The sequence below is a fragment of the Bos indicus x Bos taurus genome, chromosome 1 (assembly GCF_003369695.1).
Source record: "Bos indicus x Bos taurus breed Angus x Brahman F1 hybrid chromosome 1, Bos_hybrid_MaternalHap_v2.0, whole genome shotgun sequence".
Lineage (NCBI taxonomy): Eukaryota > Metazoa > Chordata > Mammalia > Artiodactyla > Bovidae > Bos > Bos indicus x Bos taurus.
Genome location: NC_040076.1, coordinates 120,374,673 through 120,518,851, shown reverse-complemented (window position 1 = coordinate 120,518,851; position 144,179 = coordinate 120,374,673).

Sequence of the window (144,179 nt, the reverse complement as noted above, 5' to 3'; positions counted from 1 at the left end):
AGGAAGGGAATCTAGAAGAGAGACCAGAACCGATAATTTATGTGAAAACAGGTGGCCCATATAGCAATTTAATAGACATCACTGGTATTATCACTGAGTATTCATGAGTCACCAGAAATGAAGCCGTCCTGCTTTTGAAGAATCCCAGAGATTAAGAATATAGGTTTACCCAAACCAAAATGGTTGACAGACTCCACTTCCATAAAAGTCTTCGAGAAAGAACAGCAGGAATCAGTCAATTTATGCCTCTGCCCTGAAAGCGCTCACACCAGAAGGCCCAGATTTGTTTCAGAAGCAGCAGTGTGTTATGGGTTAGCAATCCACATAGAAAAAGGACCGAGGCAACACACACTCAAAAATCTCATTTGCATTACAAATAGGTAACCTGCCATGGCATTTTGCTACCCCACTGACATGTTGCCAGGGAACAACAGAAAAATACAGACCAATGTGTCTCCTCACAGGTGAGGAGCAGGGCTTGAATAAAGTGAAACTGCTCTTCAACCTGTTATTTGGCTTCCCACATAAACACATACCCACTCTCCTTCTCAGCCAAGGGAAAAAGATGGCAGGGGCAGACACCCCTGCCTACTGGAGGTCGCCAGCACGAAGAGACCCTAAGGTTCTGCACACCCTGAAAGGAATGTTGAGAAAACAAAGAAAAGGAGGTCATGGAATGGAGAAAGGGACTGTGAATCTCATCCAGAGAAAAGCCATTTTCAATCTAAATCTAGCTTCATTCCAAAATAAAAGCATGATAGTTGGTTGTAGCAACTGCCAGCTGTAAACTTAGCTAAGACTGTTTGAAAAGCAAACAGTCAAAGCAAACTCATTAAGAAAACTTATCCAAAACAAATCTTTCTTAAATGCACCATAATATGGCTGGTTGTCATAAAGTTCATTGTCATGGCTCTTGATAGTTTGTATTTGTTGTGTTTGATCCCTGCCTCAGTTTGTCCTGTAAGGCAGTTGCAGTCTTGGTGTAACCAATAATATATAAGTTGTGTCTGAGATGGTGGTCATTTACCTGGTAAGTAAGATGATTGAGAATTCCAAAACTTGAATCCAAACACAGTATATCAGACTTGAAAACCCTCCTGTGGCTCTGTACTGTGCCAAGGCACTGTACGTGGCACCAGCATTTTGAGCAATCCCAGGCTTCGAAGAGTTGGTAGAGGTGGGGAATTAAGCAAGGTTGCAGGAACCATTCTCTTGCTAAGTCATATATACTACATAATCTTGTGTTTCTGCCATCTTTACTTATATAACTTTTCTTTGATCCCTCTGGTCAGTGTCTGAATTCTATGAGTCCACTGATTACCCATACCATCTCCTATGCTCCTGTTAATCCTGAGAAAATTATTGTTGAAGGCAAAGGAAATTGTTGTGCTGGGAAAAGTCTACACGAGATACTCTACACAAGCATATCGTCATCATTGCTTCACAGTACCCACCAATTCCTCTCCAGCCAGCCAGACAATGAATCAAAAGTCAGAGGAGACCTAGGAGTCACTGAGAACCCAAGTCTCTCCCTATTTCTTCCTAAACCAAGATGTCCTACCCTGGCTACCTAGGCCATTAATATTGGCATCACCTGGGAGCTTGTTAGAACAGCAGTGTCTCAGCCTTCCAGATTTACCAAATCACAATCAGAACCTTCCAGATTGTGTAGGTGATATGTATGCCCATTAAAGTTTGAAGAGCAGTGCTTCCTCAGTCAGGACCATTAAAAAGAAAGGTTCTTTTACTGTGGAAGAAACTTGTGCAGGTGATAGTTGTCAGAGGGGTAAGTTTAGATTCGACAAAGTCCCAAAGTGGAGGAAGTGTAAGGAATAATACTTGCCCTTGGTTGTTCTAATTGAATCACTGTAGATCTGAAATTTCATCCTATGCAATGGCTACTTCCTGGGTTGATAGGCTGGAAAAGATTTCTAAGATGTTTGTAAAATTCATAGATAACACTTCATTGTAGCTGATGTTGTAGAGACACCAAGTAGTCTCCCATAGGTTCTAGAATCAGATGGGACTCTAGGACAGTATAACACCTCATGATTCTTAACAACCAAATGGACAACGGCACTTTTCTTGATCAAAGAACATCTGCAGATGTATGTACTTTCCTCTTTAATGCAATACAAAATCTTCATTACAATAAGAAAAATATCACTAATTTGGTGGATCTGAGTGAAGACTAGAAATTCAGAAACAAAATTCAGAAATGATTCTAACTTTCTTAAACTGAATGAAACTCACTAGGCTAGAGATTACACTAACGTGGGATAAAACAATGTCTTTAATCATATTAAGCACTAGTACTTTGAAATTAGAATTTAGAAAAGCAAATCTAATTGTATATAAAGTCTGGCATTTTTGCTACGTAAATTCTGATGTAGGTGTCTGTTTTGACCTTTAGTAATATATTTGAGGTCAGGGGCGGTGGCTGGGAGGAGCTACCCCATGCCCAAGGCCAGGGGCGGCGGCCAGGAGAAGCAACCCCACGTCCAAGGAGCAGTGGCTGCGTGGGTGCAGGAGGGCCGAGAGGAGCTACTCCACGTTCAAGGTCAGGAGGGGCGGCAGTGAGGAGATATTCCTTGTCCAAGGTAAGGAGCAGTGGCTGTCCTTTGCTGGACCAGCTGTGAAGAGATACCCCATATCCAAGGTAAGAGAAACCCAAGTAAGAAGGTAGGTGTTGCAAGAGGGCATCAGAGGGCAGACACACTGAAACCATAATCACAGAAAACTAGTCAATCTAATCTCACGGACCACAGCCTTATCTAACTCAATGAAACTAAGCCATGCCCTGTGGGGCCACCCAAGACAGGCGGGTCACGGAGGAAAGGTCAGACAGAATATGGTCCACTGGAGAAGGGAATGGCAAACCACTTCAGTATTCTTGCCTTGAGAACCCCATGAACAGTATGAAAAGGCAAAATGATAGGATACTGAAAGAGGAACTCCCCAGCTCAGTAGGTGCCCAATATGCTACTGGAGATCAGTGGAGAAATAACTCCAGAAAGAATGAAGGGATGGAGCCAAAGCAAAAACAATACCCAGCTGTGGATGTGACTGGTGATAGAAGCAAGGTCCGATGCTGTAAAAAGAAATATTGCATAGGAACCTGGAATGTCAGGTCCATGAATCAAGGCAAATTGGAAGTGGTCAAACAAGAGATGGCAAGAGTGAATGTCGACATTCTAGGAATCAGTGAACTAAAATGGACTGGAATGGGTGAATTTAACTCAGATGACCATTATATCTACTACTGCAGGCAGGAATCCCTCAGAAGAAATGGAGTAGCCATCATGGTCAAAAAAGAGTCTGAAATGCAGTACTTGGATGCAATCTCAAAAACGACAGACTGATCTCTGTTCGTTTCCAAGGCAAACCATTCAATATCACAGTAATCCAAGTCTATGCCCCAACCAGTAACGCTGAAGAAGCTGAAGTTGAACGGTTCTATGAAGACCTACAAGACCTTTTAGAACTAACACCCAAAAAAGATGTCTTTTTCATTAGAGGGGACTAGAATGCAAAAGGAGGAGGTCAAGAAACACCTGGAGTAACAGGCAAATCTGGCCTTGGAATATGGAAGGAAGCAGGGCAAAGACTAATAGAGTTTTGTCAAGAAAATGCACTGGTCATAGCAAACACCCTCTTCCAACAACACAAGAGAAGACTCTACACTTGGACATCAAAAGATGGTCAACACGGAAATCAGATTGATTATATTCTTTGCAGCCAAAGATGGGGAAGCTCTATACAGTCAGCAAAAACAAGACCAGGAGCTGACTGTGGCTCAGATCATGAACTCCTTATTGCCAAATTCAGACTGAAATTGAAGAGTAGGGAAAACCACTAGACCATTCAATACGACCTAAATCAAATCTCTTATGATTATACAGTGGAAGTGAGAAATAGATTTAAGGGACTAAATCTGATAGAGAGAGTGCCTGATGAACTATGGACGGAGGTTCGTGACATTGTACAGGAGACAGGGATCAAGACCATCCCCATGGAAAAGAAATGCAAAAAAGCAAAATGGCTGTCTGGGGAGGCCTTACAAATAGCTGTGAAAAGAAGAGAAGCTAAAAGGAAAGATATAAGCATCTGAATGCAGAGTTCCAAAGAATAGCAAGGAGTCAAGAAAGGCTTCCTCAGCAATCAATGCAAAGAAATAGAGGAAAACAACAGAATGGGAAAGACGAGAGATCTCTTCAAGAAAATTAAAGATACCAAGGGAATATTTCATGCAAAGATGGGCTCAATAAAGGACAGAAATGGTATAGACCTCACAGAAGCAGAAGATATTAAGAAGAGGTGGCAAGAATACTCAGAAGAACTGTACAAAAAAGATCTTCATGACCCAGATAATCATGATGCTGTGATCACTCATCTAGAGCCAGACATCCTGGAAAGTGAAGTCAAGTGGGCCTTAGAAAGCATCACTATGAACAAAGCTAGTGGAGGTGATGGAATTCCAGTTGAGCTTTCAAATCCTGAAAGATGATGCTGTGAAAGTGCTGCACTCAATATGCCAGCACATTTGGAACACTCAGCAGTGGCCACAGGACTGGAAAAGGTCCATTTTCATTCCAATCTCAAAGAAGGCAATGCCAAAGAATGCTCAAACTACCGCACAATTGCGCTCATCTCACATGCTAGCAAAGTAATTCTCAAAATACTCCAAGCCAGGCTTCAGCAGTACGTGAATCATGAACTTCCAGATATTCAAGCTGGTTTTAGAAAAGGCAGAGGAACCAGAGATCAAATTGGCAACATCCACTGGATCATCAAAAAAGCAAGAGGGTTCCAGAAAAACATCTATTTCTGTTTTATTGACTATGCCAAAGCTTTTGACTGTGTGGACCACAATAAACTGTGGAAAATTCTGAAAGAGATGGGAATACCAGACCACCTGAACTGCCTCTTGAGAAACATATATGCAGGTCAGGAAGCAACAGTTAGAACTGGACATGGAACAACAGACTGGTTCCGAATAGGAAAAGGAGTATGCCAAGGCTGTATATTGTCACCCTGCTTATTTAACTTATATGCAGAGTACATCATGAGAAACACTGGGCTGGAGGAAGCACTAGCTGGAATCAAGATTACCGGGAGAAATATTAATAACCTCAGATATGCAGATGACACCACCATTATGGCAGAAAATGAAGAGGAATTAAAAAGCCTCTTGATGCAAGTGAAAGAGGAGAATGAAAAAGTTGGCTTAAAGCTCAACATTCAGAAAACGAAGATCATGGCATCTGGTCCCATCACTTCATGGGAAATAGATGGGGAAACAGTGGAAACAGTGTCAGACTCTATCTTTGGGGGCTCCAAAATCACTGCAGATGGTGATTGCAGCCATGAAATTAAAAGACGCTTACTCCTTAGAAGGAAAATTATGACCAACCTAGATAGCATATTCAGAAGCAGAGACATTACTTTGCCAACAAAGGTTCATCTAGTCAAGGCTATGGTTTTTCCAGTGATCATGTATGGATGTGAGAGTTGGACTGTGAAGAAAGCTGAGCACCGAAGAATTGATGCTTTTGAACTGTGGTGTTGGAGAAGACTCTTGAGAGTCCCTTGGACTGCAAGGAGATCCAACCAGTCCATTCTAAAGGAGATCAGTCCTGGGTGTTCTTTGGAAGGAGTGATGCTAAAGCTGAAACTCCAGTACCTTGGCCACCTCATGCGAAGAGTTGACTCACTGGAAAAGACTCTGATGCTGGGAGGGATTGGGGGGCAGGAGGAGAAGGGGACGACAGAGGATGAGATGGCTGGATGGCATCACCAACTCAATGGACATGAGTTTGAGTGAACTCCAGGAGTTGGTGATGGACAGGGAGTCCTGGCGTGCTGTAATTCATGGGGTCACAAAGAGTCGGACACAACTGAGCAACTGAACTGAACTGAAGGTTAAGGCAAATTATACCCAATGTAAGTTTTCCTGGATCTGTTTACATTTTCTATTGTTGAATTGTTTTGGTTAGATAGAGAAATAGCAAGAATGCGTTTCATTGATAAACAGTGACTTTTTAATCAGCAATTTCTAAACTCTAGATTGTCAACAGATGGGGTAAGAGGAAAACCCTATTCTGATTAAATAATTGCCATGTAATTTTGGATAACATTTATACCCAGGACAGAATTGTATTTTTTGAATCATAATAACTAAAATCTATGTAGTAGAGCCTATAACAGTAGTATTCACCCATAACCAAAGGTGTGATGCTTATGCTGCCGTGTCTTCAGAATTTATAAACATTTCCTTCCTATAATAAAATACAAAAAAAGGAAATATGATAGGAAAGGAATAAGGGGACTAAAGCGGGTATTTTTTTTCAATACTTGAACTTTTAAAAGGCTAGTATTCATGCCAAGTCTACCTTATTTAGGTGATAACTCCATGGCATTCTTTCAAAAGTATCAATTTCTTGCACACACAAAAAAAGAGAAATTAATACCCTGAATATCTGTGTACATAAACATAAAGATATTAACTAATATTTACTTGGTGCTTAAAAATGCCAGCTACTATCCTAAGAACTTTATATATCTTAACTCATTTAACACTCACAACAATTCTATGAAATAAATACTATTATCATTAAGTTCAGTTCAGTTCAGTTCAGTTCAGTCAGTCAGTCGTGTCCAACTCTTTGCGCCCCCATGAACCACAGCACGCCAGGCCTCCTTGTTCATTACAAACTCCAGAGTTTACCCAAACTCATGTCCATTGAGTCAGTGATGCCATCCAACCATCTCATTCTCTGTCGTCCCCTTCTCCTCATGCCCTCAAACTTTCCCAGCATCAGGGTCTTTTCCAATGAGTCAGCTCTTCGCATCAGGTGGCCAAAGTACTGGAGTTTCAGGTTCAACATCGGTCCTTCCAATGAACACCCAGGACTGATCTCCAGGATGGACTGCTTGGATCTCCTTGCAGTTCAAGGGACTCTCAAGAGTCTTCTCCAACACCACAGTTCAAAAGCATTAATTCCTCGGCTTTCAGCTTTCTTTAATGTCTAACTCTCACATTCATCCATGACCACTGGAAAAACCATAGCCTTGAGTAGACAGATCTTTGTGGGCAAAGTAATGTCTCTACTTTTTAATATACTATCTATGTTGGTCATAATTTTTCTTCCAAGGAGCAAGCGTCTTTTAATTTCATGGCTGCAATCACCATCTGCAGTGATTTTGGAGCCCAAAAAAATAAAGTCTGACACTGTTTCCACTGTTTCCCCGTCTATTTCCCATGAAGTGATGGGACCAGATGCCATGATCTTCGTTTTCCGAATGTTGAGCTTTAAGCCAACGTTTTCACTCTCCTCTTTCACTTTCAACAAGAGGCTTTTTAGGTCCTCCTCACTTTCTGCCATAAGGGTGGTGTTATCTGCATATCTGAGGTTATTGATATTTCTCCCGGCAATCTTAATTCCAGCTTGTGCTTCCTCCAGCCTAGTGTTTCTCATGATGTACTCTGCATATAAGTTAAATAAGCAGGGTGACAATATACAGCCTTGACGTACTCCTTTTCCTATTCGGAACCAGTCTGTTGTTCCATGTCCAGTTCTGAGTGTTGCTTCCTGACCTGCATATAGGTTTCTCAAGAGGCAGGTCAGGTGGTCTGGTATTCCCATCTCTTTCAGAGTTTTCCAGAGTTTACTATTATCATTACTAATCCCTTTTATTAGATGAAGAAACAGGGGCACTGTTACTGACCATGGCTTTTGGCTTTCCTTAATCACTAGAAATGGTGATTGCAGCCATGAAATTAAAAGACGCTTACTCCTTGGAAGGAAGGTTATGACCAACCTAGACAGCATATTAAAAAGCAGAGACATTACTTTGTCAACAAAGGTCTTTCTGGTCAAGGCTATGGTTTTTCCAGCGGTCATGTATGGATGTGAGAGTTGAACTATAAATAATGCTGTGTGCCAAAGAATTGATGGTTTTGAACTGTGGTGTTGGAGAAGACTCTTGAGAGTCCCTTGGACTGCAAGGAGATCCTGAAAGAGATCAGTCCTGGGTGTTCATTAGAAGGACTGATGTTGAAGCTGAAACTCCAGTACTTTGGCCACCTGATGCGAAGAGCTGACTCATTGGAAAAGACCCTGATGCTGGGAAAGATTGAGGGCAGGAGGAGAAGGAGACAACAGAAGATGAGATGGTTGGATGGCATCACTGGCTTTCTGGACTTGGGTTTGGGTGGACTCCAGGAGTCAGTGATGGACGGGGAGGCCTGGCATGCTGCGGTCCATGACATCGCAAAGAGTCAGACATGACTGAGCGACTGAGCTGAACTGAATCACTAGAAATTGATAACAGGCAAGAAATCAGGGAAAGTCCTTACTGGGGCTCCTGGTGTCGCCAGAGGGAGCAAGAACAAGTAACAGGTTATTTGGCTTATTCCCAGAGAGGGAGGAGAGCTGGTTCCTTATGTGAGGGGAGGGTGGGGTCCAAGGGTCAGGCCCAAGGGGTGGCTGAGGTTGTTTGCCCACTCTTTTGGTGGTGCTGTGTGCAGGGTGCGTGCATAGTACCCTGCTTTTTCTCCTAGCTCTTTAAAAGTGGCAGCTGGGTTTTTAATCTTTTTGTATCTTGTCCATAAATTGCCCCAACTGTGCATGTGTACATGCACATAGCTATTTTTAGTCCCATACATTTTCTTTGTATTTTGTTTCTGGAGGAGATGTTTGTTCAGGTGTAAGTCTGCAGCAAAGGGTCCCAGGTCCCACTGACTATGCAGGACTGTATTAGGTAATTAACCAAAGGTCACTAAGTAACCAGTACTAGAACCAGGATTTGAGCCAAGAAAGTATGGCTACAGAGCCTGTAAGCTAAAGCTCAACACTTAATTGTCTCTCACTTTAATGTGCAAAATATTTAAATGGTGCTTTCTCTTTCCAATAATTTATAGTATTCCTAAGTATTTATCTTTAATCTATGTCAATATAGATCACTTATTTATAATTACATTTTCTAAGAGGAATGTGTCCCCATTCCAAGTTTACAGCAATTTTACTTTCTTTAGAATCTCTGGAATCTGTGTGCACATTCACTTGCCCTGATGTGACAATATATACATCCCACATATATAGATATTTAAGACTAACTCAGAAAGAGAGGGGGTGCTTCCCAGGTGGTGTTAGTGGTAAAGAGCCCACCTGCCAATTCAGGAGATGTAAGAGACACAGGTTTGATCCCTGGGTCGGGAAGATGCCCTGGAGGAGGCCATGGCAACCTGCTCCAGTACTCTTGCCTGGAGAATCCCATGGACAGAGGAGCCTCGCAGGCTACAGTCCATAAGTTCATAAAAAGTCAGACACGACTGGAACGACTTAGCACGTACACATGCAGAAAGAGGAAGACAGAGTAAGCACATTTTATGAAGTTCTTTAGGGCTATTGTTTTATTCAAGAGGGGAAATTAAATTCTCTATTACGTTCAAGTCTATTTACATCATTTAATAGAAAATGAAATAATTAGGTTTCCAGAAAGTTGCCAAGAAGATGGAAGCCAAGAAAATGAACATCCAGTTTTATTTCTGCATAAGAGTATAGACAACAAAGTATATACAACAGAAACCAGGTGTTAGATGGAAAAAGTGAGTTTAATATAAAGTTTAGTATAAAATTCAGCCTTATATATTTGACTCTGGGTTTATGGCTGCTCATGATTAGCTCAGGATACTTGATAAATGATTATTTTGTCAAAGAAAAAGATTATTTTTTTCTTCTTTAATTGGAGGGTACTTTACAATATTGTGGGTTTTACCAAAGAAAACGACTATTGAAATATGACAAAGAAAGATATTTTTACCACATGCTAAAAGGTTATCATGAGGGCAGAGAAACACAACTGCTGAGACACCATTGAATTTCTGAAGCTATTACTCTGGTTGTTCTAAAAGTTAGGAGCAACAACTGAAAACAGCTAAATAGTTCATTTAGTTCATGACGTTCAAAAGCAATTATAAAATAAGATTTTGATTCTATATTAAACATTAATATTTGGTTAATTTTCATGTTACTTATAACTTGTTTAATAAATATGTATTAACTTTACCATTCTCAGCAATTATTCAACCTCTGAGTAAGCAGAGAAGATTATAAAGATTTTTAAAGATACCTAAGTAAATCACATTGCACTAAATGGTGTTCCCCAAACTTGCCTGATCATTAAAATCACCTGGATTGCTTTTTTTCTATACAGGCTTTGAGTCCCATCCCAGACCTGCTAAGTCCTAAAAAGGTCTCTGTAAATCTATGCTTTAAGCAGTGGCTCCAAGTGATTTTTTATGATTGAAGAAGTCTAGGAAACACTAGTAAAAATAATCAATTTCAACTTGAAATCCTTCTTACATGATCAGCTCTTGAGTTTGAGTGTTTACACCATCTTTGGTGGGGGCAGTTTCTGGGACTATGGCGGCTTATGTGGAAAGTGAGGCTGCTAAATATTTTGACTTATGTTTTGACTGAAATAGCCAAATCAACTGAATCTCTGGAGTTCTGTAGTAGCACAAATACTAGAAGCTAATCATTTTATCCAACATGAAAGCAATGATTGCAAGAACTAATAATTTTTGTCATTTGTTTCTGTTATACTACACTACTAAAATTCAAACATATTAAATAATTTTACTAATATTTCATGATGATAAGGATTTTTTAAAATAAGTAACAAAATTAAAAGGCATTGAGTACTTTTAAATTCTATCCAAAATAATAGTTTAAGATTTTCTTTATTAAACATTTTCACCTTGTATCAATTTTTTTTTAATTGTAAAATTCTGGCTATTATATCCCCCAGAGTCCCAAATACCATATTCTCTCAGTTTAAAGTTAAATTAATTTTTCCATGGGAAAATATTCTTAACAAATTTTTATTGATCAAAAATTAGTACTACAACCAAAGCATTTCAAACCCATGTTTACTTTATACATATAAATTGCTGGTATAGTGTCATAGCTATAAACACTCTTGTTGAGCTCAAAATATATGAAAAATACCACAAATATCTGTAATTTGAGGGAGGGGAATAATTACAAATTGAATTTAATTATACCATTTTCCATATAAGGTTTTTCATGTATTTGAAATTTATAGGAAAATGATACTGCAAACTTACTCAATGATTATAAAAGTGATGTGAACATAGATGCCTCATCTGAGGTGTAAATGTATTTTTTATAAAGAAATACTTGGAAATAAAAGATATTATAAATCAAAGCCCTCTCATACACATAAACAAAAGGTTCTGTCCATTATCATTCTACCTAATTTAATAACTGCAAAACAGAGAGCTTTGGGCATCTTGAAAAGAAAACAGACAAGTGATTTTTTGCCTGCATGGAAGCAGCAGAACCTTGGGTTTGAGATGTGACACCCAGATAAGACATTAGTATTTCACTTAAAACAGAAAGCCATCTTGTTCCATTGTTTTATAAAATTTAAACGCACTGGGTTGTAGAACTATATATATCGCATCTCCCTTCTGTGACAACCACCAGGGCACCCATGAAAAGAAGACGTATCTCAGTAGGGTTTTCCTTGTAAAATATTTAAATGAAAAATTGAGCATGTTAAGGCTTTCACAATCATTCTTTTTCATCATACAATAAAATATTCATACAATGCAAAAGCACTGCAGTTGTTACAGCATTTTAATTTAAAAAAATAAACAATACAATGGTGATTTCTAAAAATGACATGCAATAGGATAAAGGAAATACCAAGAGAAAGAAAGGAAATTGTATTTTTAATCTCCTAGAATTTAATATTTAACAAAGCAACCCTTCACTTTTATTTCAAACAAAAGGCTTTTTTATTAGAGAAATCAAGACAAATGTAGTAGACACAGCACAGACTATTTACTTGTTTTATGGGTTCTCAGTTTGTAAAGTGGAATTATCACTTTTATTGCTTTAGCTCATCACATGACTATGTTTGCAAATCCAAAAGACTCCCCCATTAACTTCTTAGGAAGTAATTTGGATTGCTTATACAGTTGGCTGCTGGAACATTTGACTATAAGAATAGTTGTTGAAGATAACTCTACTAAAAGCTGAAAATATTATACCACAAAAATATTTTACAAGTTTCTCAAAGGAAGGTTTTCTATAGATATATTTTCTACCTTCTATATGGGTCCATGATATAGAGAAAGGCAACTGACTGAGCTCAAATATAAAGGGTATGTAAATTAAATTTATGCATCTATATAGGGTAAATATAACAAATATAATGAAATAATATATCATGAATATTTAAAGCAGCATAGGAACAAATCAATGCATATTTCAGTCTCCATAGGAGAAAGGCAAGTAACTCTTGGTCAAAGAAATTGGATTATGGGTAAATTAAGTTCATAGGTCACAATATAAATCAGAGAAAACTTGGTCTTCATTTCCTTTTTAAAACTCATTGGCACCACCTCTGGAGCATACCTCAAGTAAAGGCATTATTTGTTTTGACTAGAATTAGCAATTATTATAATATAATAATTTTATATTATTAGCAATTATTTATAATGTCCTTTCAAAGGCATTAGCATTCTTCCATTTAAGTATGAATGGATATATTTATTTCTCACACACTTGGCATTTTAAGAGAACTGTCAGTTATTTAGATATTTACATTTTGTTTCTAGAAATAATTTTCCCAGAACACACTATAGATGGGGATGATCCTTAACGCCTCATCAGTAAAACATACAAACAAGAGGCTACTGAAACACAGGGCTTGAGGTTGCCTTTGATGTCACTCAACTTTGTATTAAAATTAAATGTTAGAACTCTGCAGGAAATAAGCACACTGGGGGTGTGGGGTCACCCTCTGAGCCAGGGTCAAGAGGAATGGGAGTCAGCAGGAGTAACCAGATGTGAGAGCACCCCAGGCACCACCTCTCAGTTGGTGATCCAGCTCTCTGGCCCCACCTTGTCCCAGTCCGTGTGCTTGAATCGTGGTGCTCCCCATTGCCTTCCTGACTGACCTCCAGGGTTCCTGACCTTAGTTTGCCAACCTGGCTTTGCTCTGTGGTAAGCCTGACTTTGACCTGGCAATCTGATCCTAATGTTCTGCTCTGTTTCTGATCTGGCTTCCTGCTTGCTCTGTCTACAATATCCCTGTCTTAATCTCTCTATTTCTACAGCCAAATCTTTACTCTTGACCACTTGTGTTTGATGTTTTGGTATTTTTCTGATTTGGCCTATACTTTAGCCAGCCTATTCCACAAAAGAAGGAATGATGGTAGCTTGCTGCTGCTGCTAAGTCACTTCAGTCGTGTCGGACTCTGTGCGACCCCATAGACGGCAGCCCACCAGGCACCCTCGTCCCTGGGATTCTCCAGGCAAGAACACTGGAGTGGGTTGCCATTTCCTTCTTCAATGCGTGAAAGTGAAGTCACTCAGTCGTGTCCAACTCTTCGCGATGGACTGCAGCCCACCAGGCTCCTCCGCCCATGGGATTTTCCAGACAAGAGTACTGGACTGGGTTGCCATTGCCTTCTCTGGATGGTAGCTTATCCCATCACAAATTTTAGATTCCATTGGTATATCAAGGGTTCTAGATTCTTAAATTATATGTAAGCCATATATCTTTATATACTATATATGTGTATACATATATGTGTGTGTGTCATCAGTAAATTGAAGATATCAAGAAGAGTTAAATTTTGAAGAATGATTTACTTTCAGAATCTACTAAGCCTGATAGAATCAACTGTGTATTTTCAAAACATGTAACAGCTTTCTTTTATTTATCTTAAGGCAGTTGGCTTAAAACTCAACATTCAGAAAACTAAGATCATAGCATCCGATCCCATTACTTCATGGCAAATAGATGGGGAAACAGTGGCTGACTTTATTTTGGGGAGTTCCAAAATCATTGCAGATGGTGATTGCAGCCATGAAACTAAAAGTCACTTACTCTTGGAAGGAAAGTTATGACCAACCTAGACAGCATATTAAAAAGCAGAGACATTACTTTGCCAACAAAGGTCCGTCTAGTCAAAGCTTTGGTCTTTCCAGTAGTCATGTATGGATGTGAGAGTTGGACTATAAAGAAAGCTGAGAGCTAAAGAATTGATGCTTTTGAACTGTGGTGTTGGAGAAGGCTCTTGAGACTCCTTTGGCCTGCAAGGAGATCCAACCAGTCCATCCTAAAGAAAATCAGTCCTGAATATTCATTGGAAGGACTGATGCTGAAGCTGAAACTCCAATACTTTGGCTTCCTGATGCAAATAACTGACTCATTTGGAAAGACCCTGATGCTCGGAAAGATTGAAGGCAGGAGGAGAAGGGGACAACAGAGGATGAGATGGTTGGATGGCATCACTGACTCGATGGACATGAGTTTGAGTAAGCTCTGAGAGTTGGTGATGGACAGGGAAGCCTGGCATACTGCAGTCAGTGGGGTAGCAAAGAGTCGGACATGACTGAGTGACTGAACTTAACTGAACCAAACTACCAGATGTGTATAAAAAGACAAAGTAGAAATTTCCTTTCTAATAAACAAATAGATATAATAAAACTTCATTTCACGTGGCATCCTTTTTGGAAATATGATGTGGGATGAAGGTGTCACACTGTGAAATTTTAATTAAAGCCTGGATAAAATCCCAGTGCTTGGCCAAAAATTATAATTAATCTGACTTTGCATTTCCATCGAAGTTTGTGATGCAGTATAACTGCAAATAAAAGTTTAATACACATCATTAAAAAATTTCCACTTGTGGTTAAGTAACTGAACTGGGTAACTCTTTACTATCATCACATGAAACTGTAGTGTGCAGAGTAAATCAACTAAGACCTACAAGAAATCAGTCAGCAAGCTCCAGTGCATATTCAGCACTCGCAAGAATAAAAATTATTTATACTCATAAATCCCCATGTATGTTCATAAAACCAATTAAACATCACATATTCCAGCACTTTCTGAGAAGTATTTTATAAACAACTGCAGTTTAAAGGAGCTGACAAAATATGAAGTCCAGAAACGATGTTTAAATCAAATGAGTTATTGTGCATCTTTTTGACAGATCTTGGTTCAGAAAATTCAGGACCCCAAACTGTGTGTCCTGATTATCCTGCTGGCCCACATGTACAAGTCTGGGAGCCCAATCACAGACAAATAAACAGGATGGAAAACTGAGGGTGATTTCAGAACCACTCTGAAGTATATTCTGAATACTTGCTTGCAGGCTAGATAAGGATGGAAATTCTGTGAGAAAATAATATCCACCGTCATTCTAATAAAATGGTCATGTTTTGAAGTACTCATCAAGAAACAAGTGTGGATTTCAGTGAACCTCATTCCAGTTTCTAACTCTTTGAAAATCAAATTATATCTTCACCTCTTTCAACCCTTTAATTCCTTCTGAAAACAAAAGCTCCCACAAATCTTGGAATGCCAATTATTTAAAGTGTCTTCTTTACAGGAGCAAATCACCACATTTTACCGTGATGGGAAAAGAAGATGCAGTGAGATGCCTCTCACAGGAAACAGGAACCATTATCAGACAAGAAGAAGAGGGTTAGTAGATTCTCTGCCTTCAACCAGGTAAACACTTACTCGAGTGTCTTAACTAGAGTAGAAGCTTAATCTATCTTTTCTTTAATAGTTTGCTGCTGCTGCTGTCGCTGCTAAGTCGCTTCAGTCGTGTCCGACTCTGTGTGACCCCATAGACGGCAGCCCACCAGGCTCCCTCATCCCTGGGATTCTCCAGGCAAGAACACTGGAGTGGGTTGCCACTAATAGTTTGACTTAATCCCAAATGGAATTACAGTGTTTGTATAAGAAGAAACAAAGCAAAAAGGAAGGAACCAAAAATGGAGCTACAAACCAAAAGATGATTCCCTCACGATAAAAATCATCTGGTGTTATTTTTCTGCCCCCACCCCCGCCCCCATCTCCTGACCGCTTGGCCTGGGCCGCCTAGAGCTGCAAGTGGAATACTCAGGGGGGCGCCCTAACCCTCTCTCCAGTGCAACCAAGGGAACAGAGCCTTAGCCCCAGCCTGACTTAAGACGTACAATCTTCAAAACATACAGCGCTGGGGCTACATGCTGCACCTGGAAACAGTCTGGCTGAAGCAGCATTTGAAAGGCTGATGGAGAAGCTGGAGGCGGCAGAAGCTGCTGTGACATTTGTATGAACGGCCATGTTATAAATTTGAGAATGTGCACCGTCCTTTATGGGACGGCTCTATAGTTTCTAAGAGCACCAAAGACCTGTTCCAGTCAACACAGAAACCTTCCCCTCAGACATCAAACACAGAAAATCCCATGGCTAGTGTTTCCAGGCTCAAAACCTGTCTAGGAATTAGAGACTATTTAATGAAACAAGTAACTTAGAGGCAGATGAAAAAAGCGATGTTCCAAATTGTAGAGAGGAGTGCTATGTCTACATATGAAACTAGTGAAGAATCACAATGGTCCTATCATTTATTTAGCATCATATATCTAAGAAACCTCGGGGTTTCTATTGATTTTTATTCTTCTTTACAGTTGTTTTCATATCTGAAGAAACACCCTTTTAAACCTCTACCTGGATAAAAACAAAACAAAACAAACAAAAAAAGAACCTGGACTTGGTACCCTTTGAAAACTGAGCTAGACTGAAAAGAATGAAACCATGCTGTTGGTCACCTCCCTGGTCTCCACCAGCGCTGTTTACTTTAAACCAGCCTGTCTCAGATAAGCAGCTGTGTAGACCTTCTAACCCCTGAGGGAGGTAGAATCTCTCATTCTTTTAAAGCATTTCCATTTTCTACTGTTTTGTACCACTGTTGTAACTCTTCTCTCTCAACTAAAATCAGTCTTTTCTCCCCACTGATTTCAATAAGAAGTGAGCAGGAGTAAAAATTACTGCTTGACTAGTAAACCTGAAGTTAAACAGCCTTCTGGGAAAATTAAAAAAAAAAATGTCATTTAGAACAGTAAGCTGGAAAAACTGAAGAACTGAGGGAAATTGTAGAGTAACTACAATTAATCTGAATAAGGCAACTTTCTCTAGGCTTTTCTTTCCTCCTTTTTCTAAAAAGAGAGATAAAGAAGGTTTTTTAATACAATGTGTCAGCCACACTTCATTTTCCTCCATATCACAATGGAGAGATTTTTTATATTAGCAGAAACATCTAAGCTGCAAAAATATATATATTGTAGCTCTTTGGTTATGGTTAGAGACATTTTAAAAGAAATCTTTAATAACATGATGCCCATTTTGATCTGAATTTTAAACACTAATATGTAGGAATAAGTATAGAAGTACCCAATCAACAAATAATCCCTGCTTTTCCACCTATTTTTCATAGGACTGTAGAGTTTATATTCTACCTGTATTTACCTCAAACATTTTCAGCTTATTTGGTGACTAGTAACTACTATTTAAATGTAAGTCCAACCGCTAATTGCAGTCTATAAATAAATTTAAGAAGGAAAAGTATTACTTCTTTAATAGATAGAACAGTAGAGGTAAAGAGACTTTTTGATGGGAACAGCAGAAATGTTTTTGCAAAAATAAATATATATCTATATCTCAATAATACAATTTATGACTGGGTATTCTAACAGGTAGGTTACAAACTACAGGTGAACCAAATGAGCATAGGGACTTCAGTCTTAATTCTGGCCATCACCTAAGTGAGTGATCAAGTCTGAACCTTTCAGAGAGAACTGCTTTTTTCTAAATACCTTCCTACTTAGCAGCCTAAAGGGACCTGTCACATCAGTAACACCTTCTATGCGCTGTCGCGTCCCAGCTTGAACACACTAAACTCGAGGGCCTTTGAAATCTTTAAAGCCAATCACACATAAGACAGATTCTATATTGCAGGGCTGGCTGGCTACACTTCAGCACAAAACAATATTTCAAGCTTTCTGATATACATGTGTCACCTCTTTGTGACAAATAGCTGGTATTAATTAGGCACTAGACTTGGTGAGATTGCTGTTATTAACTGAGAGAAGATGGGTTGGATTTAATTGTGTGTGACATCAAAGTCAAGTGACTGATATTTCAAGCATCATTTAAAATGTTTGATATTGAAGTCATTGTATTCACATAAAGACTGTCTAAAAATATAAAGGAGACTGATGAGAAAAGAACTGAAATGCATTTGTACATCTATCTTATGAAGTATATTTGATGTCACTGTACTCATATTTTCAATCCACATATGTAATATTTGTTTAGCTGCATAAAATTTTCATTTCATAATAGACATTAAAGTTCTCCAAATTAACACTGAACCGAACATGGTCTGTTTATAGTTGTAAGTGCTCTTAAAAAGACAGGCTATCAATTTGTTTAAAATGTGTTTTAATGTAAACAAAAATAGAATAAGGACATGGAGAAAAATTATTTTAATAAAATATTATATTATCTATAAATGACCACTAGGAATAATTAAAATAACTAGTAAGCACTTGAAATTTTTAAAATAAAGCTTTATCAAGATTTTTATAAAGAAAGCGATTATGCTATCTTAAAAGTAAACTGAAACACTATCACTGAAATTATTTAATAATGGCCAGCATTTCCTATGTTATGTTAATGCCTGAAAATGTAGGAAACATTGTAAGTCAAGATCAATCCAATAAATCCAATTAGTTAAAGGAAGGATGTTCTAATATAAAAATAGTATAATAGTTTGTTTAATTACTTTCAGAGAAAATATTAAGATATTTATTTGACAATTGAAAAAATACACAAGACAATTACATCTGCTTAATTGAAATGTAATATGTTGTAACAAAATACCCCTTGGGTATTGTTTTAAGGACAGAAATACAATTCACGATAGCCAAAAGTTAATGTTTTCTAACATATCACCAAATGCTCTAAAAAAGCTGAGGAAAGATACCCAAATATAAAAATGTCAGAGTTAAGTAAACAGTGTGAAATCATTGTATTTGAATATTCTTTACATTTTTATTCTTGATCTTTTTTAACCATATAGATACATTCTTATGAAAATTTAGTCAAAAAAGTATGCTTACATTTTTAACCACATTCTGGTTTTGTATTATGTAATTTCCCCTTTATTCTTACTTAAAATATTGTGAATTACTTATGAAAATAATCATGACAAATCATTTGATTTTTTTACATATTTGACTAATGATCAAAATATAGCTTCAGGAAAAAATAGATTGATTCTTAAAATAGAATTACTAAAATTTGATCTTTAAAATTACTTCTATCCCCTCAAAATTTAATATTTTAAGGTGATTATGAGCCCTAATTCTATAGACAAATGGTAAGATAAGTGAGGTACCTATGCATATCTGTCAATTTACATACAGTAAGTTCCAAATATAATTAGGAGGAAATCCATAACCTTTGCTTTCTACGTACCCGATTAAAAAATTGTAATTTAAAGACCAACTTCACTAGACCCATAGACCTAAAAGACTTGTTTAAATAATTTAAACTTTATGCCTCAAAATTCAAAACTTTTTAAGAATATTAAGATGAAAAGTAAGCCATCTGTTTAAAATTATTCATTACCAATTATTTCTTTGACTTTCTAAACTTATCATATGCAAAAAAAAAGAATTCTGTGTTCTGTATCTCTGTCTGTTACATTTGGCCTTCAAATGAGTTGACTTTAAAGTTATATCCAACTTAGTATACTTACTTCAAATGGTATTTGTAAATTGTAGAGAAGTATTCATTTGAGTAAAAATTATTAGTAGTATAAAAATCATAGAACTAATGTCCTCTTTATAAAAGTATCTGGCTTTTCAGTACAAGGACACTGTTGTTAACAGAATGAATCAGACTCAATAATTATGCTCTGGATCCATCATAGGCAACACTTTGTACTAAATAACAATTATGATGACTTATTTTACCAATCATATTATTGTTTACAAAGTATTTTTGTTTTACTTTTCTAATATTTACAATAAGCTAAGGCAAATGGCTGTATATTGTCACCCTGTTTATTTAACTTATATGCCAAGTACATCATGAGAAACGCTGGACTGGAAGAAACACAAGCTGGAATCAAGATTGCCAGGAGAAATATCAATAACCTCAGATATGCAGATGACACCACCCTTATGGCAGAAAGTGAAGAGGAACTAAAAAGCCTCTTGATGAAAGTGAAAGTGGAAAGTGAAAAAGTTGGCTTAAAGCTCAACATTCAGAAAACAAAGATCATGGCATCCGGTCCCATCACTTCATGGGAAATAGAAGGGGAAACAGTGGAAACAGTGTCAGACTTTATTTTTCTGGGCTCCAAAATCACTACAGATGGTGACTGCAGCCATGAAATTAAAAGACGCTTACTCCTTGGAAGGAAAGTTATGACCAACCTAGATAGCATATTCAAAAGCAGAGACATTATTTTGCCAACAAAGGTTCATCTAGTCAAGGCTATGGTTTTTCCTGTGGTCATGTATGGATGTGAGAGTTGGACTGTGAAGAAGGCTGAGCACTGAAGAATTGATACTTTTGAACTGTGGTGTTGGAGAAGACTCTTGAGAGTCCCTTGGACTGCAAGGAGATCCAACCAGTCCATTCTGAAGGAGATCAGCCCTGGGATTTCTTTGGAAGGAATGATGCTAAAGCTGAAACTCCAGTACTTTGGCCACCTCATGTGAAGAGTTAACTCATTGGAAAAGACTCTGATGCTGGGAGGGATTGGGGGCAGGAGGAGAAGGGGACGACAGAGGATGAGATGGCTGGATGGCATCACTGACTAGATGGACGTGAGTCTGAGTGAACTCCGGGAGTTGGTGATGGACAGGGAGGCCTGGCCTGCTGCAATTCATGGGGTCGCAAAGAGTCCGACACGACTGAGCGACTGATCTGATCTGATCTGAAGGCATATGGCCTTTTCTTTGTTCCTTTGCACTCTACCATATCGTTATTTGTTAGATGAATGATTGACTAAATTATGTGAAAGTATTAAAGAGAAATGATTGTTTAAAATGAATCAATCCCAGATCAACTCATTTCAAACAGGACCCTCAGAATTTAACCAGAGAAGTACTTAATGTTGAGGCCACCTGACATCATGAGGTTTCAATGTAGCAGGTAAACTAGGATTAGAGGACTTTCCTGATGCTGGGAAAGAATGAGGGCAGGAGGAGAAGGCGATGACAGAGGATGAAATGATTGGATGGCATCATCGACTCAATGGGCATGAATTTGAGCACTCTGGGAGATGGTAAAGGATAGGGAAGCCTGGCATGTGACAGTTCGTGGGGTTGCAGTCAGACACGACTGAGCAACTGAAGTGCAACCAGCATAACCACATCCTTCCAATCTGACAGTAGTCTCCTATTTCCATGTGTGCAGAGTAGGTCCAGATCTAATGTGACTGCTTGCTTTTTTCCCCTTCCATCTTTCCCAGTGTATGTCGCCGGTTTTCCCTATCAATAGTGGATTAGAGAACATTGCTAAGGAAACTATATTAACAAGCTTGATTCATCTGTGAGAATAAGCATACCCCTAGATCTGCCAGGAAGGAACAAACAGAACCTTGTGCACACCAGGACCCAGGAGAAAGGAACAGTGACCCCACAAGAGACTGACCCAAACCTGCCCATGAGTGTCCAAGAGTCTCTGGAAGAGGCATGGGACAGCGGTGGCCTGCTTCAGGGTTAGGGCCAATGAGTGTAAGCAGTGCCTGAATGTGACCTTTTGAAGAAGGTCTCCATTATCTTCATTACCTCCACCATAGTTTGACCTCAGGTCAAAAAACAGTGAGAGAACACAGGCCCGCCCATCAACAGAAAGTTGGATTAAAGATTTACTGAGCATGGCCCTCTGATCAGAACAAGACCCAGTTTCTCCTCTGTCAGCCTCTCCCATCAAGAAGCTTCCATAAGCCTCTTATCTTTTACCATCAGAGGACAGACAGACTGAAAACCAAAATCACAGAAAACTAACCAATCTGATGACATGGTCCACAGCCTTGTCTAACTCAGTGAAACTATAAGCCATGCTGTGGAGGGCCACCCAAGACTGACGGGTCATGGTGGAGAATTCTGACAAAACATGATCCACTGGAGAAGGGAATGGCAAACCACTTCAGTATTCTTGCTTTGAGAACTCCATGAAAAGTATGGAAATGCAAAAAGATAGGACACTGAAAGATGACTCCCCAGGTAGGTAGGTGCCCAATATGCTACTGGAGATCAGTGGAGAAATAACTCCAGAAAGAATGAAGAGATGGAGTCAAAGCAAAAACAACACTCAGTTATGGATGTGACTGGTGATGAAAGCAAGGTCTGATGCTGTAGAGAGCAATATTTCATAGGACCCTGTAATATTAGGTCCATGAATCAAGGCAAATTCGAAGTTCTCAAACAGGAGATGGAAAGAGTGAACATCAACATTTTAAGAATCAGCGAACTAAAATGGACTGGAATGGGTGAATTTAACTCAGATGACCATTATATCTACTACTATGGGCAACAATTCCTTAGAAGAAATGGAGTAGCCATCATGGTCAACAAAAGAGTCTGAATGCAGTGCTTGGATGCAATCTCAAAAACGACAGAATGATCTCTGTTCATTTCCAAGGCAAGCAATTCAATATCACAGTAATCCAAGTCTATGCTCTGACCAAAATACTGAAGAAGTTGAAGTTGAACAGTTTTACGAAGACTTACAGGACATTCTAGAACTTAACACCCTAAAAAGATGTCATTAGAGTGGACTGGAATGCAAAAGTAGGAAGTCAAGAAATACCTGGAGAAATGGGCAAATTTGGCTTTGGAGTACAGAATGAAGCAGGGCAAAGACTATCAGAGTTTTGCCAAGAGAATGCAATGGTCATAGCAAAAACCCTCTTCCAACAACACAAGAGAAGACTCTACACATGGACATCACCACATGGTCATACCAAAATAAGATTGATTATATTCCTTGCAGTCAAAGATGGACAAGCTCTATATAATCAGCATAAAACAAGACTGGGAGCTGACTGTGGCTCAGATGATGAACTCCTTACTGCCAAATTCAGACTTCAGTTGAAGAAAGTAGGGGAAAACCACTAGGCCATTCAGGTATGACCTAAATCAAATACCTTACAACTGTACATTGGAAGTGACAAATAGATTCAAGGGATCAGATCTGATAGTGTGCTTGAAGAACTATGGACATAGGTTCATGACATTGTACAGGAGGCAGTAATCAAGACCATCCTCAAGAGAAAGAAATGCAAAAAAGCAAACTAGTTGTCTGAGGAGGCCTTATAAACACCTACGAAAAGAAGAGAGGCAAAAGATAAAGGAGGAAAGGAAAGATATAAGCATCTGAATGCAGAGATCCAAAGAAGAGCAAGGAGAGATTAAAAAAAAAAAAAGCCTTCCTCAGTGATCAATGCAAAGAAATAGAGGAAAATAATAGAATGGGAAAGACTAGAGATCTTGTCAAGAAAATTCGAGATACTAAAAGAACTTTTCATGCAAAGATGGGCACAATAAAGGACAGAAATGGAATGGACCTAATAGAAGCAGAAGATATTAAGAAGAGGTGGCAAGAATACACAGAAGAACTGTACAAAAAAGATATTCATGACCCAGATAACCATGATGGTGTGATCACTCACCTAGAGCCAGATATCCTGGAAGGTTAAGTCAAGTGGGCCTTAGGAAGCATCACTATGAACAAAGCTAGTGGAGGTGATGGAATCCCAATTGAGCTCTTTCAAATCCTGAAAGATGATGCTGTGAAAGTGCTGCACTCAATATGCCAGCACATTTGGAAAACTCGTCAGTGGCCACAGGACTGGAAAAGTTCAGTTTTCATTCCAATCCCAAAGAAAGGCAATGCCAAAGAATGCTCAAACTACCACACAATTGCACTCACCTCACACGCTAGTAAAGTACTGCTCTAAATTCCCCAAGCCAAGCTTCAACAGTACGTGAACTGTAAACTTCCAGATGTTCAAGCTGGATTTAGAAAAGACAGAGGAACCAGAGATTAAATTGCCAACATCCACTGGATCATCGAAAAAGCAAGAAAGTTCCAGAAAAACATCTATTTCTGCTTTATTGACTACACCTTTGATGTGTGGATCACAACAAACTGTGGAAAATTCTTCAAGAGATGGGAATACCAAACGACCTGAACTGCCTCCTAAGAAATCTGTATGCAGGTCAAGAAGCAACAGTTAGAACTGGACATAGAACAACAGACTGGTTCCAAATTGGGAAAGGAGTATGTCAATACTGTATAATGTCACCCTGCTTATTTAACTTATATGCAGAGTACATCATGAGAAATGCTGGACTGGTTGAAGTACAAGCTGAAATCAAGATTGCTGGGAGAAATATCAATAACCTCAGATATGCAGATAACACCACCTTTATGGCAGAAAGTGAAGAAGAACTAAAGAGCCTCTTGTTGAAAGTGAAAGAGGAGAGTGAAAAAGTTGGTTTAAAGTTCAACATTCAGAAAACTAAGACCATAGCATCTGGTCCCATCACTTCATGGCAAATAGATGGGGAAATAGTGGAAACGGTGGCTGACTTTATTTGGGGGGCTCCAAAATCACTGCAGATGGTGACTGCAACCATGAAATTAAAAGACTCTTGCTCCTTGGAAGGAAAGTTATGACCAACCTATACAGCATATTCAAAAGCAGAGACATTACTTTGCCCACAAATGTCCCTCTAGTCAAAGCTATGGTTTTTTCCAGTAGTCATACATGGATGTGAGAGTTGAACTGTAAAGAAAGCTGAGGGCTGAAGACTTGATGCTTTTGAACTGTGGTGTTGAAGAAGACTCTTGAGAGTTCCTTGAATAGCAAGGAAATCCAACCAATCCATCCTAAAGGAAATCAGTCTGGAATATTCATTGGAAGGATTGATGCTGAAGCTGAAACTCCAATACTTGGCCACCTGATGCGAAGAACTGACTCATTGGAAAAGACCCTGATACTGGGAAAGATTGAAGGCAGGAGGAGAAGGGGACAACAGAGGATGAGATGGCTGGATGTCATCGCCGACTCAATGGACATGAGTTTGAGTGAACTCCGGGAGTTGGTAATGGACAGAGAGGCCTGGCATACTGCAGTCCATGAGATCGCAAAGAGTCAGACATGACTGAGCAACTGAACTGAACTGAGATCTGTCAGTTCTTTTGTGAATTTGTTTTCCTAGTCATATTAAGAGACAGGTAGTTGGATTGGCCAACTTTATCCCACTGTTAGATGGATAGATAGATTTCTGAAATAAAACATAAAAACCTATGGGGTTGGAAACTGATCAAGGAGAAGTGCAAGCCTGGTCACTCAGAGGCAGTAGAAACTCAGGGCTTTTCCTCTCAACCTTCACCTGGACCAATCATTCTAACTGGCCCAGTTCCCCACTCTCCCCTCATCTGTAGAAGGTTTATAAATTCTGTGGTAATAAAGACTTTTTCATTATTGTATCCCTAGCTTCTAGAACAGAAACTATCACAGAGTAGATGCTTAATAAAGATTTTTTTTTTTCTTAGCCTCTTAAAAGCTCTACATGGGTGGGCTTAAGTAATAATTTCTGACACAGAAACAATCCAATCAATATGGAGCCCTGGGATCTGGGTGAACCTAAGTCCTGTACCTCCTACTCCTAGCTGGCCTCTAAATTTAATTATATAACTTTAAAGATAAATATTTTTCATGATAGTATATCATTATACTAAGACAAAGTTTTTTTTTTTTTTTCCACTTAGAAATTTTAAGAATGAGCCACCATAATATTCTTGACATATAGCAAAACACATATTGGGCACACATTAGCTTTAGCCTTCATAGTTTATTTATATTAACTAAGAATCTGATTATAAAATTAAGATTGTCTCCTTTTGAGAGCTTAAATCCAGAATGTACAATAGACAGCTTAAAGTTAAGAACCTATAGTCAGAGAAAGAGAGACTTAAAAATCATAAGAGTGTACTCCTTGACTATGCTGAGATATTAAGAATATTCTATGATTCAGAAAAATGCAAAATAAAGCCATGTGGCCAAGGAAAGAAGAGCATTATTAGTTTATTGCACAGGAGGCATTCATGAGGTTTGATGTTTGATGTATGCGTGTCTAAAGCATCTGCCTTAAAATTTTTATCACATAATTATATAAAACAAACTATTATGCTTGGTAATAGGTATACTGGTGATCATAACATCTTGCAGTGACTACAGCATAAGAACATTCAGATAATATATTCAGAATGAAATCTAAAATACTAAAAGAAAAAGTATCAAGTAACACATAATATTTTCCATATGAACAAACTGAGGTTTTAGAAATGCTCCTAAATTTCAAAGTCTTATTTTCAGGTTAACAGATTCACAAATAGATACATATACTCACACACAAGCAAACATATAAATCAGGCAATTTATACAAAGTAACTGATTGGAGATTATAGAAAACTTCTAAGTCATGCGTTTCAAGAAGTTTATGTCTATACACATATATGTACAACACACATAAACTCTAGCACACACTCACAAATTCAAATTAGCTTCATTTGTGGATGTGTGGGAGGAGGAGGATAGTAAAATTCATCCAGGATCCAGATGTTAGGCAATTTATTGACTTAATGCAGATAACTACTTATCTGTCACAGCCTTAAGAGATTCCAAAAAGTTGTTTTTTCCAATCCTATTGAAATATTTTGGTTTCTTCTTGTGAAAGTGAAAGTTGCTCAGTCATGTCCAACTCTTTGTAACCACATGTACTATACAGTCCGTGGAATTCTCCAGGCCAGAATATTGGAGTGGGTAGCCGTTCCCTTCTCCAGGGAATCTTCCCAATCCAGGGATCAAACCCAGGTCTCCCACATTGCAGGTGGATTCTTTACCAGCTGAGTCATTAGTGAAGCCCAAGAATACTGGAGTGGGTAGCCTTCTTAGTGTGTTTTAAAAAATATTTTAAATGACAATGTTTTCTAGTCATGAAAGTAATACCCACTAGATGCATTAAACTTAGAATATACAGAGAAGCACCAAAAAAGTCAAAACCACTGAAAAACATCAGACACAAAAAAAGATAGCAGGATAAAAAGAATAATGGATCTTAAAAAAAAAAAAAGCTGAAAAGAATGAACAAAATGGCAAGAATAAGTCCTGGCCTTATCTATCAATAATTACTATAAGTGGATGAAATTCTCCAATCAAAAGACATGGATATAGAATGGACAAAGAAACAGCAATCAGAGCAGAAAAAGAAATAAAAGGGATCCAAATTGGAAAAGAAGAAGTAAAACTCTCATTATTTGCAGATGACATGATCCTCTACATAGAAAACCCTAAAGATTCCACCAGAAAATTACTAGAAATAATCAATGACTATAGTAAAGTTGCAGGATATAAAATCAACACACAGAAATCCCTTGCATTCCTATACACTAATAATGAGAAAACAGAAAGAGAAATTAAGGAAACAATTCCATTCACCATTGCAACGGAAAGAATAAAATACTTAGGAATATATCTACCTAAAGAAACTAAAGACCTATATATAGAAAACTATAAAACACTGGTGAAAGAAATCAAAGAAGACACTAATAGATGGAGAAATATACCATGTTCATGGATTGGAAGAATCAATATAGTGAAAATGAGTATATCAATATAGTGAAAATGAGTATACTACCCAAAACAATTTATAGATTCAACGCAATCCCTATCAAGCTACCAACAGTATTCTTCACAGAGCTAGAACAAATAATTTCACAATTTGTATGGAAATACAAAAAACCTCGAATAGCCAAAGCAATCTTGAGAAAGAAGAATGGAACTGGAGGAATCAACCTACCTGACTTCAGGCTCTACTACAAAGCCACAGTTATCAAGACAGTATGGTACTGGCACAAAGACAGAAATATAGATCAATGGAATAAAATAGAAAGCCCAGAGATAAATCCACGCACATATGGACACCTTATCTTTGACAAAGGAGGCAAGAATATACAGTGGATTAAAGACAATCTCTTTAACAAGTGGTGCTGGGAAATCTGGTCAACCACTTGTAAAAGAATGAAACTAGACCACTTTCTAACACCATACACAAAAATAAACTCAAAATGGATTAAAGATCTCAAGGTAAGACCAGAAACTATAAAACTCCTAGAGGAGGACATAGGCAAAACACTCTCTGACATACATCATAGCAGGATCCTCTAGGACCCACCTCCCAGAATATTGGAAATAAAAGCAAAAATAAACAAATGGGACCTAACTAACCTTAAAAGCTTCTGCACATCAAAGGAAACTATTAGCAAGGTGAAAAGACAGCCTTCAGAATGGGAGAAAATAATAGCAAATGAAGCAACTGACAAACAACTAATCTCAAAAATATACAAGCAACTCCTACAGCTCAACTCCAGAAAAATAAACGACCCAATCAAAAAATGGGCCAAAGAACTAAATAGACATTTCTCCAAAGAAGACATACAGATGGCTAACAAACACATGAAAAGATGCTCAACATCACTCATTATCAGAGAAATGCAAATCAAAACCCCTATGAGGTACCATTTCTTGCCAGTCAGAATGGCTGCAATCCAAAAGTCTACAAATAATAAATGCTGGAGAGGGTGTGGAGAAAAGGGAACCCTCTTATACTGTTGGTGGGAATGCAAACTAGTACAGCCACTATGGAGAACAGTGTGGAGATTCCTTAAAAAACTGGAAATAGAACTGCCTTATGATCCAGCAATTCCACTGCTGGGCATACACACTGAGGAAACTAGAAGGGAAAGAGACACGTGTACCCCAATGTTCATTGCAGCACTGTTTATAATAGCCAGGACATGGAAGCAACCTAGATGTCCATCAGCAGATGAATGGATAAGAAAGCTGTGGTACATATACACAATGGAGTATTACTCAGCCATTAAAAAGAATACATTTGAATCAGTTCTAATGAGGTGGATGAAACTAGAGCCTATTATACAGAGTGAAGTAAGCCAGAAGGAAAAATATAAATACAGTATACTAACGCATATATATGGAATTTAGAAAGATGGTAACAATAACCCTGTATACGAGACAGCAAAAGAGACACTGATGTATAGAACAGTCTTATGGACTCTGTGGGAGAGGGAGAGGGTGGGAAGATTTGGGAGAATGACATTGAAACATGTAAAATATCATGTAAGAAACGAGTTGCCAGTCCAGGTTCGATACACGATACTGGATGCTTGGGGCTAGTGCACTGGGACGACCCAGAGGGATGGTATGGGGAGGAAGGAGGGAGGAGGGTTCAGGATGGGGAACACATGTATACCTGTGGCGGATTCATTTTGATATTTGGCAAAACTAATACAATTATGTAAAGTTTAAAAATAAAATAAAATTTAAAAAAAAAAGAAAAAAAAAAAAAAAGAATGGACAAAGAAACAAGATCAAATGATATTCTGCCCATAAAAAAAATTACTTTAGCCCTAAAGACAAGCATAGACTGAGAACAAAGGGATGGAAAAAGGTATTTCAAGTAAGTGGTAACCAAAAAAAGTAACAATATCTATATTTATGTCAAATAAAATAGACTTTAAAATGGTTAAGAAGAAAGAAAAGAGAGAGAAAAGTCATTATGAATGATAAAGGGGTCAATCCATCAAGAAGACAAAACAATTATAAATATATGTGCACATGACAATGGAGCACCTAAACATAGGAAACAAACTAACATTAAAGGGAGAAATGAGCAGCAATTCAGTAGTAGTCGGGGAAGGCAATATTCTACTCCCACCCACACTCTCTTATCTCAATCAAATACTAGCAAACCAAATTTAGCAGCATCTTAAAAGGATCATTTGTCAAAGATAAAGTATCCATATGTGCATGGATTTATCTCTGGGCTTTCTATTTTGTTCCATTGATCTATATTTCTGTCTTTGTGCCAGTACCATACTGTCTTGATGACTGTGGCTTTGTAGTAGAGCCTGAAGTCAGGTAGGTTGATTCTTCCAGTTCCATTCTTCTTTCTCAAGATTGCTTTGGCTATTCGAGGTTTTTTGTATTTCCATACAAATTGTGAAATTATTTGTTCTAGCTCTGTGAAGAATACCGTTGGTAGCTTGATAGGGATTGCATTGAATCTATAAATTGCTTTGGGTAGTATATTCATTTTCACTATATTGATTCTTCCAATACATGAACATGGTATATTTCTCCATCTATTAGTGTCTTCTTTGATTTCTTTCACCAGTGTTTTATAGTTTTCTATATATAGGTCTTTAGTTTCTTTAGGTAGATATATTTCTAAGTATTTTATTCTTTTCGTTGCAGTGGTGAATGGAATTGTTTCTTAATTTCTCTTTCTGTTTTCTCTTTGACAAAGGAGGCAAGAATATACAATTGATTAAAGACAATCTCTTTAACAAGTGGTTCTGGGAAAACTGGTCAACCACTTGTAAAAGAATGAAACGAGCACTTTCTAACACCATACACAAAAAGAAACTCAAAATGGATTAAAGATCTAAATGTAAGACCAGAAACTATAAAACTCCTAGAGGAGAACATAGGCAAAACACTCTCCGACATACATCACAGCAGGATCCTCTATGACCCACCTCCCAGAATATTGGAAATAAAAGCAAAAATAAACAAATGGGACCTAATTAAACTTAAAAGCTTCTGCACAACAAAGGAAACTATAAGCAAGGTGAAAGACAGCCTTCAGAATGGGAGAAAATAATAGCAAATGAAGCAACTGACAAACAAGTAATCTCAAAAATATACAAACTACTCCTACAGCTCAATTCCAGAAAAATAAATGACCCAATCAAAAAATGGGCCAAAGAACTAAATAGACATTTCTCCAAAGAAGACATACAGATGGCTAACAAACACATGAAAAGATGCTCAACATCATTCATTATCAGAGAAATGCAAATCAAAACCACTATGAGGTACCATTTCTTGCCAGTCAGAATGGCTGCAATCCATAAGTCTACAAATAATAAATGCTGGAGAGGGTGTGGAGAAAAGGGAACCCTCTTATACTGTTGGTGGGAATGCAAACTAATACAGCCACTATGGAGAACAGTGTGGAGATTCTTTAAAAAACTGTAAATAGAACTGCCTTATGATCCAGCAATCCCACTGCTGGGCATACACACTGAGGAAACCAGAATTGAAAGAGACACGTGTACCCCAGTGTTCATCACAGCACTGTTTATAATAGCCAGGACATGGAAGCAACCTAGATGTCCATCAGCAGATGAATGGATAAGAAAGCTGTGGTACATATACACAATGGAGTATTACTCAGCCATTAAAAAGAATACATTTGAATCAGTTCTAATGAGGTGGATGAAACTGGAGCCTATTATACAGAGTGAAGTAAGCCAGAAAGAAAAACACCAATGCAGTATACTAACGCATATATATGGAATTTAGAAAGATGGTAACAATAACCCTGTATACGAGACAGCAAAAGAGACACTGATGTATAGAACAGTCTTTTGGACTCTGTGGGAGAGGGAGAGGGTGAGAAGATTTGGGAGAATGGCATTGAAATAGGTATAATATCATATATGAAATGAGTCGCCAGTCCAGGTTCGATGCACGATACTGGATGCTTGGGGCTGGTGCATACCAGATGGAGGGTATAGGGAGGGAGGAGGGAGGGGGGTTCATGATGGGGAACACATGTACACCTGTGGCGGATTCATTTTGATATATGGCAGAACCAATACAATATTGTAAAGTTTAAAAATAAAATAAAATTTAAAAAAAAAGGATCATTTACCATGATGAATTGGAATTTATCCCTTTGATGCAAAGGTGTTTCAAATACTCAAATCAATCAATGTGATGTATCACATTAACAGAATGAAAAAAGAGAGATCGTATCAACATAAGCATTTTAAAAAACTGACAAAATTCAACATCCATTCATGATAAAATTAAGCCAATTAGGTATAGAAGGAATATATCTCAACTTAATAAAGGCCACATATGACAAGCCCATAGCTAAGTTGTACTTAATGGGGAAACGCTGAAAGCTTTTTCTCTAAGATCAGGAATAAGACAAGAGTTCTCACTCTAACCACTTCTATTTAACAGAGTACTGAAAGTCCTAGCCAAAAAATCAGGCAAGAAAAAGAACCAGAAGTCGTCAGAATTGAAAAGGAAATAAAACTGGCTTTATTCACAGATGACACCATTTTATACATAGAAAATTCTGTTTTCTATATATACCAAAAATCTGTTAGAACTAATAAAATGAATAAACTGCAGGATACAAAATCAATATATAAAAACCAATTTTGTTTTGGTACCCTAACAGCAAATTATATGAAAAAATTAAGCAACCCTATTTACAATAGCATCAAAAAGGTAAAATAGTTGGGAATAAATTTAAGCAAGGAGGTATAAGATCTTTACACTGAAAACCACAAGACACTGATAAAGAAATTTAAAAAGGCACAAATAAAGGATAAAAAGAGTGTGTGATGAACTATGGACAGAGGTTTGTGACATTGTACAGGAGACAGGGATCAAGAACATCCCCATGGAAAAGAAATGCAAAAAAGCAAAATGGCTGTCTGGGGAGGCCTTACAAATAGCTGTGAAAAGAAGAGAAGTGAAAAGCAAAGGAAAAAAGGAAAGATATAAACATCTGAATGCAGAGTTCCACAGAATAGCAAGAAGAGATAAGAAAGCCTTCCTCAGTGATCAATGCAAAGAAATATAAGAAAACAGAATGGGAAAGACAAGAGATCTCTTCAAGAATATTAGAGATACAAAGGGAATATTTCATGCAAAGATGGGCTCAATAAAGGACAGAAATGGTATGAACCTAACAGAAGGAGAAGATATTAAGAAGAGGTGGCAAGAATACATAGAAGAATTATACAAAAAAGATCTTCATGACCAAGATAATCACGATGGTGTGATCACTCACCTAGAGCCAGACATCCTGGAATGTGAAGTCAAGTGGGCCTTAGAAAGCATAACTACAAACAAAGCTAGTGGAGGTGATGGAATTCCAGTTGAACTATTTCAAATACTGAAAGATGATGCTGTGAAAGTGCTGCACTCAATATGCCAACAAATTTGGAACACTCAGCAGTGGCCACAGGACTGGAAAAGGTCAGTTTTCATTCCAATCCCAAAGAAAGGCAATGCCAAAGAATGCTCAAACTACCACACAATTGCACTCATCTCACATGCTAGCAAAGAAATGCTCAAAATTCTCCAAGCCAGGCTTCAGCAATATGTGAACCATGAACTTCCTGATGTTCAAGCTGGTTTTAGAAAAGGCAGAGAAACCAGAGTTCAAATTGCCAACATCTGCTGGATCATCAAAAAAAAGCAGGAGAGTTCCAGAAAAACATCTATTTCTGCTTTATTGACTATGCCAAAGCTTTTGACTGTGTGGATCACAATAAATTGTAGAAAATTCTGAAAGAGATGGGAATACCAGACCACCTGACGTGCCTCTTGAGAAACCTATATGCAGGTCAGGAAGCAACAGTCAGAACTGGACATGGAACAACAGACTGGTTCCAAATAGGAAAAGGAGTACATCAAGGCTGTATATTGTCACTCTGCTTATGTAACTTCTATGCAGAGTACATCATAAGAAACGCTGGGCTGGAGGAAGCACAAACTGGAATCAAGATTGCCAGGAGAAATATCAATAACCTCAGATATGCAGAGGACACCACCCTTATGGCAGAAAGTGAAGAGGAACTTAAAAGCCTCTTGATGAAAGTGAAAGAGCAGAGTGAAAAAGTTGGCTTAAAGCTCAACATTCGGAAAACTAAGATCATGGCATCTGGTCCCATCATTTCATGGCAAATAGATGGGGAAACAGTGAAAACAGTGTTAGACTTTATTTTGGGGGGCACCAAAATCACTGCAGATGGTGATTGCAGCTATGAAATTAAAAGACGCTTACTCCTTGGAAGGAAAGTTATGACCAACCTAGATAGCATATTCAAAAGCAGAGACATTACTTCGCCAACAAAGGTCCATCTAGTCAAGGCTATGCTTTTTCCAGTGGTCATGTATGGATGTGAGACTGTGAAGAAAGCTGAGCACCGAAGAATTGATGCTTTTGAACTGTGGTGTTGGAGAAGACCCTTGAGAGCCCCTTGGACTGCAAGGATGTCCAACCTGTCCATCCTAAAGGAGACCAGTCCTGGGTGTTCATTAGAAGGACTGATGCTGAAGCTGAAACTCCAGTACTTTGGCCACCTCATGCAAAGAGTTGACTCATTGGAAAAGACCCCGATGCTGGGAGGGATTGGGGGCAGGAGGAGAAGGGGATGACAGAGGATGAGATGGCTGGATGGCATCACCAACTTGATGGACTTGAGTTTGAGTGAACTTCGGGAGTTGGTGATGGACAGGGAGGCCTGGCGTGCTGCGATTCATGGGGTCGCAAAGAGACGGACACGACTGAGTGACTGAACTGAACTGAACTGACTCATAAGAATTAAATCAAAATTGATTAAAACTTAAATATAACACCAGAAACCACACAATTCCTAGAAGAAAACATGGGCCTTGGTGATAATTTTTTGGATATTAAACCAAAAGCACAAGCACAAATCAAAAATAAATAAGTGAGATGACATCATCTTTTTAATATTTAGCATAGCAAAAGAAACTATTAATAAAATGAAAAATCCTGTATAATGAGGAATACACATCATACAGCAATGTTGGATGTTTGCAAACCATGGATCTAATAAGTGATTCATATCAAAAATATATAAAGAACTCATATAACTAAACCAAAAAAAAAAACAATAATTCTATTAAAAATTGGCAAAGGACTCAACTAGACATCTTTCCAAACAAGACATGTGAATGCCCAAAGGATGCATGAAAAAGTACTCAACATCATTATTCATTCAGTTCAGTTTAGTTGCTCAGTCGTGTCCGACTCTCTGCAACCCTATGGACTGCAGCACGCCAGGCTTCCGTTGTCATCACCAACTCCCAGAGTTTACTAAAACTCATGTCCATTGAGTCGGTGATGCCATCCAACTATCTCATCCTCTCTCATCCCCTTCTCCTCCTGCCTTCAATCCTTTCCCAGCATCAGGGTCTTTTCAAATGAGTCAGTTCTTCACATTAGGTAGCCAAAGTACTGGAGTTTCAGCTTCAGCATCAGTCCTTCCAATGAATATTCAGGACTGATTTCCTTTAGGATGGACTGATTGGATCTCCTTGCTGTCCAAGGGATTCTTAAGAGTCTTCCCCAACATCACAGTGCAAAACCATCAATTCTTTGGTGCTCAGGTCCTCATAGTCCAACTCTCACATCCATACATGACTACTGGAAAAACCATAGCTTTGACTAGAAGGACCTTTGTTGGCAAAGTAATGTCTCTGCTTTTTAATATGCTAACTAGGTTAGCATATGAACTAGGTTGTTCATAACTTTTCATCCAAGAGGCAAGCATCTTTTAATTTCATGGCTGCAGCCACCGTCTGTGGTGATTTTGGAACTCAAAAAAATAACTTGTGTTTCCATTGTTTCTCCATCTATTTATCATGAAGTAAGGGGACCAGATGCCATGATCTTGTCTTTCTGAATGCTGAGTTTTAAGCCAACTTTATCACTCTCCTGTTTCACTTTCATCAAGAGGCTCTTTAGTTCTTCTTCACTTTCTGCCATAATGGTGGTGGTGTCTGCATATCTGAGGTTATTGATATTTCTTCCAGCAATCTTGATTCCAGCTTGTGCTTCAACCAGCCCAGCATTTCTCATGATGTACTCTGCATGTATGTTAAATAAGCAGGGTGACATTATACAGTCTTGACATACTCCTTTCCCAATTTCAACCAGTCTGTTGTTCCATGTCCAGTTCTAACTGTTGCTTCTTGACCTGCATACAGATTTCTCAGGAGGCAGTTCAGCTGGTTGGTATTCCCATCTCTTGAAGAATTTTCCACAGTTTGTTGTGATCCACACAGTCAAAGGCTTTGGCAAAGTCAATAAAGCAGAAGTACATGTTTTTCTGGAACTCTCTTGCTTTTTCGATGATCCAGTGGATGTTGGCAATTTGATCTCTGGTTCCTCTGTCTTTTCTAAATCCAGCTTGAACATCTGGAATTTCACAGTTCACGTACTGTTGAAGCTTGGCTTGGAGAATTTAGAGCATTACTTTGCTAGCGTGTGAGATGAGTGCAATTGTGTGGTAGTTTGAGCATTCTTTGGCATTGCCTTTCTTTGGGATTGGAATGAAAACTGACCTTTTCCAGCCCTGTGGCCACTGACAAGTTTTCCAAATGTGCTGGCATATTGAGTGCAGCACTTTCACAGCATCATCTTTCAGGATTTCAAATAGCTCAACTAGAATTCCATCACCTCCAGTAGCTTTGTTCACAGTGCTGCTTCCTAAGGCCGGCTTGACTTCACATTCCAGGATGTCTGGCTCTAGGTGAGTGACCACATCATAATAGTCATCTGGGTCATGAATATCTTTGTTGTATAGTTTTTCTGTGTATTCTTGCCAACTGTTCTTAATATCTTCTGCTTCTGTTAGGTCCATACCATTTCTGTCCTTTATTGTGCCCATCTTTGCATGAAATGCTCCCTTGGTATCTCTAATTTTCTTGAAGATATCTCTAATTTTCTATTCTGTTATTTTCCTCTATTTCTTTGCATTGATCGCTGAGGAAGGCTTTCTATGTCTCCTTGCTATTCTTTGGAAACCTGCGTTGAAATAGGTATATCTTTCCTTTTCTCCTTTGCCTTTAGCCTCTCTTCTTTTCATAGGTGTTTGTAAGGCCTCCTCAGACACCCTGTCTGCCTTTTTGCATTTATTTCTCCTGGGGATGGTCTTGATCACTGCCTCCTGTACAATGTCACAAACCTATGTCCATAGTTCTTCAGGCACTCTGTGTATCAGATCTAATCCCTTGAATCTATTTGTCACTTCCACTGTACAGTCATAAGGGATTTGATTTAGGTCATATCTGAATGGTCTACTTTCTTCAGTTTAAGTCTGAATTTAGCAATAAGGAGTTCATGATATGAGCCACAGTCAGCTCCCAGTTTTTGCTGACTCTATAGAGCTTGTCCATCTTTGGCTGCAAGAAATATAATCAATTTTATTTCAGTATTGACCATCTGGTGATATCCATGTGTAGGGTCTTCTCTTGTGTTGTTGGAAGAGGGTATTTGTTATGACCAGTGTATTCTCTTGGCAAAATTCTGTTAGCCTTTGGCCTGCTTCATTCTGTACTCCAAAGCCAAATTTGCCCATTTCTCCAGGTATTTCTTGACTTCCTACTTTTGCATTCCAGTCCCATATAATGAAAAAGACATCTTTTTTGGGTGTTAGTTCTAGAAAGCCTTGTAGGTCTTCATAGAACTGTTCAGCTTCAGCTTCTTCAGCATACTGGTCAGGGCATAGACTTGGATTACTGTGATATTGAATGGCTTGCCTTGGAAACGAACAGAGATCATTCTGTCGTTTTTGAGATTGCATCCAAGTACTGCATTTCAGACTCTTTTGTTGACTATGATGGATAATCCATTTCTTATAAGGGATTCTTGCCCACAGTAGTAGATATAATGCTCATCTGAGTTAAATTCACCCATTGCAGTCCACTTTCGTTCACTGATTCCTAAAATGTCGACGTTCACTCTTGCCATCTCCTGTTTGACCACTTCCAGTTTGCCTTGTCATGGACCTAACATTCCAGGTTCCTATGCAATACTGCTCTTTACAGCATTGGACTTTACTTCCATCACCGGTCACATTCACAACTGGGTGTTGATTTTGCTTTGACTCCATCTCTTCATTCCTTCTAGAGTTATTTCTCTGATGATCTCCAGTAGCATATTGGGCACCTACCGACCTGGGAGTTCACCTTTCACTGTCCTATGTTTTGGCCTTTTCATACTATTCATTCAGTTCAGTTCAGTTCAGTCACTCAGTCGTGTCCGACTCTTTGCAACCCCATGAATCGCAGCGCGCCAGGCCTCCCTGTCCATCACCAACTCCCGGAGTTCACTCAGACTCACATCCATCGAGTCGATGATGGCATCCAGCCATCTCATCCTCTGTCGTCCCCTTCTCCTCCTGCCCCCAATCCCTCCCACCATCAGAGTCTTTTCCAATGAGTCAACTCTTCGCATGAGGTGGGCAAAGTACTGGAGTTTCAGCTTCAGCATCATTCCCTCCAAAGGAAATGCAAATCAAAACCAATGAGTTTTCACCTCATACCTGTTAGAATGACTATCATTAAGATGACAAGACATACTAGCAAGGATGTAGAGAAAGGAGAATTCTCTTGACTTACTGGTGGGATTTCAAATTGGTACAGTCACTATGTAAAAGAGTATGGAGGTTCCTTTTAAAAATTAAATAGAACTACCATATATTCCAGCAATTCTACTTTTGGGAATATATCCATAAGCAATGAAAACACTAATTCAAAAACATATCTCCATCCTCATGTTTATAACAGCACTATTTACAACTATTTACAGCCACAATATGAAACATGGAAACAACCTAAGTGTACATTAATAGAATTGCATGGATAAAGAAGCTGTGGTGTAATATTTCATACAGTGGAATATTTTTCAGCCACATAAAAGGAGAAAATTCTGCCATTTACAACAACATGGACTGAACTTAAGGGCACTATGCTAAGTAAAATATTTCAGATAAAGATAAATACTGTATGATCTCACATGTAGAATCTTTAAAAAATAAAATAAAACAACCTGACTCATAGAAAAGATCAGATTTGTGGTTACCAGAAGTGGGAAATGAGAAGGCAGTGGGAAGGGAACTGGGTGAAGGCATTCAAAAGGTAGAAATTTCCAGTTATAAGACAAATTAGCACAGGCATATAATGTATAATATGATAACTATATTTAACATTGCTGTGTGGTATATTTGAAAGTAAAGAGAGTAAATCCTAATGTTCTCATTACAAGAAAAAATTTTTCTTTTATTTTGTATCTAATGGATGTTAACTAAACTTATTATGGTAGTTATTTCATAATATATGTAAGTCAAATCATTATGCTATACACTTTCACTATATATCGTTAGTTAAAAGTTAGTTAACTTTTAGTTAGTTAGTTAGTTAACTTGAACATTCAGTCATGTCCAACTCTTTGCGACCCTGTGGACTGTAGCCCACCAGGCTCCTTTGTCCATGGGATTCTCCAGGGAAGAATACTGGAGTAGGTTGCCATTTCCTTCTCCAGGGGATCTTCCCAACCCAGGGATCGAACCCAGGTCTCCCTCATTGCAGGCAGATGCTTTAACCTCTGAACCAGGGAAGTCCTGGTGGGCTTATATATATAGTGCTGTATATAAATTACAATGCAAACTGGGAAAAAAGTTACATAGTCCTGGTAGAAATGAAAATACTGTAAAATTTTTAGAAAATCATTTAGTCATATGTTAACAAGACAAATATATTCATGATCTTTGACTTGATATTCTGATCTGAGTCTATTATAATTACATTATGAAAAATATGGAAAAATAATACCACAAATATGTTCATGATTATTTTATATATATAACTGTATAAATGGTAGAAGGAACATAAATGCAACATGGGAAATAGTTGAGGTAAATTATATATATCACAGTGGAACAATACTATGTATTCATTCAAAATAACATGAAATTATCCATAAAATAAGCTACAAGGATATATTGTACAACATAGGATATAATTGATATTTTATGGTAACTATAAATGGAATATAATTTTTAAATGTTGTGACTCACTACATTGTACACCTATAATATGTAATACTGTACATCAACTATACTTCAATAAAAAAAATAAATAAAAAATTTAAAAACAACATGAAGAAGCAGTGATGCAATATCATAGGAAAAAAAGCCAGAATGCACAATTATATATACATGGCAATTGCACTTTATGTCAGGAATAATTTCCTGAACAGCACATGAAATTCAAGACAACCATTCAGATAGAAATAAATGTCAATGGAGTGATGAATTTGTAGAAATATGTACATCTACAGTGATGTTAGCATATTTTTACCATAGACTTCTTTCATGTTTTCAGGCTTATCTCTTAACATTTCTCAGTGTTCTCTCCAAAAGGTCAGCACTGAGTAAAATCATGATTGTTTGGCCTTCATCATGGTATTTTTTTCCAATTTAAATTCCATTCCAGTACTGTTGATTTCCAGACCAATGTTTCAGCACCAGAACAACCCAACATTTGTGGAACACTTGAAAGACAGTGTTATAAAGGACTATAAATTTTTAAATTATGAAAATTGAACACAGATAAAAACATAGCCTCAAAGTTGCCAAAATCATTTACAGAATTTCTGATGTATATAAACTACAGCATGTTTCAATTGCTACTGAAAAAAGGTAGTGGGCATTTCATTTAGCAGTTAAGATGACACATAACAAAAATAGCACAAACCCAGTTTATAATTCATGCCAGCTTTGATATTGAAATAACGAATTTTTACATTTATTTCAGCAAGTTATTTAAATGTATGACCAATCCTAAATGACATATGAGCTGAAACCTATTTTATGAAGCAAAATTAACTTTAAACCTATCTAGTCTAGACCCAGTGAAATATGGGAATAACCATCTATATAGTAGGTTGAAATGTAGATCCCACAAAATATATCCATGCCTTAGCCCCAAATGTAAATTTTAACTTGCTTGGAAAAAGGGGTTTTGCAGATATAATGAAGTTAAGGATCTTGAGTTAAGATCATCCTGGACTATCTGGAGGGGTACTCAATCCAGTGATAGATGTCCTTACTAAAGACAAAGGAGAGACACAGAGAATGGGACCACATAAAGACAGGGACGGAGACTGGAATGCTGGCTACAAGCCAAGAAACACACCTGAAGTTAATGGAAGCTGGAACAAACAAGGAAAAGCATATTCCCTAGAGCCTCTGGGGCAAGTGTCACTTTGCTCACACTTGGATATCAGACTTTTGACCTCCAGAACTATGAGTATAAATCCATGTTGTTTAAAAACAGGATGGGGAACACATGTATACCTGTGGTGGATTCATTTCGATATTTGGCAAAACCAATACAATATTGTGAAGTTTAAAAATAAAATAAAATGTCTTAAAAAAGAAATAAAAAAAAAAAGATACACACACACACACACACACAAAAACACCAAATCTGTGGTAATTCATTGGGCAAGCAACAAGAAACTAACAGACAATTTTTCACTTTTCTCTTTTCTAAATAAAACCTTTTCATTTCTAGTAGCAAAAATATCCCTGTATAAATATGCACTAACCTGGAGAAGGCAATGGCACCCCACTCCAGTACTTTTGCCTGGAAAATCCCATGAATGGAGGAGCCTGGTAGGCTGCAGTCCATGCTAAGGGTCAGACACGACTGAGCGACTTCACTTTCACTTTTCATTTTCATGCATTGGAAAAGGAAATGGCAACCCACTCCAGTGTTCTTGCCTGGAGAATCCCAGGGATGGGGGAGCCTGGTGGGCTGCCGTCTATGGGGTCGCAGAGAGTCGGAAACGACTGAAGTGACTTAGCAGCAGCAGCAACCCTTGAGGGTCAGAATGGAAAACACACACACACACACAAATATATATGTAGCCGACAGAGGTTCATACAGTCAAAGCTATGATTTTTAAAGTAGTAGTGTATGGATGTGAGAATTGGACTGTAAAGAAAGCTGAGCTCCAAAGAATTGATGCTATTGAACTGTGGTTATGGAGAAGACCCTTGAGAGTCCCTTGGACTGCAAGGAGATCGAACCAGTCAATCCTAAAGGAAATCAGTACTGAATATTCATTGAAAGGACTGATGCTGAAGCTGAAGCTCTAATACTTTGGCTACCTAATGAGAAGAACTGACTCATTGGAAAAGACCCTGATGCTAGGAAAGATTGAAGGCAGGAGAAGAAGGAAATGACATAGGATGGCATCATGGACTCAATGAATATAGGTTTGAGCAAGCTCCGGGAGTTGGCGATAGACAGGGAAAACTGGTGTTTTGCAATCAATGGGGTTGCAAAAAGTCAGACACAACTAAGAGACTGAACTGAACTGTAGGACTAACAAATCAGTACATATTTACACTTTCAGTTATTTTGACCAGGGTAATTTGTTGTTTCTTATAATGCTTCAGAACAAACTGATGCCTAGTTTTCAAAAGGATGTTAGTTTTAAAAGCACAAAAGTCCTTCAATACACTCATCATTCAGTTCAGTTCAGTTGCTTAGTCGTGTCCAACTCTTTACGACACCATGAATCGCAGCACACCAGGACTCCCTGCCCATCACCAACTCTTGGAGTCTACCCAAACTCATGTCCATCGAGTCCGTGGTGCCATCCAGCCATCTCATCCTCTGTCGTCCCCTTCTCCTCCTGCCCCCAATCCCTCCCACCATCAGAGTCTTTTCCAATGAGTCAACTCTTCGCATGAGGTGGCCAAAGTATTGGAGTTTCAGCTTCAGCATCAGTCCCTCCAATGAACACCCAGGACAGGTCTCCTTTAGGATGGACTGGTTGGATCTCCTTGCAGTCCAAGGGACTCTCAAGAGTCTTCTCCAACACCACAATTCAAAAGCATCAATTCTTCGGTGCTCAGCCTTCTTCACAGTCCAACTCTCACATCCATACATGACCACTGGAAAAACCATAGCCTTGACTAGACGGACCTTTGTTGGCAAAGTAATGTCTCTGCTTTTGAATATGCTATCTAGGTTGGTCATAACTTTCCTTGCAAGGAGTAAGCTTCTTTTAATTTCATGGCTGCAATCACCATCTGCAGTGATTTGGGAGCCCAAAAAAATAAAGTCTGACACTGTTTCCACTGTTTCCCCATCTATTTGCCATGAAGTGATGGGACCAGATGCCATGATCTTAGTTTTCTGAATGTTAAGCTTTAAGCCAACTTTTTCACTCTCCTCTTTCACTTTCATCAAGAGGCTCTTTAGTGCCTCTTCACTTTCTGCCATAAGGGTGGTGTCATTTGCATATCTGAGGTTACTGATATTTCTCCTGGCAATCTTGATTCCAGCTTGTGCTTCTTCCAGCCCAGCGTTTCTCATGATGTACTCTGCATATAAGTTAAATAAGCAGGGTGACAATATACAGCCTTGACGTACTCATTATTAATTCTTCCCAAAAAAGTGACTTGAATATATCAAAGAGGAACATCAGATTCCTCTAATTATAGTATTTATTATTAAGCAAATTTATCATTGTCCTTACATATAATAGAACCCAGCAACTACAAAAAGAGAGATCATAGAATTCTAGATAAATATGAACTAGGAAAACACAATAAAGTCTGCCTTTTAAACTTATTCATTTACTGCTGAGAGATGAGGATCAGAGATGTACCTGTCTGTTTGTGGCAGGATGAATCTGAAATATGTGGTTTCTGTTTGCAACTCATCACCTACTCCTATTAGACATCCCTTGGCCTCCTTGGTATTATTTAGAAAAATAATAAATAATCTGATAAATAATAAATAATCTGAAACTGCAAGGAGATCCAGCCAGTCCATCCTAAAGGAGATCAGTCCTGGGTGTTCATTGGAAAGACTGATGTTGAAGCTGAAACTCCAATACTTTGGCCACCTGATGCGAAGAGCTGACTCATTGGAAAAGACCCTGATGCTGGGAAAGATTGAGGGCAGGAGGAGAAGGGGACGACAGAGGATGAGATGGCTGGATGGCATCACCGACTCGATGGACATGGGTTTGGGTGGACTCCAGGAGTTGGTGATGGACAGGGAGGCCTGGCGTGCTGCAGTTCATGGGGTCACAAAGAGTCAGACACGACTCAGCGACTGAACTGAACTGATGTGTATTCTATTTGCAACTCATCACCTACCCCTATTAGACATCCCTTGGCCTCCTTGGCATTATTTAGTAAAATAATAAACTCCCCAAATTCACTCAAGGATCCAAATTGTGAAAACTATTTTATTGATCAGACCATCCAATGAAATGATATCAGTTCAGTTCAGTTCAGTCGCTCAGTCGTGTCCGATTCTTTGCGACCCCATGAATTGCAGCACACCAGGCCTCCCTGTCCCTCACCAACTCCCGGAGTTCACTCAGACTCACGTCCATCGAGTCAGTGATGCCATCCAGCCATCTCATCCTCTGTCATCCCCTTCTCCTCCTGCCCCTAATCCCTCCCAGCATCAGAGTCTTTTCCAATGAGTCAACTCTTCGCAGGAGGTGGCCAAAGTACTGGAGTTTCAGCTTTAGCATCATTCCTTCCAAAGAAATCCCAGGGCTGATCTCCTTCAGAATGGACTGGTTGGATCTCCTTGCAGTCCAAGGGACTCTCAAGAGTCTTTTCCAACACCACAGTCCAAAATGAAATGTATATTAAATGTATATGAAATGGTATACCTAATAATAAAAACTTTCTAATGTGCATACTAATTTTTTAAAAGAAATAAAAATCATAAATAAAATACACATGCTAAATTTAAGGACCACTTCCTCAAATCTTCTCTGGACCAATACTGTTCCCTCCAAATTCTGGGGACAGAATCCTTCAAACGTGCCATGACAACTTTTCACCTACATTTTATGGGTACAGTGGGTAAAGAGATAGTATGCCAAAGAAATTTACAGCTCTGGAGGCTCAGCCAGCCAACATGGCCTGAATCTGCCTCACCTATATTAGAATCATTTTACAAACTCTCTTTAAAACCCTGAATCCAGCAAATTTCACATATCTTTTAACTTTGCTGCTGCTGCTGCTAAGTCGCTTCAGTCGTGTCCGACTGTGCGACCCCATAGACGGCAGCCCACCAGGCTTCCCGTCCCTGGGATTCTCCAGGCAAGAACACTGGAGTGGGTTGCCATTTCCTTTTCCAATGCATGAAAGTGAAAAGTGAAAGTGAAGTTGCTCAGTCGTGTCTGACTCTAGTGATCTCATGGACTGCAGCCTACCAGGCTCCTCCATCCATGGGATTTTCCAGGCAAAAGTACTGGAATGGAGTGCCATTGCCTTCTCCGATCTCTTAACTTTACATAATTCTTTTCTCTGTTCACCTTGCTCTGGCTGAAGGGTCAAAAATGTAATGAAGGCGATAAGAATTATAGTATTCCCCCATCATCCATTGCTTAGACAGTAAAGAATCTGCCTGCAATGCAGAAGATCTGGGTTCCATCCCTGGGTCAGCAATATCCCCTGGAAAAAAACTCACTCCAATATTCTTGCCTGGAAAATCTCATGGACATAGGAGCCTGGTGGGCTACAGTCCATGGAGTCTCAAAGAGTCAGACATGACTGAGCAACTAATGCTTTTCCAGTCATCCAAGGTTTTGCTTTTCTTGGTTTCATTAACCTGAGGTCAACCACAGTCCAAAAATATTAAATGGAAATTTTCAGAAATAAACAATTCGTAAGTTTTAAAATACAAGCTCTTCTGAGTACTGTGATGAAATCTCTCATTCTTCAGCTTCATCCTGCTTGGAACAGTAGTCATCCTTTGTCCAGCAAATCATACCCCTTAGGCACTTACTAGCCATCTCCATGATCAGATCGACTGTCATGGTACAACAATACTTGTGTTTATGACACCAAAGCACGAGAGTAGTGATGCTGGCAGTTCAGATATGCCAAGGAGAATGCCAAAGTGATCTTCTCTTAGTGAAAAGGTAAAAGTTCTCAACTTAATGAGGAAAGAAAAAAAAATTCATATTATAAGATTACTAAGATCTACAGTAACTTTTATTATGCTGCATTATTATAATTATTCTGTTTTATAATTAGTTATTGTTACTCTCTGTGCCTAATTTATTAATGAAACTTTATCATAGGTGTGTGTGTATAGGAAAATCATAATATATATATGGTTTGGTACTATAATGGTGTCAGGCATCCATTGGGGGTCTTGGAATATATCCCCTGTGAATAAGGAGGGTTTACTGTAATACTATTATCCATAAAAGCAACAAACAAATGTAAAGAAAGGAAAGAAAATGGACAGAAAAGGAAAGAAAAAAGGTGAAGCAAGGCTATTGAAGAAAATAACTTTGTAAAAACAAGTATCCCCACGCAACTCCTTCCAAGGAAAAGTAAATTTTCCCCAACTATAGTGACCACTCAGTCTCCCGATTCTTGCCTCTCATACACCAGTCAAGCCACTACAATCTAGCTTCTACTCCATTATTCTACTTAAGCTGTTACACCAGAGTCATCGATAGTCTCCTAGTTGCTAAGTCCAATGGACTCTTTTAAATGTTTTCTTTCTTGGTCTTGCTCCAGTGCTGGACTACTTTATCTTAAAATACTCATCCCTTGCCTAATACCACTGGCTGCCTTTGCCCAACCATTCTAAACAATCCTTTTTTTTATGATATGAGAACATTCTAATAATACATTGCTAAATAGAAATAACCTGAGTATATAGAACTTTAGTTATGTAAATATAGATGCATATCACATCACTAAAAACTCTAAAAAACATCAAATGTGATTATTTTCTCTAAGTAAAGAATAATATGAGCAATTTGATTTTTTTCCTTATCTTTCAAGATTCAGCACACAACCAGATAAAGGTCATTTTTATATGTACATGGAGGAACAATTTAAATACATGTAGAGATAGAGAAATGTCTCTTTACACAGATCTTTATTTTGTACATGCCAAAAGTAACATGACCTTTCCAAATGTTTTGGATAGTACCATATTTAGATATTTATATTTATAAAATATATGCAAAATATATGCAAAAGAATGTTAATAGCAATATTATATGTAATAACCCCAATTTGGAAACTAAAATATCTATCAAGAGTAGAATATATAAATAAGTTGTGATATACGCAGTGAATAGAATACTACAAAACAATGAAAATGAACAAACTGCAGTCATGTAACAAATGGAAAAAAATCTCAGAAACAAAATGTTGAGTGAAAACACTGTATACATATATACTGTAGATTTCATCTAATATGAAATTAGGAACCTGGAAAAACTAATACGTGGTGTCAGGATAGGCTGTCACTGGGGAGCATGACAATGAAAGAAGACACAGCAGGGCTTCTGGTTATTGATGGCATATTCTATTTTTTATTAGAATCTTGTTCTCATGGGTATGTTAACAACTTAAAAAAGTCTAGTTTCACAGCTGTAATTTGTGTATTTTTTTTCCATATTTGTGTTATATTTCAATAAAAGTTCTCAATAATTCAACTAAGAGCAATTGCCATTTTTTAGTGAGGAAGTATCACCACTGTATTTCTACATGGATCATGATTTTCCCTTCAAAGATGTCTGGACCATGGTACAATCACTATGAAAACAGTCATGAGGTTCCTTAGAAAACTAAAAATAGAGTTTCCATATGATCCAGTAATCCCACATCCGAGCATATATCCAGATAAGATAAAAACTCTAATTTTAAAAGATACATGCATTCTAATGTTCATAGCAGCTCTATTGACAATAGCCAAGACATGGAAGCAATCTAAGTGTCCATTGACAGATGAATGGATAAAGAAGATGTGGTACATATATACAATGGAATATTACTCAGCCATACAAAGAACAAACCAACTCCATAAGTCAAACAAAAAAGGACAAGTATATGATATTGTTTATATGTGGAATCTAAAAGAAGGTTACAAAGGAACTTATCTACATGACAAAAATAGAGTTACAAATGTAGAAAACAAATGTATGGTTCCCAGGGGATAAGAAGTAGGGGAGGGATAGATTGGGATTGACATATACACACTCTTATATATAAAATAGATAACTAATAAAGACCTACTGTATACTACAGGGAACTCTATTCAGTACTCTATTGGCCTAAATGGGAAAAGAATCTAAAAAAGAGTGGATATATGTATATGTATGTGTGTGTTAGTCGCTCAGTCATGTCCAACTCTTTGCAACCCCATGGACTATAGCCTACCAGCCTCCTCTGTCCATGAAATTCTCCAGGCAAGAATACTGTGTTGCTATTTCCTTCTCTAGGGGATATTCCCAACCCAGGGATCAAACCCAATTCTCCTGCATTGCAGGCAGATGCTTTACCGTCTGAGCTACTAGGGAAGCCCATATATATATATAACAGATTCATTTTGCTGAACACTTGAAACTAACACAACATTGTGAATCAACTATACACCAATAAAATTTTGTTAATTAAAAAATATATATTTGGTATACATATACAATGGTATGGGCTTCCCCTGTGGCTCAGTGGTAAAGAATCTTCCTGTAAGGCAGGACCACAGGAGACACAGGTTCAATTCCTGGATCAGGAAGATCCCCTGGAGGAGGAAATGGCAACCCACTCCAGAATTCTTGCCTGGAAAATTCCATGGACAGTGGGACCTGGTGGGCTACAGTCCATGGGGTCACAGAGTTGGACCCGACTGATGTGACTTAGCACATACAATGGTGTATTATTTATCCATTAAAAAAATGAAATATTACCATTGCAGCAACATGGATGGACCTAGAGATTATCGTACTAAGTGAAGCAAGTCAGACAGAGAAAGACAAATATTATATGTATGTACATATATATGTATATATCTCATATATGTGGAATCTTGAACACAAATCAACTTATTTACAAAACAGAAATAGACTCATGGACATAGAAAACAAACTTATAGTTACCAAAAGGGAAAGGAGAGGGGAAGGGATAAATTAGGAGTATGGATTAATGGATCCACTACTATATATAAAACAGATAACCAATAAGGACTTACTGTATAGCACAGGGAACAATATTTAGTGTTTATAATAATCCAGAAGGAAAAGAATCTGAAGCTGTACACCTGAAATTAACACAAATTATAAATCAACTATAGTTAGTAAAAAATAAATAGATAAATAAAAATAAATGTCTGGACCATATTAAATGTCATCATACCTCCTTTAGAAAATAGTGAAAAGAAGAAGATGAAATCCAAAAAAACATGATAAAATCAATTTTGCAGCAGGCTTAAGACTTAACTCTTTGGAATTACTTTCCCGTGTGGGCATGTTAGAATCTGACTTCAACACCTGAAAATTTTCTTTGTTCTATTATCTAATCTAACATTAACACACAGAAAACAGAAAAAAAAAAAAACACTTTTATTAATCAAATTAGGTCAGGGCAACAAGGGAGGCCAGAATCAGAGTGTAATTAAAGAGTAAGTGAAACTCATGGACGATCTAGTCAGAGGATCACCTATTTCAATCAATCCTGACTTATCCCTTTAGCAACTGTGATTTTAGAGGAGTCACTTCACCCTTTTCAGTCTTGGTGCCCTCACCTGCAACAGAATATTGAGTGAACTTTCTTAGAAAACAAAAGGAAAAAACGACTTTGGGAATAAGAAATGTATCTCAAAATAAAAATAGAATATTTTAAGTGTGCTTCACTTAAGTTAATAATGCTGCAATATAATCAAACATCTGTGTTTTATAGAAAACTACTTTGAGACCATATTTGCACAACTTGCTTTTGTATTATGTTATCCACATATGTATGAGTCCGTATACACACACACATATATATATGTCTGCTTGCTTTATGAGTCTACATCCTTTCACATATTAAATGGAGAAACTTTGAGAGTGTCATTTATTCCTTTCTGACATTTTATTTGTGAAAACAGAGAATGTTAATTAGCAAATTTTTAGCTCCTGTTGATAAAATGATAGCTTACTGAGTCTAGACATTTTAGAAGGAACTCCCAATGTTCAATGAAATGTTCAAAGATGGAATTCTCATTAACCTTGAACATCCTCCAGATGCTCCTTTGATAATATTAACTACCTTAAAAACCATGTGGTTTCAGCCCATTGACCCATACAATACATGGCGTGAATGCACATGTGAAACTTGAAATCAAAGTTTGAGAAAGGTGGGTTGTCTAACCTCTACAGACTCAATATTTTTGTTAGCCCTCATTGAATAAAGTTCACAATGTGTTTTTTTTTTCCTTTAGTTACTTATCCAGATGGAATCATGTGTTCTATGCTGTCTTTAAATTTAAGGGCAGCAGAAGCATCCACATAACAGACATCTAAAACCTCACATAAAGAGTTTATGAAGCATTTTTGTTTCCAACAACGATCTTAACTAAAATATTGCTAAGAATTTTAAGCTCTAAAGGTAGAATTATAATAGCAATCTATTCTGAACTTTTACATTTTAAGGTGCAAAAAATCAATGGGAGCTCCTTGAATACAGGAATTTTTTGTGTTTTGTTCCCTTTCTTATCTGCAATCCCCAGTACAACGCTTGGCACACAGAGGAGCTCATAACTATTCAATGAATGAATGAGTGAGTGGATACAATTTCCTCACTAGTGGAGAAGGAAATTAATCTACATTGCTCAACCTGGATTTCCCCACCAGATAACTCTAGGAAAGTTTGACTATTATAGACTTTATGTCTTTTCCTTTTAATAATTTCCTTTCCTGTATTTCCTTCAGTAACTTTTAATATTTATCATTTGAAATAACTTTCAGACATTTATTCTACCAAGTGCCTTCTTATAAAATGCAATGCTCAGAACTAAGTTCAGTAACACAGAGGTGGTTTAATCAGACAGGTATGGTGATTCTATTTCTTTTCTTATTCCAGACACTGTATTTTTAACTTTTAATAAAATAAATCTTGAAATTATATGTCTTGGTCTTGGTCTTGGTCATGAAAGGATTACAGTGTTAGTATATGTTAAAACTGAAGTCAACTAAATTTCTTGGACCAGATCTCACCAATATAAAAATACACCAATGATTTTATTAGGACCCAAATCCAAGTTTTACATTGATCTTTATGATTTTAAAGACTCAAGCATATTATTTCCAACTATTAAAGTCTTTTACATATTATCAGTGGTCAAGATATTAACCATCATTGTGGAGAAGTACCAGAAATGCCTTCATGTATGGTCCTTCTGTATAGCTGAATTATACTTGTTCAAAGCCGTTTGTCCTCTTAGAGACAAAGCAAGGTTTGGCAGTCCCTAAAACAGCAGGAATTCTACATCCCTAAACACTTTTCACTGAGTTTAGCTAGCACTTCAGGTTCAGGACAGGGTGCCTGCACAGTGATTGTCAAGATCACACAGCAGTGCAAAAGAGAAAAAACTGAAACAGGGAAAGGGCAACATTCAAAAGGTCCTACCTGCTGGCACTGAAGCTAGAAAGAGTTTTACTCACAAATGCTCAGCATTCTGCTACCAATTCCTTGCCCCTGTGGTCTTCTCTCTTCATGCTTGCCTTCCTGCAATCTCAGAAATAACGGAGCATGGGCCATATTCCAGTGCATGACCACTGATTCTTCCTTATTAAAATAAGTTTTCCTAATTTAAAGAATCAGTGAAATCCTATGAAGAATCAGTGAAATCCTATGAATTCCTAACTAGAAGTTCCCAAATACCTTTCGAAACATAAAACTCACTATACACTTCTTATCTTTCTACATATACATTTAACAATTGATTTGTAACCTCTGTATTATAGACTGCATGTACATGTTCTGTTTTTTTTTTTTTTTGATGTATTTATATTTTTTCTGCTTTCTTTGAAACAATGATTGTTTTGAGGAGAAAATCTACATCTCAATGATACCAGAAAGTAGTAACTTAATGCATTGTGATGATGACAATGTTGGTGCTGGCAAGTATGAAATATGCTCACCAAAATTTTCAACAAGCAATATTTCAAGAAAAGTATCATATATAGAGGTATTATTTGGAGTGTTAACTTAAATTTCTCAAAAAATGAGAAAGCTTATTTTTACTTTTTAAATCATTCAACATGTATGTATTAAGCATTAGTTTAGGCACTAAAGATACAGGTTACCAAAGGAGAAATGTGGGGGGCAGGGATTAATTAGGAGTTTGGAGTTAACAGGTACACACTACTGTGTATAAAATAGATAATCAACAAGGACCTACTGTATAGCATAGGGAACGCAAAGCAATATTCTATGATAACCTATATGAGAAAAGCAACTGAAAAAGAACGGATATATGGATGTGTATAACTGAATCACTTTGCTGAATACCCACAATAACACTGTAAATCAACTATACCCCAATAGAAATAAAAATTAAATTTAAAAGAAGTAACACTGTATCAGGTCTAAGTGTAGTTCTTATCTCTCCTGGCAGCTTCTGCTTTCTTTCGCTTAGAGCCCTGGGCTGCCATGTAAGAAGTGTAGGCTCCTATGTTGGGAAGAGACACCGAGCATGCGAGGGAAGAAGCCATATTCACTGTCCTGTCTGCTGAAGCCTTCAGACAATTCCATATTAGTAGTTGTCTGACCGAGCAGCTGAACCGAGTTCACCCCAAAACCATAAAAAATAGTTAAAATGACTATTTTAAGCCACTAAGTTTTGGGGTGATTGGTTACAATGAATAACTGGAAGAGTACAGTATATTAAATAACAGAATCTTTTCAATCCTTATGTATTGGACTTTTCTAGGTTTAATTTTAGCTGAGTATTTCCTTTTCCAAAACTTCAAGAATTCCCTTTCTTTTGGTCTGTCCTTTGCTTGTTCTCTTGCTGCTTCTCTCTTCATTTTTAATGTTGTCATTCCTTGGAACTCCACACTACATAGCAGTGACTCCCAAGCACATATAGCCAGAACAAACCGTTTCCTGACCTCAAAATCCAAATAGTTAACCTCTATTTGGAATCACTTCTTGAAAGTTTCACATCTCAGGTAGGGAATGCATTAGTCTTTTTCTTTTATTATCCTCACTTTACTCCAAACTCCAGGCTCCTTATTCATAAATACAAAACTATCATTCATTTAGTTATTTAAGCAGAGAACTAGGTGTTATGCTTCAAACATGAGATTAGTTAAACTTTATCATTTGTGTCTCTTCGGTATCCCTGAAATTCATCTACTTCTTTCTGCATCCATATGCCTAATTAAAAGTTTCCTACTGTTTAGTCTTGGTTTAAAAGGCATTTCTTTCCTCTAATGCCTTCAGACTAGATTAGGTCTTGGCATGTACTTACATAGCACTGTGTAAATGTCTTTTTTTTTTTTTTTTTGCACTTTGTACTTTTTATTTAGAGCCATATATACATATACATATACATATATATATATACAGGAAAACTGCTGTACCAAAAAAAAAAAAAAAAGAATCTGTAAATGTCTTTTTGTAACATAGATTTCAATTGAAATTAACTCTTCCATATCTGTCTTCTCTAGTTCCTGGAACTGCAAGTTTCAGAAAGGAGGAACCATATATATCTGTTTAGTTCCATTTCCATTTGCATTGTAAGCACTCAAAGAATATTTGTTGGGTGAGTAAATAAACAATTGCCAAGAGAAACTATACATCTGTCCCAAAGCTCATCCTTTTGTTAACATGAACAACTAGGAGTAACAGGATATCAAAACCTAGAAGTAATCCTTGGTCCAGCCTCTGAATACCAATCTACAATCTAGTATTTTGTTTTATTAACACATAGAACAAATACATTTTTTTTTTTTTCTGTTAGTGGTCAGGGTGCTATGCAAACCTTAAACAAAGTTCATTGATTTCCAAGTTTATCATGTGTTACTTTTCAATTTCTGTGTGTTTTTTTTTTTTTTTACTGTGAATTGTTGACATTGTTGTAAAACTTTTCTTATATTTTGAATTTATCTTCCCAACTACATATAATTGGGCCTTTCCAGGTGAATCTGTAGGTAAAGAATCTGCCTGCAATGTGGGAGACCCAGTTTTGATCCCTGAATTGGGAAGATCCATGGGAAAAGTAAATGGCAACCCACTCCAGTATTCTTGCCTGGAGAATTCCACAGACAGAGAAACCTGGCAGGCTACAGTCCATGGGTCGCAAAGAGCTGGACACGACTGAGCGACTTCACTTCACTCATTTCACTCACTTCATACTTTATCACTAGAGAAGGAAATGGCAACCCACTCCAGTATTCTTGCCCGGAGAATCTCATGGACAGAGGGGCCTAGCTGGCCATGGTCCGTGGTGTTGCAGAGAGTCGGACGCGACTGAAGTGACTAAGCACACACATAGGTTGGTCATAGCTTTCCTTCCAAGGAGCAAGGGTCTTTTAATTTCATGACTGCAGTCACCATCTGCAGTGATTTTGGAGCCAAAAAAATAAAGTCTGTCATTGTTTCCATTGTTTCCCCATCTATTTACCATGAATTGATGGGACCTGATACCATATCTTAGTTTTTTGAATATTGAGTTTTAAGCCAGCTTTTTCACTCTCCTGTTTCACTTTCATCAAGAGTGTCTTTAGTTCTTCTTCACTTTCTGCCATAAGGGTGGTGTCATCTGTGTACAAGAGGCTATTGATATTTCTCCCAGCAACCTTGATTCCAGCTTGTGCTTCACCCAGTCTGGCATTTTGCATGACGTACTTCGCATATAAGTTAAATAAGCAGGGTGACAATATACAGCCTTGACGTACTCCTTTCCCAATTTGGAACCAGTCTGTGCTTCCATGTCCAGTTCTAACTATTGCCCCTTGACCTGCATACAGATTTTTCAGGAGGAAGGTCAGGTGGTCTGGAACTCCTATCTCTAGAACAATTTTCCACATCTTGTTGTGATCCACATAGTTAAAGGCTTTGGCACAATCAGTAAAGCAGAAGTAGATATTTTTCTGGAACTCTCTTGCTTTTCCAATGATCCAACAGATGTTGGCAATTTGACCTCTGGTTCCTCTGTCTTTTCTAAATCCAGCTTGAACATATGGAAGTTCATAGTTCACATATTGCTAAAGCCTGGCTTGGAAAAATTTGAGCATTACTTTGCTAGTGTGCAGGATGAGTGCAACTGTGTGGTAGTTTAAACATTCTTTGACATTGCCCTTCTTTAGGATTAGAATGAAAACTGACCTTTTCCAGTCCTGTGACCACTGCTGAATTTTCCAAATATGCTGGCTTATTGAGTGCAGCACTATCACAGCATCATCTTTCAGGATTTGAAATAGCTCAGCTGGAATTCCATCACCTCCACCAGCTTTGTTCATAGTGATGCTTCCTAAGGCCCACTTGACTTCACATTCCAGGATGTCTGGGTCTAGGTGAGTGATCACACCATCATGATTATCTGGGTCGTGAAGATATTTTTTGTATAGATCTTCTGTGTATCCTTGCCACCTCTTCTTAATATCTCCTGCTTCTGTTAGGTCCATATCATTTCTGTCCTTTATTGTGCCCATCTTTGCATGAAATGTTCCCTGGGTATCTCTAATTTTCTTGAAGAGATCTCTAGTCTTTCCCATTCTATTTTTTCCCTCTATTTCTTTGCATTGATCACTGAGGAAGGCTTTCTTATCTCTCCTTGCTATTCTTTGGAACTCTGCATTCAAATGGGTATATCTTTCCTTTTCTCCTTTGCCTTTCACTTCTCTTCTTTTTTCAGCTATTTGTAAGGTCTCCTCAGACAACTATTTTGCCTTTTTACATTTCTTTTCTTGGGGATGGTCTTGATCACTGCCTCCTGTACAATATCATGAATCTCCATCCATAGTTCTTCAGGCACTCTATCAGATCTAATTCCTTGAATCTGTCACTTCCACTCTATAATAGTAAGGGATTTGATTTAGGTCATACCTTAATTACCTAGCAGTTTTTCCTAGTTTCTTCAATTTAAGTCCAAATTTGGCAAGTGAATTCTTAACCACTGGACCACAGAGAAGTCCCACAACTCCCTTTATTTTCACCTCAGGAGTACTCTATCACAATAGAGTAGATTATCGGAGTAATCTATCACAGTCTTCAAAGTTAAACTCATCTGGCCCCCTCAGACCATCAAGCAAAAGAAACAGAGATGGTCCTCTTGGGCCTATAGTAGTATCCTTAAAGCCCTAAGGGCCTGATGGTCTACAGAGTTTCCAGAGCTTTTTCATGTTGCAGGGTCCATATACCTTCAAGGACAAATGTCAAAATCAGTCTAACTTATAGCTAATTCCATGCTTTAGCTATTTCTACATATGAATGTTTATGGCCCTGTACCCTTCTCATTCTCTAGTTATTAAAACCTAAGTAATAAATTCCTATATTCATGCAATTCAGGAATTCTACTGTCTTCTCCAAATTGTAAGCACTGGTGTGATGTGCTAAACTTCCATGGGTAAGCAAGGTCTGGAGTCACCTGGATGCCACATTCACGACCTGTCCTGCTGAAAAGTGAGACTTGTGTGCTCTGTCATGGGTTCAGACACGTCTTTTCTTTGAATGCCTCCCTTCTGCATATACCAAGCTCTGGTATGGCTTTCCTATCCCTCCACCTTTTTATTACTCCAAGCCACTGACGTTCAGAATTTATTTTTGAATTGTTACATCAGAGTTCCATGTTGTCAAATGATGTATTTATGAACTGGAAGCTTTCAGTGTTTGCAAATGAGGACAGTGGGAGTTTCTTGGCAAGGGTCAGCTGGGATTTCCCGGTGATGAGACAAAAACTTCATATCAGACATTAGTTCGTGTCTGTAACACGGGTCACACAGAGTCTTCTGTTCCATCAATGTCTTATTAAAACATAAAACTTGGGAAGAATGCTTTTCTAATACTTGAGATATTTTAGGACAGTGGAGAAAAGGTATATTACATTCTACATTATTCCATAAAACAAGTTCCCTGGGGAATAAGGGAAAAAATTAGAGAAGAAAGAATCTGTTACACTTTCTTATGCTGCCAGCTATTAAATCTAGAGAGAAAAGAGTTCTTCCTCCCTAATCCTGACAACCTGCAGAGGAATCTCTGCCCCAGATCCTGCATAAAACTTGTTATAAATTACATGTGAAAGACTCTTTCGTTGTTCAGGCCAACATAAGAATTTTTTTCTATCACATATCTAAAACAATTATTGTTTGTAAATATGGCCAAGAATATATGTGATGATAAACCCTTTTTACCATTTCAAAGCTCACAATATTAATGTTTAATATTTTTCAGTACCTACTTTAAATATATATTTAGTAAATTTAAGATAAAACATCACAGATCAATTGAAAATATTTTATCACTAGGAATTTTAGTTATTCAATATATGAATATGCTTAAAAGTCAAATACTGAAACAACTTACAAACATATTCAAGTCACTTAAAAACCCAAGAAAAAATTGAGTAAGTGGGGATTGAGAGCAATGGGTGTCAGCCAACATGTTTCTAGTGGAAGCAGATTGTTTGGAGGAGAGAGGAGCCTCCTGTGTCCACTCCTGAGTGACTGTCTTGAACTGCATCTGGGAGTTCTTATTTCTTTTTCTTCATGGTTTCTATCTCATTTCCTGCGTTTTTCCATTTCCTGATTTCAGCATCTATTTTCTTTGCTTTCATATGTTAGAAAGCCAATGGGATCTCTTTGTTTATAAAATATAAAGAGACCTGACAGCTTTTCTAGTCTATGGAAGTTAATTCTATTTTGAGAAGGTTATGAGAAAAAGAAAAAAAATTTCTTGAAATGTGCCTTTTAAACTCCAAGAATCATCAAAAGGGAAACTTGCTGAGGAAGAAAATTTAATATGGCTTTCCTTTTTAAAAGTTTTCTCACTTAAAATTATAGTATCTACACAGTATAGAATAAAAAATACTTTTCTAATGCATTATTGCTAGAAAACTATTTTAAATGTATTCATTATATTTTAAAAGAAAATGAATAATGTAAATATATTCTGTAAAACAGGATTTTAGTTATATTAATTTCAAGGGTAGAAATATTAACATTATCTTCTATTTTCCTATAACCTGAATTATAGACTTAGCTGATGATTTTAATACAATGCTAATATTGTAAATCAGTATATACTTAATGATTTTTAAATATACCTGAAGGACATAAATATGCTATATAAAAAGTAAGCAAAGTATAGATACATAATTGTTGAGATAAGTACTCTAGTAATTTTTACTTTTCTAAAACAAGTAAAATATCAAAAGGTAATAAGTTTTCATAAATGAATTAATAATCACATTGGTGTTAATATATTTAACATTTATTTTTCATGTCCTGTGTGCTGTGCTTCTGTGCTCAGTTGTATCCAACTCTTTGCAACCCCATGGACTGTAGCCTGCCAGGCTCCTCTGTCCATGATTTGCAAGAATGCTGCAGTGGTTTGCCATTTCCTATTCCAGGGGATCTTCCCAACCCAGGAATCAAACCCATCTCTCTTGTGTTCTGCATTGGCGGGTGGGTTCTTTACCACATTTTATGTCCAGACTTCTATTATGCACTGTGGCAATAATAAATAGAAGATTTATTCAGATATTTTCAATTATTCATTCAAGAGCTTCGTAGACTTCTAGTAACTGCCACATACATACATAAAACCTCTCACCTTCCTTGACATATACACATGCTGCCACATTTAATTTTGGTTGGATTTTTAACAATTCAACTCAAGTTAATTAGTAATGGGTATTCAAAAAAGAAACCTATTTTTGTTGCCACAGTAATATCACAGGTTATGACAAAGTGAAAAATACACTGGACAATAAAAATAGGAAATATGAGATTTCATTTTGATTTTAAGTCTTGTTACCTAAAGATTTTATGAGCCCAGGTCCTATTGTCAAGAAATGTACACTTAAATTGAGGAGGTGAGGTATGAAGATCCCCTGGAGAAGGGAATGGCAACCCACTCCACTATTCTTGCCCTGAGAAGTCCATGAACAGAGGAGCCTGGCGGGCTACAGTCCATGGGGTCACAAGGAGTTAGACACGACTAAATGACTAACACTTTTACTTTCATAATGTATGAATAGATAAAACAGCTACCCAAACCCATGAAGCCGCATGGAAATAGTCATTACATCCATATGCATCTTTGGTGCATAGAGATGCTATGATATTATGGTTAGTGAAGACTGGCTTGAGCTAGGTATTGAGGAAAGAACACAACTTAGTTTTGGTGGGAGAAAATGAGAAAAACTTTCAAACACGATGAGTATAATGAAAAGAGGTAGGAATGAGCAAGACTTACAAGGAGTAGTTCAGAAGAGAGTCAGAGTATCATAATTATTGTAAAATTTGAGGAAATTTGATACATGCAGAATTTTAGGTTTCTTAGGATAAAGGGCTGAGGAGCATATGCTTTAGGGCAGCAAATAACTGAATTAAAATGTGCATTTTTAAAATGTACTTGAAACAAATATTTAAATTAAAAATAAAAAGATTTTACCTGCTAAGATTATCTTTCTGTGTCAAAAATATGCACATTTCTTATTGGCAAAAAACAAATATCACATATTACATGCATTTTCCCAAGTGGTAGAATCAATAAGAAAGCAAATGAATTAAAGAATATAAATTAACTTAAAACTGTAAAACTGCTCTCTGCTTTGAAGCATACTGCAATGGAAGAAGTCAAAGTCATGAGGTCTGTGGTCACCATTTTTCTTAGGGTAATATATCACCATTCATCATTCTCTATCTTACTCCTCTGACATTTTTGTTCTTATAAAACACCAGGAGGCTAAATAAACCTATGTGACATTCTTAAGACTACTCCTAACAAGATGGCCTCACTTTCAAACTTCTATACTTTGATCAGATACATAAAGGTTAAAATCATTTTTCTGGATAATGCTTTCTTCAATAGTTATATAAACAAAGCAATAAAATTAGGAAGCATAGAAGAACATATTATTAAACTGCTATTATAATTTTAATATCCTTGAGCTTTGTACTGGAAAGCAAAACATAGTTTGATAGCAAGAAAACAAACATATTAAAACTTTAGACATAAAAATGTAGTAATTTTCATTCCTTGTGTGTTTGGTTCATATTTACCTTAAGGCTTAATCCCAATACTTAATTAAAATAAGAATTTCATTTAAACACATTTCTGTATTCTATGTTTTCTCTTATCTCTGAAAAACATATATTCTGTGATTTTTCTACTTGATAGATTTTAAAAATATATATCTTTTAGATATAGAAGTAAGGGTTTCCTGGTTCCCATCAAAGTATTTTTTGAGTACTTCCCTGGTGATCCAGTGGTTAATAATCCACCTTCCAATCCAGGGGACACGGGTTCAATCTTTGATCAGGGAACTAATATCTCACATGCTGCAGAGCAACTGAGTCCATGCACTGCAACTGACGAGCCCACACACACAACCAGTGACTCCATGCACCACCATGAAAGATCCTGCATGATACAATGAAGACCCCACATACTGCACAAGACCTAATGAGGCCAAATAAATAAACATATTTTTAAAAATAAGTTTTGCTGGATTTTTGAAATGTGACTTCATATATTATAAAACCCATTTTAATTTTTACTTCATTATCATATAATATTTTAAAAGATAATGGTAACATATGTTAGATGAAAAGGTTAGGTCACCAACCATTTCTATTTTCTCTTCACTTTGTCCACTTTAGCCTAAAAAAGTGTCAATTCTGACAGTTATAAGAGTTTGAAGAAAGTTTTACTAATAATAAACTCAGCTTTTTTTTTTTCTCTAATTTTATTTTATTTTTAAACTTTACATAATTGTATTAGTTTTGCCAAATATCAAAATGAATCCGCCACAGGTATACATGTGTTCCCCATCCCGAACCCTCCTCCCTCCCCCCTCCCCATAAACTCAGCTTTTAAATGGTCAATATAGGATATATCATTTTAAATATTGAAGCACGTTGATTTCTCCCTAGTGTCCGATCATCATACATATCTATAAGTTCATAATGTTAAAAAATGTACAAATGTAGGACTTCTCTGGTGGCTCAGTGGTAAAGCATCTTCCCACCAGGACATGTAGGTTCGATCCCGGATCTGGGAAGATCCCACGTGCTGCAGAGCAACTAAGCCCATGAGCCTGTGCTCTAGAGCCCGAGAGCTACAACCACTAAGCCCACATGCCACCACTACTGAAGCCTGTGCACCCTAGAGCCTGTGCTCTGCAACAAGAGAAGCCACTGCAATGAGCATCCCACACACCCCAACTAGAGAGTAGCCTCCACTGGCCACAACTGCTGCTGCTAAGTCATTTCAGTCGTGTCCAACTCTGTGCAACCCCATAGACGGCAGCCCACCAGGCTCCCCCGTCCCTGGGATTCTCCAGGCAAGAACACTGGAGTGGGTTGCCATTTCCTTCTCCAATGCAGGAAAGTGAAAAGTGAAAGTGAAGTCACTCAGTCGTGTCCGACTTTTAGCAACCCCATGGACTGCAGCCCACCAGGCTCCTCCATCCATGGGATTTTCCAGGCAAGAGTACTGCTGGCCACAACTAAGGAAAGCCTATAGGCAACAAAAAAGACCCAGCGCAGCCAAAAATAAATAAATAAAATTATTTAAAAATATAAACAAATGTAAAAATCTTGATTTTTGTGAATCTCTTGTTAAAATATTTTTCCACTAGTACAAGTTATCATTGATCTGTTTTAAATAACATATAAAAGAATTACTTTTTTGACTGGTAACATTTTTATTGCTTCCTTTCTATGACAGTAAAACAATTCCAAAAATTAAAGATATTCAGAAATTTTATAAAATTCTCAAAGACTATAAGCCCCTGAACCTCTTCTCAAGAGCAAGCAATGTTCATCTTGCCTTTATAGGTACAGTTTAAATGCTCTGATTAAAAACAATGCCACTTTTTTAAGGGAAAGCTTTATCAAACTCACTCTATATTCTTTATTCTTAATTACTCTAACTTCTAACAGAGATCACTGTTTCACTCTCTTATATTCTCTTTTCATGTCATGTTTAATCTCTTAAATTGGTTTCAAACTTCCACGTCAAATTTAGGAATTTTCAAAACATTAGTGTTCAAAAAGGATGAACCTAAACAGTGTAAGCTAATTTTAGGTCCTAATGAAATGTTACAAAGAGAGAAATGAAGAACTAACATCTGGAATTTTTTAAGTGCTAAGAGCATGTCCTTCTTTCAGTACATCCTTGTATGCTTGTGTCACTAGCAATGGATAACTTCCATCTAGATTAGATTATCTTATATCATTATATTTCCAATATGCATGAATGAGTTGCCTTTCTATACTTGTTTGGACTATTTCTTATTTATAGTAAAAAGTAATCTTTATGATTTCAGGCTTTTATTCAAAGTTCAAATTTCATGATATTACACCAACTAGTTTGGAATGCTGTGCAATACTTATATTTACTTTAATATATATTCTCAGGAACTTGGGTTACAGGAATATAACCAATATTGACTATTCCAATGCTTAACATGCTTAATTAAATAAATCTCTATTTGTAGAATACAGGAAAATATGCGTGACTAGTACTGCAAATTTCAGTTTTAAGAGAAAATGGATGTATTTTCTACTAGCTCAAAGATACAAGGGAAAAATTTATCTTGTGTATTATCTAATAGGCCTTCCAGAACTAAAGACCACAGGAGGTAAGGCTAACAAAATTAATATGCAAAGAAGCTCAACACTAGGGACCTATAATTTTCTTGCAAATGGTTTCACTTTAAGGATGAAACAACACAAGACAATACCAATTTCTTTCTTTTTTTTTGCAAATAGATGAAGCTTTGAAAAAAGAATGAACACATGGCAGCAGGTGGGAAGAATCGAGACAAGTGGATATTCAAAGCAGGGGAACTCCAAATTTGATTTGCCTAACATTTCACAAACTAATTTGAATTCATTGATACGTCTTTTAAAACCCAACTTGGGTATATATATATTTAATTAACAAAGGATTGACTATCTGTCCGAATCGAAGTAAACACTTAGAAGATGTGGTGAGACGTTATGTATTTATGAACATGAAAGGGTTTTCAAAAATAAATTTGGTGGAACTTAGCTCACTAAAAATATTTGCGAACATTTCATCTGTAATTTCTTAACTTGCAGCCCTTTTACTTAACATATTAATGTGTTATTGATTATAAATAATCTAGGTGGATTAGTAGATAAACACTCTCCAAGTATATTTTAACTATTCACTCTTCCTAGATTCTTAAAAGGTCAAGCAGAAAAGGATACATTAGCATTTTAAACAATGCAATTTTCCTCAATCTTCAAATGCAATAAGTTAAAATTGAATGATTTGCTAGCTCATCTCTAAATGATATTTTCATATTTGTTCTTTTCAATTAACAATATATGTGTTAGCTATCACATAGTAAAGAATTCAGTGTTGTTAAATTTTTTAAAATATTTCTGCACTCCAGGAATGGTTTGATGCTGTACTATTTCCTATCAGTTTAAACCATGTTAGTGTCAGAAGAGCTTTGAAACTAACAAATCAGTTTGGTATAATTTGAAATTTTAAAATCTTGGCTTTCAAGAGAAAAGATCAGTATGACAGATTTAATATCTCATTTCAACTTTCATAATTTGATTTTATGATGTGTCCAAAAATGATCTGCTGTAATAATAAAACAGCTTATATCCTAACAACTCTAAAGATACGGAACAAAACCACATGCATTTTGGTTGTGAATCCTTGTATAAATAAACTGATACAGTTGAAATATAATGATTTTTTTGGATATAACAGAAAAAATAATTATTTTGCTATATTAGGCACACTTTTACCTCTTAATGATGAATTTATAACCAAAGATATTAATATACTAGATTAATGTATTATAATATCATGCTTTGCAACAGTGTACTAGAAAAGTCTAAATGATTCATACCCAAGGGAAGACTTGGTGCTATCAATTTAAAGTGTTTAATATACATTTATTTAAATGTGAAGTTGCACTTTGTCAGAGGAATGAGTATTTAAATTGACAGTCTAATAAAATTCCTAAGTAATGTAGTCTTTTCCCCCCATTTACTTATTAGTCATATTTAAAATCATTCATTTAGAGATACCAGAAAAGCATGTGAACTAATTGTTTAGGGATACAATAATTGTTTAGGGAATTAAACATTAATTCTACGGCTATCTTCTTTTTCATCATAAATATAAAGCTTTGATCTTCAATCTTACTTATTTAGAGCAAACAAATTTCTGGACTAAGGGCCCCTAATGAATGATTCCATAAATAAGAACAGTCAGAATATTTTAAATGACTAAAATATATTATTAACATCACGTGGAACTGTCCAAAGGTTAAGTCCAAATTTCAATTCTTAAACTAAAAAATCTATTGTGTTTTATTATAAAATTATAAAATAATCTGAGTTTTATAATATATATACTTGTTAATATGTAAAAAAATAAATCCTCTTATGGAAACATTTTGATATATGTAATTTCACAGATTATCATGCTTTTTTCTATTTTATAATTATGGGTCTTGATAAATTTAATTGTTGTAGACATCATAAAATTGAATTACTTTTCATGAAATCAGATTTGTTACATTAATTATTTGCTGGAGTTATGAATATGGAAACTCAATAAAGAAACAGTTTTCAGCTTTTCCACATAAACAGAATCCATTTTCCTTATGTTTCGGACAAAACAGAAATTGCCCTAATAAGAAGGTAGAAACTTTAAATAATTTACTAGTTTAACATATATCATTTATCTGCTTTATTTTGCCCTCACCAGGAGTTAGTTACCTATTAGTCATCCAAAGTTTACTCAAGCGTCCACAAGCTTGAGTGGTAGATTTCCAGAGTATTTGTAATCTATCAGTATCTCTGAAATCTAGTGAAATTTCCCTTGTGGAACGGTTTCAACCAGTTACTGTACTGCTTCCCACTCTTCATCTCCGTAGGGACTTCATGGCTAGAAACTGAGAACACACACACACACAAAGTTAAATTTTCAGGGCTTGCTAAGTGGCAACCCTATTGGGTAAATTTAGCTTTCAGAAGCCTGCTTTGGCATCATAGCATTTTTCAAATTTCTCCATTTACTTGCGTCTAAGCAGACATGCCCTTGCAAGTTAGTTCTTCCCAAGCCCACCATTCCCTGTGGCCATATATTGGCATGATTCACACACTGACAGGTGCACGTAGATACTTGGATTTGTTATCCCTGCTTTGGCCTGACAAGAATCATGTTCTCACAAAAGAGATTTGATTCTTCTGACTTAGAAAAAGGTCCACTGTTTTCACTCTACCCTTTTTAGTCACTTCTTTCCGATCCTAAAATTACCCTCTGCTTCTTCCTAACCCTGACGGCTGACACAGTGTGAAGGGAATGTTACTTTCATTAATCTACAATGTAGTGACCACAACCTGTTCAAAAGTATCAGCCATAGTGAATAGAAGAAGAAATAAAAAATACACTTCCATGTGGAAATATCACTTACTGCTGCAAAAGTATACAAAAATTAAACATTACGAGAGGTGTTATATGTCAGTTGTATATCAAGTAGAACATTAAATGGTTTTTCTTTCAACATAAAACATTAATAGCCATTTTTCACTTGTACTGGAAGCAGTCAAATATTGTTCTCTTAATAGAGAAGCTTTTTCATTACGAAACACCATAACACTATGTACCATCAAAAATCTCAAGATGTCCTTAAAAAATAAGTTCAAGAATGTCTCAAAGTGTCTCTTGTTTTCATATTTTAATGCACAAAATTAAAGATTATTAAAAATGACATCTTTGTATATGCTTGCTTTTGTTATAGTGATTTAAATATTACTAATCTTTTCAAGTCTTTGAAAGGAAAAATTTGTAACTGTCTATTATCTAGGGTAAACATATATATTCAACATATATTCTTTAAAACTATGAAAGATATTTTAAATTTATCTGAGGCCCGGCAGGCTTTCAGACAACATAAACATATGTACATATCACAGCATACTTTTTTAGAGAAACTGAGAGTCTTAAAACATCAGAAGTATATTTTATTGAAAGTATGCTCTCAATAATTTCATCATTTTTCCCAGTTTCAGAGAAGAAATTGCCAGGATGAAATCACATTCATTTATAGCCGAGGAATGTAGTAGCATCCAAATGTCTTCCTGGAATCACTTGGTATAAATGTGTTAATTCATAACAATATTGGTTTAAATAAATGTTGCTGTTGGTATAGTGTAATTTTCTTTTGTGATAAATGCCCTTGATTTGCTATTTACTTTTCAAGTGATTTTATTTGCCAAATTATATACCAAACAGTCCCATGGGCTTACTGAATATATGAGGACTAACAATGAAAAATGTGCATAGTTTTAGCACCAACTTTGTAAATTGCCTTAATAATAGCTGGTATAATGTAATAGTATTTTCAACCAGTACTTTTAATTTCTAGCTCATAAAGCCTTTTCATTGAACCCCAAGGGTGTAGCTATAAAAGTAAGATTTAATTTTGTATATAATGTGGCCTAAATTAGCTTTAAAGCAATAGGAGAAACATGCAGTTACAAAAAATAGGCTGAAATTATTATAACTTGATATGAATTTCTGTAACAAAATTAATTATTATTTCAATTGTGACTCAATTTGTAGTGAAAATTTAAGCCTATTCAGAAGAAACATTTTAAGTCATTATTTTTAAAACTTTGACAAATGTATGGAAACCCTTCACGGACATATAATAAGAAGAACCCACTGGCTAGGAATGTTTTTACCATAACTTCAAAGGCCCAGGTGGTCATAAAGTTGAGATACTTATATGTTAGACTATTTCTTTGCTACACAATTTCTTGTTAATTATTTGCCCTTTGAGACAAAGCAAGGAAAATTCAATATTATATTTTGGTCCCTGATATTTGTATATAAGAAATAAAATAGGTACTTTTTTATGTCTGTATGGTGCTTTACAATTAATAATAAATTCATATTTGTGATTTCATTTTGTTCCTGTCTGGGTGTTTATGGCAAGCATTATTATCTCTGTCTCATGGGTGAATGAGCTTAGTACCTCATCTAACACTAATGCATTAAGATGACTAACATATATGCCATGTACAAAGTATAATTTTTGAGGTATATAATAAAGTGACAATATTTAGTTCTGGGACGAACACTTGCAGAGTGTACTTGTAGAACAGGACAATCAATTAAATCTACAGTACCAACTATAGAGTTGGACAATCAATTTTAATATACCAGTATCATTTCAAGTCTGTCTTAAATGACCTATAGTTTATTCATTTTATATTTCTAAAAGAAAAAAAATTGATAAGGCACAGCCATTCTTATTAAAGTGAATAATAGCCACACAAATTGTTACACAAATACTTCATATTTGTTGGCTGATAAACTCAAGACTCATCTTTAGATGGAATTCTCTTCTCAGTAAATTTTTAACCTTAAAAGTAAGAATTTGAGCAAATTCTGGAAGATAGTGAAATTCAGGGAAGCCTGGAATGCTGCAGGCCACGGGCTCACAAAGAGCTGGACACAACTTAGCAACTGAATAACAATAGATATCTATTTCAAAATGGCATTGTGCTTTTATTCCTTTCCCTTTTAAACTTTGAAAATACTACTCTTTATTTTGTGTTTTGAAGTCTCTTCATATTTCATTAGAAAGAAGAGGCAGAAATAATATATAAGAAAATATTGCTAAATCTGAGAGCCAGGAGGATTCTTTACCAGCTGAACTACCAGGGAATCTCCCATCTGAGTTTTAGAGTCGGTTAATTAACTAATTTGATGAACTCAAGCAAGTTGTTTCAGATTCCAGGCTCTCAATTTCTATATCACAAAATAATTGGAATATATAAATTCTGAGGGCCACACCCAGCTCCAAAATTTGTACAAATATATGAAAGAGACTTAAATTTTTTTCAGAATTGCTAATTTTCAATCTTTGTTAGCTTAATTCGTTCTTCTCCTAAAAGAAAAGGGTCATATAACTTAATCAAATTGCAAAATTCTGTACACACCAAAAAAATGGATAATGGGAGAACAGTAAAGTAGTATTTGGGAGGACGTGTTCAAATGTTAAACTTGAACCTGTAGGGGAGGAAATTTCTGCAGTAAAATGTTAATCTCACTTTCAGTAAACATGGAAAATATTGAAATTGCATTTATCTTAAAGTAGCAAAAGATATATGTTACTTATCTTGCTGTCACAAAAAAAAATGAGATATACTTTGAAACACGATGTGAGAATAATCTAAAATTATTTTTTAAAAGATGGCCATTGTTGCTGTAGATACTAAACAAAGCAGAACTCAGGAGCCCTGGGTCTGTGCAGTGCAGCCCATCCGGCAGGAGAGAAGTTCTCCCTCCGTTTATCACATAGCCCCCTGGCAGCACTGGAAAGTTCTGGCTCTAAGCTTGTTGACTAAAAAACCTGACATGGCATTAATTTATTACCAATCTGGGGGCTTTTCTTTCCCTTACTCATTTTTTTTAGGGGGCAGGGGCTTGTCTATAACCGAACATTTAATTTGTTTTAGTCGCTGTGATTATGCTTTGGTCACATTTGGCAATGGGAGCGATCTGGAAAGCTTAGAGGGAATACATTATGGTGCCATAAATTTGAGATGGAAGTATGTTTTTGTATTTCTGCCAGGAGTATCAGACAGCAAGCAAGTTACTGTTCGAAAATCTGCTTTCTCTGTCTGCTCTGCTAATACAAGGGTGGGTGGTCCTGAGGTCATCTCATTCCATCCTCTAAAAGACAATCCCTATTCCTGTTGTGTCCCACATCTCTCACGATGGCCAAGTCTGCGGGGGCAGGTGGGGGGTGGGGTTCCTTTCTCTCCCTGACTGGATTTAATAAATAAACGTGCATGGTGTTTGTTTTAATTTTCTCTTGCACCAACAGAAATTCCTCATAGATCTAGCTTTTCTTATTTCTCAACTCCTCTGCAAAAGTTGCACATTCCACACCTGAGGGGGGATGACGACATTCTCCCAGCCCTAGACCGTGAAGAATGTGTTCCTGATCTGCATGTGCATCCTGGCTGCCTGCAAGATAAAGAGGGATTCAGGCATAAAGACTGGGAATTCCCATGAAGAGATGGAAACAAATAATGTGGTTCAAAGGAGAAATGGTTACAAGGAGAGAGGCATTCCTGATGTTGTGCAAAGGATTGTGAGCATTCTCTACACTGCAGAAGTTGCCTGAGAGCAGTTACATTTGCCAATTCAATGTCTCCATGAGTTATCTGACTCACAAGTGTTTATTGTGAAAAGATATGTTGCCTGGCAACAGCTTTAACATGGTGCAACTGATTTTTCTGCACTTCTAAAAAGATGTTTTATTCATTAGTTGCCCTCCTTTGCTTATGTGTGTGGGTACACCCTCCCTTTCTGTATCAAATGCTACTGTCTGGTTGAGAACATCTCCTTTTGCTTCTAGATTAAATGCGCCATTGTTCACCATTAATACACATACACATTCATACAACGAAGAGGAAATAGAGTGGCTGATTCCTGTCATGGGAAGAGCAAGCAGTCATCATTGGAAATTACTTTATGTTATATCAAAGATGTCCTTGGCATTTAAAATTGTTGTCTAAAATTTAGGCTATTTACAGGCTAAGAGAGAGAAAGAAAGACATTGATGGTATGAATAGTCAACTACTGGATTGTATTCTGAATTTTTATCCATAGCAATGAGCTTTGGTAATACATATACAGTGATATAAAAATACCAAACTTTTTCTACGTGTGTGTATATATATATATATATATATATATTTATCTTAAAAGAGGTATTTTATATTTTTTATTTTTTCTGTTCATTTTTGTGTGTGTGTGTGTGGCTGGACCATGAGATTTGCAGAATCTCAGTCCCCTGACCAGGGACTGAGCCCAGGCCGTGGCCAGTGAAAGTTTAGAATTCTAACGACTAGACTACGCGGGAACTCCCCCACGGATGAGACATTTTAGACTTCAGGTTGTCACAAGCTTTATTTATCCAAAATTTTGCTGGGTAGAACACTGGTAGTATTAGAACCTATCACTCTGTATCTCCTCCCTGCTCCAACTGTCAAAAGCAAGCCAGTCATTACACCCACAGGTCTGAAAGTCTGAAAGAGGGGCTGAACCTTCAGACAATGATGTAGGCTTTTGAGATTTGGTCAAAGAAGTTCCATCCTGAGATTATTTCATCTGAGAATATTTTAAAGCCAACTAGAGCCCTAGAAGTATTATATAACTCTGCCAAAGTCACACAACTAGTAACTCAGGTCACATGAAACTCAGCCTCATGGGGGTACTTCCAACATCATGAGGTCTTCCCTCTTATGATTTATAGCAAGATACAAATACCATTTCTGAAGAAACTCTATTACAGAAGAAGCAAATCTGACCATGACAATTATCTAACATTGCAGCTACTTATACAGATGCTAGGGTTTCTACGCTAGTAGTACTCATTATCAGGCTTCCCAGGAGGGTCAATGGTAAAGAATCCACCCGCCAATGCAGGAGACACAAGAGATACAAGTTCTGTCCCTGGGTTGGGAAGATACCCTGGAGGAGGAAATGACAATCCACTCCAGTATTCTTGCCTGGGAAATCCCAAGGTCAGAGGAGCCTGGCAGGCTACAGTTCATGGGGTCACAAAGAGTCGGACATGACTGTGATGGAACACACAGATGCAGTATTCATTATAAAAACATTAAAAGGAAAACATATATTTCATACTAATAACATGCCAAGATCACTTTATATATTCATTTAAGCCTCACAATACTAAAAGGGAAGCATTATTATCTTTGTTTTAGAGAATATGCCTTTAAAGTTCAAGTGATTGAACTTGAAATAATCAAATTCAGTTCAGTTCAGCCGCTCAAGAATGTCCGACTCTTTGCAACCCCTTGGACTGCAGCATGCCAGGCCTTCCTGTCCATCACCAACACCCAGGGTTTACTCAAACTCAAGTCCACTGAGTCGGTGATGGCATCCAACCATCTCATCCTATCATCCCCTTCTCCTCCTGCCTTCAGTCTTTGCCAGCATCAGGGTCTTTTTCAGTAAGTTCTTCACATCAGGTGGCCAAAGTATTGGAGTTTCGGCTTCAACAACAGTCCTTCCAATGAATTTTCAGGACTGATTTCCTTTAGGACGGACTGGTTGGATCTGCTTGCAGTCTAAGGGACTCTCAAGAGTCTTCTCCAATACCACAGTTCAAAAGCATCAGTTCTTTGGCGCTTAGCTTTCTTTATAGTCCAACTCTCACATCCACACATAACTACTTGAAAAACCATAGCTTTGACTAGATGGACGTTTGTAGGTAAAGTAATGTCTCTGCTTTTTATTATGCTATCTAGGTTGGTCATAACTTTTCTTCCAAGGAGTAAGCGTATTTTAATTTCATGGCTGCAATCACCATCTGCAGTGATTTTAGAGCACCCAGAAATAAAGTCAGCCAGGGTTTCCACTGTTTCTCCATCTATTTGCCATGAAGTGATGGGACTGGATGCCATGATCTTAGTTTTCTGAATGCTGAGCTTTAAGTCAACTTTTTCACTCTCCACTTTCACTTTTATCAAGAGGCTCTTTAGTTTTTCTTCACTTTGTGCCATAAGGGTGGTGTCATCTGCATATCTGAGGTTATTGATAATTCTCCTGGCAATCTTTATTCCAGCTTGTGCTTCATTCAATTCAGCATTTATCATGATGTACTCTGTATATAAATTAAATAAACAGGGTGACAATATACAGCCTTGACATACTCCTTTCTGAATTTGAAACCAGTCTGTTGTTCCATGTAGAGTTCTAACTGTTGCTTCTTGACCTGCATACAGATTTCTTAGGAGGCAGGTCAGGTGGTCTGGTTATCCCATCTTGAATTTTCCAGAATTGTTGCGATCCACCCAGTCAAAGACTTTGGCAAAGTCAATAAAGCAGAAGCAGATGTTTTTCTGGAACTCTTTTCACTTTTTCGATGATCCAGCAGATGTTGGCAATCTGATCTCTGGTTCCTCTGCCTTTTCTAAAACCAGCTTGAACATCAGGAAGTTCACAGTTCACATACTGTTGAACCTCAGCTTGGAGAATTTTGAGCATTATTTTGCTAGTGTGTGAGATGAGTGCAATTGTGTGGTAGTTTGAGCATTCTTTGGCATTGCCTTTTTTTGGGATTGGAATGAAAGCTGACCTTTTCCAGTCCTGTGGCCACTGATGAGTTTCCCAAATTTGCTGGCATATTGAGTACAGCACTTTCACAGCATCATCTTTTAGGATTTTATCACCTCCACTAGCTTTGTGCAGTGATGCTTCCTAAAGCCCACTTGACTTCGCATTCCAGGATGTCTGGCTCTAGGTGAATGATCACACCATCATGGTTATCTGGGTCATGAATATCTTTTTTGTACAGTCCTTCTGTGTATTCTTGCCACCTCTTCTTAATATCTTCTGCTTCTGTTAGGTCCATACCATTTCTGTCCTTTATTGTGCCCATCTCTGCATGAAATGCTCCCTTGGTATCTCTAATTTTCTTGAAGAGATCTCTAGTCTTCCCCATTCTATTACTTTCCTCTATTTCTTTGCATTGATCACTGAGGAAGGCTTTCTTATCTCTCCTTGCTATTCTCTGGAACTCTGCATTCAAATGGGTATATCTTTCCTTTTCTCCTTTGCCTTTCGCTTCTCTTCTTTTCATAGGTATTTGTAAGGCCTCCTCAGACAACCAGTTTGCCTTTTTGCATTTCTTTCTCTTGGGGATGGTCTTGATCACTGCCTCCTGTACAATGTCATGAGCCTCTGTCCATAGTTCTTCTGGCACTCTATCAGATCTAATCCCTTGAATCTATTTGTCACTTCCACTGTATAGTCATAAGGGATTTGACTTAGGCCATACCTGAATGGTCTAGTGGTTTTCCCTACTTTCTTCAATTTAAGTCTGAATTTAGCAATAACTAGTTCATGATCTGAGCCACAGTCAGCTCCCAGTCATGTTTTTGCTGACTCTATAGAGCTTCTCCATCTTTGGCTGCAAAGAATGTAATCAATCTTATTTCGGTATTGACCATCTGGTGATGTCCATGTGTAGAGTGTTCTCTTGTGTTGTTGGAAGAGGGTGTTTGCTATGACCAGTGCCTTCTCTTGGAAAAACTCTATTAGCCTTTGCCCTGCTTCACTCTGTACTCCAAGGCCAAATTTGCCCATTAGTCCAGGTATTTCTTGACTTCCTACTTTTGCATTCCAGTACCCTCTAATGAAAAGGACATCTTTTTGGGGTGTTAGTTATAGAAGGCCATGTAGGTCTTCACAGAACCATTCAACTTCAGCTTCTTCAGCATTATTGGTCGGGGCATAGACTTGGATTACTGTGATATTGAATGGTTTGCCTTGGAAATGAACAGAGATCATTCTGTCGTTTTTGAGATTGTATCCAAGTACTGCATTTCAGACTCCTTTGTTGACTATGATAGATACTCCATTTCTTCTAGGGAATTCTTGCCCACAGTAGTAGATATAATGGTCATCTTAGCTAAATTCACCCATTCCAGTCCATTTTAGTTTGCTGATTCCTAAAATGTCAATGTTCACTCTTGCCATCTCCTATTTGAACACTTCAAATTTGCCTTGATTCATGAACCTAACATTCCAGATTCCTATGCAATATTGCTCTTTAGAGCATCGGACTTTACTTCCATCACCAGTCACATCCACAAATGGGTGTTGTTTTTGCTTTGCTCTGTCTGTCTCTCCATTCTTTCTGGAGTTTTTTGTCCACTGAACTCCAGTAGCATATTCGAAATAATCCATGCAGCTAGCAAATATAACAAAGTCAGCATTTGGTTTGGAGCATTTAACTGTGCCCTCTAAGAGCATGTAAATATAAACAATTACATTTGTACCTGGGCACACATTATGGGCTGCCATCTATGGGGTCACACAGAGTCGGACACGACTGAAGCGACTTAGCAGCAGCAGCAGCACACATTATATAAAACAGTTTGGATTTGGATTTTAGAGCTGGAAAATCTGTTGAAAACAATATATTGGCTTAGTAACAACTTTAGTATATGATTTTTCAAGCATTCAGTGGGTTAAATGCTGGGGAATTCAACAAACATACACTGTTCTCCTGCTGCAGGCAGGATACTATGCCTAGCAGTGAGGCAGAGCCATGAAGAAGGAAAACTTGCCTTCTGTCTTCACCACGCTCACTTTCCTACAAGGTAAGTAGGCAATTATGATAACAGCCCAGAGAAGACAATGGCACCCCCCTCTAGTACTCTTGCCTGGAAAATTCCATGGGCAGAGGAGCCTGGTAGGCTGCAGTCCATGGGGTCGCTAAGAGTCAGACATGACTGAGCGACTTTACTTTCTCTTTTCACCTTCATGCATTGGAGAAGGAAACAGTAACCCACTCCAGTGTTCTTGCCTGGAGAATCTCAGGGACAGGGGAGCCTGGTGGGCTGCCGTCTATGGGGTCGCACATAGTCGGACACGACTGAAGCAACTTAGCAGCAGAATGATAACAGCCACATGCCTGGGAAACAAATCTTATGGTCAAGTTGAACTAAGATGACGGTTAGGTAAGTCTCTGACAGAGAAAGGAGCAGGGTGAGTTTCAGGAGCTGAAGGAGGTCATTGCAGCTGGAATGCTGTTAGCAAGCAGACGGGCAGAAGGTGAGGCTCGTGAGAAAGGGATGATCCCACATGCAGGGCTGGTGGGCCAAGGTAAGGAACCAGGTGATTGCTACCTTCACAGAGACAGCAGTTCAGCAAAAGCACTGAATTCTTGACAAACTCATATTTTATAGGTAGCATAGGATAAGCCAGTTTACAGTAAGATCACTTTCTCAAAATATTCCATTACCAACATAGTCTTAGTACCTTTTGACACAGATCAGCAATCTCAAACACTGACAAACATTTCCAAAGAACTTGATTTCCAAGCCATCTTTTTTTTGCCAAATATACATATGTTCATCACATACATGTGAAATAAATGTGGTCTCATTCCCAGTTCATATGGTCCCTTCCCTTCTAATTTACTCTTCTCTCAAACTATAAATTATATTACCAGAAATACATAATTGATGAAAAAACTACAAAATGTAAAATACAAATTAAATTATGCTCAACTAATCATTGCCTTAATGTTATTTCAAAAGTAGATTTATTCATTTTTACTTGGTTAAAGTATAAATATATTAGGTTACCACATTTACAGAAAGATGCTCATGAAGAGAAGCAATCGTTTCAAATCCTCGCAGTATTAAACGAAAATAAGAAGAATTAAATGGCGTGTATGTAATTATATCTGCTTCTTACTATTCAGTTATGTTTCTAAGAATGGCTTATTTTTACACAAAAACTTAAATTAATAAACAGAAAAATCATGGATTATTTTTTAGTTTTTGTGCTTTCAAAGGATGAAGAAATAGTCTTTATAACCAAAAAGTTGATTACACACTGAACGGTATTCAAAATTCTTGATGCATAATTTAGAAGTAATTGAATCCATATTTGCAGAAACCACTAAAATTACTTAAAAACTACTCTATAGTGTTTCCATTCATAGAAGGATAGTCAAACTATTGAAATTTCAAAATTAGAGTCAATACAATTTATAGCTTCTGACTTTACCATGTTAAATACTTCAATGTGATTACTACATTTATGAAAGTTAAAATTAACAACGCTGGCACATCTTCTATGTAACAAATAGTCTTCATTTGCTCTTCTAAAACAAATACCATGTTTCGTTAAAACATTTCATCATGCTTTTATGTTTTGGTAATTCAGATGCAGAGCAACTGGTTCATCAGCCTAATTTTTTCACTACTAGGAGTTGCAATAAAGTGTAAATGAAAAAAAAAAAACTAATTAAATTGTCTTCTCTAAGCCCTACCTTGTATGTATATCATGACATATATGTCAGAGCAAAGGCAATGAACCAGATAATTGCCCCAAATTAGGAGATTGTGCCTCTACTGACATTTAAGTTTTAACCTAATAATTTCACTATTTAACTGAACTTTGCTCTACTAATTATGGGCACTTGTAACATTAAATATTTTTTAAATGTCAGTATATTGCCTAGTTAGGGAAAATATTAATGTAGTGTAATCAGCAGGCATTTGATAATACTGACAACACTATTCAGTTTAAACATGCAAAGCAAGACTTCCCTAGTGGTCCAGTGGTTAAGAGTTTGCAGGGGACACTGGTTCTCTGCTCCAGGAAGATTCCATGCGCTGCGGGGCAAGTAACCCCATGAGACACAACCACTGAGCCTGCAAGCCTAGAACTCATATTCAGCAACAAGAGAAGCCACCATGATGACGAGCCTGAGCACCGCAGCTGGAAAGTAGCCCGCACTCACTGCAACTAGAGCGCAGCACAACCCCCCACTCACTCACCACAACTAGAGAAAACCTGCACAGCAATGAAGACCCAGCACAGCTAAAAAGTTAAAAATAGAAAACAAACCCACAAAGCACCAGGGAGGAAACAACGTTAACACAGTCCAACTTACTAATTTGCTAATCATTTATAGATATTGATCAATTTATGCTAGTCATAATGCATATACATGTATATGTTCTCAATGTATTTTGTAATAGAATAGAGATGTAGGTTTTTTAAACTTTTTTATTCATTTATTTTATTTGGTTATTTATTTTGAGGGGCTACTCTGTAGTGGTGGTGCGTGGGCTTCTCACTGTGGTGACTTCTCTTATCGTCGAGCAGGGCTCCAGGACGTGTGAGCTCAGGAGTTGCAGCTCCCAAGCTCTAGAGCACAAGCTAGACTTGTGGTGCCTGGGCCTAATTTCTCGGCAGCATGTGAGATCTGCCCAGATCAGATCGAACCCTTGTCTCCTACATTGGCAGGTGGATTCTTAACCACTGAGTGCCCAGGGAAGCCCTCGATATATTTTTGAAAAATCTACCCAGAGCAATACTTATTTACTATTACTACCTCAGTCCTGACAAGTGGAACTAAGTCTGAAATGGTGTAGGGAGCAGGTAAAATAATGGCTTGTTTAGTGCTCAGGCAGCAGGCACTTTTCCAAGAATTTTTCATGTACTATCTGATTTATCATATCCTCACAATAACTCTAGTAATATAGGTATTAATATTGCTATTATATGGAGAAAAAGGAACCCTCCTACAGTGATGGTGGGAATAAAAAAACTGGTGCAGTCACTATGAAGAATAGTGTAGAGGTTCCTTAAAAAACTAAAAATAAAGTTACCATACAATCCTGTGATCCAACTCCTGGGCATAGATGCAGAAAAAACTATAATTCAAAAAGATGCATGCATTCCAATGTTCACACAGCAGCACTACTTACAAGAGCCAAGACATGGAAACAACTTATATGTCCATTGACAGATGAATGGGTAAAGATATGGTACATATATACAGTGGAATATTAGCCATAAAAAAGAATGAAATAATGTCATTTGTAGCAACATGGGTGGATCTAGAGATTATCATCCTAAGTGAAGTAAGCAAGACAGAAAAAGACAAATATCATGGGATATCACTTATATGTGGAATCTAGAAAAACTACAAACAAGCTCATTTACAAAACAGAAATAGGCTCAGACATAGAAAACAAACTTATAGTTACCAGTGGGGATATTGGTGGGTGGGGAAGAGATAAATTAGGGGTTTGGGATTATATATACACACTGCTACTGCTGCAAAGTCACTTCAGTCATGTCCGACTCTGTGCGACCCCATAGACGGCAGCCCAACAGGCTCCCCCGTCCCTAGGATTCTCCAGGCAAGAACACTGGAGTGGGTTGCCGTTTCCTTCTCCAATGCATGAAAGTGAAAAGTGAAAGTGAAGTCACTCAGTCTTGTCTGATGCTCAGTGACCCCATGGACTCCAGCCTTCCAGGCTCCTCCGTCCATGGGATTTTCCAGGCAAGAGTACTGGAGTGGGGTGCCATTGACACACTATTATATATAAAATAAGTAAACAGCAAATATCTACTGTATAGCACAGGGAAATATACTATCTTGTGATAACCTATAATGGAAAAGAATCTGAAAAAAATGTGTGTGTGTGTGTGTGTGTATGAGTGTGTGGAACTGAATCGCTTTGCCATATACTTGAAACAACACATCGTAAATTAACTATGCATGCATTAACTATGCATGCTAAGTCACTTCAGTCGTGTCCTACTCTTTGCGACCCCATGGACCATAGCACATCAGGCTCCTCTGTCCATGGAATTCTCCAGGCAAGAACACTGGAGTCAGTTGCCATGCCCTCCTCCAGGGGATCCTCCCAACCCAGGGATAGAAACCGCATCTCTTAGGTCTCCGGCATTGGCAGATGGCTTCTTTACCACTAGTGCCAATTGGGAAGCCCAAAATTAACTATACTTCAGCTTAAAAATTGCTGTTCTAATGTTCATTTTACAGATGAAGAAACTGAGGCTGAGAGAGGTTACCATCTCTAAGTAGAACTCTTCAAGACACTGTTCTACTGCCTCTTTGCATGTAAGACAGAGATTTTCTAAAGGCCTGCTCTGAAATATATTTAAATTGATTTCTTAAAGAGATTTTTGCCAGCTAATATACAGGGGTATCAAACTTCACCTGCCTCCTATGGAGATAGTTCTCTTTTCAGTACAGCCCCGTCAGGCAATGGAACAATTTGAACACTAGTCATTCAGCACACTGCCTTTGCTGTTTGTTCTTTTGTTGGATATGCTACTAAATCAGAAAAACATGCACAGAATTTCAGTAGAGAATGTGGTCCTGGAAATCCTTCTCTGCTGGTATATCTACTCTAGTTCCGATGCAACCCATGACTCAAAATTCAAATCTCCTATAAAGTAGGCGAAGAAAAACAACAAATATCCTTAGCAGCCCTTTCCATGACCATGAAGCGGTCTGCACCCAGTGCCTATCTCACGGGGGACTCATCCCGCAGCTAAAGGCAGCTGTGGGGACTCCCTAGACCCCTTACTAGGGATCACTAAGTGACCACCTGCATACCAAGTCCCCCTGGTAGATATGTGAGGTGTTTTTATTTTTTCAAATATTTAAGAACACTTGGACATCAGAGGATTTCACAATAAATCTGGATTTATGGTCTTCTGTGGGGCTTCCCAGGTGGCGCTAGTGGTAAAGAACCCGTTTGCCAATGCAGGAGACGTAAGAGACGTGGGTTTGATCCCTGGGTCTGGAAGATCCCCTGGAGGAGGGCATGGCAACACACTCCAGTATTCTTTCCTGGGAAATCTCATGGACAGAGGAGTATGGTGGGCTACAGTCCACAGGGTCACAAAGAGTTAGACATGACTGAAGTGACTTAGCACACCTAAAACATATAAAGGTCAAATCTGGGCAGAGTCTCTCATGACAACAATCAGCCATGAGCTGCTGCCCCCCACTAGACTGGGCACTGGATCGCTAGTAAACCATATCGTCATCACTTTTTTTTAATTTTTTTGGCCTTGTGGTATGTGAGATCTTAGGGCTCGGACCAGGGATCAAATCCTCACCACCCTGCTTTGGAAGCTCAGAGTCTTAACCACTGGACCGCCAGGGAAGTCCTCCTCATCACTTTCTATTATCTGACATCAGGCCCATTTCATACATTACCTATAATTCCTCAATCTAGACACTTGAATTTCTGTTCCTTGCTCTAATCCAAGATTTCTTCCAGTTCTGAAATTCTGTTTCACAAAGAGAGAACAGAGACATCACTGAATTGTGTCCAATGACTTGTTCAAGATCACTAGGCTAGGACTAGCTAAGAGAATGGCCAAACTAGAATCCAGCTGTTTTTAAGTCCAGGCTGTTGCTTTTTCCAGCTCACCTGACTGCCTCTTATTTACACATGAAGTGATGTGATTCCAGTATGGAGAAACCAGGAATATTTTTCTTACAGCTATGAGGAAAGCTAACTCAGCCTCCAGAAGAGATAGAGAAATCTGGGTATTAGATTAGGGTTTGAATAAATGGCTTTCATAAATCCTATTTATACAAAAGATTTCAAAAGCTGAGAATGAATAGGAAAGAATATAGGGTTACAGGGAAGAGAAGGCCCTGCTACAGTTTGGGCTGCTTCCGTGACACTGTCAGATCCTTGAGAATTTCCTGTGTGGTCTGGAGTCACCTGCATGTAGATGTGGCTTCAAAGCTCCCTCCACCCCAGGGTGGGACCTGGCTTCCCATGGGCCTTTAAGACGTTCTCATAAGCACATTCTGACTTACGGCAAAAACCATGATAGGCCTACAAGTCATCCCAAAGATTAGAGTAAAAACTTGTCCAAATGTTTTATAATGAATTGCTGAGAAAATTAATCCCTCTGAGGGAATCATACACAACAATTTACAAACGACTAGGATATGTAAAATAATTTGATAATTCTTTTCCCAGAAATCCCATCATTCAAACAGGATTTCACACTAATTAGTCATTATTTTCATTCAGAAGCACCAGTCAGAAAGCACTAGGGAAGAAACCAAATTTAAACAGTTCCTGAAACAAAACTCTTTTTGTCTAAAAACTAGGAGATTTATTCCCGTAATAAAAATTCCTACCCTTAATCATGCACATATTATTACACCCATATTAATTCAAATTAAACTGCTGTGTACATGCATTTCTACAGCTTTTAACAAATAGAACTCTAGATTTTCATTTCTGCAGAGACCAGGTAAGTGAAAATAAAAAACTTTATGGTTATGTATTCAATTAGTGTTTTTCTAAATGCAGAACAAGAACCTAGATTTTTATTCCCTGAATGATTAATTATTAAATCGGTTTTGACATCTGCAATACAAAGCTCTCAAATATTCCGGGGCCCGGTAGAGAGCACGGCGCCAGCAAGCTGTACACTGTCACTTTGACTGCTCTGCTTGGGGTGGGAGTAAAATGATGTTTACCCTCACATCTTATAAAGCATCTGGGTCTGCTCAGAAGAAAGGCACTGGATCATTATTATCCCCATTATTACTGCTAATTTGCAACCTGAATTTTCTAAAAACTAGTTGCTTTCTCTATTATAAGTCATTTGTTACAAGCATGTTCTGTCTTTCAAATCTTTAAAATGTTCTCAACTAAAACAAAATGAGAAAGTTGTTTTTTTTTTTTTCCCAAATGATATCTCACTGAAGAAAAATGTGGAGGAAAATGAGTCTTCCAGTCGACAGTTGGTCATGTACCTCAAACATCTGTTTCTCATAAGCTAAAGTTGCATATTTCACCTATCCTGATGTCATTAAGTTATTATGTGGGAAAAACATAGACTTTCAAATAAAACAAAATTGAAGCAATAAGCCTAGCTGTTACAGCTATGGCCTCTGGAGTTACACAGACGAAGGTTCAAACCCAAGGGCCCCTCCCAACACCACCACCACATTACCAATTTCTGTAAACCTCAGATTTCTCATCTATAAAAATAAGAAAATGATACCTACATACAGAATTAGGTACCTAAATAGAGATAATGTTCTAAAGTGTTCAGCATGTTACCAAGATGACCACGCAGTTGTATGAGGTTCTATTGTTCCACCCAACAGTCACAATACACAGAGGGCAGGCCTGACTGCTACTAACCAAGTTCTCAACCTGTACAGCTTGGAAAGGGAGTGGACAGAGGTGGATCAGGAGGAGTCACACCCGTGTGTGTGTGCTACCCTCCTAACCACTGACTTACTAATTAAACAGTTGAAAAGGATTAGAGGCGGGAAACATGCAGAACTGAACACTCCCTCACCCATAAATAGGGTCAAAGTGAAAGGATAGGAGGAGAGCAACGGAGAGGTCATGGAAAGGGGAAAGCGGGAAAAGCACCAAGGGGAAGAAGCACGAAGCATCCCTGAAGAGAGTTGACATTGCTGCTCTGTCTGGCAACTCTCCCCAACTGAGGGAAGGCGTATCTCACGGAGGTCATGTGTTGGTCCTGAGGTAGAAGAATTACTGTCAGCAACACAGTGGAGAGAAGGCGAAGGAAGGCTGAAATAAGACTGTGTGTGCACACACATATACCACCTGATTCTATAAGTGTATAGATGTCTATCCATATGGATTTAAAGAATATATAGATATTGATATCCATAGTCATATAATTCAGATTGATAGTCTCTATATCAATAGATGATAGATAGATAAGTATGAATATACATCTGGATATCTATCTATCTAGGGCTTCCCTGGTGGCTCAGATTGTAAAGAATCTGCCTGCAATGCAGGAAACCTGATCCCTGGATCAAGAAGATCCCCTAGAGAAGGGAATGGCAACCCACACCAGTATTCTTGCCTGGGAAATCCCATGGACAGAGGAGCCTCGTGGGCTACAGTCCATGGGGCTGCAAAGAGTTGGATATGACTGAGTGACTAACATTTTCACTTTCATCTATCTATCTATGTAAACAGAGATGTAGATATATTTCTGGATCATATAAAGAGATCTAGATATCTAATGATCTAGATTTTAAAGAATAGATGTAGATATACAGAGATATATATATATTAAGAGCCACATATTTCATATATAGCAATCTGGATATTCTTTAAAATCTATCTTTATAAACACAAAGAGCTAGAGGGAGATTGTTCTTTAAAAATGGCATGTGCCTGCTTTTTAAATTTCTGTACACACAGTAGCCAGTACTATTACCTACACATCTAAAGACTAAATGCTACCTTGACAGTAATGAAAAGCCCATCATACTGATTATTAATAGGCCAATTCCAATTCAACAAGAATATCCTCCAAGAAGCAAAGAATTCTTACAGATAAGGCAATCTTATTCCAGGTATTAATAAAATTTTCATTTTTATTATGCTATACATTTTTTTCAAGAGTTGGTCTATTTTTAAGGATGAGTTTTTTACTCACAACTAAAAATACATTTAAGCATATATACACACACATATACATATGTTCAGTTCAGTTCGGTTGCTCAGTCGTGTCCAACTCATTGTGACCCCATGGACTGCAGCACGCCAAGCTTCCCTGTCCATCACCAATTCCCGGAGTTTACTCAAACTCAAGTCCATTGAGTCGGTGATGCCATCCAACCGTCTCATCCTCAGTCATCCCCTTCTCCTTCCACCTTCAGTCTTTTCCAGCATCTAGGTCTTTTCCAATGAGTTAGTTCTTCTCATCAGGTGGCCAAAGTATTGGAGTTTCAGCTTCAACATCAGTCCTTCCAATGAATATTCAGGACTTATTTCCTTTAGGATTGACTGAATCTCCTTGCAGTCCAAGGGACTCTCAAGAGTCTTCTCCAACACCACAGTTCAAAAGAATCAATTCTTTAGCACTCAGCTTTCTTTATAGTCCAACTCTCACATCCATACATGAGTACTGGAGAAGCCATAGCCTTGACTAGATGGACCCTTGTTGGCAAAGTAATGTCTCTGCTTTTTAATATGCTGTCTATGTTGGTCATAACTTATCTTCCAAGGAGCAAGCATCTTTTAACTTCATCACTTCGGTCACCAACTGCAGCGATTTTGGAGCCCCAAAAAATAAAGTCTGTCACTGTTTCTACTGTTTCCCCATCTATTTGCCATGAAGTGATGGGAACAGATGCTATGATCTTAGTTTTCTGAACGTTGAGTTTTAAGTATGTAACCAAATATAACATATATACAATTAGTGTCAAACATTCTCTAAAAAAGCTTTTGATTTCAGAGTTTAGTTATGGAATTTTTTAACTTGAAGTTTTTTCCCCCTATATTATGATAAATTTCATTTAAATTATCTGTTTATTGAATGATAATATATTCAGAGATTGTAATATCTACAACAGGAACGTGACCCAGTCTATTTAACCTAAATAGACTACTCTAAAACTGGCTTTATTTTTCATACCACTTTATCCCTATTACTTATCATCAATTTTTATTTCTTTACTATGTTATTAATATCAATATTAATTAAAACATTTCTGGATGTTTTCTAAACACCAATGTGCTAAGTTCTTTACACGTTTTCAGTTCAGTCAGTTAAGTCACTCAGTCATGTCTGACTCTTTGTGACCCCATGGACTGCAGCACGCCAGGCCTCCCTGTCCATCACCAACTCCCTGAGTTTAGTCCACTGAGTCAGTGATGGACACGTTTTATCTTATGGACATGTTTAAACATAATGGACATGTTTATCTTACATGTTTTATCTTATTTTAATTATTACACAACCCAGTGAAGTGAGATCTATCACTATACCCATTGTACAAGAGAAAACTGGGAGAAAGTAAGTACCTTGCCTGCTCACACAGTGAGTGAAAACAGACCCTGGTTTGGACAAAGCTGAACAATATCAGAGCCTAGGAGGCACCATTCTTACTACAGTCCGTTCACAATGTCTCAGATAAACAAGTCTCCTGTATTTGTCCTTATTTCATAAATGTTTCTTGTCTACATTAAATGATAAAGTAACTTAAAAGAAAATTTTAAAACTGGAACCCCAAAGTATTACAATAATCTATGTTATATATATGTACATAAAACACTTATATCCCCTCCCACCATTCTGTTCTAGTTTCTGGTAAAAGCAACAAAATGGCTGCTTGATTCACATACCATCTTATAACCACTGATGATTCCTTGAAACACTACATCAGTGCCTGTCTTGCTTTTCACAGTATCTAAAAGTTAAATTAAACGGAGAAATATTTGCCTTTGTAAATGATGATTAGCAAAAACTCCCTAAATTTATATTTCAAAGCACCTACAGAAAAAAGCGAGGAAGGAATCAGCTACATGAGTCAGCACTGCATAGGAAAGAAAAAACCTTATTCAACTTGCAGTGACCAGCAGGTAATACAGAGTGACTTCATTAGTTGTCAGTTTTAAGCATTTTCTGTGAAAACACTGCTTGAAAGCTTACATATACAATGAAGTATATCAATCAGCTTTCACATCTGAGACATCTTTCCTGAAATAGTTTTTCTGAAATATTCCTAATATTAACAGTTTCTAAAGTGATGTATTCATCACTCATGAATGTTATATTACATCCATACAATTTAGTTTTTGAAACAGACTCTAAAGGTGACAGCATGCTCAATTTTATATATTATGTAATTTTATTACAGTAGATTATTTCTTCCTTGGAGATTTTAAAATATACAAATTTTGCTATATTTAAGAGGATGAAACTGAAAGTGGCTCAGTCATGTCCGACTCTTCGTGAGCCCATAGACTATACAGTCCATGGAATTCTCCAGGCCAGAATACTGGAGTGGGTAGCCTTTCCCTTCTCCAGGAGATCTTCCCATCCCAGGGATGGAATCCAGGTCTCCCACACTGCAGGCAGATTCTTTACCAGCTGAGCCACAAGGGAAGCCCGAGAATACTGGAATGGGTAGCCTATCCCTTCTCCAGTGGATCTTCCTGACCCAGGAATCAAAGCAGGGTCTCCTGCATCACAGGCAGATTCTTTACCAACTGAGCTATCAGGGAAGCCCCTATTTAAGAGGCTAAATAATTTGTAATGAATTTGTAGGAGATAACTGATTTCATTAATAAAAATGTTTCAAATCTCTTTTAAAAGATTAGTCAGTTTAACCTTTAAACAACATAACCTGTATGTTTCCCTACATATAGCAAAGTAGCTTCACTTTTTCCAAGAAAATAATTGCTTTCTGTTTCTTTCTCATGTGTATCTGCATGATAATATATGAAGAAGATATATATATATAGATTAATACCTGATGGATTTTATTATGACCAATATATTGTTTTATATTATTTATCTGTAAAATTTTTACAGATAACAGGAAACAAGAAAAATTATAAAGCCTGAGGAACACTATATGATTAACATTATTTTTTACAACATAAACCTTTTGAATGTATGATTGTTTTACATACTCAGGCAAAATAAAAGTATCTGGGGAAGGAACAAAGCATTTCAGTATTAGTCAAATGCCTCAAAATATATTATACACATGTATTTGTGGTTTTATAATAATTAATTTCAAAGTCTATTATCTGTAATCCTATAAAACTCATCACGTGTCTTTATGTCTCTTTATCCTAGGGTCCTACCACCTAACCTTCTACTTGATGAAACTACTCACAGCTAGGCCCTCCTCACTTGCCACCATTCACAGAAGTGAGCAAAACCCTCTCTGTAACCCCAAAGTACTTTTCTCCACCTCTCTGAAACAATCTCCTTATTTTGCTTGAACTCGACCTATGCCCAGGTCAATTTCTCCTCCCCTTGAAGAGAGGCTCCTTATTGGCTTTTGGGTACCACTACCTTTAGCACTATGACTACTACAAACATCGATTGAATGCACCGGCATACAGTATAAGAGAGCCTTGATTTAGAAAAAGAAACAGTTCTCAGGCCCACAGACTGATACTTGTGGTGGAGGACAGGGAGGGTTTGGAGAAAGTCTTATTATTATAAAACAGCTTTTCTAATTTTTAAGATTTGGATTTAGATTTCTATCATTAAGCTTTAAAGAACTCTCTAACTGAACTAAACAGAGAAGCAATGTGCCAACTTCATTCCAATGTCAAGTTTATAAACAAGCTATTCCTGAAATTCACTGAATGGAGAATAGAAGTTTTATCTATTTTTCTGGGCTCCAAAAGCAGAGAATAAACATGTTTTTTAAAGTGTTTTATTCTCCACAGTGCACATTATGAAAGCTTTTTGAAAGCAAATTATTGACTAGACATTTTCACGGGCTTCCCTGGTGGCTCAGACAGTAAAGAATCCACCTGAAATGCAGAAGATCCAGCTTTGATCCCTGGGTCAGGAAGACCCCCTGGAGAAGGGAATGGCAACCCACTCTAGTATTCTTGCCTGGAAAATTCCATGGACAGAGGAGCCTGGCAGTCTACAGTCCATCCGGTAGCAAAGAGTTGGACACAACTGAGCAACTAATCACACACTTAGATACATTTTCAAAAAGTAACAGAGATCATGTAACATACATAGATAGATCAAAAAGTAACATAGACCATAGGTATGAAACCAAAGGAGAAACTTCACATTTTTTATATATTCTTCTGAGTTCTTCACTCTGGCTTTGTCAACCATGACCTGGAAAGTTTGCCTACTTGTTTTTACTTTCCTAAATCTAAGGAGTATTCCTGTGAGGCAGTCTTTTTAGCTGGAATTCATTGAGTGGCTGCTATATACCAGTCATTGTTCTGACTTAATCCTCCCAACAAACTCATGAGGTTAATACTATCATCTTCTCCATTTTACAAAGAGAAAACTGAGACATTCAGAGGTTAAATCACTCCTTAAATTCATGTGGATAGTTTTGGGGCAGAGAGTGGATTCATATTCAAGTCTGTCTGGTACTGCACTATGGTGCCTTCCACTGTCAACACATCATTTCCAGAGATTATGAAAAATAATAGTTGCCTAAATGGACATGAGTTTGAGTAGACTCTGGGAGTTGGTGATGGACAGGGAGGCCTGGTGTGCTGCGATTCATGAGGTCACAAAGAGTCGGACACGACTGAGCGACTGAACTGAAATAAATATATTATTTCATCTCCTCATTGAAACATTTAACATAGGTATGTCCATTTCTCCCACAATAATTTTCAAAGGCAGGCATGGGCTCATCCTGACTAAATTTGGCAAAATGAACACATATTGAGTTCCCTGTTTCTTATTGTCTTAAGGTAAAATATTCAAGAAGAAAGGACAGAGAAACATAACAGTAAGAACCTGAGCCCCTGGAAAAAAGTTGGTTAAAGGCCAACTCTCGGGGTAAGAGGGAACTGGGTAGGGTGTTGCCAGGTGAGACACCAGCAAGGTTGCTGAGTTCCTCTGCAAGCTGCCCATGTGAGGGAGTCTGAGGATTACACTGTACAAGTTACAAAGATTAACAATCGTCCAAATTATCATTTAATTACAAGAAGTTGTGTGAAGCCTAGGATGAGATCAAATGACCTTTTGTTAAATATAGAGCCTCTAGAATCTACGTGAAGTTCAGTTTTGACCAATCAAGTGTAAAAAACAATTTTTCTCCACTTATGAGGGAAAAACAACACAAGCTAGAATCAAGACTTAGTAATATTACAAATTAACATTCAATATGTCCAATAAAAGTATCTTTGTCAGTGTTTTCTTTGTTATTTGGAAATTTTAAGAGAGATTTATTTCATGAATTGCTATTGCTGTTATATGTAATATTTCTCAAATTATTCATAAAACTACTAATATCTGAAATCTTAATTCAGTTTGTCTAATGTTATATAATTATCATGCACTAGATGTATAAATATAAATATGAATATGCCTATTATGTAAGATTTCTTAATATTTCTATTGGTTAATTATTTCTCTAAATGAGAAATCTTGTGTCATTAAGGAAAAGTTATTACCAAATACAAATGAAAATAAATTACTCAACCAATATTTCTATAGACTAGTCACATTAAGCAAAGTATAAAACCTTATATGAGCAAATTATCTTACTAATATTACAAAAACGAAATCATCTACCACGTATTGGAAGATAAATAAATAAATGTATTTGAAGATTACTGAAATAAATTAAGGGACATATAATCAATGAAAAATTAAATTCAAGCATATTTTTGAGTAGGACTTAGGACTGTCAGTCAAATTCATAGTCCATCTGTGTGTGTTTCTCACATTTATTGTCCAAAAGATAACAAAGTAACGATTGCTGCCTTCACTATGTCAAGGCAGATATGAGTAATTTCTGTAGGCTTTCTCTGTTGTAAATATTTCAGGGCTTGCATCATACCCAAGTGGATATCTTCATACTTGAATGGACCAGAGAATATGCACTTTTTCCCAAATGTATTTTTTGTATTAGAGATAATGATACTATGCAAATTAGCAAGGCTTAATGTTCCTACCAATATTTGATGATCTGAAATCAACCCCTGGTTAACAGATGGCCTCATCATTCTGGAACATAATTGATATCCTTTTTGAAAAATCTCACAGAAAGGCCAATGAACATATATTCTACCTGGTCCCTTGAGGAACTGTGCCTTCCAGATAGGAAACTCCCAAACAACAGAGTTTATTAACAAGTTCCTAAATATCATATCCACCAAAAGCAATCGAGTTCCTCCCATATTTCCCCAGCTGTTCTAATTTTTTATACTTTTCAATTATATTTTAACATTTTGTATTTGGGTGCTGTGGAATCTATTCTAAGATTTCGGAAGGACACATTTATCATACTAACTCACGCAGAAGTGAATTTCTTGACAAAAGTCCATGAACTTATTGAGATTCACAGGGGAAAAAGAAAAACAGCTATGTAATCAAAGCGGGTGTACATCCAGACAGACTTCAGACAAAGCAAATGGACCCTGACATGCATGAAACAAGTCAAACCACAAGAATTGATATGGCTCTAAGAGCATTTATGGGGTGATTCCATGACATGCACACCTGTTCACTGGAACCACGATTTCACATTCAATGGTTGAATACTAAACAGAAACACCTTATGTTTGCCATTGACATGAACTGTCAAGACCAACCTCTCACCAGCACAGATAATCATTCCAATAGTTCACTCTAACCACCAAGCGTCACCCAGACTTCCTGAAATAAAGAAAAGCCATCCCAGGATCTTGGGAAAGCATGAGCTTTACAGAGAAAGCGTGGCTGAGACCAGGTATGACTGATGAGTCCTCTCGTTTATACAATGATCTTCCAATCCAGGCTGAAATAGCTAATGTAATGAAAGGAAAAAGACTAGTAAAGATTAATGAGTTTTAAGAACTGTACCCTCTGTTCTGAAACAAATGTGGTAGCAAACAGTTCCCACTTCAAAAGAAAAGTCTTTTTTTTTCTGTTTTTAATCTTTGAAATTTCTAATTCTTTTGAAGTTTCAACTGTGAGGTTTTCAATTCAGTAGTCGATATTTTGTTAGAGGAAATCAAGCATAGGGAAAAGATATACAATAATGAGAGAAAAAAGTCCCATCTTAATATCTTGGGTCACAAACACCACTATGCATATAACTTAGCTAGGATCATTGAGGTACACATAATAAATTCTCAAACATTTAGCAGTTTATTGAAGAGAAATACTCACAACATGAGCTACATAAACTCATTCTCTAAATGAGAATATTTTAAAAGATATTGACTACAGATGTTTCAAAGTAGAATTTAAGGTCTCACTGGGTGTCCCCAACTGGTGATCACTCTATTGTAATCTTAACTCTTTTAGTGAGGTCGTTCAAATTCCTGTTTTCCCTTCTCAACTTTTCACCCAGCAAGCAGTCATTGTTACATTTCAACACTTCTTTACATCAAGCACCTAATATAAAACGGGAACAGCTGCAATTTCACTGCCCAGCCCTTTCTTCCACCCTTACAACATTTGTTCTGTTAATGTAGGTTAATTCTGCAAATAACACTTCTGTAAATTGTTCTTGCAAACTGCTACATCATTTATGTAAGGACTTCTGTGAACTTTGAAAAATTAATGCCTTTAATTTTGGTTGATGGCAACATCAGCAGAGCTCTGTAAATTGCACTTTAATGAGATTTTGCTACAGGGGATAATCTGCTACTGACAGAGGAACATCTTGAAAACATCTGTAGACCTATAATTTCTCTATGACGATTAGAGCCCACCACAAGACTCCAAATACAAACCCAAAATAAAGGGGGAAAATGTAAAGTTCTAAATGAGAATACAACCTGTTCTTAAAAAGCAAAAGGCTCAGTATGAAAAGTTTTAGGCTCTAAAAATAAATCAATTTTTTGAACTAATTAACATTTAGCTTTATTTAATTAAGAAAGACTATTACTGTCTCCACTGCTGTGCATCTGTATATAATGAAGAAAACAGCAGTAGGTATAAGATACCACTGAGGGATATGCCCAAGTAACCCAGCACTATAGGTGCAAGGGAACGTCTATTATTGTTAAGTAACTGACATCAGAGTCTTACTTTAATGTTGTCATAAATAAAAGGAAGATTTCCACAGATGCCTTCACATATGGTTTCTTATTTGTCTCCGATGGAGACTGGGAGTTGGATTAGATGCCAAAATTAAATGATTTAAATAGACAGCTGCATAATGGAAACTACTAAATAACACCTTTTAAACAGTTTCTATTTATAGCTGATCTAAATCACAGAAGGATGACAAATTTCATTTTGTAAAGCTAACATCGCTTGTTCCTCTAATGCATTACTTCTAAAGCCCCATAGTTACCTTACCCTAATGTTCACTCTAGATAATGGTCGTGAATGTGCCATTTTTAGAATGGTAACTTTGGAAATCACATCTCATTTTCCATAGTTAAATCTACTTGAAAAGGAATCTGCTTTAAAAGTATACCATATTCCTTACCTTGAACAGATTAAAATAAGCAGAAAGTAACATGAGATATTGTTTCATATTCCTCACCTTCTATGCCATGAAATTAATAGCTATTTGTTAGAATCATGAAACCCAACCATAATTTCAGGCCTAAAAGATTTACATCTTTATCATTTTTCATAGGAAAAAAACTAAGCAAAAACTGCAGAATTAAATGAGTACATAATGAGACACAAAGAAACTGCCATTTCTGGAAAACTTAGATATATGAACAGGTTTTGTCTTAGTTCCCCAACCAGGGATTGAACTCTCACCCCCCTGCCCTGAATATGCAGAGTCTTAACCACTGAATTCCCAGGGAAGTAACTGTCCATGTTTTAATTGGTCCTTTGAAAGCTGAATTGTGTGTGTATTCTAAAATAAGTGAGAAATAAGAACAATTTAATAGATTCTCAAAACTGAACCTGAATAGCCTTGTGCTGTATTAAATGAGGGAAGCTTATTATTATTAATACTTCACTAGTAGAATCTTTTTAAAATTTTTAACTGTGTCTGGATACTATCAGGTACTCTTATGTTGCTTATGATTACTCTATTTCCTGCAATAATCAAAGTCCAAGCTAAGTCATAGTTTCTATTCTTATGCAGTGTATAAAATTGCAGATGAAAGGAAGAAGCAATAGGATGTACTGAGGTGGAGGTCTCCAAAGGCGGAAAAGAATATATAAGGGAATGTTATATATACTAGTAAGGATGTTTACCTATAGAATCTGAACAACTCAGAATAGTGATGCTGCATGCACTGGGCATTAAGCATCAACATCTATCTCCATTTGGAAGATTGGAATTTGTAGGTATGACTGTAGGGTTCCCCTATGTCCTTGGTCAGTTCCAGCTTCACTTTTAGCTCAACTTGAGATCATCATCATCATGTTTTACTCTTTCTTCTCCCCCTCTGATATTCACTTAGTACCCTTGCACCTGAATCCATTCATCATAAGGCCTAATCCCTGCCTTCACTCATAAGTATACCAAAGGAGTCCCTTGTGCACAGTTAAACAGTTAACTCCTTTCCAGCACTGCAAGTGCAAATTCATGTTTGGTACTGTGATTATCCCTTACAAGTAGTACATCACCAGTTCCAGAATCATTCAGATAATTAAGATCATTAGGGTACAGAATACACTTCTCAGACATTTCTGGGGGCTTTTTAACACAAAGAAAAGCCTACAATCATGAAGTTGATTATTACTTTTTCTTTGTTGAAAGAAAAGATTAGATTGGACTTTGTCAAGATTAGACTTTGCCAAAATGTGACATCTGAAAGTAAAGACCAACATGTTTTGCTTTCAATAATGAATGTTACTGCAATATGTTCATTATTTATTGCAAAGAAGCTGTTATCTTTCAAAACTCATCCTGGAAAAGCAAGTGTTGTCAATTGTTTGCTACACTCTATATATCCAGGCTGATTCACAAATTTTGCTGCCTTTTTCTCTCATACATACAGACTTAACCTCTTATATGAGTTTACAAAACTAATCCTTTAGGCATAAAGCATTTAAGTTCTATCAACCCACATGACCCAACCTCCTGTATTAATGAAATAAACCTTGGAGTCCAACCTTTTGTTTGAATATCATCTCAGTCACCTCTGAGAACTGGGACTTCTGAAAACTATCTAATCTCTCTAATTCTTGGTTTTCTCATCCACAAAATAGGGTTAAAAATATCTATGCTTCCAGGTTGTCATGAGGGTTAATTATGATTATGTGTGTAAAGAGAATCACAAATGTAACAGAGTTTCAGTATATTAGTTCACTTTTCTTCTCTTCTCTTTTCCACTTTCTTGGCCAGTTGCTATTAGTTGCTACTGATATCATACAGCCCCCTATGTAAAATGTTTCTATCAAGTGACCATGTCTTTTTGCTAAGTTTTCAGGACCATGGAGAGATCTCACATTTCCCTTCCTCACAAAATGTATTCTGCTGTCCCAGGGGGATAGGTTGCTGATTCATTCAGTAAATAAGTCCTAAAGTCCTGAATAGGCATTATGTTAAGTTCTGGAGAAATAACATTGAACAAAACAGACAAGTTCCCAAAACTGTGATGCTGTAATTCAAAGGAGAAGTAGACATTAAACAAATAACTGAACTCTCTCACTAAGCCCTCCCATCCCCAACCAAAAAAAAAAAAATCACAATTACAAATTGAACAGGTATAATAAACAAAAAAGTCCAAAGTTCTAAGAAAAGAATCCTAACAAAATCTTGGGGAATTGGGGGTGGTGGGTTATCAGAAATAACTTTCCCAACAGGTGACATTTTTGCTGAGATCTCAGGGATGAAGAGATAACCAAACAAAAAAGGATGATTGAAGAGCACTCTTGAAGCAAAATCATTTGAAGAACTTAAGAAAGACAAGTGCTGTTACTGGGAAATGATGAAGGAGTAGCACAATGGGAGGTGAGGAGAGTAAGGGCCTTGTAGGTCATGCTAAGAATACAGCAGAAATATAGAAGACTTGCAAATCTGCCTATTAATGTTTTTAAAACTCCTACTGTTTTGTTTTTCTGTACATTAATTATAATATTTAAAATTCAGGATTTTATACTTCTGATATCTCTAAAAATTATAAGATCTGGTCACAAAGAATCTGCATTTCCACATGAAGTTAGTAGAAAGTCACTTCACCTGGTAGACAAGGCATCATCTCTTCATATACCACAAATCCATCACCCAAATTCACTCACAGGCATTTTCTGTTCATCCCCTGAAGTTTTGTAATTAGGAAAGCCGAGATATTTCTACCTTAAAGTTTCTACCTTATCCTTCAGATCTAGCCCTAATTTTGTTTCTAATTATAAGAAATCATTACATCTTGTGGTTACATCTTGATATCCAGTCCTTCTGGAATATTCTCCAAGATAAGTGTCATTCTTTCACTTTTCTAGCACAGGAATATGCAAGCATGGCCAGCTTCCCAAGTTGTTTATTCTCCACCTACCTATTTATTGGGAGATCCTGGCTACATTTATTTCTTCTACCAGATGTTTTCTTTGGTCATGCTCTGCAGATACTCATTTGCATCCCAGGGGATTTATAGTTCAGTAGTGACTCATGATTATACCCAGCCAACAGGTATAATCACAAACTTCTATCTCATCTGGGTTTTTTTTCATCTTTCATCCATTAGACATTGAAAAGTCACTTCTAAAATTGTAGCAGATAGATTATTTCAAGAAACACTCTTTTAAAAGAATAACCAAAGACATATAGAGAAGATGAGTTTGTGACAAACACTCAGTTATTTGGAACTCAACTATCCACTTCCCTCAATTAATCACATTTTTCTCAGTACTTTACTTCCAAGGAAAAGCAAATAATAAAATTTCAAAAACAAAGGTATGTGTTTCCAGAGGTAATCACAGAGTTCAGTACAGTCTCTTTCACCTTTTCCATCCCCTTCTAAACTGATTTTCAATGAGAATACATTTTCAGAACTGAGGTGACAGGAGGCACTATAAGATCCCAGGTCATCAGAGTAATGCGCAATTGTATTCACTGCATTTTTCACATACTAAGAAAGGAAAGTTCCTGGCCTAGTGCCTTGTGCATAGTAATGGCCTGATTTTTGATGAATAAGCAAATGCAGACTAGTATATTGTACAAGGCCGTAACTTTAAATTATCTTACCTAGGAACCATAAGATTCTCTTACCTAGGATCTCCCAACATTTCTAGGGAAGTAGAGATTTTATTAACATTGGACCATTCCTATTAAATCTATTAATAAGCAAGTAGATGTCATACAAATAGCATAAAATCTAGGCATTCATGGAAGATACAATTGTCCAAAAGATTTCACTTAGAGATGGGTTGAAATCACTTCCTATCCTGGCAGCCTGCATCATCTCCCTTGTTGTACTGTTAGCATCCTACTCACAGCCTTTTTTTTTGCTTATTTGCCAATGTTAATAGCCCTTTTCCTAACAGCATCCTAAGAGAGGCCCAAACCCCATCAGCTTTGTGTCCCCTGGCCATTGTGGTTCCAATTTGTATCACTGTAGTCTTTATCAATTTGCCTAGCAATCCTGAGGTAACTGTGCATTTCAGGATTCTGCTAACATTTGTCTCTTGCTGCAAAAAGCTTTAGGGGAAAAAAATTATTCCAAATGGCATAACGGATGTTTTAGTCACTAAATTTCTTGGGAGTTTAAATTAAAATAAAAATGATACGCTTCGTACATGGATTTTCTTGTACTTAAGCCTTTAATGCCAGCTAAATAACAAAGGGGGCCATTAATGTAAAATTCAGCCTAAAGTCAATTGTATTACAAGCACTCTTAATGCTTGTACATTCTTAATGTAACAAGAAGTCTAAAAGGCACTTAACTGGATACAGCTGTATGCAAATTTGCTTTAAACTACGGAAGGTTAGAAACAGACATTATTTTAATCTTGAAAAATAAACCACTGAGTGTCTAGCATTTGGGTCTGTTAAGCTCATCTACTAATGATTCCCCCATTAAACCATAATAAAGTGTTTGAAAGTTGATCCAGTCTTTTGCACATGGTAAACAAAGAGACTGGAACTACAGCAGGCTCTGCCAAAAACCAGCAAGAGGATTATTGAATATATACATCCTCATGCAGCTGTCATTCACTCCCACCGTATTATATGTTTTGAAATAATTTTTAAAAATACGTGACATTTATCTAAAACTCACAAATTTGCCTTTTGAGAATGAAGCACAATCCATAAACTGATTCAGAAAGCTAGTATTCAGTAGATGATGAATCAGGATTTGAAAGATGAAAAAATAAAATAGTGACAGATAAAAATGTTGGTGGGGGTAGAAAAGAATTACATGATGATTATAAGTGTGGTCATACAAGGAAGCACACAAAGTTCATTTCTAGGCATACTACATTATGCTATCCATAGTTCTCAAATAGAAAGCTAAGGTATACCTATATGCATCCACAAACAAATTGTTTATTCAATCATGAGTTATGTAGATGGTTTCCTAAAATAAACTGAACAAAAAATAGGAAGTAAGAAATAATCTCCTGGAATGCATGGGTCATTCTTTGCTGGATGTGTTCATTGTCTTTAAGCAAAATACCTAATATCTTGAATATTTGGAAAATGCTGTCAAGTTAAATTTCATAACACCCTTAGTTTCTTTTTTTTTTTTTTGGTAAATCTAATATAATTTGAAGAGGCTTCCCTGATGGCTCACACAGTAAAGAATCTGCCTGCAATGCAGGAGACCCAGGTTGGATCCCTGGGTCAGGAAGATCCCCTGGAGAAGGGAATGGCTACCCAGTCCAGTATTCTTGCCTGGTGAATCCCATGGACAGAGGAGCCTGGTGTGCTACAGTCCATGGGGTCACAAAGAGTCAGATATGACTGAGTGACTTTCAAATAAATATACTTCAAAATGAAATAGTGCTATTAAAATGCCCACTGTATAATTATAACTATTTTTAACTTGAAAAATCAAAGAGATTTTTAAATAATTATTTTATTGATCTTATCTGGCTTGTTCTCTTGATTAATCCAAATAAAATTTATGTCATTTATCATTCATGGCTACCTCCCCAAAAAAGAGTAAGAATGAAAGAAAAAGACAAATGGAATGGAAGAGAAGGGAAGTAAAAAGAGAAGGCAAAGGGGAAAAAATTCATGTGTTCAACAACACTTAATTATAGTGTACTATACGCTGCTGCTCCTGCTGTTAAGTCGTTTCAGTCGTGTCCGACTCTGCGAGACCCCATAGACGGCAGCCCATCAGGCTCCCCAGTCCCTGGGATTCTCCAGGCAAGAACACTGGAGCGGGTTGCCATTTCCTTCTCCAATGCATGAAAGTGAAAAGTGAAAGTGAAGTCGCTCAGTCGTGTCTGACTCTTAGCGACCCCATGGACTGCAGCCTACCGTAAGGCTCCTCCGTCCATGGGATTTTCTAGGCAAGAGTACTGGAGTGGGGTGCAGGCATATGTAAATACAAGGGATGCCCTGATGAACGAAAATAGATAAAAGAGTCTTATCCTTGTGGAGCCTTTCATCTAATTAGAAAGCTAAATATTAATAAAGTAACAATACAAAGGACACTAAAAGTACAATCGTGGTTTTTGGTAAAAAAAAAAAAAAAAAAAAAAAAACAGTATTTTTATAAAAATTTAAAACAGGTTAGGTAAGAAGTCCCAAAGAAGTAAAAGTAGAACTAAGAATTAAAGATTAGGTGGGGGCAGGGAAGAAAAAGAAGGTTAAGAAGTGTTCCCTACAAAAGAACACACGCAAGCCCTGTGGTTAGTTTCAAGATAGTAAAAAAGGAAGTGAAACCGTGCAAATGTGGCACAGAACTATGTTGCTAAAGGAGACTAGATAACTGAAATCCACTGAAGACTAATTTTAAGAATTGGATGTCACCATATATGCATTTCAGCAGGACATACCTAGCTGTAGTGAGGCGAATAAAATGAAAGAAAACAAATGTGAATATAAAAAGATCAGTGAGGAAATCTGGGATGTGAAAGGAACTGGTGCCTTGGAACAGTTTGCTAGAGGTAACAAGGAAAAGTGGATGCATTGGAGAAACATATCAGAAATAGCACCGGACTCCCCTGGTGGTCCAGCAGTTACGACGCCATGCTCCCAGTGCAGGGGGCATGGATTGGATCTCTGGTCGGAGAAGATCTTGCATGCCGTGTGGCACAGCCAAAAAAAATACAAAAGTAGCACTGATAAGGATTAATAATAAATTGTATGTACAGGTTAAGTTTCTGACAGGTATGATTAGATAAATCGTGGTACCATTTATTAAGAATAAGAAAACCAGGAGTGGAGCAGGGAGGAAAAGGATGAGTTCTATTTGAAATATGTTGAGTTTGAGATGCCTTTCATTATACTCTATAATAAATTTAAAAGTATTAAGTTGCACATTGTGAAGTTTTTATATCAGTAATTATTCTAATTAATAGTACGTTCCTTAAAAAATAAAAGTCACAAATTATATGTAAATATATACAGCATCAATATATTTCCAACTAGAGTCCTAAATCTCAGTAAAGCCTGAGAATAAAATAAAAGCATTTTCACACATGCATTCCAAAACATAATTATTTCTTTGCCATTTTCTCAAGAAGTTAATGGAGAATATGTTCTTCTAACATGGAGGTATAAATCAATATTGAGGTAAATAAAGATTCAAAAACCTAAGCACTAAACATAGAGAAGTTACTTATAGTGAAGCATGTTTCAGAGCTTCTGTACAGCATTGGAAGACTTGGCTGGAGGTACAAAGAAATTAAGCAAATAAAAAAGTAAAATAATATTAACTCTTGGGGGAAAGTTATGTAATTTTAAAATGCAATCATATGGTATCACTTGGTTTAAGAGTGAATAGTATTTACATAGTAAAAACAACATCTGACTCATTGGAAAAGACCCTGATTGAAAGATTGAAAGCAGAAAGAGACGAGGGCAACAGAGGATTAGATGGCTTGGTGGCATCACCAGTTCAATGGACATGCACTTGGGCAAACTCCGGGAGGTGGTGAGGAACAGGGAAAACTGGCAAGCTGCAGTCCATGAGGTCATAGTCAGACATGACTTGGTGATTGAACAAGTAAAAATAATAAGGGAAACATAAAATTTTGATTAATTGAAAGGTGAGTATCGAGAGTATCATCTGAGCAGATGAGCAAGGACACATCTTTATGAAACTATGTGGCTGTCAGTGCAATGCCTGACACGCACAGACCTTCCTCTGTGTGACAAACGCTGCCCAGCCTGCTAAGAAACCATGACCCTTAACCTTCCTTCCCTAGGAGTCAAGAATTACCCGACCTCTCTATTACATTTTGGGTGGTGGGTCATTTCATCAAACTTGCTTTATCTACATTTTGTGAGAATATCTCTGTGTCCCTGGAGAAGTCCACTCACTTAGGGAGGAGGTATAGCCTTCCTCTAGCTTCACTTCTGACCTTTGATTGCAGCACATAATTTTTTTAAAATTTGTTATTAAATACGTCAGTGTAGAAACCAATGACCCCTCTGTTGACCCTACATGACTTACTGTTTGTTCCCCAACACAACCGAAAGAGGCAGAAGTGGACCAATTTTAACAGAAGCAAGTGGAGCCGTGGCGAGGAAAAGCAAAGAGGTTAAAGGACCAAAAAGAGGAGGAGCTTGAGGAAACAGGACTGATGGAGAATGAGAAAATGCATCCCAAGAGACTAGAATTAAGGATCCTGTGAACAGACACAAAATCCTAACACCCTCTAACCAAGCATAGATTGGATTATACCACTGAAATATGAAGAAAAGAACTAGTAGAAACTTCTGAATTTTGTTTGTTCAGTTAATTTTTTTTTGCTTGCTAGGCTCCTCCTGTACTCTGTGATATATGACCAATGTCTAGGTTTGACTAAACATTTTTTAGGTTCCCAATTAAGTTGCATCTTTCCAAGATACTTTCCATATTATTTATAGTCATCACAGAGCTGCCAGTCTGCCCCTAGACTTTAACACTTCGTACTGCATTGATCACTCTATTATATTAACATCTTCATGCAAATATATTATAATGATCTGAGTTTTTAAAACAATGTCTTAAGTTTCTGCATTTCTCACAACAAAAGTAAGTGCCTCCAGAGCTCTGGGTAAATATTTTATTCTTTATAGTTAGATGTTATTACAAATACACAGCAACCTACACAGGCCCATGTATGTAGTCTATGTTCAATTCATTTTAAAAATAATCTGTCTATATATCTACTGTCTTGAGAAATGTCTAATATTCTGATAATAATTTTTAATTAATTTTTAAATTGTCAGTTGTTAAATACAGTCACTATGATAAATTGTTTTTAAATATGTGCTGTGCTAAGTCACTATATTCATGTCTGACTCTTTGCAACTCAATGGACTGTAGCCTGCCAGGCTCCTATGTCCCTGGGATTCTCCAGGCAAGAATACTGGAGTGGATTGCCGTGCTTGGGAAATCGAACCTACATATCTTATGTCTCCTGCATTGACAGGCAGGTTCTTTACCACTAGCACCACCTAGGAATGTAAAATTATTTTAAATGTATTCAAATTATCTAAATAAATGATCTTTAAAGCAAAGGTAATACTGAAAATTCATCACTTCCTAATTATTTACTACATTTTGCTATTATCTTGCTCCTCAGGTTATTTATATCCATCACATCTGTGCAATACTGGCAACCCTTCCCAACTCTGCTTTAGTACATCATATTGGTAGGATGTGAGAGTTGGACTGTGAAGAAGGCTGAGCGCCAAAGAATTGATGCTTTTGAACTGTGGTGTTGGAGAAGACTCTTGAGAGTCCCTTGGACTGCAAGGAGATCCAACCAGTCCATTCTGAAGGAGATCAGCCCTGGGATTTCTTTGGAAGGAATGATGCTAAAGCTGAAACTCCAGTACTTTGGCCACCTCATGTGAAGAGTTGACTCACTGGAAAAGACTCTGATGCTGGGAGGGATTGGGGGCAAGAGGAAAAGGGGACGACAGAGGATGAGATGGCTGGATGGCATCACTGACTCGATGGACGTGAGTCTGAGTGAACTCCGAGAGCTGGTGATGGACAGGGAGGCCTGGCATGCTTCGATTCATGGGGTCTCAAAGAGTCGGACACGACTGAGTGACTGGTCTGATCTGATCTGATCGGTAACTTGAAATTGGCAAATTGGTAACCTGAAGGTGGGAGTGCTTACATCAAGAAATTTGAAAAAATGCCACAAAACAGGCCTTATATTTTGTTGATTTTGTTGCCTATTCAGTCTAATACAGATTAAACCTAAAAGTGTATCTGTCTACATCCATTATGTTATACATAACATAAAATTGAAGCATTTGTCCAAAATTTGAAAACTATTATACTATTCAGCAAAAATGTCATTGACATCATTGACTAACAAATGAGTTCATATATATTGTTATTGGTTCATTTTTCATCTTACCATAAACAAAAATATCAACCAACATTCACATTGAAACTATATACATTCATCAGCTACACCACAGTTTGTGCTATGCATGCTCAATCACTCAGTCATGGCCAACTCTTTGTGACTCCATAGACTGTAGCCCACCAGGCTCCTCTACCCATGTGATTTCTCAGGCAAGAATACTGGATTGGGTTGCCATGCCCTCCTCCAGGGGACCTTCCCAAACCAGGGATCAAACTGTGTCTCTTGCATCTTGTCTGCTGCATTAGCAGGTGGATTCTTTACCACTGAGCCATCTGGGAAGCAACCATAGCCTGGCTACAGGTAAAAGAGTTTAGCAAAAATTAAAGAAATTACTCTGTGGGAATAAATTGGCTATATGGAATTTACAATAAAGAATGTGGTATATTTCATTATTTTTAAATTTTACACTATATATTCTTTACCTAAGTGTATAGTAACTCTATATATATATATATATATAAAAATACATTTTTTCATGGACCAAGTTATTAAATATTTGCCAACATAGCACTGCCTAAGACAATTGTTTACGATGCAAATTCCCAGGCCTCAATCCCTCAGATTAAATTAGTAGATCTTGGGTAAGGCCCAGAAATTTCTTTTACACAACTTTTTTTTCTACAGTGGAAGCCTTAAGTTTGATTAGGGAAGAAGAGAAAAGTAAACAAAATGAAATATACTGTTGAGTCAGTTTTCGATATCAACATATGAGTTCATTAAGAAATCAGAATATAAAAGGGACTACATTCTCTTTTTCAGGAGGGAAAATAAATTCTGCATGGGTATCAGGCTATTTATTTAATTTAAAAAAAGTAAATTAAAACTAAAATCTTTTTATTCACATAAATACTTATTTTCTAAATTATTCATGTATTACCACCATTGTAGTCAAAATCAGTGTGGAAATGAGAAGTCACTTTGGAATTATACATGAAATATGGATGTCTTCATTCTAGAAAACTGATACTATTGAAAATCGTCTTCAACCACAAGGTGAGTGTCTGGATTATGGAATGTTGCACTGAAATGTTCTCTATTGAGACAATCAAACCACAGCATGCACCATTGAAATTTATGAGTTCCATCTTTTAATTACTCCCTTTAACATTTGATCAGTATTTCCACCCCTTAGTAGACAAATATTCTGAAACTTTTTCTCCTGGTTTTATGACATGATATTTCTTTATTATATGACCATCTAAATGACACTATCCATAGAAATGGATTTTGAAAAACAGTTTTAAGCCAAACAACTAGTTGTTTCTAATGAGAGGCCATTAGACATCCAGTTACTGATTCAATTCAATTCTATTAATCATTTTTAATGTGTTCACATCCAATCCCTTGTGATTTTATGTTTTTATTGTTCAACAATAAGAGAATAGTGAGCCTGAACAGAAAAGTCAGCTGAAATCTCAAAATGGATCAAGAAAACTATTCATACAGTTATCAGAATTCTTAATATAAAAGAGATGCATAGTAGCTATTTGAGTGAATTCAAACTTATTTTCTCATCTCACCCCAAAATCAAAAAGTACACACTGTACCTCCTTAACCACTTTTGTATATTCACTGGCCCCATGCATTGCACACTGGAACATATTTAAGCTTTTTAGATGGGTTGTAACATAGTGGCCTTGATCTGATCAGCTGTAGTTACCTCTAAAATCCCATATTGTCACATTTTTGCAATACACTTAAAGGTGAAAAGAAAATTTCTGTATCAGTTGTGAAAGAGAAATGAATGATTTCAGACAACATTAAGCAGATCCTATTTTCTAGACACCCTCACTTCTGGGAGCCAGTGGAAACCAAAATATGATGAATCTTCACACAGTAGAAGCCAAGCAGGTCCATCACTTTATCTGCCCTTAATATCTAATTCAAAAGTAACCAGCTACATTCACAGCAGGGCCTACAAGATAAATTAATTCAAAGCCCTTAGCAACCTTACAATAACTAGAATTAAACTTTCCTTGTCAGGAGCTTAACTATGGCAAAAATTTAAATTAAAAAAAATGTCCTTTTGAAAGTTTTGAAATTAATAAGCCCAATTCATTTGTGACACTAGAGACTATTTAAGTTTTGCAATTAAATAACCAAAGGAAAAATCACATGAAATCCTTTTTCTGAATGTCTTAAAAGTTAAAGACTCATGCTTAATATGAAAAGTCCTGCTTTTTCCACTTGTGATAAATTATTAGTATCTTGGTCATGATATTAATATACTTCCCATCATTACATTTTTAATACAGTAAAAATAATGATTCCTATATTTATGTAGCTACAAATTCTTTAATATACAATTAAGCACACATAATAAGAAGTATGGTTAAACATTTGTAAGTGGAATGTTATTTGGAGCTTTAAATTATATATACTTAGAAGGCAAGAGTGTTTTCTTAGTTCCAGAAATTGATAGGTCACTTCCCTGATGTTAATTACTTATACTAATAAGTGTAAAGAAAATTCATCAAAACAATTTGCTAATATTAACTTCCTTTTGTTTTTAATTTCTTATTTGATTTTTTAAAAAGAACTTTGGAAATCCATAAACATGGGAAGCTCATCATATATTATAATTAATTAAAAAACAGTTTTTGAATGCAAATTATCCAACGTGCTATTTTTCACTGATAAGAGATGCGAGTTTTTTCAATTTGTTGTTTGTCTAATGTTCAGGATGTATTTTTAGAAATATATTTAAAATATTTTTTGGATCAAATGAAAGTGTCTCTCCTATTCTTACTACTGCCAAGCTTATGATTTACACACAGTTTAATTATTCAGATGTTTATTATGTTCTACATAATGAAATTTGGACCCTCATATTTTCTTCCTACATGCTCGATGCAGGCTGCAATTATAGCCACAGATATCTGTTTATTTGATGAATTTTGCTTCTTCTGCATAGTTTGATAAATATGGAAATAAGTCAAAACCTACTTTATATACAGTAATTAAAGTGAAAAATCTAGTCATGATGCAAATCCTTAATTGGACTCCAGGAGAGATATGCAGAATTTCTCTTTAATAATATGGGATGACTGGGGACAGAAAAACAAAGCACACTAAAATATGGTTTAGAAGCACAATTAATCACAAAACAGAAAACAACCAATTTAGCATAGCTCATTCAGTGACTCTCGTGGCTCAGGTAATGTTCTTTTAATCATCTGGCTCTAATATTAAGGTTGTGTCATATGCATCTGAAGTAAAATACAATATATATGCTGATCTTCAGTGGGAACCGTGTTCTTTCATCTAATTTGTAAACAGAGCCCTTCATAATAAAATGCTTAGACTACTTAATGACATGTAAGTGAATGATCAAAGCAGTACAAAATGGTTTTAACTGTATTCTTTAAATATATTAATTTTTAGACAAAAATGAATAAGCCTTTGGAGCTCATGATAACTTTTTAGTTCTTGTGCAAATTTTGTTTGGTCCTAATAAAGTAGAAACAACTAGCCAAGATATGCTTTAGGCTTTTGACAATATAAAGGATTCACTTGTTATTTAAAATTAAAGGGATGCATCTTAAGATGGTATAGATGTGGATAGAAAACAAACATCTAATAATCTAAGACCAAAAGTATCTGTTTTCATGTACAATACATTCATTTATCTAATCAGCTAAAAATTAACCATCATTGTCCCCTAATTCAATTGTAAAGATATTATTCTCTATATAGATTTTTATATCTCCTTACGGATATAATTATATGAGTTGGCTTAACAAGGAAAAGAAACTGGATTTTTGTGTTACTTTAAATAGAAATCCCATTATTCTGTGGTTCTATATAGAACACGTCTCAAAACTGTGACAAGCAGATGAGAGAAAGGAAATGTTATATCTCCAAAGTTATTCTGAATTGCCCAAGTATAACCAAAAATTGTGTGTTTGTGTCCTGAGAGGGGCCAAAAAAAGAGGTTTATGCCTCTATGCCTCATGGGCACTTGATGACATTATCACTGGGATCATTTTTCTGTTCCCCAGATGTGTCCATCAGAAGAGACCATGACTGCAGCCTCCATGCTGAGAGCAGCTGAAATAAGAGAGGCTTGATGTCCAGTATTCAAATCACTGCAAAATTCTTTCTAACCCAGGACGCCTAACCTTCCCAAACAGATAAAAGGAACCAAAGACAATTGAGTTTAGATGGAGTCTTCTCCTGGTTTCCTGAGATGACCTGACATCTCTATGAGGCACCTGCCATAAAACTTAAAAAGGTTTCAGGGAGGTTGCCCTTTGATGTCTCTTACTGACAGCCGGTCAGCCTTTGATGTGGTCCTGTGGCACACGTTTTCCTTCACAAACTGAAGCACAGTTTAATAGCAAACAATTTCTACACCCAAGGTAATATTGGTCAAGGTAATATTGATGTTGCTCATCTCTACATCACAAGCTTGCAACCAAGAAAATGAAAAATGTGTTTTGCTTTGAAATGTAGAAAAAAAAAAAAAGTGTGTGAACGTAATTGTAATTTACCTGATGTTATAAGTACCCAAACTTAGAATGGAAAATAGATTTATTGTATGAATTTTACTTTGGACAATACACTTTCCTTATGTAATAGCAATAATAATACATAATAATAAGGTCCCAGTCTTTTCAGATAAGTATAGCAGATTTAGAAGTAAATGTGCTATATTTAACTATAATATACTCAATAACTTTCAGAAATATTTAAAAGATGGACACATATTTTCCTATTTACTGAATCTTTGGTTCTGCACTGTCCATTATAATTAGAGCTTGACCTTTTCTCTAAAAGCTTTACAATGTTTTCCAATGTCAAATGCTCCTAATCTCAAATTTTGGAAATATAAACTACAGAATAAAGATCATCTATCCTTCTCCACATCTTTAGAAAAATTAATGGTTAATTCTTCTCTGCAGTTCAAATTAAATCAGGTCACATATCTGGACTTTTCCTGTGTTGTTCAAAAGAAGAAAAGACAAAGAAATAATGCTTCTCTGTAGCCCTGGAAGGCAATTTTCTGGTTGCATTAGATGGACACTTTTGAGCTACCTGCATCCATTTTTATTTTATCCAGTAAAAATATAACTATAATCCTACATCAGGAAACTCTATCTGCATTATTTAGGTAATAGTCAAATAATATAAGATAATTAATTGGTAATTAGTTTTCTAATTCATTTGCAATTTCAAACCAACATTACCTTGTTGGTCTCATATTGTAGAAATTGTTTTATTACTAAGAGTCTAGCAGGTTTAATTTTAAACTGCGTCATGTAGAATTCCTTTATATCCTATAATATTTGAAACATGATAAAACTATAAAGTGTTATAGCTCTTTATTATCAAGATGAAATCATGTCCCCTAAAGCTAAAAAATTTATTCCTGAAAATGTTTGCCTACAGTGGTGTATCCCAGTAGAGAGACATTTATTTAGGAGACTTAACAAACCTTTATAGCAATAAATTTCATTACCATTTTTTTTTTCCATAACAAAAATCCCGAAAGTTTCACTCTACCAGAGTTGTTGTGTTACTAGTCATATAACTATTTCTTAAGTTGCCTATATGGTACACAGACTTATGCTAGTTGTACTATTTCAAAATTTTTAAAGACTAAAACTATGTTACCTTTTTAAAAATGCAACACATTTTTGCCATCATTTCCAAAAAACAGAGGAGATGGGAGAAAAAAATGGTAAGAAGGAAAGAAGGAAGGGAAGAAAGAAACTACTAAAACAATGTCTCCTGGTGTCTGACAATAATACATTTCAACTTAGAAACAATCTTGGCCTTCTCATTGGAAATATATAGGATAAATTGCATGTTATAAAGCCATTTTGATCCTGTGAAGCCTTTAAAAATGCCTATAATTTACTATTTCTCTCTAAAAAATTTATCAAAACATGAACAAACCAGGCATTTTAAATTCTAGATGTGGTATTTTGAAGAAAAATGTAGATTGAGCATGTATCTAATATTCCTCTAACATCTGAAATATCTTAGAATTTTGAAATATCTAAAAGGAAATATACAAAACTATAAAACATATCATTAACATATAAAACTATAACCACCACTTACAACTCAAAATGTTACATATCAATTACAACCAACAAAATATAGGCTTTTATTTGCTAACAGGTTACAAATATATATGAGAATGCCAAGCTTTAAAAAACAGATAAACACATGTATTCCAAAAAGTAAGACAGAGGACTCTAGCAGTTTCATAATCTGACAATAAAAATTATTATTGTTCTCTGAAGATCTGTGTTATACAGAAAGCAAATCATTTATGGCTTTCACTTTCTCCTGTACCATCCCCACCACCCACAATTTGGGTCATTAGGAAGAAATCTGTTAATCTTTTCATAAATTTCAAAACCTATGCTTTGGGTAAATCTCAAAACTTCTCTGTCACGCTCTTCAAAATATTTCCAATTTTAAAAGTGAAGTTTCACTTATGGAGTACCAAAAATTTTAATTAATGCCCTTGAACATTTCTATTTCTCTCTCATATTTATTGTACAAGCATATAAATCGGAGAAAAAGTTTCTCACTTGTTAATCATAAGATTACAATTCTACTGCAAGCAGTAATTCCCTTTTGAAAAGATACACTTTTGAAACTGGAATTATCTGTTAAGAATCCTAAGTTTCATTCAGGTTGTTTTGTGAAATGTTCACCATGCAAATATAATAATCATGGTGGTACACCTCTCCCTCAAAAAAAGATGGATTTTACAATTCCAGATGAAGAATAAATTCAAGCCACAAAAATTCAGTCATTATTTCAGGGTAAAATAAAACACATCTCACAACTTAAAGATATCATTATAAAATATGGTGAAACTATATTAAGTTTATTACTTCAGGATATAATATACATGTTATGATCATGAAGGGATTAAGCCATCTTCCTCTAGCCCTACAATGCAACAAGCATATATGCCCCTTGTATTCATAAATCTGCTCCTGGGAAACCTAGACCAGCAAAAATTTGCTGTGAAATTTGCTATGTGCCAAATACTTTGCTAAGAGTATAACTTATATACAGAGTATATCATGAGAAACACTGGGCTGGAAGAAGCACAAGGTGGAATCAAGATTGCTGGGAGAAATATCAATAACCTCAGAAAGTGAAGAAGAACTAAAGAGCCTCTTGATGAAAGTGAAAGAGGAGGGTGAAAAAGTTGGCTTAAAGCTCAACATTCAGCAAACTAAGATCATGGCATCCAGTCCCATTACTTCATGGCTAATAGATGGGGAAACAGTGGAAACAGTGGCTGACTTTATATTTCTGGGCTCCAAAATCACTGCAGATGGTGACTGCAGCCATGAAATTAAAAGACGCTTACTCCTTGGAAGGAAAATTATAACCAACCTAGACAGCATATTAAAAAGCAAAGACATTACTTTGCCAACAAAGGTCCATCTAGTCAAGGCTATGGTTTTTCCAGTAGTCATGTATGGATGTGAGAGTTGGACCATAAAGAAAGCTGAGCACCAAAGAATTGATGCTTTTGAACTGTGGTGTTGGAGAAGACTCTTGAGAGTCCCTTGGACCGCAAGGAGATCCAACCAGTCCATCCAAAAAAAGATCAGTCCTGGGTATTCATTTGGAAGGACCGATTTTGAAGCTGAAACTCCAATATTTTGGCACCTGATGCGAAGAGCTGACATTTGAAAAGACCCTGATGCTGGGAGGGAATGAGGGCAGGAGGAAAAGGGGATGACAGAGGTTGAGATGGTTGGATGGCATCACTGACTCAATGGACATGAGTTTGGGTGAATTCTGGAAGTTGGTGGATGGACAGGGAGGCCTGACGTGCTGTAGTTCATGGGGTCACAAAGAGTCAGACACAACTGAGTGACTGAACTGAACTGAAGAGTATAAGACACTCATCCTCACTCCTCCTTATAAGGCTCATTTTAACTTTGTGCAATAGATGGAATCATTACCCATGTAATACTGAATCATTACTCATATATTACAAATACGCCATACATTTGAAACACAGAGCAGTTAAGTACCTTACCCTAGGTCATACATTCAGTAAGCAAAAGCACCATTGAGACAGTACTTATTTATCTTCATGGGCCAGAGAGACAGATATAACTTCTTAGTTTCACCTCCAAAGGAATGGTAATAGACTTTGCCCTGAAAGAAAGAGGGAAACCCAGAAAGAAATGGCCAGTAAAATCAAAGTGAGGGGCAACTAACCTCCTGGTCAGCCAGATGACCTGAGATGTACCCTTTTTAAAGGGAAATGATCATAGAGCTTGGACCTCACCGCCCACCACTACCATGATGTAAAAGCCTCACTTCCTAACTATGGGGAAATACTAAGTGAAGAGAGAGTACCTACCATGGGTCACCAAGCAGAGATAAACACTGAAAGATTGGCCCAATTCCATGGGAAACCCAAGGTGAGAGGGTGGTAGGAGAAACTGGAACAGCCTGGACAACAGCAGGGCAGGAAATGCCAGAGCGACAAGGGCAGGAGAGAAATTCTGTAAAGTGGAATAAACCCATTTTCCAACCAAGGAGAGGAGAGGCAGGCAGACTTACTTGTAAAGCTTTTACTGAGAGTAACAAAGTCTCACGTACTGAACATTCATCTAAATGAGTGCAAGGCTACAAAACCGAGCCTCAGACACCTTAGCCAGGTAGATGGGGACCAAAGGAACAGAAAGGATATGAAAACAGCTGATGGAGAGAGCAGAAGGCAACGACCTAGCCATCGTCAGAAAACATTCACCCATTCCCTAGGCAAGAACGGAAAGTGTAGTCAGAGAAAGGATTGCCCTGACACAGTCTATAATTAATTGCCATGTTTGATTTCATATTTAGTAAATGGAGTTAAGAGTTTTTCCACAGAGCCCTTAGAGTGTTCTCTAGACAATCCATTTTTAATTACAAGTGTAAGAGCCTTAATAGGAGTTTGTCATGCTCCAATAACTAAATACAGCTGGAACCTAACAAGACACTGGACGCTGGACAGATGTGCAGAGACAACATGACCCAGCTGCAGGCTGATGGGGAAGGGTGACAGGCACCAAATCGTGCCAGGACCCTTAGCGCTTCTCAGCCACTGCAAGTAAATCACAAAGTTTGCTTTTTCAGTTTCTTCTCTATGAAGCATCAGATGATCTGGTATGTGCCAGAAGATACAGACATAACAGGGTCCGTTTGCTGATGCCAGTTAAGTAAACAATTTATGTAATACTGAGATAGGGTTTTGTTTGTTTGAGCTTGAATTATTTTGAGCATTTTCTTTTCCCCATCTTCATCCTGTCTTTTTTTTCTTCTTCTTCAGTTTTCTCTTTGTCAGCCTCTTTTTGTTTTTCTCAGCCCTGAGCATCTCTCTCCTCTTGTACTTCACATCTACCTGACAATCTCCCTCCCCGCTCACCTGTTCAATCAAAATCTAGTTTTCTACCATAAATTCTAAAATTGCATGATGCTGTGTGGCCCATTAGAGTTCAATATGTGTCTTTCTCTCCTTCTCTGAAATCCTTTTAACCTACTTTTGCTTCAGAATTTTTATTTTTTAAAAGCTAGGAAAAGGAGTTTAGCTTTTCTTCCCAGTTCAAATGTACATAAAGAAGGATTTAGTGTATGCCCTGAACAGAAGTTAGCTAATTGGAAAATCTGTTTGAATCCTATCCAATTATAGCATAATACGGTATAAAATAAAATCTCTCTCCTGTTATAGAAAGACTTCTATTTTAGATTCTATTTAGAAAGCCTTCTATTTTTGAAAAAGCTAGCTGATAGAAATTAATACAAATAAACAGCAATATCTTTTTAAAATCCATTATATTTGCATTCCACTCCCATGTCATCCTTATTATCTCTTTTTAGTTGATGCCTGTAGCCCTGTACTCTTTTTCCAATTTACATGAAGGAATTTTTATTTCTTTCAATTACATATGTTCCCAATATTTAAGTTGCTGCTAACTTTTTTCCAACAGAAGGCCAAAAGTCATAGCTTTGTCATGTTGTTTTGTCACAATAAACATTATAGCTAATGTCCTTTGTCTAAATTGGTCTTCATTATTCTTTACATCTTTGTGGTGCTTGTTTTTTGCATTATATTTTTTCCAAGCATTGCATCTCCATTCTCTTGAATATCTAATGTGCTGATATTATTTTCTGAGACTCATTATTTCTAGCACTCTACCCAGAGTGAACAGCATACACTCTATTATTTTCTAAATTGCTTTTAAACTATTTTTAGGAAAGTCTCAATAATTTGATTACTATACTACATGACTCTGAAATTCTTTTTTGATTGACCAGGACAAATCAGTGGAAATATAGGAACTGTACACACATTAGTGGAAAATAAAGCATATCAAACATTATATGATTTTAAATTCTAAGAAAAATGTCAAATATATTTTTAATACAAAAACGAAAATTTCTCCTATATAGAGAAATATCATATTTTAAACATAAAATTTGCAGAATTTAGAACTCTTCTGAAGTGAACCTTTAATTCCTGTTCTCTTCATAATTCTATTTTATTGCATTGCATTCAAAGTAGAAATAGCCACCCAGGGATGGGATATGCAGAAAGTTATTTTTTTGTGGTTTTTATTTTGGCCTTGTCCTGTTTAAGTCAGAAAGAACATGAAAAACATTTTATGAATTAAAGCCAGTCTAGATATACTATTTGAATAGCGAAATCAATACATGTATCAAGAAATTTTTCACTTTTCTTTGTATGTTTAACTATAAAAATATTAGACTGTACTTTTACATGACTGAAATTCAAACCATAAAACTTTTAAGTGATTTCTGCCCATTTATAGAAGAGAAAGTGGCTTGAAGGGAGAAATTATAATCATTTGTTTGTTCAGTCACTAAGTCGTATATGACTTCATGACCACATGGACTGCAGCACACCAGGCTTCCCTGTCCTTCACTATCTCCCAGAATTTGCTCAAACTCATGTCCATTGAGTCAGTGATGTCATCCAACCATCTCATCCTCTGAATAATAGGGATTTTGTACAAGGTGGTTTGGTAATTATCAATCTGAAACTGGGACAAAATCCTAAAGATTAGCATCCTCTTTTTGTTGAAGGGTTCATGGGAATTTATATCATAAATGAAAAATTACTAGTTGATATATAATTTTAATGTCATACTAAAAACTGAACTCCAGGTTGTGTCTAAGAGGAAAATCTATACAAAGAAATGACCTCAATTACAGCCACAAAGATTACCAGGAAAGATGGTGCTCAATTTGATTTTACTAAATGTGTATTTTTCTGCTCCAGGGGCCTTTGGCAACCTCATGTGTACACTTTGAATTATGGCAGAAGTTACACTTTTAACATACCCAGAGTACAGTTCCAAAACTAAAACCTAAAGACGGTCACAGTTGACTGGAGTAAATTGAAAGGTGATGAGGAAAGAAGGCGAGAGATCCATATTACAGGTTAAAAGCAACTTTTCTTAAATAGAACCAGCATCTCAACAAGAGCTTGGCTCTAGAAACTGAAGATATTACTAGACTGAAGGTATTCATTCCCAGAGCAAACATGCCCATCTTCGGGAAGCTAATGTTTCTCTGAGAAACAGAAGTTTATTTTCAACTTAGTTTGTTTTTGATAAATACAATAATGGATTGTCTTTGTACGTGTGCTTAGCTGCTCAGTCATGTACGACTCTTTGTGACCACATGGACTGTAACCCGCCAGGCTCCTCCCAGGCAAGAATACTGGAGTGAGTTTGCCACGCCCTCCTCCAGGGGATCTTCCCAACCCAGGGCTCAAACCCAGTTTTCCTGCAATGCAGGCAGATTTTTTACTGTCTGAGCCACCAGGGAAGCCCTGTTTTTGTATGCTGATGCTTATTTACTGGGGTAGACACAACCCTGAAACACAGCTAGTTAAATATTATAATATGTAATATTTTAAATACTTAGCTAATGTTGGGAGCGACTAAGATAGCTCCATGTCTCTAGAGGAAATTTCAGAGAAACGGTCTTTCTAGGTAAGCTTAAGGAGGCAAGAATATGTTTTGAGCAGGGATTGTTAGGTGTTCTGAATACAGAGAAGTCACTCCCTGCTGTCTGAAATTACATCAACAGAAAAACCTGGAAAGAAGTTGCCAATTACTACCCAAGGTAGTCAGCCTACTGGTGAAAGGCTGGCCACAAGCCAAAACTTTTAAAGTCACATACACCCAGTTTCCAATTTTATTACTGTTACCATCATCATCATTATTATTATCCTAACATGTAAATATTTATGTGAACCATTTTCATGACCTCCATCCACACTATTCTTATTCCTGGCGTTGGAAATAGTCATGACTACAACCTCTCACCTCTATCTTTAAAATTCTGATCCTTGAAGTGGTTCCCAAATCCCATTGTTCAGTTTATTTAATGAGAAATAAAATGTACAAACTGAAAGGAATCAATGAGAGGAAGACACTTTTCGGACTTTGTTTTAACATGCCTAAAGATGAATTCTTAATTTTCATAGTATTTCAAATGAAGACCTCTGAAGAACACTTTTTTAATCTATTTCATTTCATTACCTCATAGGAACTAAGGATAAACCTAGGTATGTAAAGAACATTTCATATATATGTGTGTGTGTGTAGATATATATTTCTACACACACAAAAAAATGACATCTATTGTGTAATGATTTTTGTTTAAAGCATCAATGAGCTATTTAACAGTTTTAATGAAGACTTGCTGCTGAGACTGTTAAAAACCAAGCCTATATGTTTGTCTGTAAAAACTTAAGTTGATGAAGGTATACATTGATACATGAGCTCTCTGCATCAGGAATGCTCAAAAGAGAAATGAATTTAAGAGGTTAGAAAAGGATAGAAAATAGATAAGATTGGTGATGGCATGAGGAGACCCCAAAAGGGCAATTAAGCTTCACTCCCACTGTAGAGAGACGAAATAGACAAGAAGCAGAATTCTTGACAGAAGCGAGAACTTGAAAAGTCAAAAATGGTAAAGGCTTTGTTTACTTTACTGCTACTACCTATAATCAGAAAATACTGTGCACACCACCAACATAAAGATACTTGTGACAAAAATCCACGAAACATTTAATATTTTACAGACATTAATCTGATCTATAAACTTCAGTACATTCTCTCAAAAGCATTTTTTTAAAAAAAAGAGGTTCAACTATAAGAGATTAGCCTTTATGTTACCATCATAATTCATCTTTTTTTTTTCCCCTCAAAATTTACATCATTTGCCAGACATACTAAATCTCTTTTCCAGACTTATTAAACCTCTTTCGTGCTAATGTACTCACTTCCTACAATTTGCACTACATTACCCCAAATTTGTCCTCACTCTGCAGAAGTGCTTCATGAAGACTCTCATTGTTTGCCAAGAAATTAACTCTCAAGACCGGCCAGAGGTTCCCATACAAGTGCTAATGAGCGCTTGGCTCCCACACAGCAAGCCCGCCACTCCAGCTCCCACACAACAGTGTTAATAAGTATTTAACACCTTTAGGGAAGCCTCCTGGGTTGACAACAAAGCCCTCGAAGGAGGATGTTCTAATCTTCAGCCCCAGTGGTTCCCCACCTCTGGCATGTTCAGCAAATTTTAGAATCACCCAGGGTACTTCCTAATATATAAATGCTGGGGCTCTTTTACCAAAGGTTCTGATGCTGTGGAGCTGGGGTGAGACCCAGGAATCTGAATTTTATGTATCCATCTCCACTTGCAATTCTAATGCTGCTAGTTCACAAATAAGGTTTATCCTGGAAGACCCCAGTTTCTGCTTGCTATCTTGACATGACTACTAACAGAAATCCTTGTTTCTCAAAGTTTCTTTGTTTCAACAGAGTCACCAACACTGGATCCAATATTATCAAGTCACCCACCTGTATTACATTTGATTACCCCTAGTCTGGGTTTTCCTTGGTAGCTCAGACAGTAAAGAATCTGCCTGCAATGTGGGACACCTGGGTTCAATCCCGGGATTGGGAAGATACCCTAGAGAAGGGAATGGCTACCCACCTTAACATTCTTGCCTGGAGAATTCCATGGACAGAGGAGCCTGGTAGGCACCAGTCCATGGGGTTGCAAAGAGTTAAACACAACTGAGCGACTAACACTTTCAACTTTGCTTTCATTTTACACTATCTTTAAGGACGGAAAGTGGTCCTTACTGATCTGCAGCCCACTTTAGACATGCTCACAGTTGTACCCTTTCATTTGACAACTATTTTTGAATGCCTATTATCTGCCAGATATTGATCTGGGCCCTGGGACATAGTAGCAAACAAATAAGGCTTGTATTTCCTAAGAGTGAGGAGAGTCAGATAATAAACAGGGAAGCAAGACATACACAAGATGTCACTTAGAAAATGCTAGGGACGTCCCTGGTGGTACAGTGGATGAAAGTCCACCTGCCAGTGCAGGGGAACACGGGTTCAACCTCTGGAATAGGAGGATTCCACACACCACGGAACAACAAATCCAATGAGCCACAACTACTGAGCCCATGTGCTGCAACTACTGAAGCCTTTGTTCCTAGAGTTTGTGCTCTGCAACAAGAGAAGCCACTGCAATGAGAATCCAGTGCACCCCAACAAAGAGTAGCACCTGTTTGCCACAACTAGAGAAAGCCCACATGCAGCAACAAAGACCAAGAGCAACCAGAAATAAAGAAATAATTTTTTTAATACTATAAAAATAAAAAGAAAATGTTAGGACAAAACTGAGACAGTAACTGACCTGAAGAATACCTGAGCATGAGGAACAATACACCTCAAAGGCAAGGTACTTGAAGCATAAGTGCTTGAGAAACAGACTACAAGCCAGGGTGGCTGACGGGTAGGCTGGGATAAGATGAGGGCAGAAAAATAGTAGTCATCACAGTGGCAATGTTCTGTGAGCCAAGTGCAGGTGTAAATCCTTTATATACATTCATTCATTTAATACTCAACACTACCTCTATAAGGAAGTACCATCCTTCCCATTTTACAGATGAGGAAACAGAAATCTGGAGATATAATTAACTTGACCAAAAACCCACAAGTAGCAAGTCATGAAGCCAAGATTTAAAGTCAGGAAACCTGGTCCCAAAGTTCATGCTTTCAGAACATCTCTCAATGACAGTGATAGTAATAGTAGTGGTGATCAGAATAATAATAATAGCATCTCACCTTAAATGAGTGCTTACTATTACACTCATTTTTAAGTGCACTTCAGGTATAATTTCATCTCATCCTCACAAAGACTTTTGGAGACAGATACTATTATTTTCCCTATTTTACTTATGGGAAAAGCTGAGGCACAAGGAGGAGCTTATAATTTTCAAAAGGTCACAAATCAGCAAGTGTTAGAGCAGCAGTAGATCACAGTGAGCCTTGCAAACCGTAAAAGGTCATGTTGAATTAGATAACTTTGGTCTTTTTCTACACATGATTTTGCTTCTGAAATAAAGAATAAAGTGATTTTCCAGTAATTTTCCTGTCTTCAGTATATCTTTAAAGTGTACCTTCAGTATATCTTTAAAGTGTACCTTCAGTATTAGCCTTAGAGTCTCTTACAAACCACTTAAAATTCTTTTTTGCAACATCTAAATTCTGCTTTTCTCCTGAATTATCACAGTTCATGGGCTACCCTATTCTTTCTTGGCACATTTCCACTTTTCTACATTAACACTCTGTCACTAGATCAAGCATTCTAACTGCGCTTTTGCTTTCATTTTGACACCTAACAATACATGGATTTGTTTTGCTTCTTTTTCATTTATGAAGACCCTATCTTCATGATTCTATGGTTTAAACTAAATATGTATTAAAACCCTGCCGTCTGCCATGGGTAACAGAGGCCCAATTCTTAAGTCTCCAAGTACACAGCAGTGGAGGAACCTGTAGCTATGCGTCTCTGAAACAAGGTGTGTGTATGTATGCTCAGTCGCTCAGAGGGCCAACTCTTTACGACCCCCTGGACTGTAGCCCATAAACTCCTCTGTCCATGGGATTTCCCAGGCAACAATACTGAAGCAAGTTGCCATTTCTTTCTCCAGTAGACCTTCCCGACAGAGGGATCGAACTCCCAACTCTTGTGTCTCCTGCATTGGCAGGTGAATTCATTACCACTGGGTCACTTGGGAAGCCCCTAAAACAAGGTACAATGTAAGAATCACTCTTGAACTTCTGTGCATTCCATCAGCTCACAAATCTCATTTCTACACTCCCACACCACTATCACAAAGCAGACCTTTTTTTTCCACACAAACGCCACTTTAGGTTATTATTCTGTACTTGCTTTTCCACTTTAAAGTTGTTCTTAACATTATTCTAAAATGAAAATCACCTGCATAAAATGGCTGGGCCTGCGAGAGCCACAGCAGCAAGCTCCCCACCCTCTAGAAACGGTTGGAAAGCAAACTAGCATTGCTCTATGTGTACTAATTCCAGATATTTTGCAGACTTAATGATTTTGTAAAACAATTTGCTCAGAAAATATACCCCACGATCTCATTAGCTTCCTCATTATCATTTCACAAATAAAATCAAATCTGAAGCACAGAGAGGCTAAGTGACTTGCTGAAAGATACAAAAATCAAATGGTGGATACTAGAAACAATTGAAGAAATGGAATACAAGAGCGGGACACCATCTTCCTCATACAAAGAGATGGCCATCTGTCCATCTGTAGTGAATCATGCAAACACCGTAGAAAAGACACCCAGAGAACAATCCCCAGAAACAAAGCAGAAGCAGACCTCACTTGCTCTAATCAAAATCCAGCAAGCATGCCAGAGAAATCATCCAGCTTTAAATTTTAAAAAACCATTAGCCATCCAATTATATAGAAGATGAAAGAAAAAAATTGCCTTTTGCTAAGACCTACTGCTAAATTTGGTCAATTTTGTTGTTTATCAGAGCAGAAAGTCCTTACACTTACCATTTGACAAATCTTACACACACACACACACACACACACACACACACACACACACACACTTTGCTGCAATCAGGTAAAGTAGGTTATTAATGATTCTGAACAGACACACAGGATTGCCTCATCCTGAGGCAATTAAGGCTGGGGAGTAAGTGTGTTTAAAATCTCTGAGGACTGACGATCATGGAATAGGTGGTCTTCCTACAGTTGGCATCGTCTGTAAAATTCTGAATTGCTCAATACATTTCATCTTTTTAACAAATCACTCATGAATTTAGAGGTTTTCCTTTTTTTGTTAACTCCAGCTCAACAACAAAAAAATTACCCAAAGAAAGCTGGAGATTTTACAAAAGAAAAACAGAAGCAAATAACCAATTATCATTATAACACTTTGTATCATCAAGTTTGGAAGAAAATGGAGACCAACTATTGAAAGTGAGAACATAAATCAAATTAAAACAAAACTTTCATGTGAGTTTGCAATATACGCATCCTTTTGAGCTTGGCTACTAGGTCTAATATTTGCCCGTCAAAACTGCAAATCATTTGTAAATTACTGAGGACAAAAGTTCTTGGGAGAGAGAAAATTTACTATTTTCCAAATACAATAATACATATGAACAGAAATGAATCCAATGTCCAAGTTTCTATTTTATGTTATTTGCTCGAGAGAGCTCCCCCTCCATCATCTCTACGCTGTACACATACACCCAAACACAGGATTAGATCAGATGGTCTTAAGTGACTCTCAAAGTGCCCTGTACTTCCCTTATTCTAGCAGACATCACACATTACTGCCACTGATTATATAATTTACCATCTTTCCTCATATCAAAGTATATTGAGCCTCAAGTAATGGAATCGCAAATAAAATAACTTAAGGATATTTACTATCTATTTAACATGAAAATGGGAGATAGATGGATCGGGATGGTCATCAAAGAACAAATTTATTTGTTCCCTTTCTTTCTGTCATCCATGGCTAATCAACTCTACCCCTCATGGTCACAACCACAGCATCTCTCCAGACAGGTGAAGGGAAGCTGGAATCCTGGTTGAATTGAATATATACTGAGTGGATGAACTAAAAAGATATTTCAGATTCAGGAACCCGGACTTCCCTGGTGGTACAGTGGTTAAGACTTCGCCCTCCAACGCAAGGGGTTTGGGTTCAATCCCTGCTCAGGGAGCTAAGATCCCACATGCTTCACGGCAGAAAAACTAAAACTATATTAATAAAACAGAAGCAATATTGTAACAAACTCAATAAAGACTTTTAAAATGGTTCACATAAAAAAAGAAAAAAAAATTCAGGGAACTACTCTTGAGCCAAAAAGAGCCAGTCTAGTACTCAGCAAACCATCTAATCTGAATGTGTGAGTTCATTCTGCCTTCAGCTCTGTATTTCATGCCACATGAAGCTCCAGTCATACCAAATGTGTATCAAACCCACCACAAATGGTAAGAAGTAATTCAGTCCTTAATACACTTGTAAGAAATGACTATGTCTTTTCTGAAATGGCCTTATTTTGGAGTTGTCCTGTCATTCTGTTGCTATCGGCCCACTATCAGACACCTGCTCCAGGAGTTAAGTGCAGTTACACACACAGGAGCTTCAGCAACATTCCCTCTGAAGCTCTGCTGCTGCTGCTGCTCCTGCTGCTAAGTCGCTTCAGTTGTGTCCGACTCTGTGCGACCCCATAGACGGCAGCCCACCAGGCTCCTCCGCCCATGGGATTTTCCAGGCAAGAGTACTGGAGTCGGTTGCCATTGCCTTCTCCTCTGAAACACTAGGGCATAGAAAATGCCCCCGTCTGACCACCACCTTGCCCCTGAAGCTCTCACAAATAGAGTGTTTTGTTTTCTCTAAAGAAGAGACTAGATACTTCCTTTACTGTCATCAAAAGATAACAATGATAACAATATCAAGCAGAATAGTAACACTAAGATCATCACTCTTCCATCTTCATAACTATTTGTATACTTTTATAAGGATGATATTTAATTTTTTTAATTATGCTCCCTCTAACTTGTAATAGAGCCAAATGCAGACTAGTTCATCTTTTTCACATGCATAAAAATCTTTGGTTTTTCAATGGTTTCAATAACTTACAGTCCAACTTACTGCATAATCTATCCACATTTTCCAAATATTGTCCAAAATGTAAGACTCTCTGAACGGGGTCACTGGTCATGAGAAACACAATGAGATAATCCCTTCCTGTATTCTGATGTTTTATCCCCACATCTAAAAAAGTCAATCTTTCTGTTGAGTGACAACTCCAAATACTGCCTCTCTGTGACCGTATCCTGTGGTACTAGTAACTATCTCTGATTATGTAACTCAAACTTAATTCTGTATTTCTCAGCAAAAAGAAAGAAGAATCCCAATTAAAGTATGCCCACAGCAATAGGGATATCTTTTCTGAGTAGCAAACAAACAAAAAAAGAAGATACTTTGAAAAACAGGTTCCTATAACATCTAACTTGTGCACGAATATGCCACCATCAATTTGAAAGGTGTTTTGCCATGAGATTGAATCATATTTTTAAAAAGAGAAGGATGAAGTAAGCTAGTGGCCTAGGAGCACCCAAATAGGATAAGCAAACTCCTTAGTTTTTGAAAGATCAGGTAAGCCCCTAACATAGGTATTGCTGTAAAGATCCCCATTCTAGCTTGGGTATTAAGAAGAACAGACTAATTCTCATATTGGGAAATGTAGGTAAGAAGAAACAGCATTTTCCCAACTCAAACTATATTTGTTGTCAATCATAGAAACATTAGACTGCCAAAGCATCAAAATTATCAATATTTACTTTTTTCAGATAATAAAATCTGACTTGTGTAAAGACTTGTGTAACCATTAGTTGATCAAATATTATTTTCCCCAAAACTTCCCTGGGGAAATGATTTAATTGGGTGTTCCTTACCCTTTTCAGTTTAAAGAGTAGGAATAGGGACAATGTGTTATTTTTAAGGCAAAATTTTAGCAATTCAGTCAGTCATTACAACATCATTGTTTAAATGACAACATTGTAAATCAACAATACTTCAATTTTAAAAAATAGTTAAAATGAAACACAAGACGATCAACATTATTTTTCAAGGCCACTAAAGAGCATTCTGTTTCCCCAAAACATACAGAAAAATGAAACAATACTGAGTATACATCTTTTAAGCTATGTACTATTAAGCATATCGTATTTGGATAATTTTTTTCTGTGTAAAATTGTGCTTCCAGAGTTCTACCCACTGTGTATACTGCCTACCTACACACATATTCTGGCACTAATCTTGGTTCTTATGGCCTCTAAAAGCTTCTTTCATGTATGCGCCTATACATCACATGACTTATTTCAGCCTTGGAATCATAACCATTGATGGGTCAAGAACTTTCCTCCCAAACAAGAGTCCACTAAAAATAGCATTCTCCCGTATCATACCTGCTGCTGCTGCTGCTGCTGCTAAGTCGCTTCAGTCATGTCTGACTCTGTGCGACCCCATAGACGGCAGCCCACCAGGCCCCGCCGTCCCTGGGATACTCCAGGCAAGAACACTGGAGTGGGTTGCCATTTCCTTCTCCAATGCATGAAAGTGAAAAGTGAAAGTGAAGTCGCTCAGTCGTGTCTGACTCTTAGCAACCCCATGGACTGCAGCCTACTAGCTCCTCCATCCATAAGATTTTCCAGGCAAGAGTACTGGAGTGGGGTGCCACAGGGTTTCTAGGACAGACTAGCTTTCTGGTGAGTAACAGTCTTGCCTTCTTAAGAAATGCAGTCTACACTCAGGACTTCATTTTCACTATTTTCATTCACAGCCTTTTGTTCCGAGGCACATGTAGGAACAATAAACTTGTAAGAGGCACAGATTTGTCTTTCAGAGATTACAATCGTCATCAATGTGTCTCTTCTCACAAATAAAAGGTGGGTGGAGACCTAGAGACCTAGATCTGGCCCTGGACTAGCTATGTTGGTTAAAATCAGCCCATTTCCATAATTTTCATTTTATCTATAAAAGAAAGGATCCAATGTAAGTGGTATTTGGACCTCCACCAAAGATAAGCCTCCCTTGTACCATATTATATTCCCAAAATTGCCTAAATGATGAGAAATCCTTTAGGCGCTCATATTTTGTTTCAACCAGCTTTAATGTTATCTTTCCCCTTGTGCTCCTCCTGCTAAATCACTTCAGTCATATCCAACTCCTTGCAACCCCATGGACTATAGCCTGCCAGGCCCCTCTGTCCATAGGATTCTCCAGGCAAGAATACTGAAGTGGGTTGACATGCCCTCCTCCAGGAAATCTTCCCAACAAAGGGATCAAACCTGCATCTCTTACATCTCCTGCATTGGCAGGCAGGTGCTTTACCACTAGCGCCACCTGAGAAGACTATGTGTGTGTATGTATATGTATGTATGTATATATATACACATATATACACATGTATGTATATATATACATATATATGTATCTATACACACACACACATACAGGCTTCTCTGGTGGCTCAGCAGAAAAAAATCTGCCTACAATGCAGGAGATGCAGGTTAGATCCCTGGGTTGGGAAGATCCCCTGGAGAAGGAAATGGCTACCCACTCCAGTATTATTGCATGGAGAATTCCATGGACAGAGGAGCCTAGCAAGCTAAAGTCCATGGGGTTGCAAGGAGTTGGACATGACTAAAGCAACTGAGAACTCGCACACACACATATATACAGAGCTGATCAGAATAATTCCATACATGAAATCTTTGGGTTTTTAAAAAAACTCTCAATACTATAGAAAATGTAAAAGATATTTGCATTTTCAGAACTAAAAGAGCCTGAGTGCTCTTTCAGAGGGCCATACATGGGGTTTATCCCATCAGATTAATCATGATTGAAAACCCTGGTGAATTCTCCACCCGAAAAACAAACAGGCAGCTGATAAAAGGCTCCCTGCCCTCAAGAACAGAGTTAAGTTATCTACACTCTCAGTTTTGCAGGTGAACATTTCAATATAGTTTGGCACATGTTCTGAGTTATCAACTCCACCTCCAAAATATGATGCGTCCAGTGTGAGGTAAGTATCACTGTAGCCAATATGAATAAACCGTTTTTGGTAGTTTCTACTTCATTTCATAGCTGTGTTATACAAAAAAAAAAAATGTTGTTTTAAAGATCTACTGAGTTGATTAGGGTAGGGAAATAGTTAAGCTGTTGCTATAAAGAATAAATTGTGAATAAATATTTCCCACATTTACAAAAGCACTCATATAGAAAACCAAGTCCCAGTCAGCTGCAATGTAATTTTATGCTTCCTAATAAATACTAACATAATAAAGCTGTGGCTCAACCAATACCTTAAATAAAACTCCTGTTAGAGAGGCTTACTTAAGATAGTAGGATATCTAAAATATTGAAATCTCAAATTACCATTAGAGAAGGTGGCATATTATATCAATCTTATTCCTTAACACATAGTTGATTTTCTCATTTATTGCTCTAAAAAACAAGTTTTTAAAGACTATCTCATTATAGATATCTTTACTTTTGTAAAAATGGAAACCTGTAAAAAAAGATTAAACTCCTATAAATTTGTTTTAGTCTGTGCATGTGTGTGTATACATGAGTATGTGTATATATAGATATCCATACCAATATAAAGCATAGAAGTTTAAAAGCATATTGACTATATAAATAATTATTAAATTATTTTAATATATAATTTAATTCACATTTATACTTCATGATGCAAGATGATAATATGAACTTTTTATTCCTCCACCTTAGTTGATTAATATCAACACAGCCATATTTCCAATATAAGGTTTGTTAACAGTGAAAATAACAAATATTACAGGGAAATTTTTCCTTTGGGAAAGAAATTGTAATTAACTCCCCATTCTGATCCCCAAGCATACCAGTATGATAGAATTCGCCTGAAGGATTCTATTAGTCCACCAATAAGCTTACACAACTATGTACATTTTTTTTTACAATCTGACCAAACACAGATCAAAGTTCATGCATATTAAGGAAACTTTGCTTAGCCTATCATCCTTCTCTCCAATGGCTGTGTTACAATTTTGTCTTGAAATCTTCATAAGAGAAAGAGAATATCTGATCTAAAAGAAAAGGCATATTAAGCCATTATAAGCAAAGTTTTTTTTAAAGAAATAGAAAAATAGAGTTCTTATTAATTTTTTATTAATCATCTATACTAAGGTACTAATGGTTCTACTCACTTGTTTAAATATATAACAATAATATCATAATGAAAATAGCCTGAGTCTCTGACTAACCATGAACCAGAACGTCATGAAATTTCACAGATATTTATTGTGTTCAGGAAATTTCATTCACAACTAACACTGAGAATAAAGGTATCTTTTAATCAAAGAACCATGCTACAAATATATTCAGAAATAACTAAACTTTAGGCTTCTATTAAAGGAGAGTTACAGAGGGAGCAATTTAGAAGTATTTAACTGAAAGCAATAGAAAAGTTTTAAATTGTTCTATAATCCAGAAATTAGATCATTCATTCAAGATGAATATATCTTAATTTTAAAGTTATGATCATGGGATGGGATACAGGGTTTATGTAGATTGTCAGAAACGTAAAAAATTTGAAGGAGTTTGAAGTAAACAGGAAAACAGATACAGAGAAGTTTGGGGAGAAAGAAGCAATGAATGCAAATCTTTTACCTTATAGACTCAAAATAGATAAACATCTCCTGTCAAGTCTCCTAGAATCCTAAATATTACACATGAGATTAGAACAATTTTCCTTATTTTAATTCTTACTCTAGAGGAAGCACATATTATAGGGCTTCCTGCTCACTTTCTAGTCACCTAGTCAGGGGCTACCCAAAGATGCCTGCATCTTCAGCCAAGTGGGATTTCATAAATTAGCACTTTCTAAAGTCAGACTCAGCTGACATGCATGCAGCCCTCATCCTCTCTGTTACCTAATCTGATTCTCCCCCTGCCATCGCTGTTTTCATGTCTGTATTAATGACTTATCTTTCTAGGGGTATTTTTTGCCTGTATGTCTGTGTGTACAGAGGTTGATTTCTGTGCATGTGAATAAGAGGTTGATTTCTGTGCATGTGAATAGAAAAATGGTCAATGAAAAATGCAGAGTAGTTAATTGTTTATCTTTATTATTTTCACTGAAATATTTGTAGGCTGATAACTAACTTTCCTAAAGAAAGAATACCATTCAGGAACTGGCTCCTCAGGAATTCACTTCAGAAGCATTTCCCCTCCACCAGTCCCTCGACATTTTACTATATCTGCTTATAAAATACTGGTTGCCTTGGACTCCATGAATAAATAAATATACATAAGCCCTCTGGGAAGATGTTTGTGTACACCTTTAGCTAGAGTCCTGTGGTGTTTTTAAAGCTAGAGGGGATCAACTAATTGAATAGCAAGGCATCTGTATTTTTTTAAAGAAACTTTTTCTAACAGTCTACAAGGACTCAGTTTTCTGTTCTAATGCTCATTCAGTCCCCCTCTTCTGTAAATTTCAAACCCTATGTACTGTCTTCCAAAATTATGTTCATAGAGGACTAGTATATTGTAAATGTTGCTAATGTAGGGAGACATTGAAGAGAGTACTTAATAAGCCAAACAGTGTGTTATTCAATTATTTTAGTACAGTTTCCATATGAACTCATAAGGATTAGAGGTAATTACAGATTTTTTTTTTGAGAACATGATACAAATATATGACTTCCTATCCTTAAAAAAAGCAGTGGCAGTCCTAGACATATTAAAGTAAATGGAGATGAACTCCTGGGTTTTGACATGGCACAGATATTTAAGTATACCATCACAAACAACTGTAGCTGGGCGATTACAAGAGTGACCCTCACCAAACTCCTACGAAAGGTTAAAACTTTACTTATTCAGGAAATTATATCTAAAGTGAATTTAAATGCATTCTTATTTGGAAAATTAACTGACCCTCTAGAGATTACTAAGGGGGATGTCTTTCCATTCCCCCATTTATCCCCCAATTTTGAGAACTTGTTTGACCACAATGACTTACTGAATCATTACTTAAACAGAGACAAGGTTTTCATTTTCCAAAACGTTCTGTCTTCTCAAGGCTCCCCAAATAGTCCGGGAAGCTTTTCCAAGCAATTCCCTGGACATCTCAAGTTTTTTTGTGTTTGTTTTTTGGCCTGAATTGCAAAAACTTTCAAGCAATCACAACACTTGGCAAGGCAACTTTGCTTCGACTCCAGGGAAGGAGGTAGGGGAAACCCCGGTGTCCCTCTCTTTCCTCCGCCAACCCTTTTTCTGAAATCTTGACATCCTCTGGGTGGAAAACTAGGTTAATTAGGCAGGAGTTTCTGGCTCGGCCCCCGGCGGCGGTTTTCAGGTGGCTTCGAGACCGCCGCCTTCGGAGCGTGGAGCGATGAAAACTAGAGGGAGGCCGCGCGGACCGGCCGGCCGCACACAATGGCGCAATTATTTGTCTAAAAGTTCCATCCTTCGCCGAGCTCCTTGCATAATTCAAGCGTAATTAGACCGACGGTGTTTCCTTTAAAGACATGACTTTGAGCCGGGAAGCGGGTGTTTATTTACTTTGGGGCTTCGCTTGGAGAGCAGCTTCCGGGGGAGCAAAGAAAATGATTACAGGCGAATTGGCACCATCTGCGTGGAGAGTTCAAAAAGTTTTTCCTCTTGCAAATCGAAGCTCTGCAAACTTTCCACTCCCCTGCTCCCGGCTTCACTTGAAAGCTGCTGTCACAGACTCACATTCAAGAACCGCTGGCTTAAGAATGTTTATATATATCAACCTAGGAACTGTGCTCTCATGCCCAACAGTCTAAATGCTGGCCCTCACCTTAAATATTATTCCTCCTGATCAACTACCGTATTTCCTGATGTCAGGAGTAAGGTTGAGTCATGCCCTTTGCTCAACTGGCCTTATCCCAGGTCTCAGAGCCACGGAGTTTGGTCCTCGAAACTCGACATGCAGAGGGAACATTTGAACCAAACTCAAAACCCAAGGAAACTATCTTTAAGGCTAAGGGGCCAGTTAAGCTAAGGCTAACTGGAGAGAAAGTTGGAGTGTTTAGTTCATCTACCTATTTTGATGATTTTCTTATTTATATCAAGATAGTGGAAGAGATGTGGGAAGTTAGAAATGGCACAACAAAGAAGGTGCTTATTATCATCTCTGCCAGCTAGGGTTAGAGCTCAGACATCCTCTGCATCATGCAAAATTGTAAAACACACTCTAAAAACAAATGCATGTGTCTCCACCCTTAGTATATATAAAGATCACCTAATTTATAATATGCTTCCTAATAATGTCGGTCCCTGTGTGCAATTTTATCATCTCTTAATATACAAATGGCAATACACATCTACTATAATATGTATCACCATCTATACATATAAATCCTAATTGCAACACACACCATGTAATACACATACACCTCATTTAATGTACTCTTGTAATATATGAAAAGAAAGTGAAAGAGTATGTTAATATACATCAAGATGGTGTTTTGCATTAGGTGAGATAAATATAGAAATATACATATATAATGCAAATATATATATTTATGCATAAAAATGTTACACCTATGGGCACATGTTAGATGACGTGTATTAGACCCTAGGATCGGCTTTGAGGCCCCATTTTCTGCTGTTGAATGGAGAAGGGAATAGTTACCCACTTCAGTATTCTTGCCTGGATTCCATGGACAGAGGAGCCTAGTGAGCTACATTCTCCCGAGTCGAAGAGTGGGACACAACTGAGCAACTAACACACACCAGAGGTGGAACCTAGCAGGTAGAATCTTCTCTTTCTTCCCCACAAACTCAAGCTCGTCAAGATGTCTATTACTGCAGGGACAAAGGAAGGGAAGTCCTTGATCAAATAGCAGGCTGCATGGGGTCTGAGCCAACGCAGGGAACTTCTACTTCAGAGGAAGCCAGACCAGCATAAGCCACAGGAACACTGCCTAAAAGTTCAACTTCCACAGCTCTCTCTGCTAGGCTGGATTCAACTTTCAACTTGAGGTAAAGAAGTCTTAAATCTACCCGAGAGGATCACGCCGATCACATCACGCCCAGGCGGGCTGACCTGGCCAGGCCAGGTCGTTGGGGTGTTCAATACTTGGGCGGAAGGGTGCTCCAGACTCGCCTCCCCCTGCAGCTCCTCCCCCCCCACCCCCCAAAATCTGCGCCCCTTAGAGACACTTCTCTCCTGGCCTCTGCAGCAGATCCTGGGGCAAGTACAAAAAGAGAATTAATACCGAGTTTCCTATTATTCGATTTCCATTCTCCGGATTCTTAATTCTGGCCTTTTCTAGGCGCTATTCTGCGCCAAGAAGAGTTCGATTTTGCCAAACGCTCCCGCAAGTCGGAATCTTGACCACTCGTAGAGACTTTGAGAACGGAAAATTCGTTAATTTTAAGAAACTATTAAAAGAAGTTGAGTAGGAAAGGGACTAGTGCTACTCTAGAAAAATCCATGCTTGAACCCACGCCCCCGGCGCAAACGGCCTCCTGGGACCGGACGGAAGGAACGCTCTTCCCTAACGTGGGTCGGGACGCCTCCCCGCTGCGCTGCCGCTAAGCGATTAGAAGTGTGCGAGTTTCTGCGCATAATTGAGAATATATCCTAATGTCTATCAAAACTTGGTGGAAAGAATTTGATGAATGTGTCTAATTGGCTTAACCTGCCAACTATTCAGGAGAAGAAGAGCGCCGTCATTAGCCTTAATTAAGTTTTTTTTTTTTAAGTCTCTGGTCTTAATGATCATAGAAACCGCGAAGTCCAACACCAGCGTCTGTGTCATTTTAATTACCCTGATTATTTGTTGGGGATGTGGCAGAGTTACCCAATATTTTCCCACATCCTTTCCAATTCATAGGGGAGTCCTGCGAGCAGGGCAGGCTCGCATCCAGCGCAGAGAACAAGCGCAGTGTTTGGAAAGTTGAGGCTGGAGTCGCCTGGCGGGGCTTCCAGTCTCTTCTGCCACGCGCGCCCCCGAGCGCCAGCTATTTGAAGAATTTGGACCACCGCCTGAGGAACGATTTGCCATCGGATTTGTCCTCGGCAAATGGCTCACCAAACAAATACAAACACACACACACACACACACACACACACACAAAATCCTGCAAGTTGCAAATAAGTGTTCAGGAAAAAGGGCTGCTGGAGAACTTCTACACACCTGACCGTACTGGGAGGCTCGCAGTCCCCTTGTCATCTGTCCACCGGGCACTGCACTGACTGAGGAGAAAAAAACGCTCTTGCTGCATCTGGCCAGGACACCCGCGTTCATTCAAAAGTTTCCATTTAATTCCCACAGTTTTCCTGGTTAGGGAAACAGGAAGACAAACTTCCTGGAACCCGGTGGTTGGATTGAGCTTCCACCCCACCCCAACACCAGCAAATCTTTCACACACATAAAAGCACACACAAAAGCAATTAGAGCCGATGTCAGAATGCTTAAAACTCATCCATTCTTCGTGTTAATTAAACTTTGACAATTCAGCTTCGATGGGCTGGGACCTCAAGGTTCCCCCACCCCAACCACCCACACATACACACACACTTGTCTGTCAGAAACTTTGCAGCTTATGCTTCTCAGAACTTTGTCCCTCAGCTCTGCCAGTCTCTTGATTGTTAAAAAGACACAAAAAAAGGCTAAAAACAATCCAAATTCTTGAGCATTGATAGAGATACAGAAGGAGCTTGAGTCCTTGAAACTAAAGTCAAAGGTTTCAGTCCGTCAGGCACTAAAGTTTATTTCAGCAGCAACATCCTGACAGTGCTTAAATTTTTTGGTATGATTTTTGCTTCCAGCTTCCTAAATTTAGGAGTTGGTTGAATAAAAGAAATAAGAGAGAAGCCACCTAAGCCAGATGAAGTCTTATTCTTTAATGTCTGGGAGATGGTCATTATTCAAAATGGAATTTAATATTTTTTTCTCAAGATAGAGAAAAGGGATCATGAGGGAGTTAGCACCAAGCACCAAGAAAAGAGCAGCCAATTCTTTCTTTTTTTCCCCCAGAGCAAGAAGGCAAGTGACTGACCCTTTGGCAAGTGTCATTAGCCACAGCTCTGGACTTTGGGCACCACTCTCATTTGAGGTAACTCAAGCTGGTCTCTCTGAAAATCTGAACCACTTGGTTGACTTTGGATTCAGTGAGGGCCCAAAAAGCAGGTTCCAAACATTTGACAGGCCTTGGACTTGACCCATCAGAACTTAATTTCAAGAAGTGCTTCCCACAGGTACCTCTGAAGGGGGAAGCACAGAGTCTGAAGAGCTTGTCTCGGTGGAGGTGGGTCTGGAAGCTGTAAGAAGCCTCATCTCAGGAGCCACCTCTTGACTTCATCAGGTGCTGTGAATTTCCCCTCAGCCTGTACCCCTCTTGCTCCAGGCTCTGGGCTGGGGGGAGGGGAAAGTCATTTAACACTACTTAGTAAGCTTTGTAAAGTTTACTTAGTAAACTTTGGCTCAGCAGCTCAGGCTGAAGTTGCCCTGTAGTTCTGGGAGAACCTGAACCAGACAAAACCAGTCTAAAACCCTATTACCCCTCCTGAGCTCTTCCAGTGCCCTGCCCACCCTTGTTGAGGGGGGAAAGAGCAGGTGTTGTGGGGAGAAAGTGTAAAATTTTTCATTTTCATCCTCTGGAGAAATTTAGGCCTACAAAGTGCCACCCAAGGGGGTTGAACCCTCAGGGCATTTCTGTCAGCCCCCTCAGTGAGTCCAAGATCAACACATCTATCCCACAGCTCAGGAAAGGCGCTTCTCTGGTTCCTTCTCCTGCCTCCTGCATCTTTCCTCCAGCCCCTATACCAGCTTCTCCAAGGCAGACAACTCGGGATGAACAAGAGAAAGTCGTTCAGACACGACTGAGTCCGACTCTTTGCGACCCCATCAACTGTAGCAGGCCAGGCTCCTCTGTCCATGGGATTTCCCAATCAAGAATAGTGGGTTGCCGTTTCCTTCTTCAGGGGATATTCTTGACTCAGGGATCCAATCCGGGCCTCCTGCACTGCAGGAAAGTCCTTTACCATCTAAGCCACCAGGAAAACCAAAGATCCCCTGTTTAACAAGACCATTTTAGCTTTAGTGTTTATTGTGATTTTCAACCTCCTATTCTTTTGTTCTGTAATAAAGTCCTTCTCACTCCTATTTTCGGGAAGGGAGGGGGTCTTTCCCCGACTCTCTCCCCTTCCCCCGTCCCATTCTCTCCCCAAGTTCTGGATTTTTTGCACCCGTGCTCTATTACTTAAGGAGAAGAAAAAACGTCCAGAGAGGCTGCGCTGCTTAAGAAGAGACCTAAGACAAGCCCTGGCGACATCGGGGGAGGTGGGAGGTGGTATGTGCAGCCTGGTCCGGTGTGTTTTTGTGCACAGAGTTGGCGCCGGAGCAGCAAAGGAGTCTCCGGCCCCGGCCAGACAATGCGCGGCTGGACAACGGCGGCCGAGACAAAGCGGCCCCTTGGCCGCCGCTCTGTTTACTTAGTGTCGGGCTTGACCCCGGGCCGCCAGCGGCGGGTACAGATGCTGATCCCGCCCTGGGAACCGGCTTTCTCCCCTCCGGCCGCTCCGACTCTGGCGTGTCCTCGCCGGCCCGCGCGTGTTTGCAAACAGCTTCATTGACTTCTCCGGTATTCGTCTGCCGGCGTTGGCTTTGGAGAAATCGAAGGGGAGACTCGTGGGGCAAAGGCCCACCGCCTCCGGAGGGTTGGCTCCCCACACACGCGTCCAAGCCGTCCGGCTGATTATCTTCGCCTCCTTCCGGAGGAGGCGGAGAGTCTCCAGCTTTTGAAAATTTACTGTTTTAATTTCTCAGCCACAAGGTCCGGAAGGAACCTGACAGCAAGCCCACAAGCCTGGAGCAGCCCTTCTCAGAGTGCAGCGCGCGAGCGCACACACACACACTCACATACACACACTCTTTCTCTCTCACTCTCACTCTCTCTGCAGGCTAGGCCAGAGGATTCTCTCTGTGCACGTGGACGAGACATCCATCTAGGGCTGCGGCTGGTCCATTCCTTCCATGCTCATCTACCGAAGCACCCTGGAATCCCCATCCCTGACTTTGCAACTTGCCTTAGACTTAAAAAGCAAAGTCCGCTAGTCTATCCTGCCAACAGTATCTCAAAAACATTTAGAATTTGTTTCTTAGATGTGCAATGACGGGATGTGAGGTGGGAGGTGGTGCTTCCCCGGGTGGCACTAGTGGCAAAGAGCCCGCCTGCCAATGCAGGAGACTTGAGAAACCCAGGTTCGATCCCTGGGTTGGGAAGAGCCCCTGGAGAGAGCATTGCAGCCCACTTCAGTATTCTTGCCTGGAGAATCCCATCAACAGAAGAGCCTGGTGGGCTATGGTCCATACGATCGCACAAAGCCAAACAGGACTGAAGTGACTTCGCACACACACAAGGTGGGGGTACCTCACTGAACTGCCCCCTCAAAGTCTTCCCCTTTGGCCAGCCCCTCTCTTGGAAGAGCTGCCAGTAACCCACATCTGCAAAGACAACTGTTGGGGTGCCAGAAAACTCCCAGACCCAGGATGTCCTATGCCCCACCCTGAGTCCACATCTTGGCCTAAAGACACTGCTGTGTCCTCTGCACCCCCAGAACTGCACACCACGACAGCCTGTCCTGAGTTTAATTGGGTGATGTGAGAAGCCAGCCTAACACAACTTCTCTTAATTTCAGCAGATCTCATTTTTCCTAAGTCCCCCTGTAGGATTGAGGGTGAGGGTAGGTTTCTGCCAGGAGCTCCTTGAGTGCAGGGCTGACACCTCCCTGAGACCCACTGGAGAAGATGGTTGGAAACCAGCCTGGGCAGGGGAAGCCAAGTTCCTGGTGCCCCAGTCCCCCTTTTATTCCCCTTCATGACATTGTTCACAGTGATGGTCTAGTTCAGATATGATGAGGCCAGCGCCTCCCTTGAAATGGAAACAGAGGACTGAATAAAGAAGAAAAAAGTACTTTGTAGTCTGCATCGTCCATCTTTAATTCACAGACGCATCTATACTCCTGGGAGCTCTGCCTTTGATCTCTTTGATTTTTTTTACACCAGATCTGTTATGGACTAAAATTCCTAGGTTTTCCATAGAAACATCTCCATTCCTTCGGGATATTGATGTTTTCTTCTTCCTGGGGGTTATGATATGGTAAATCAGATCCAAAAAAGAAGAGACAATGCCAGCATTCATTGGCCTGGGGTGGGGTTTCTCTTGGCCTCCCCCCTTCCCCTCTCTCATATTCTCTTCTCTTCCCCTCCCTCATTCATTCATATCCTCTCTCCCCCTCTTTTTCCCTCTCTCCCCCTCTTTTTCCCTCTCTCTTCCCCTCCCCTCTTTCTTTCCTTCTTCCTTTCCTCCTCCTTTCTTTCTCTTCATTTTCACCCCGTTGTTCCCGGGGAACCGAAATAGGGTTGTGATTCTGGTCTCTTCAAGCCCTTTCAAGCGCCTTCAACTTTAGCGGCGGCAGCAGCAGGTTGCGTTGCCATGGAGACTGTACTGTATGGCGGCGGCGGCCGCCACCGCAGCTCGAATCCCCGGAACAATGCCGCGCCAAGTGCAGGTTTCTCGCCCTTTTCCGTGCACTTTTCCCTTCTAATGGGGCTAGTGGCCTCAAATGGGCGCTGCATCTTGACACGACAACAATCCCTACACCCTCTCTTTCCCCCTCCCCAGCTTTTCCTTCCTCCCTCCACGTCTTTGATCTATTAAAAATCAAAAGAACAAAGTCACAGAGGAAAGTTGGGTTTTGTTGTGTCTGCCACTGCACAAAATGGGGCTCTTCAAACAGTGTGGTGGAACCGCGGACTGACAATGCTGATCCAGGATTGGTTGTAACCACAGGTCAAACTGGACAGCTCTATACAAGAGGACGCAAATTATAACTGGGCCGGGCAAGGGGCAGCCAGCCTCTCCATCTCAAACTGGCTGTAGCTAAGAGCTTCTGGTGGCCAGAGATGCACCCAGTAGGGCTCCAAGTGCAGCATGGGTGAGATCAGGGTTCTGAAGAGGCCCCCAGGTGAGGAGCCACACAGGGACCCAAAGCTAGAATATCTGCTCAATCCTAAATCATGTTACAAAGCCCCTGCATGGCAGTGGGCTCTGCCCGGACCTGGACGCGCTTCAGCTTTCTCCACAGTACTTGGCATACAGCAGATGATCAATAAATAATCGCAGGTTGTCTTGGCTGCTGGTAGACTGTCAAACCGTCCGCTAGGGGGCAGGAGAGGGGTTTACCCAGCCAGGAGGGAGTGGTTAAGACGCAGAAGTCAAGAAACAATCAACAGCCATCCTTTCCCATAAAGGATGATAAGAGGGTTGGGGGAAATGCCAAACCATCTGTAAACAGACACTAAATTCAGTGGGGCCCCCACACCAAAGTGACAGTAACAATATTATTATAATCGTCATATGTCACTTGCCACAATAGATTTCTGGAGAGACACCTTTGATTCAAAACATACTTGGGCCATTTTCCCCAAGCCAAGACCATTGTAAGAACTTCAACCTTAAGACACTTGAAGCATTTCTTTAAATAATATGTTCATCACTCACGACCTGAATATAAGCAATATTAATTGAGCCAGTTACACCTGTGTCTTATATGCAGACGTGTTTATAGATTGATTTTTGTCCAATGAATGTTTTACTTAGAAGAAAACACAAATAGATGTGTATTACATTCATCTCAATTCAAAGTTAATAAGAAAAGAGGACTTAAAAATGTTTACACTTAAGTATCCAATTCCTTTGGCAACCAACCTCTGGCTTTCTGTATTTAAAAGCTCCCATTTGACATAAAATTAGGTAAAGCTCCACTCTTATAAAATCATAAAGTGGAGAAAGGAAAGCAAGACCAACTTGAAATCTGTGAAAATCTGGAGGATGATTGTTTTGGTAGTGTGATGTCCAACCTAGCATTTCTCAAGAAACTGCTGCTGCTGCTGCTGCTAAGTCGCTTCAGTCCTGTCCGACTCTGTGCGACCCCATAGACGGCAGCCCACCAGGCTTCCCTGTCCCTGGGATTCTCCAGGCAAGGGCTAGTGTGCTTCTAATCTCTTGGAACATTTTAGCAATCTCTATAATGTTTGGGGCTAGAATATAACTAAGAAAATGTGCCAACAAGTAGACATTTGGGACAATTTAATTTCTTTTCAAACCAGGAAAGAAGCTATACATTAACAAAATTCCAGTCATTTTTAACAACAGGATTATAAGAGGGACATGTCAGTGCAGTTAGATGTTTCATAATGCATATTAGAACAGAATAATTATTTGTAATGTGGAGGGAAAGTTTGGGGGTGTTGAAATATTGCTAAGGATTTGTGAACATAGAAAGGTTTGTACAAATTCTAACCAAGATCTCCTTAGACACAGTCTCCAAAGGCAGACTAGAAATATCTTCCTTGGTCACTAAACCTAGAGAAAAAAGATTGAAAACTATTGGCAAAATCAGCTGGGAGCAAATGCATAAGGCTGTTCTTGATCCATGTGATCAGGATTTGGGCTTTATATTGTCAAGTAAACTCAAATCTAAAACAAACTATTGCCTAGGATCATGAAGGCTTGTGGTATGTGTTCTCTAACCAGTTAAGCATATCGCATAGACACACATATACCCACACAAAGAAAGTTGAATTTGAGGGATTTTCTTTTCTTTTTTATGTTTTTCCTCCTTTATACACATACATTTGCAGTTCCAATAAATTAAGAAAACCATTCTCTAGAACATAAATTTGCTAAAAGTTTCTGGCTCACCTTCCAGCCTTCAAGGACCAAAGGGTCTATGATGCTTCTTTACAAGCAGATGGAGAGAGACCAGGAAGTAATCATGGCAACCACCACCTAGGCTAAAGAAGGTGATTCTGCAGGGCCTGAGTTCTCCTGTCCATTTAGAATGAAGCCTAAACACAAAAGTAGTCAGCAAAGCCTCTAACACACACAAACACACACAGACACCAAGTCTCACAAAGAGTAAACCTACCCAGAGTGACTGGGCTTCCCTGGTGGCTCAGAGGGTAAAGCATCTGCCTACATTGTGGGAGACCCAGGTTCAAACCCTGGGTTGGGAAGATCCCCTGGAGAAGAAAATAGCAACCCACTCCAGTACTCTTGCCTGGAAAATTCCATGGATTGAGAAGCATGGTAGTAGCCTACAGTCCATGGGGTCACAAAGAGTCGGACACGACTGAGAGACTTCACTTACCCAGAGTGACTAGCACTTTCAGTGACCAAAGCCCAATTCACTCCAGTTCTAAACACCATAGCTTCCTGAAAAATGGACACTAAGGGCTTATAAAAAGATATGTCCAGGTTCAATGCACGATACTGGATGCTTGGGGCTAGTGCACTGGGACGACCCAGAGGGATGGTATGGGGAGGGAGGAAGGAAGAGGGTTCAGGATGGGGAACACATGTATACCTGTGGCGGATTCATTTTGATATTTGGCAAAACTAATACAATTATGTAAAGTTTAAAAATAAAATAAAATTAAAAAAAGAAAAAGACATGTCCTGGACACAAGTCTTCTTTCTTCTTCCCCATCCTCTCATGGAAGAAGCCCTCACCATGAAGATGATTTGGTCATTTCTGGAGGAACTAAATCTTTATCAGAGTGAATTCATACTTCCGAAGTATCTTCTGGCTTGGGAAATTTGGGGAGGGCACTCTTCCCATCCAGCCAGCATCATTCTACTCTTTAACATCTATGTTCTTCAGACTTCTCTCTGTCTCTACTGCTGAGATGTTGTTTACATTTTCTCAAAAGGTGCTCCCAGAGCTGCAGCCTCAGAATCACCTGAGAACTCATTAGAAACACAAACTCTCTGGTTCTACCTCAGGTCTACTGAATCAGAAGTCCTGGGGTGGGGCCAGCAATCACTGGTTGTTTTGTTTAAGAGACTCTGGGTGATTCTGAAGCTTGATCAAGTTGAAAAACCATCAGTTTAAAGGACCCTATCACTCACGCTGCTGATGGATATGTTATACTTATTTGTCTCTGAACTCAGAAGACAAATCTGGGAGTAGAGTCCAGGAAGCTGGACTGACAACTCTGAAGCTGAAAACTGACAGCAGAGAAGCCAAATCAGAGGACTGGCTTCTAGCTGCTCCTTATGGATGAAGAAGGTGGAGGGGAGGCAGCCACATGTCCTTCCCCAAAAAGAAGTCTGTCTCCCGAATGGGCAAGGGAGATACTAACCTCTGGTGTGGAGGGAAATGTGGAGGGAGGAGGGTTTGAGGGGAAGAGGCTGGAAGCTAGCTTCTCCAAAACAGAGAAGAGCTCAAATACCACCAGGCCAAAGGCGGTTTGAGGGGCTGGCCTCTGTACATGATTGAGAGTAGGAGACTAAATATGGGGCGCCTATGAGTGGTGGAGGAGATGTGAATCAAGTGGGTGTAAGAAGTGGAGGCAATGCCAGGAGGCATTTGAGGAGTGTGAAGGATGAGGACTCATGAAGGAAGGGGAGGGGAGTGACTGGTATAAAAGGATTAGGGAGGTGCAGAGGTGTCAGAGAGCAAGAGGAGGCTGTGGGGTTGTGAGAGGGTGTGTAGGAGTTTAATGGGGTATAGGGGTGAAAAGGTGTGGGTGGGGTGGTGAAGGACATGAGGAGGCTGAGAGGAGTAAGTGGGTGTGTGTGTGTGGGATAGGGTGAGAAGGAAAAAAAGTCAAGGGCTGGGAGGGACTGGGAAGGAGTGTGAGGACTAGAGGAGTTGTGAAGGACTGAGAGTGGGAAAGGATGAGAGTATGAGGTGTCAGAAGAAGTGGGAGACAGGGAGTAAGGAGGATGGAGCTGACCACAGGGGTCAGTCTCAAGGGCTGCTACAGGAGGCGGGGTCCTGCAAATAAACAGGGGTCCAAAAAGCCTGAGGAACTGCATAGGAAGCCAGGAAAACTTCACCGCCGACCCCTCACTCCTCCACCAGCCGGCTCTGATAAATCTGAGAATAAGCCCCCACCCCTCCGCACGCACTCTCGGGGTACCCGCCTCGCTCTGCTCAGTGTGGAGATCTGCTTCTGAGAGTAACTGATTAACACGTGCTGCGCTGAGCCCTATTGACAAATTAAGGGAACTCCTGAAATGTCAGCTGAGAATCTGTTCCCAGACTTTTCCGATGTGGGCTGTTTACCGGGCTGGCGCCTGGGGCCCTTCACCCCTCCCTAATGTTTTCACCCCTCCCTCTTCCTTAACTCTGAATTCACAACTTTTACCAAAAAGAGAGAGGATTAAGATGGAGGGGGTGGATTTTCCACAACTGTCCATAGGAACAAGTTCTGCTTATCCAAGTCTTAGATCTCACTTCTCAGGGTGAAGATCTGCATGACCCTTGGAAATGCCCCTTGGCATCCAAGCCCAGTTCAGTATTACCCCAGCCTCCCCCTTCTCTTGGCCAGGAACAGGTAATTAGGGCCTGATGTCAGATGCAATGGGCGTTGGAGATAGGAGCACAATTTGGTCAGAGATTGTGTATCAAGAAGGAAGTGAGAAGGACTCTCCTTTTCTGTACCAACAAAACCTAGATCTGTCATCAACCAGGGAATAGCTGGTCTCTGAACCCCAACTTTAACACAGCCTGGCTATTCACCTGCACAAACACAATGTCTAGGGGTGGCAAATTTAGGCTATTTCAACTCAAGTTCCCTTGTTAATAGTAAAATTCGCATGCCTCCAAGCCATCCGTAAGTGTTCACTTGCTGGGTAGAATGGAATTTAATAGCAAGTAATTGTTGAGGATTATTAAAACAATATAAGCATTGTCTGCATGAATTAGGGGATAAGAATTATCTTTGAAGGGATAAAATGGTAGGAAGGTCTAGGATGCTCCCTCCAGCACCTGAAACCTTACTTTTTCACTTTATTAATAATTTCACTGCATAGTAAGATTAAAAAAAAATTCACAGATCCTGGCAGATGTCATTTTATAGTCGTCAGTAAGAATATTGTTAACACAGAAGTTAATGTGTACTATAGAATAATCTAAAAGATATTAAAGTTTTAGTGTCAGCCAAATGCAATCATTTTACCTTTAATGAACTGAACATTAATTTCATTTGCAAATAAATTTTCAGCAAAGATTTTGTGAACTACTCAACTCATAAGAATAAATCAGTTACCTTCATTTCTCAACTGTAGTTATAAACTAATTTTAGATCTATTTTTTCCTCTAAGGAAAATAACATTACTATAAGAGCTTGATTATTTTCAGAAATGATAAAAATCTTTCCTCCTTTATTTTCCATTAAAGTTGTGTTATTCATTTGAATAAGAATGGTTTTGGCAATTATATACCAATATTTTGTGTCAATAAAATTACTATATGTCATCTTGACCACTGCCAGAAAAAAACACATACAGACTTCACAATATAAATATTTGATGATATTTTAACTTTGACCAAAAATATGCACAATTTCTAGACGTCTTCCAGCAATAAGATTGAATGATCATCTCCCTTCAATTTGCTTTATTATAATAGAATAACTAAATGAACACAGAGACTAAATAATTTTTGATACCTAGAATATATGTGAAATATGTTTTATATAACAGATATTTTCTAACTAGATGTGGTTTATTAAAATGTATCTATTTAAAACTAAGCAAATTTGAAAATTTCTTGGTTTCCTAAACTGATTTTTACAAGAACTAGACCTGAACCTCTCTTTTATATTCATCATCATGGGTTGTGAATTCTAGGTCCCAATTCACCCATAAGCCTGAACAAACTTCATCTACCTCAAGCACAACTATAGGATAGCTGGAAACATATTGCTAGAGGCTAGAAACATATTATTGCCCTGCTTTCTTCATATCATTGTAAAATATCTCAAAGGGCTGAGCCCTAAAATGTGCATTCTACCGCTTTAATTTCTAAATTCTCTAAAAGATTGGGGAATGGTGACAAGGGGCAAGGAGGGAAAAGGAAATACCTAGAGTCATTTTACTTTTAAATGAAACAATTTTTAAAAATAGTTTAAATGATTATAAGTTTAAGAAAATAAGAAAATATTCTCTGAGAACTTAAGTCTTATTTCTGTGTATATCCAATTTCCTACATTCCTAAACCTAAAGACAAAATACACAGGCTATCATTCACATTGTTTTCTGTGAAACTTACAGACTGTTTTGAAATTATTTATACCTACCACATTATTAATTAAATAACAAGGATAAACTAACGAATCTTACATGTAAATGAAGAAATTCTTAAGGAGGAATTACTGAAAAATAGAGGTTGTGTCCTTAATTTTTTTCTATATCCCTTAGGTTCATTCTTCTTTTGAGCCCCTCCTGATTCCAATTCTCTGCAAGTTACTTGTTCTCAAATTTATCTTTTTCTTTTGCATTCTGGGCTTGTTGTTGTTACCTTTTTACTGCTTTTGTGCTACACCAAAATTATCTGGGGGACAAAGGTTTTGTTAAAGAAACTTCCCCCAGCTCTGACCCATAACCCCCACGAGTGAAAAAGTAAATTCAGCCCATAGAACTAGAGAAGGGCTTCCAAGGAGAACTGCTGACCCACCCTCCAGTCCACCTGCATAAGGTTAAAGGAAACCTGAAAGAGACCTGGCCAGTGTTTGGAGAAACTATAGAGGCTCTTGGGACATTTAAATCTGCATCCGCAGATTGTGGCTTGAGTTTGTGCTTCTCTGGTCAACACCATCCTTTTGGAACAAAATAAACACTCCACTCACCCAAAGGAATGACACTCCCTAAAGGGAGTACTTCAAATACCCCAGTTCTTTTTAATTTGTCCTCTCTGTTACTACAGTTCTACCTGCCACAGAAATTAAGCCCTGGAAATTTGTGATGTGTTGCCATCTTGATGGCAAAGAAAGGAATGTGGAAAATTCTGAAGCCAGCTAGGAAACAAAGCCAAGGGAAGTTCATTTTTTTCCCCTATGTCAAAGTTCAGGGAAAGGCAGCCCAGCCCTCTAAATCATTTCGGATCTACAAAGTACTAGTTAAAAAGAGGGTTTGAACCAATTTTAGATTTTCACAAGATGGTTTTCTCCACCTGCTAAAGTATTTAGTTTTATTGGAGGAAGTATTCAGAACCATAAAGCTCAAAAGTCGAGAGAGAACTTCCCCAGTCCCACAGGGTTCCTGGGGCCCCCGGAGAGCGTCTTCACTCTCATGGCTCCTCCAGGAACAATAAATCCTCCAGGATCTTCGGGTTTGTTTCCTAAACCTCCCCATTACCAATTGTCCTAGGCATTAGTCCCCCAGTTCTCCCCACTGTTCCTCTCTCTTCCTTCATCCACTCCCCATCTTTGTGGAAAAGTCATTTGTAGGAGAACTACAGTCTTGTGTCATGGGTATAATCAAACAAGAATTTCTTGACTCCCTCAAATATAAACTTTCCTACACTACCAGTTTTGTTTTCTGATTATCTTGTTGACTACTTGAGGGGGGGGGGGTAGAAAAAAAAAGACCAGAGAGATGTGTATCCCACACCCGAACTGTCTTCTATTTAACTAGCAACTAGCAATCATCCGACATTAATTTATACGGTTTGCACAAATACCTAAGCTATTTAAAAGGCTGCTCTGGGTCGTGTGTGGCAGGGAACATCTATCTGGTGAATAGGCAGTGTCACACGGTAGCATGCTCCCTTGTCAAGGCCGATTGTGTTTTAGGCAAACATTTGCGCAAACATAAAGGCAAAGGTCAAGGACTGTTCAGTCCCAGTATGCGCTAATTCACCTAGCGAACCAATGGGGCAAAAGTTGCATTTTATATGCTCGCCCCGCCAGACCCAAGCGCAGGAGTCGCGCCTGCTAATGAACAAAATCGCCTCCGATCCGCGATCAGCTCTCTTGTCAACTTCTCTCCGGCTTCCTAAGTCAGTTTCTCTGGGCTTCCTCAGCAATAACTGGCAAAGATTTGTTTGCCAACAACTGGATCGGCTCTGCCCAACCTTTGGGGCAGCTCGCGTTCTTCCACTCTGCTAAGTAGGGGAGAACTAAAACTGATTAAAATCTGGCTCATGGAATACGCTTGCGGGTTACTGTTTAGTGCGTCAATGAACGACCACTCAGCATGGATGCCTAAATATTCGTGTCATGAAATACACAGCAGACCAACAATATTATTCAAACCACAAAACCGAATCCCAGAGCCGCGGACAGTAAAGTGCATATAAGTACGCATCTCCAACACATATCTGTGGAAATGTGTGTGCGCGCGCTGGGAGCCGCCTTTCCAGTTTCTTTGGGGCCACTTTTCTACAATTCAGCGAACATGGGGTATCGCTTTCCAGTGAGATGTGTCTCTCACACTAATACATGTCTACACCATCTCCCACAGATCACTCCTAGTTATTTTTCTCACCCCTGGAAAAAAAAAAAAAGATACAAGCGATTTCGAGTGGAAGTCAGCGTAAGCAATTCGGAAGTGGGAGACTTTTAGGGTTAAAGAAACGCGCCCGCGCTCCAACCCGTAGGGTTCACTTTGCATCAATAATCATCTGGGCGAGAACCAATGGCTGACTTTTTCGAAACCCTCCATTTAAGGGGAGAGTTTTTTCCCCTGATAAACCGGAGGGTCTCAGCTGTGCGCGTCCACAGGCAAATAGTTTACACGTGCAAAATTCATTTCTGCGAAGCGAGCCCCTGGCTCAGCTGCGGAGCGGCGCGGCGCTCGCCCGGGGCTAGAGGCCAGGACTTGTTGCCTCTGCGGCCCTAGCGGCTCTCCAAACCCTTGACACTCTGGGCTCCGGGGCCTCTGGGACCGTGATGACAGGGCTCGGGAAGAAAACGCCTCCCTGTAAAACATCCGCAAAAACAGAGCAAAGTAGCAGGAGGCAGCCATCCCAGGAGAGAGCCTGGAGTTAGTTTCTTTTCCCTAGAAACAACAGGAAAAATTCTCCCCGAAGTGCATTTTTACTGCTATCCAAAACCAAAGAGAACATAGGAGAGGAAAAAAAAAAAGTAACTTACCCCGACCTGCCACAATACTACATTTTGGGCGTCCTTTTAACACTTTGATTCTTCTTTTAATGTTGCAGCCTTTTCTTTCCTCTTGCCAGAAACCAACTTTCAAACTAGCTACAATGTAAAAAATAAATAAATAAATAAATAAATTAAAAACTAAATAAAACCGAGTTTTACCCTTCTCACATCTTGCCAGTTAGGATCTGCCTCAAGTACTTCTTCCTTCATTCTTTCTTTACCCAAATTTCCTAAACACCACCTGGGCAGCTTCACAAGGCTTAAAGTTTGTGTGGTTTGTGTGCGCAAATGTGCTAGTGTGTGTGTGAGTGTGTGTGTGTGTGTGTGCGCGCGCGCCCGCGCGGGTGTGGGGGTTAGTTGCTTTTAAAAAGACGTCGTTGTCATTCAGAGTAATAAAAGTGTGGCCCCCATCTTTGGGTGTGGGTTTTTACATGCACCTCTCATTTCAGTTAACTTTTTTCGAGCTGAGAAAAGCTGCTAGCTTACTTTCGGGAGACTTTGCTCGTTATTCATCTGTTTAGTCGCCTCAGAGGCACAAAAGCCGATCCGCGGCGTTATGAAAAATGGCCTGGGCGCGGAGAATGTCACAGTGGTCGGCGTATTATTTTAGCCTTCTTAAAAAAAAAAAAAAAAACCTCAGGGAAAGTTTGCTTTTGATGAATTCAATAAAAGCGAAGCTGCAACGGAAGAGATTTTCAGCTAAAATCATACAGCATGGGGCAGAGCTTAAAACAGCCAGATGGCCAAAGGTAGATAGACTCGGTTTCAAAACCAAGATCTGGAGTTCCGCTGGCTGAGCTTCTTAGTTTATTTAATCCCGCATGTATCTTTATTTTTTTTTTTCAATTGATTTCCCCCGCTCTTTTTTTCACCTCACTTGTGGTCCCCCACCCCACTATCCACCCCAGAGCTGCTGGTGAGACCCCGTCTAGGGATTTGCAGAAGTCACTTTGCAATTTCCCCTTTGATAATAGAGTTAAACTTTGCAGCGCACGCAGCCTGGAGAGAAGCTAACTCTGAAGGCGGTAGGCCCGCTGTTTGTGACCCATCGTCAGGTTCTTAGTTCAAATGCTGCGGCCTTTGACAGCTAAGGCCTTTGAATATAAGGAGAAATGTGTTCATCCCACCCTGCCGGACCGCGCCCCCTCCCCCATCCGCAACCGCGGAAAATCAGAAGAGCTCGGCTTACTCAGTTTTTTACCCTCATGGGTCCCTCCCATACAATCCCAGCCTGAACAGCGTTAGAGTCCCATGTAAATTTCTTAAGGGTCTCCTATAATATCCTTAGGAACTCCTATAATATCCTTAGGGGCTCCTATAATATCAAAGAGGAACAGACTGGAGTGGCCACTGTGTCTTCATTCCGACTTGGAAGGGGAGTTGTGAAATTA